Here is a 130,322-nt window from a genome sequence, read left to right as displayed (position 1 = left end):
CAGCAATAGGTGTTTAAAGAGAAAGGCATAGTGATTGCTACATCAATAGGTATAGCATCAACATCTCTTGCTTTGACCATTGCAAACTTTGTCAATATAATGTTGTTGCTCCTACTGCTGCTGCTTCCCCATCTACTCCAAGCAGATCATTTAATGACAAAGTCAAACAGATTTAAAATACTGCAAACTTATTTGAATCACTTACCCCAAAAGGCATTAACCGAATTAGCAGGAATCATAAGTATGTGTGTGTGTGTGTGTGTGTGTGATTTGGATTTGTAACATAGCTTTAACAATTTTTCAGTCATATTGCTATGATGTCTGCAGTGTGACAGTTTATAATGATGTCTAGCACTGGGGCATCATGCCGCAGACATGTAGCATGATGTCCCACCCAGTCACATTATCCTGACACCAGACCAACCAGTCCTAACACTAACCTCTTAATGCTGAGCGCCAAGCAAGGCAGCTGTTAGTACCATTTTTGTAAGTCTTTGGTATGACTTGGCCGAGGATCTAACCCACGACCTTCCACTTTTGAGGCAGACGCTCTAACCACTAGGCCATCAGAGCAGTCATAAGAAGTATATTAAGTTGGTTACTTAACCCTGGTAGTGTGGAAGCCATATATTTATGGATGACATCACCTGACTGTGTATGCGGGAACCATATATTTATGGTCAAATGTCACCTAGGTCTGTGTGCGGATACCATATTTTTATGACACAGGACAGTGACGTCTATAGATGTCCAATCCAGGCCAGTCATTAATCGTATGCAAATAATAACAGGGAGATAGCATATGTAATTGTCTCAAAGATCACGGCTCTGCATCACTGTAAAAGAACAACAGTGAAACAGATACTCAAACTGACTTATTTGCCCAGGAGAGTCTGCTGTCAACAGTGGACGTTGATGTAAACAATATGGTGACTGTTAAGTAGTTGCAGTCTCGCAGCTGTCCCATTCTCAGTTGGTGCTGATTACTGTACATATGTATGGGATAATACAAATTAGAATAAAGTTTGTTAGGGCTTTGTGTGGAGGAATAAATAGCAATATGCCGAGTTTTCCAAATTTGAGAATTTTCTGCAGGAATATACGTGTTGATATGAAAGTGCTCCGACGCTATCACATGTTGATATATAAGTGCTTTAACATGGCCATCCCATTCAGTAACAACTTAAAGTTACACTAAATCGAGCTTAAACTATATAGTAGCTAAGTTTATCAATGAGTCTGTCATGTACAGAGCCTTTTCTTGAATTATGTGATACATTGTATCACTGAGCTAGTTTCTGAGGTAGGCCAATGAACATACAAAAAAAAACTTGATCTCTTTTTTTTCTCCCTCGAATGTTTGACAACGTAGAAGTTAAGATTGTTGCTGAGAAATGTAATTTCAAATATTTTTGGCAAGCTGCATTTATTAATTATCATTGAAAACCTCACAACTCTTGCTCCATAATTTATAATCAATGAGAAATATATTTATGTTAATTTTCAGTAATAATGACTTTCAGGCCTCTCAAATGTACAGCTCCACTCTGAAGAATACCTGATAACCAATATCACTATCATACATGTGTACTGGACACAATAGCCAGAGTTTCCTCTGACCCTTGCCACCCCATTTTTGACATTTGGACATTTATGTTGGGGTGCAGAGTCAGACAGCATTCCCTATTGAAAAGTTGGAATTTGCCGACACCATTTGGTGTCGGCATGGGATAGCCGCTTTCTAGCCAGACCAGTACACTTGAACAACCTTTCATCGAGATATACCTGCATGAAATCGATAGGAATATGATTTATTTTCTCAAAAATCGTGAGCATAGCATTTGTCATGTCTTTAATCCACTGAAAGACGAGACTAAAGTATGTTATTGCTGAAATTTGACCTGGATCTGGCCATTTGCATTACAAGTCACATGACTATATAAATCTTGGAAACCTACATGTCAATGATATCAGAGGTCATATAGTCACGTGATATCGACAATAAACAAATTTCCCAAGTTGTTGTACATAGAATTAAGTCACTTAATGTTTGTAAATAAATATAATGCACACTTAATTCTCAACATATTTATTCTGAAAACAACGAACAGAAACCTGTTAAAACAATTCAACATACACAGAGAGGGCAGTTAGAAACAAATCAGCACTGGCTTCAAGGTCATCCCAAAACAACACAGCACTACCAGGGTTAAGATAGTAGCTCTGGTTGTCTGTTTCTATCTGAACAAGTCATTTTACCTGTTTGAGAATGAGTTATTCTGTTATTTGCAGTTATTATCAAAGGTATTGGTCATCTTCGCTAGCCAAGGTTGTGATAACCCTATCTACACCTTGGCGGATCGAACAGCTATACTGGTGCTTTGTCCTAGCGACATCTATTGGATTTCATGTGTTGCCTCCCTTAGTATGTGATGCCAACTAACCAATAGCATGGTGCATTGTACAATGGCTGAAAAAGGTGGTGGCAATGGACCTAAAATGGATACTTTGTAAGTTTAACATCGAAAGTATGACTATGTACTATAGGGAAGTCATTACAGGTCTATTTGGATGAAAGGTATTTGTGCAAACACAGACCAGCACTTGAGAAGTGTTTATTTATCAGTCCATTCAAGTTGTGTGCTGCCATTGTCTCAATCACATAGGAACAGTGTTCGAATTTGAACAACTTAATTTGATTGGATGTGGTGGCTTGCCAAGGTGTAGATAGGGTTATCGGAACATTGGCTAGTAAAAACAGGTATTGGTCTGTTATTTGTGGTTATTATTAAAGATATCAGCACTGCAGGAAGAAAGATTTGAAATAACTGAAAAAGTAAATTGAACAAGCTTGTACAAGCATCATGACAAAAATAATTGATTCTATATTGCATGATCTTTATTTTTAAGTTACTTTGTTTGTCCCTTTGTTCATCTCCTTTTACATGTATTGAGACTTTCACCAGTTTTCTTCTTTTATTTCATTATCTTTTGATGAGCTACAAACTGAGTGCAATGTGAGAAAGCTTGCCAGTAGTTTCTCATGGGTTGGTGGTTCTTCCCGGGTTCTTCCTCCACCATTAATACTGGCTGCCATGCATAGCCTATCATGTGCTGAAAAAATGGTGCTAAACCCTACAACAACAACAATAGACTGAGTGTTAGGTATGGTTATCCATTTCTTAACAGCTGTTATTTATGCTTTTTTTATAAACATTATCGTAGCCAATTTGCTATCTAAATTCATCAAATTGGTATCACTTAAAAGAAAAGCTTCTACCACAACATCATAGTTTTAACTGCACCGGTGGCCTAGTGGTTAGAGCGTCTGCCTCGGATGCGGGAGGTCATGGGTTCAATCCCTGGCCAAGTCATACCAAAGACTTATAAAAAATAGTACTAACAGCTGCCTCGCTTGGCACTCAGTATTAAGAGGTTAGTCTTAGGACTGGTCAGCCTGGTATCAGGATATGTGACTAGGTGGGATATCATGCTACATCCCTGTGGCATGATGCTCCAGTGATAGATATCACTACAAACTGCCACACTGTAGACATTGTAGCGATATGACTGAAAAATTGTTAAAGCTAGGTTAAAAATTTCAAATCACACACACAAATAATTTAGTCTAACTTTTGAATCTGAAATATATTGCTGAAATTATAAAGTTTTCATGTGAAATTTACTGTATGTACTTGCTTATGAGTCCAACTGCAACTTGCACAGACCCTGATCTGCTGTCACATAATGCATTGGTAGATCAGGGTCTGTGCAGTTTGTTAGAAGCAATCAGTTGAACAAACAACATCCATCCTGATCAGCAGGAACAGTATGCTATGGCAGATCAGGATCACGTCATTTGCAGTTTGACTTGACTTATAAGCAAGTATATATGGTAGCCTTATTCACCTAAAAATAATTTCCAAATATTTGTTTAGTGTCTTGAATTGTGGAAACAGCATGTGCAATAGATATTTAATTTTGAACCTACAATACAAATTGCAGATGATCTGGTACTTTAACACTGCAGTACATTCTTCTGTCATTCTGTTAATATTCTGTACCAAATATGTCCATCCTGTAGATCATTTGTTCTAGTATTTCCATGTAAACTTTGTACTTTATTTAAATGTATTGCTTCAAATCCCCCCCCCATCTTTAATTCATGTCACATCCATTTCCATTTCTGCAATAAATATTTTCATTCATTGCTGGTTGATTTTTTTCCCTTGAAGGATTCTCTAATCAGGATAAGGAGGAATGCTAAAGTTATTACAAATTATGTCAATTGTTGTCTGTAGTAATCAACAGTCATCATTGTAAAATCTAAGAGTTCATTTATCAAATAATTTTAATGGTCGTTACATAAAATATTCGTCTTCTGTGTAAAAGTTTGTCACTTTACAAATTTATCAAATACCAGGATTTACTGGAGCATTAAAAGAACAAGGATGGGGTGCTATACTTAATAATTTTATAAACTGGATATTCATAATTTATATTATTTAAATTTGACAAATTTTAACAGGCAATCCAACAGCATAGAAATCAGATTGTATTAATAATAGTTCCTAACTGCAAAGCAGCATCATTTATGAACATCATTTTGCATGCATACTTGACTGAATTGAAGGTGTAATAAATTTGAATGGTCAGCAAAAAGTGGTGTAACTACCATTATAATATTACCGGTGTACAATTTTAAAATGGTCCAGTGTTTTTTTTATGTCAAAGCAGATGGATGCAGCAATGGATAAGAGGCTATTATATGAGCTTGAGTGGTGTTAACGGCAGTAGGGCAAATATTTGATTCAAAGTGGATGAAAGTCTGATCCCACAGAGGCCACTGAGTGCCGAGGCAAAGTCAAAAGGCAAGGCCAGCAATTAAGCCTAAAATAAGTGAAAATATTGAGATGGAAGCTGGCAATTGACATTAATTTACCAGGTGTTCACAGTGTTGGGCCTGTAACTCATTTGAACTGTAGTATTTCAACTCCTGGTGTACTGATGTGAATAAACTGACCACACTCCAGTATTGTGACTGTGGCTTTGATTGTTTCTCAGCTATCTGATGTTATTTTATCCCCTATTGTAAGATGCTGCTGTTTTTTAATCCATGTGTAAATATTTTTGCAACAAAAAAAATCATACCTGCCAATCTCCCAGACAGTATTTGGGGATTTTATGAGACCCATACAGTCTTTTGAAGTCTTCAAGGGGGTGGGGGTGGCAGTGCACATGATCCATAAGAAGCAATGTTGTACAATTGAGAATAAGTTATCTACTCATATAAGCCTAGAGAAAATGACTAGAAATTTAAATCTGAAAGTAAGAAAATAACCTTTTTTAAAAGCATTTAATACAAACAAAAACAGTTGGTAGACTTAGCATTGGAAAATATCATCACACATTGCTGCATTCACATAATCACAAAGGCATTAAATAAACAAAATGCACAAAGTACCTGTCTTTGATATCTATGGGACAGTGGAATACAGTCTTAATTAGATGAAATCTGCTGCTCTCAGTAGTTCAGAAGGGGTTTGAACGTAATGCAAGTGTCGTTTGTGTTCATTTATTTATTCATTCAAGACCTGATGGTACAGTTTTTAAAACTGCTCCAATGATTTTGTTTAATTTTTCTCAGCATTAGAAAATGATCTTTCTGCATCTGCACTGTTTGAGGAGCTTTGACACATTCAGGTCTAAAAAATGATCTGAAACCGTAAATGGCAGACTGCTCTGCAACAAAATCGCAGAAAAGTCTGTGACATGGCCTTTTGATGACTATTTAAACAGATTAGTTACTTTTGGGTTTGATATTTGCATTTATGCATTTTCCTGATGCTAGGTGGCATGTTAACAAATGTCACACACTTCTGAATGACTGAAGCTGACATTGTTTGCTAATGTGCAAAGAATACAAATACTCCCTCATACTGCTGTGCTTCCCAAGGTCTAACTCCATCAACCATGTTAACAAATGTCGCACACTTCTAAATGACTGAAGTTGATATTGTTTGCTAATGTGCAAAGAATACAAATACTCTCTCATACTGCTGTGTTTCACAAGGTCTAACTCCGTCAACCATGTTAACAAATGTCACACACTTCTGAATGACTGAAGCTGATATTGTTTGCTAATGTGCAAAGAATACAAATACTCCCTCATACTGCTGTGCTTCATAATGTCTAACTCCATCAACCAGGAGTTTTGAAATATAGTTTTGCTTGACTTTGCTCCCTTTGCAATGGCCAAATCTTCTATAATCACTATAACATTAAAATATGAATCAAACTTGTGCACCATTGTGGCTACCAATAATCATGTTGTGGAGATTCAACTTAAAAATAATGATGCCACTTATCACAAACTTGCAATAATCTCTAACACAGATAGCTTAAACATTCAAATGATTGCAACAAATTTTATTCTGCAACACACCTATGAATTACCTAACTCAGACAAAATCAGAAGTTCCACTCCGTGTACTTTACCTATGCAAATTAGACTCATGGGATTTCTCTCAGCAGTCTTCAAAGGACTTAACATGACTTCAGCCAATTAAGTAATCTATGAAATGGTCATTGCATATCTCTGACCGTCCTGGGGACACTGATGGCAAAGTGGTATAAGGTACCTGCCTTTCAAGATCACTGACATCTCACTTTTGTCCATGTGGGTTCGATTCACTGGTTATTCCTCCACCACATATATTGGCCACCATATATAGTGTATCATGTGCTGAAAAATGGCATTAACCCAACAAAACCAGAAACCAAATATCATGTGCTGAAAAATGGCATCAAACCTACAAAACCAGAAACCAAATATGTGCTGAAAAATGGCATTAAACCTACAAAACCAGAAACCAAATATCATGTGCTGAAAAATGACATTAAACCTACAAAACCAGAAACCAAATATCATGTGCTGAAAAATGACATTAAACCTACAAAACCAGAAACCAAATATCATGTGCTGAAAAATGGCATTAAACCTACAAAACCAGAAACCAATCTGATTGCCTAACCTTTCAATTACCTGTATGACAATTAACAATATGAACTGCCTTAAGGACAGTTTTATGCCTAACCTTTCAATTACCTGTATGACAATTAACAATATGAACTGCCTTGAGGACAGTTTTATGCCTAACCTTTCAATTACCTGTATGACAATTAACAATATGAACTGCCTTGATGAGTTCTGCATGAGCACGACTTTAATATTTATACATGCCTCAGATTATGGGATATTTTTTGGTGGTGAAGAAAGGTCTCTCTCTTCATTTAGTTTTGTTTTTGTTTTTTATGGAGAGTGAGATGGTTTGCCTTTTTTTTTCTAATTGTGTTTTTCAAAACACAACCATGTCAGTGGGTGTAGGAGTCAAAGTGTGTATTTTTATTGCAATATGTTTCAATGTGGTAGGTATGAAAATGTAAATTATTTTGGCCCTATAAAGGTATTTTGTGCATGGATGTTATACATAAAATGTCACTGAATTTTATTATGAAGAGTGCAGTTTATGAAAACAGCACAAAACATTGTGACATACAGTTTCATCTTACTTTAGTCGAGTCTAGTGTGACATGTCCACTCAAATGGGATGAAACCCTGTATGTCGCTATTAACCAAGTTTCATCTCAAGTAACTTTGGCCATATTTGGTACAAATTTATCTAACTTTACAAGCATAAAAATCAATGATGCAAAAGATCATGCAAGATATAAACTATTTTACAGTAAGCCTACGGATCGAAATAAGATACTATTGATTTAATAAGTTAAATGCTCACCATTATTTTATAACTATTATTTGATTTTATGAACCTGTTGATCTGCAAATAGACAAATTTCACCAAAAATATGTACATGCTTATAAGACGAGTTCAAGTGCAAACTGCACAGATGCTAATCTGCCATTGTGTAATGCACCAGCAGATCTGGATCTATGCAGTTTATTAGGAGTAATTAGTAGAACAAAAATCAGAGACCTGATCTGCAGGCATATTATGAAATGGCAGATAAGGATCTTTGCTCTTTCCAAATAAGCAAGTATATACAGTACTTTATATATGGGTCTGGCAAGTGGTTATTTTCTTATGCTGTAGAACAAATGTTAACTTTGGGCCTTTGAAATTGTAATGGGGTACACTAGCTCTCAAATGTACATAAAATGGTAAATAATAACTCAGTATTGTGATGTTTTTAATTGTTAATACTTTTACTGTTGAGCTAGGGAACTTAAAACATAAAGCAAGACAGTCTTGTCATAATCGATACCATGATAAATTGTCTGTAGAAAATCTCACAACATTCAAAAAGTGAAAAAACAAACATGGAAACAATTTACAGATGAAAATTTTTCTTTGCAATGACCTTGACTTTTGAGCTAGGGACCTGGGACCTGAAGATTGTATGTGACACCCCATCCAGTCATGACATAAAAGGGTTAAGTTTCAATAAAATATCTGAGGCTACAAAGTTATTTGTTGGACCAGCAAATGTTAAAGGCAGGACAGACATGCAGGAAGACAATGAATGCCATATTGTAAATACAAACTGTTTAGATGATAAAAAGGTCAATGTAAACTTTCATCATTCATGTACATTTCTCCTTGAGGAAAAAAGACTACTCCAGAAACAGAATCCATAGACCATGAAATAAATTGCACAGTTTTATTCATTTGACATATTTGTTAAATTTGCATTCTAACTAATAAATATTCAACAATCCATGATGTTGAAAACAAGTAAACAAATAGATGCCTCAAATATCTGAATGGCAAAATGATAATGAACACTCTTCCTCAAAAGTAATTTACATCTCACAAGAAATGTATAAAGAATCGATACTAATTCATCTTCATTGACATTAAAGAAATGGCTGCCTTTATTACATCACCATTTTAAAATCAACATCAAGGTATATGACTTGAATTACAGAAGAATATGCCATAACTTTGTACAGGTAAGCACTATGATGACGTACATGGTTCAGAACTCCAATATTTTCAAATATGCAGTTCCTACATTGCTTGTAATTATGTCAGAATGGAAGTCTCACTGCAAATGCAAACTATATAGAACATCCCAGCACTCTAAGATACCAATAAAAAGTATAAACTATACCAATTAAATATCCCAGTACTTTAAGATACAAATAAAAAGTGTCCCCTTTTAGGATTCTGATTTAAATTCCAATCGGATTAGGAGCAATTGTGTCAGTCTGGTTTGCTGGAAAGTATATATCAGATTTTCTGCATGTCCTTGAACCTTTTTCAGAATGAAAGATACAAGAACAATTTTGTAATGCCTTCCAATTTTTATATTTTTTAAAAATTAACTTGTTCCCTGAACTTATGCTTTTGGATATAATCTATGGGGACCTGGCATATCATTTGCAACTACAAGTCTCAGCGTGTTTGCTCTTAAGTGGTTGCAATTAGATGCCCTATTGTATCAAACAATACTTCACTTACCTAACAAGTAACATTTCATGTAATCATGAAGTTACCAAGATCCAAAATAATTTAAAATCCTTTGTGTCACTTGTCATGAAAGATCCATCATTTTGTGCAGGCTACCATATGACTGCATCTCTGTCTAAAGGTAAGGCCCCAGCGTGCGGATCATGATACTGAATACAGTAGAGGTATTTTCATTATTATCTAGTTAAAATGTCCTACCTGATTATTCTGCATAGTTTCTTATCTTTAATGCCATGACTCAGTTAACAAAAATCTGATTGGTTGCCAGTGTAGACAGTAGGATGTGACATAGTTTTTATCAAAGATGGTAATAACTGTGATGTAGTAACTGCCATAATCCACTATTTTAGTGCATTAAAATCAATTTAAAAAAAGATTTAGTACAGATTAGTAACTTCAACAGAACCTTGAAACAAAACAAAAACTTAATCTTGTTGGCAGTATCATGGATAGTGGATGATGGAAGTTATTGTTATGTGACAAACATGTGAGCTGTAAAAAAAGTGAAAAATAGGAAATGACTAACAGTTCATTTTAGAATCTGGTATATAAATCACACTCATAATACTGATTATATATTGCTAGTTGTAATATTTAGTTTTCTTGAGCTTGCATGTAACACACCCCTAAGGAGCCTCTCACTGTTGTTGCTTACAACAGTCATATACATATTTCTACTAGTGATACCAAAAATACTGCAATAAATCATTTTATTTAGTTTGTTTTTGTTTCTTTATTACATAGTGATCAAATTAAAATACATCTGTAGCACAGAACTTTACAATCACTAACTGTATAGCAGAAGGTATTGGGAGATGACTAACATCATTGTTCTTGGAAAGCACACCAAGTCATGGCTCGGATACATGTATGGCTGCATTGTCTGTTGGATGGACACATCAAATACAAAATCTTAGCCAAATCGTATGTGCTTTTCATTCATTACCCAACATTAAGTTGGAGAAGAAAAAAAAGCCTTTTTCACTTCAAAGATATCACATTATTATAAAAGTTAATTTCACTGCTGGATGAAATTTCTTCCTCCTGTTTTGTTTTTGGACACCAAATGACCTAATTTGTTTTCTTCACCTAAATTTATGTGTACTATTGAAAAACATACAAAAAATATGGGAATGAAAAAAAGTTAATTCAACATTGCAACAATAATCATTGTTTAAATCAGTTGCCCTAAAGTTAGCTTACATGCTTTATGGCCCTGCCATAATGATATGTCCTAACAAATATTTATTACTATACATTCTCTAAGCCATCAAATCATATGTATCATACATAAGGTTTCAGTCGGGAAACCTGAAAACTCTTATACTAATAAATGTTTGCAGCATGAACCAACCAGCTGAAATGAAAATACTGCCAATACAGTCTTCAAATTAAGCCTGCCATATACAGTCAAAGAATAACAGACATGCACTTTTGCTCTTTCCAGCAAACCAGCAGTAAAAGCACATAGTGCTTTAAGAACACCTAAAATTACAACTGTTTGTCATGTCAGTACAATCCATCAAGGAGTGTATATACTTGGCATAAAAGAAAACAATCAGCACCAAACAGCTCACTGTACTAAGAGGGTACAATGCTGCTCATGTCCGAGTCCATCTTAACACAAGTCTGAAAGTCTTCCTGTGCCTAAGAGTTACAGTCACTATTTATGGGCTAAGGGTGCCATAGGTTGATGATTTGGACCCTAATGTATATAGGCAATTAGGGCATGATCATCCCTCCTGCTAATGAAGTCTTGGATAAGGCCTCAAAGGAGTAATGATATGGGTCACATTGCTGCAGATGTTGGTATCAATTATCCTCCTCATCAGCATCCCCCTCATCTCCAACATCCTCATCATCCAGCTCTTCATCATCATCATCCTCAACCTGTAGGAAAGGGAAATGTGTCAAACAAATACATCATATATGCCCCTGCCTGTATGATGCAATTAAATGCAAATTTATAAGTCAACATGTTTCATAATAATTGGCCATAAAACAAATACAAACTTGCTATAGGTGTTGTTAATATAAAGCCTTATATAAAAGTTCACTTCATTATGTCCATCAACAGTGGAAACTGAATGGCAAAGTTCTAAAGCAAATAGCGGGTGACAAGTCAGTACAACTTTGTCATCAGAAGTTGAAAACTGAACCTGACTTGGGTCTTATTCATGGTAAGCATCATACTAAATTTGATTTCAATCCATGAAGTCCTTCATAGGTTCTGGAGTAGAACCAAATTGTACAGTCAAGTTTTGATTCAAACAGGGGCCATAACTATTTCATTTTACCAGAAAACTGAAAACTGAAAATTACTTTGGTCTTCTTAATGTATGACTTCTTACCAAATTTGATTTCATTCGATAAAAACCTTCAAAAGTTCTTAAGCAGAAATGAAAATTCAGGCAAATTTGCAACTCGATCAGGGATCATAACTCCCAATTAAATTTTGCATGAAAATGGTGAAAATCAAACTTGGCCATGGTCTTCATCAGAGATGCTCCCAGGATTTTATCATAAAGGGGGAATTTCCCCTTATCAAAAAAATAAAAAATATGGGGCAAGTACAACAAAAATGAGGTGGAGGAGGAAATGGCCATAGTTGAACATTTACATAACATCTCAATATCCATATCTCTTTCTTCCTGCTCCATTCTGCAATACCCCTGTTAAATCAAGATCTTGAAGAGATGTTACCTTTGTTGTATAAGCATTAATTTGCTGACTGTTTCTTCGCTTAATCTGTTCCTTATTTGTTTATGAATATTGTTCTTTACTGAGAACCCCATTTCACAGTTTGCTGTCTGAAGGGTCATATACATAGCTGGAGTAACCAGCTGGAACAAGTTTGAAGACTGTTCTTTATGGTTGCTATGTACAATTTTCCACAGGTCATACATATTGTCTTTTGGATACTTCTCCAAAATAAGATTTTCCACCAGCACAAGTTTTACCAAAGTTTAACTTTCTGCAATGCCAGATTTACTTTTCCATAATGTATTAGGATTTTAAATCTATTAATGTCATTGTCAACTTGTTCAAACATGTATATTTTGATCAAATAAATATCTTCCCATCTTAACTTCACTTTTAGTTTCTTCTTTTTCTAATTTATTAATATCCTGTAACCTTTAATCTAGGGCTATATGGTTTTGTAGCACATGATCCCACTGGATTAAACTGTGATGTGAAAAGAAACAAAAAGTGTACTCTACTTTTAAATTGTCTGTATTTTACTTTGGCTTGTTTGTCTGCCTTTTCTTTATTTAATTTCATACTACCACTGAAATGTGGGGTTAACTGGTATGCCATCTATTTGTTTTTATCCATCCAGCACGTGCATCAGACTTGTATTTAATACCATTTTCGGGTTTAAAATCACTCGGTGGTAACTCAATTAACACTTTCCCAGCTGCAATAATCTGATACACTTCCTAAATTAAAAAATAAATTGCCTTCATCACTTTGATCAGTCGGTAATTGCTAGATAAAATAGTCATCTAAAGATAAACCAAGCTGGGAATCAGCCAGTTGGGTGTTCTAGATAGCCCGTATTATAAACGCACATTTGTAAAACTTCCTTGATGCAGGGTTCAAACTAAGACAGAATGCTTGTTACTGAGCCCAATGTGCCAATTAAATTTAGTTTAACAACCATACATATCAAATCAAAGAATCCAAATGTGTAAACAGTTGCTAAAAAATACTATTCACGACAAGTGCTACATTTCTGACGGCTTGACTTATGTTGCGGCATGCACTTTAAGGTGAATGGCTGAAACAAATTGTATATTGTATAGAGTTCAATTTTTTTAATGCATGACTTGAAACGAATTTGTGGGAATTTTGCACAATTCACATCATCACATACCCTGGGAGCATCTCTGTTTCTTAATATAAAGCCTTATACCAAATTTAACTTCAACCCAATGAGACTTTAAAAGAGTTAATGAGTGGAAACTACAAAATGTAATGATGTGATGGGACAGGACAGGATCATATGTGTGGGGGTTGGTGCAGACAGACTTAAGAAATACTATATGCTCCATTCATTGATATGGTGGAGGCAAAAAACATCTCCATCAAAGCAAAGAACACATAAAAGATTGGCCATTTGGGGGCTTTACTGTTAACATGGACACCTTATAGATTGTGAAATTCAACAATGCAGAATCGAAATAAAGATCATGAGATTTCATATTCACTGATATAAAAAAAAACTTCCCTATTTCATGCTGTTCTGGTACAACTATGACCTTTGAGTACTTGAGATTTTCCATGTCCCCTGAAAAACCTATGTAGTATGAAAAACCAGTTGTGTTCATAAACACAAGAGAAGTCGACATGAAATAGACACCATACAACATTGTAATTACTGCTAAATTACTGCATAATTTATAGCAGGAAAAGCAACTAGGAGAAATTGCTCTCAAAGAACTCCTGATGCCTTTAACATAAGGAGATAAATACACATGGAAGGACATGCCAACAGATACCAAGTGATCACTATTTATAGCTACCTCCAAGACTGACTTGACAAAAATTCTTATACATATATGTTGGAGTTAACCTTCTCATTAGTATACAAATCAAGTCAAGAACTTTAAGTGTGAATCTGATGTTAAGAATAAGAGTTACTGAACTTATCTCAGACAGTGAAGATATCCCTAACGTGCTATTTCTGGAAGAGTTCTATTCACTAAAGATCTCTGCTCAAAAGCCCAAGTTATTTACACAGAACTGGCACTCATTCAAGGTAATCCTCATATAAATCCACAAATTGGGTTTAACAGTAATCTGTTCATACTTGTTTGTTTTCTCATGCACACAAAACAGATAGCAAGAGGCCTGACAACTGCCTACTTGCCCAATGCCAAAGCAGTTTGCCAAAAAATCTAGATCAGTTGAATGCTTTCCAGAGAAATATCGTCCAAAGCTGTTGATTGCATACGTTATTAAAATAATTGTTTTAAGTTTCTCCAGTTAAAAAAGATACCTTTATCCATATCTGATGGCACTTAAACATAATTTGTCAAATATTAAAAATCCTCTATACCTGGATGCTTTCAGAGTTAGTCAAACTCTGTTAAGTGGTTTATAGATAAAGCTATATTTTTCTATTTTTAGTAACAGCCACCAGAAACATTTCTTAAACTGTGAAAGGCCTTTGAGCTATTATGCTTTCTATCAAATTTGGTCAAATTCTGTTAAGTGACATTTTAGAAAAAGTTTTATATTTTTGTAGCAGCAGCCATATATGATTGCATCACTGTACAAAATTAAATGTCATTAATGATGAAATGCTTTCTATCAAATTTGGTAAAATTCTATTTATAGTTCTTATTAAAGGATTTTGTATTTTAAGTTGTGTTGTTTATATTCAATTGAGAACTGCCATCATCATGTGTACAAGTTTGAAACCACTTCACACTAGAATGTCTTTTGTCAAATTTGGTCAAATTATGCTGCGCAGTTTCTTGGAAAGAAAAGCCTCCTAGACCGAAGGTTTACGTGTATGACTTAAAAGCCATTCACTGACAATTTTGAAATCTTATGATTTTAAGCCCTAGTTCTGTCATATGCAAGCATTAATTTTATTTTGTGGGTTGTTGATTTTATCTCTGTTTCTTACATAAATATTTGTATTCTTGGTCACAACCCCCTTTATTTCTGTAATAACTCTAAGGGCACTTGTGCTGTGGTGTGGGCATGTTGGATATGTTTACCTCCTGGCCAAGCTCACGCAAGCGGGCCTTGTACTTGTCAATCTTGTTGTCCTGGTCAGCCAGGAGTACCAGCAGGTCTTCCTGTTCCTTTTTGACTGTATCAAGCTCCCCTTGCAAATCAAACTTCTCCCCAGCCAGCCTCTCCTTATCCTCCTCCAGTTTCTACATAAATATACAGTAAAAGAGTTCAGAACCAGATCTGCTGTCGCACAATGTATAGACCAATGAAGGTACACTTTGTTTAACTTGTAAGAAAAAATGTGTACCATAACGCCACAGCATACAACTAAAGCTGTCAAAATTTTATAAAACTTCTACTAGGTACCCATCAATTCTAATGATCAGTTACCTGGGTACCTGGTCAAAGAGAAATTGTATTAAATGTGTACAACCCTGAAGTTAAGTCCACATTTTTTAAAAAGTCACAGTATCCTATAAATTTCACTACCTAATGTCACCTGGTACAACGTCCAAGAATTCACCCTCATTGTCTGATAAAGTTCTGAAATCCTCCATTGTCGTCTAGTAAATCGCCATGGTCCAGTCATCAAAATATTGTCTAATTCTCTTTCCTTTGCCTCAATGTCAAATGCAGATGCTTATTTTAGAGACTGAGCTTCAGCTTTGTAAGTAACACTTTCATTGTACAAGTTGTGAAATACATTCAAGGTTATAACTGAACACATGTTATTTGTGCAACAAGATCAAATAACCACCTTCTGTTATTTGCCACTGTACCACACTCATGGCTTAATAAAAGAGTTGTCATGTGGGAAAACAAGGTTTGGAATTAAAGTAAATTATTTACTGGAAGAGGTAGATGACACTGCTTGGCACTGAAAAATACATGTATCTGTGGCTCAATCATAAGGATTGTCAACCTGAAAATAAAGTAAGTGCTTCAAGCATTGGCAGAAAATTTGTATATGATAAATGGGTAACTTTTGGCTCATTTTATTACCTGGGTTATAATCAATGGGTGTGTAATCAAGTACCCAGACACTCGCTGGCATCTTTACATAAAACAGATCAGAGAAAGAAAATGTTTCTGTGCAACTATCTAACAAACACTCCCAACGTTGTGCAGACCACATTTTTCAGTACAACAGGTTTCTTAGATATACTTCGCCTGTCACACATTAGAACTTCCACTGCCTTGCAAATCCAACCATTCCAATTTAAAAAAGATTTGAAACACATCTTTCGGCTTGTTTTAGCAATACAAATGATAAAATGTTGTTTGCTTGTTTAGATGGAAGTCTGACAAGAGTGGTATCCCCTTTTTGAGACACACCAAATCCTGTCACTCATCAGTTACTATAAGAACTGAGGTACATACTCTTTGTGAGACGAAACTGTGGTGATGGTTTGGAAACATGTGCTTATGCCATTTTGAGACAATGGACAGACTTCCCATAAGCAGAAGCCTGTTCTTAGCAATGAAAGCAGAGGCCAACAGGATAATAACTGAAATGCCATGGCAGAACTGCAGATTGTTCAGGTCAACCAATAAGGAATGAATTTCACTTATTCTGTCTGCTGTTGGTTGAATCACTAGGAAGCAGGACTGGTACTAATGATGTGTCAGTGATGCTCCAGTCTGTGGTCTGATGGGTACATTGTTTAACCAAGTTAGAATCCACACTAAGTTCCATTTCAGACAATAGGCCAATGCCTTTGGTTGAGACAAGTAAAATATTACTACAATGTCAAGGTCTTTGTTTTCATCTATGACCCTCTTTCCATGATGCAAAACATGTCTGAAATCGAGGAATGGAGGAATGGTAGACCTTGATTGTGAATGAAACCAACCTCTCCACAAAAGGTCATAGAAGGAAGTTAACTACTGTGGTACCAAGGTTTTTAATGGAGAGGTGTTTCTGCTTAAACCACTGAGAAAAAACCTTTCCTCTCATAGACTTTCATAGTGGTTGCCTTCTTGTTTTAGTCCACCAGTTGTTTGAATAAAAGTTCCCTTCTATAAGCTTGCTTGATATGAACCAGGTAAAAAAATAAAAGTCAGTATTTCTGGGTTGGGATGGAAAACCTGCATGAGAAAATGTATCTGCAAGCAAGAAGGTAATATTTTCCTTAATCAACAATTTTTCCCATTTGATCATGAGTGTGAAACAGAATTAGTCTTTATTTCCTTCACTTTGTGCAAGATCTTGATAATCAGAGGGGGTGGGGAAAATGGCATATGCAATGAGATCAATCCAGTTTAGGGCAAAGGAGTTGCCTAGGATTTTGGACATGGGACTTGCAAGGCTGGGAGCTTGGCATTTCACCTCATTGGAAAATCCAAAAGAAGTTGACCCCTTTGTACGCAGATTCAACTGAAGACATAGGATTGAATGGACCAATCTGTGTGAATGAGCTGATTCTGTACGGACAACAAGTTAACTAAGTCTGTGAGCCTGCCTGGAATGTGAATAGTATTCAGACCTCTCAAGTGTAAGAAGACCTCAGTAAGACAGTATTTTTCTCCAAGTCAGACCAATTTTCAGTATGGTATAATTAATAATTATTTTTTTGATATTATCATCTTGGAAAACATGCATATGAAACATGTAATCTGACACAGAAAGGCATTATTAAGTTCAACTAAAAAGCTTGTGAAGTATACTTAGAACATTAACAGCCTCCAGTTTATTTTCAGAAATTGCAGCTGCAAACCCCATGTATTCTTGTTAGATCTCCCAATTCAATCTAACCTTTGTTGTTTTTTTTTTTTTTTAATTTCATGTGGTGGTGTCAATTTTGCCCACTGAGTATTATTCAAATTGACTCATGTCCGGTAATGCAACTGTTGCCTTTCCTGCTTTTTCTCCAAGCACTGTGAGAAATCTGAATATTCTTCTTTCATACTTGTATGCAGATTGTTTGACTTTTAAAGAGGCTGATTGTCCCTTTCACTTACAACATGTGTCTGTGTGTTGGATGACAACATGTGTCTGTTTGTTGGACGACATTTCAAGATAATGCTATAACATAAAAGGAAAGATAATGCTGGCATTTTGCAAGAAAAACATTGGCTGACCAAATCATTTGAAGTACTGTTGTAAAGTTAGTCTGGTTTCCTGACCAACTCTTCTGAATCTAATATATAACAAGGGGCTCAAGTGAGCTGGTATTGCTCAAATGGTTAACATAGTTGACTATTACACTAAGCTGGCTTGCAGCATTGTAAGAACACCTTCAATACAAAATATTACCTTCCGAACTATATACCTATTTTACTATATCCTTATAAAAGAATTCTTTCCAATGCAAGATTTGCTCATTAACATGAATTGATCCTGTTTACTTTAAAAACTGCATAAGATTATGATGCTAAAGAAAACAAATTCCAATTCACATAGATATTCGATGTAATAAACTCAATCATATGCAAGATCACCTCATAAATATGCATGGTTTTCACTCATTATCAAACCCATCCAACATCTTGACCCTTTAAGGCAATATTTGATGTTTGATTAAAATCAGATGGGAGATATGAAATAGCAAGTATATTCAGTCAGATGGGAGATATGAAATAGCAAGTATATTCAATCAGATGGGAGATATGAAATAGCAAGTATATTCAATCAGATGGGAGATATGAAATAGCAAGCATATTCAATCAGATGGGAGATATGAAATAGCAAGCATATTCAATCAGATGCAAGATGAACTCATTAATCTTGATCTATATGCATACAGTCCATGTTTGAGCAATATCAGATCAGAATTCTGGACTTCATAGTGGTAACATAGTCAACCAATCAGGTGCAAGATTATCTCATTAATATGAATGGGTCTTGCTCATTATCGAACCCATTCAAGGTCCTGATGATATAAGCTTATATATTAAAGCTGATCAAACTGGATCAGAAATATAACTTCCAGAGAGGTAACAAACTCAGCCAATCAGATCCAAGATTGCCTAATTAAAATGTATGAATCGTACTAATTATTAAACTCACCAGAGATCATAATGATATAAGCATATATTTCAAAACCTGATCAAACTGGATCAGAAATATGGCTTCCCATGGGGTAGCAAGCTCAGCCTATATATCAATAAAGTGTGGATCTAGCTCAATCAAATGTAAGATTGTCACATTAATATGAACTGAACCTGCGACCAAGATCTTGATGTTAGAAGCATATTTTCAATGTCTGACCAACTGGAATATATATATATATATATATATATATATATATATATATATATATATATATATATATATATATATATATATATATATATATATAAAGGCCTCGATAACTCATAAACCCGCTTATAACGTGGGGTCAGGTGTGGATCCCATATTTTAAACCAGAAAATACCCCAAAAATTGATTCCTGATTGTTGAACTTGAAGAAAATCACGATCAAAATTGGTAACGGAAACTTTTATGTATCGCTCGTTTTATCGTAGAAAACGGTAGAGAGGACCTGGAAATTTTAATCAACACTACGAAATATCAAATTTAAAAATAGGTCATACAATTTTTTACATTTTCATTCCAAACAACATTCCTAGTACAACATAATTAACGATATGCAAGGAAATTTTGATCAATGAAAATGTCACTACGCCGAGTGGAGGCAGTACTTTAATAGAAAAAAATTAAATTTTAAAAAAATTATCAATTTAAATTTGTGTTCTAGTTCTATCTTTTAGTTCTTTTTAAGTATAATCATCATAAATGCAATGTGCCCTCTTGAAATTAAACGTGAAATGGGTCAATCTACCGTAACTGCTATGTCCGTGAGTGTTTCTCTGAGAATCTAATTAAGTGCCGACCATGTTTTGATAACTGACTTCTGGAAGCATTTGTTGTATTGTTGCACTGAATTAAAAGCTGTCCTCCTTTGTATTATCATGTTAATTATGTCTTTTGAATCAAATAAAGGAGGTGGAATAAAAAAAAAGTTAAAAGGAACAAAAATCCAACAAACTTAAAATCTAGTGGCCCCGGTCGTATGTCGGGTGAACTCACTTCATTTGATCAATAGAACACTTATAAATGTCATTGTGTATGTTATATAAACTACCTTAAATTAAACAACTCTTTCATAACTGTGATCAAAGATAAAAAGGCAGCCAAACAAAATGAATACTTCGTAAAATAAAGAGCTTGATTTAACAGATACGTTCCATTGTCGGCAAGCGAGTTTCAAAGAATTCTTGAACTGACACTTAGATGTATTCTCAAGGAGGATAAATTTCATTATTACTTCCAATGAAATCACGACATCAATACTGTACTAACTAAACAATATAAAAATTGAGTTTCGATGCAGATGATTGTCACACAGAATAGATGTCGCATGTTTTTGAAAAAAGGAATCTTGTTTGTCGGCGTATCAACAGTTAGTCTAGTTCCCTGGTTTTGGGACTCCCGATTTGGCAGGACAATATTAAACACCACTACGGGCACCAGACTCATCAAGAAGAAAAAAAGCAGTGACGTAATGCACAGATTTTTTTGCATGCACGTGATGGTTGTTGAAACCAGTTGGAATGATCTTTCATATGTTGGACATTTTGAAAATAAATGTAATTTAAACAGAATAACGAACAACTTCATTAGAAAAAGCGCGTTATTAAAAATTATTATCGACGTGACTGTAAAATGAGAATTCAGTCAATAAACAGCCCAGTTCTGTAATGCCGCTCCCACCCCCCTCATGGTTTTCTTGATGTAAAAGTGATTTTTTTCAATTTTTGAAGGTCCCTCAGTAATTCGCGTCTCGCTTATAGTGTGGTCTATGTTTGTGGATCCTGTTGTGCAAGAGTTATCAAGGGAGAGGTTTGTATATATATATATGTATATGTATATGATCCAGAATGGTAACAAGCAGATGAAAGATTACATCATTATGCATAATTCTCTCTCATCATCAAACCCATCAAAGATCTTGTTGACATAAGCCAATATTTCAAGTATGATCAAAATTAGATCAAAAATATTAATACCAAAGTGTTTCAATCTCAGCCAATCAGGTGCAAGATCACCTAACTATTATGCATGAATCTCACTCATTATAAAATCTGAATTATATAAGCTTGATGAAAAGCATTTCACAAAGATAGCCTCCACAGTAATCAATCTGATGCAAGATCACCTCATTAATATGCATGGATCTTACTCATTATTGAACCCATATAAGATTTTGATGAGATCTGAATCAGACTGGAATATGGCCTCCAATTTGGTAACAAGCTCAGGTAACTCGATGCAAGATTATCTCATTAATATTTGTGGATCTCACTCATTAGTGATCTTGTCCAAGCTCTTGATGATATTGACTCCAAAGTGGTCATAACCAATTTGTAGATGGACAATGCACAATGGATGCAGGGCCATACCATAAGCTCACTTGCATCTACAGCCACATAAGTTAATAACCTGGAGAATCTAGAACAAAACCCAAACAAGCCAATATCTGGATTTGACAGCAACAATTGTATTTTCATATTTTTGGCTATTATTCCATAAATCTATACAATAAGTGTAATCCCAGTAAGACTTACAAACTAATAGTTGGCAGCTCTGGTATAAAATATGCTCTTCATACCTGTACATTTTCAAGGTGTTTATGCTATATTGTGGCTCATGCATCTTAATTCCTCAGTTCCAGACTGGACAATTTACATCTTACATCCACAAATTCTACTAGCTTATGCAAAAGTACTCTTGACAACTAAGATATGGTTTCCTGTGTTTTTTCTAAAGTTAAGGAACCCACAAGAAACCACCAACATTGGCTAGGCCACCTCCTACCTCGGCATGTTCTTGAGCCAAAGATTTAACGGGGACATGAGGTCATAAAAGGTGCATTAACACCATACTATCCAGGTCCTGTCTGTGCTAGCAAGAACTAGCTATAATGCCTTCACAGTATGTAAATTACAGGCCAAACAAAATTACACAGGCAAGAAATGTAAGTACACTCTATTAGTGATGAGCTGGGGAAAAAGTTGACACTCTCTGTTTCATTCTTTTACCTTAATTTTATCTAACAAGTTGAGATTTTCTTCATTTGACTTCTTTATCCTCTCCTGCAGGGAATTCTTTTCTTCTGAGAGTCGGGTAACATTTGCTGTAAGTGAAGCTATCTTTTGGTTGGCTAAATCGGAGTCAGCAGCACTTGACTCTCTTGATTCTTTCTGAAAATTAAAGGTAGGCAGGGTGATGAGATGATCACAGAATTACTTACCATGAAGGCTTGATACAGGCTTATCATGTATCTCACTTGCTCCTGATGTCTTTGATCTAAACTTAGAAAATATATTGGTTTTTATAAAAAAAATTAATGGGTACCTGGTTGCCCATTTTATTTTCTGTGCCATTATCAACAGGCAGCTATCTGAGTACCCGTGTACCCAATGACAGCCTGAATTTTCAAGAATTCAAGATAAGAACATTTCTTCTTTTCAAATGCTGAGTGATGAAAACATCTCTCTTATTTTTTAACAAGATTTTCAAACTAGTCACTGTGGTAGCAATATTGGGTGAAAGATCAGCACTATTTATGTTGAGGAACATTCATCCAGCAGGAGCAGCAATAGCAAGATTTTCAAGATACTGGATTTCTGTTAGGTGTGATTTTTATTTAGTACCAACTAGACCCCGTGAAAACCCTTTATGTCAATAATAATTGTATTTAATATGGGTAGCGATAAAAAGATTTTAAATATAGTTGCAATTGATGTTAGATCAGTGTCATTTAGGACTGTGTAGACATCATGTCTTTTAGTAAAAACCTCCTGCTTGTATGACCATCTGTTCACTATATGTAGTGATAACAAGTGTTTCAAAATGGCCAATGGCAGTTATACTTTATGTCCAAGCAACACCATTTCTATTTAGAAGTACAAGACATTTAGGAGAAGTAGTGACAATAGGCAAATGGACTCATCATGAATATACAGACAGATGACAAACAACAGGCCATCCCATAAGCTCTTCTGTTCCATGACCACAAAAGTTAAAATGGCTAAACTCAAGTTGTCTAATCTGGTTATGTTTTAAAAGGCTAGAGAGGATAAACTAACGTTACTTAATCATCAGTAAATTTTAGTTCAAATCATGTAATGGCTTAAAAAGTTAAACTCTCATTTGGTTATGATCCTGTAGGGCAAATAACTTGGAATTTTTACTCATCCTACCATATGATAATAGAGTCTATGACACACAAAAATAGTTTTTGTTCATGTTCCAAGATTTATATGCATTTAAAAATTATAGCATGTTCAGTATCCCAACACTTATAGATATAAAAAAAATGTCAAGACAAAATCACCATACTGCACACAGCAGTGACCAGGTGTTGTTCATTCACTATATCAATAAACTGTTATAAACCAATATAATAGTTTTATGTTATTATTTTGCATGTGCATATTTTCCAATTTTCCCAACACGAAATAAAAGCAAGGTAAATGAAAACTTCAAAAATTCATAGGGTACTTAGAGTTTGCCAGGAGACATGTACTATATATAGTGTACAAAACAGTGCTTATACAGTGCAGATCGTACATACCCTTGTTTATTCTCAAAAATATTAGATGTACATTTCACTTTATCCATCATTTTTTACAAACCAAATTTCATTCTTCCAAATCACATTTAACAAGATATTCAATGCTATATTATGGATTCTGACCCACACACTCAAGAGTTTAAGTTTTTCAGAGACATATGTGATCCAACAAAGTGATGTAAATCATATGAAGACACACATCTTTAATTTATACAAGGTACATAACCAGCATATGGTATATTCACATAACTGACCATCATTGATACATATTTGTGTTTTAGCTTAACATAAGCAGACCTTCTAACCCTAACAAGATCGTCTCAGTAAGGCAGCTGATTTCTTCCCATAAGTTTGGCAAGTTTTTAGTAAGGAACAACAAAATATCATGTACTGCTAATGTCAAGCTGAAAAACGTGTATTTAAAAAGTTCCGTATTCCAAACTAATGCATTGATGGTAAACATTACATTCATCTGAAAGTTTGTAATGTATACATATACCTTAATTACCTCTAGCACAGCTTAATGCCGTGTTGCTATCTCTCAATGTAATTCTTGGACTTGTTTTCTTCTTGATTTCGTATTAAGGCTATAGTATCTCCCACCATGTGACATACTCAAATCGACATGCAATGTCCAATAAACGAAGTTGTGCCTCTTCCTGCTTTTATTCAAAACAATCTGAATATTTCTTTTTTTTCCTTCTGTACTGATTATTAAAACTTTTTAAGAAGCATATTTTTTCCTTTTATTTTTAACATGTATTGGTAGCTGGATGCACTTAAAAAAAAAGTATAATCAACAATTTGATCATGCAGACACTTCTCATGGAAATATATGTGCAGTTCAAAGCATCTGAGGTACTACTATATAGTCATTCTGCTTCTCTTTCTAATTCCACTAAAGCTAACTATAAAACCCAGATCCAAATCAAACACAGGTGAGCCAATTGTCTGGATATTACTGCAACAATCATATTTCTGTAGTTTTTCCATTTATTCCATAAGTCTGTATTTTAAGGGTAATTTTTGTAAGACTTACGGCAAAATCATAAGGGTTGGCAGGTCTGCATAAAACAAATTCATAACTTTCAACACAGTATTCATTCTACCTTTGATTTTGGCCAGCTGGTTTTTTTGGTGTTTCCATTTGTGTATAATTGACAGATTTGTCTTTTGTTTTCTGAGAGAAGGCCAGGTAATTGTTTCAACCATGAAACTGGCTTGGGAAAAGAGAGTTTTATGTCTGGCAGCAATGCTGGTACCCATTTGTTATACAACATTAATCCACACCGATTAACTGTTCTAAAATAGAACATGGATTGAGCAGGATGAGATGTATTGCATCACAGTGGTGCTAAATTATCTGGCCCCCAAAACTGATACTGGACTGATCAACCATTGCTATCATTGTCAATCAATTAAGGTATGAACACATGCTTGGTTGAGTAGCATGACTACTGTACTGAGTAAACAGGTACTTACTTATGAAAGTTTACATCAAACCAAACATGGTCCAAGTTTTTAAGGTATTACAATTATTTTCAAAGAATTATTTCTGAAACTTCTTCATTGTATTTTAGAGGCATTAATGAAGTTTAGCACAATACTGCCTATAATTTGAATCCATGGGATGTACTTTATTCAATGGATGTCAAAATCTTCACTGTACATGCTGTGATGTTATGATGTAAACATTCTCACTGAATGTGAGCACTGAATGAAATGCTATTGTTGTTCGTTCTTGTCATACTGGGAGTGCATTTTTAATGAGTTAGGTATTTTTACATTTTCAAGGCAAAATAAAAATGTAATTATAGGTACATTGATACAATATTCTAATGGAATAAAGCTTAAACAAACAATAATAAACTGAACACAAAAGGGATAGGTAAATGTTTACACCAACCAACCAATACTCAACTGTTATTATCAATCAAATTACAAATATCTGAAATGGGTAGAAATAATAAGGAAAAAGAGGAAAATTAAATATATTCATTTACTTCACAAACAAATTATAGCAATTCATAACATTTCCATGTAATAATTCTTGATGATATGCTCTTAACATTTTTTAAAAACGGTTTTACAATCAAGAAAATATGCTGATCGATTAGTGGTGGAAATTTTTTTTAAGTTATCCCAATACTTATTGTACATGAAAAAATTGCAATAATTTAAAGTCCCAACATTAACAGGTCATAACAATTTACCTTTGGAAATAATTTAGGGTGTCCCAAGACTTACAGTCATTATCAAATTTCCTCAACCTACAATGTAACACTATAGTAAATCTGCTTTAAAGGCAACTCATTCAAATGGACAAGCATCCTGAAAAAGTGACTTAATTCTTTAGACAGCAATAATAAATACAAGCAGACAAGTACAATTTTCAAGTTCTGACTCTGGTTAGACTCAGAAAGCAGGCACAGATGAACCTACCAGTTCTTCCAACTGCTGCTGAGCCTCATTTCTCTCAGTCTCCATCTTGCTGACGAGTGATTCCCTCTCAGCTAATTGCACACGAACATGGTAGAGGTCTGTGTTGAGCCTGTTCATGGTGGTCTGCAGGACTTCCAACTCACTGGGGGGATTGTTTTCCTTGTCTTCCTCCCCAGACATGTTCTGGGCAGGCACACGTAACTCAAGCACTGCCAATGCTGTCTTCTACAATGAGACAAACCCATACTAGATCAAGTCACAATAAAACAAGTCACAAACTTAATAGCATCACTAGTTCTAAAGGCTGCTAGATAAGATCAACTCTGGCAAAGGTACTTGTTATTTATAATGAAAATAGTCTGAGATTGCTCTAATGACATCTACCATAATTCATGTGAATTTTCAAAACTTCAAATTATTGTATACAACATAAATCCAAAAAAATCATAATATGTTGAATATTTTTTCCTACAAAGAACTCAGTAAGTTTTGTTAAATCCATAATCCATAAAAAAAATCACATCTGAAAACAAAGAATTATTGCCAAATATTTTACAAAAAGGAGCTTATAATCACACCTAACAATGGGCATCAAATAACGAAGCAGGAGATTAAGAAATAAAGAGTCTATCAACATATACAATTGTGCAGAAAGACCCTTGATCTATTTTATTCAGTGAAACTTTACCCATATGTTCTGATCCACCCTTCTATTGTTATCTTTATCAGTGAAAATAAATGACAATGAAGCATGTCTAACTATTGTTGTCATGACAAAATCTACTGCTGTTCAATAGCATCTGTTCAGTGGCCTACAGTACATAATCCCTAAACTGCACTGTTAATCAGTGCCCTTTAATTAATTGGGTACGGTCACAATGCAACAAGTGCATTTTAAAACAAGATTTTCTATCCAGTAAAAGATATCAATACGTGCCAAAGTGAAGGACAAATAAATTTTATTGCATAATCAAACAACAATACCTTTTACTATGTTGACTGTAAACTTCCTTGTACACTCTGTGTTTACTGATATGAAACCTAGCCAACGACTGTGGCATAAAACAATAAACTCTTTGGTTGAAAATTGTTTCAACTGCATATGTTGATGGGTGAAGCAACACAACTACATTTCAATGGACACTATTAGGATGAAAAACAAAACCCTTCTATGTTTTAAAGTTATAATCCTTTAGACCTGCCAGTATAATCAAATCCCTATGACAAACTTTATCATAGGAACAGCTGGTCAACCTAGAATTGCCACCATAAACGTCACTACACATGCTTATCAATACTTACTAATTGCTCTATATTGGAATCTTTTTCTGCCAACTGAGTCTTTAGGCCGATAATTTCTTCATTCAAATTCTTGATTTCTTCATCTTTTCTAATATCTGCATGTGATCCTGCAAAATAAAAGACTTAAGAGTTTATCGCAAGACTTAAATGTTGCCATAAGACTTAAAGGTTATCACAAGATTTAAATGTTGCCATAATACTTAAAGGTTATCACAAGACTTAAATGTTGCCATAAGACTTAAAAGTTATCTCAAGACTTAAATGTTGCCATAAGACTTAAAGGTTATCTCAAGACTTAAATTTTGTCATAAGACTTAAAGGTTACCACAAGACCTTCCTCTTGAAGTGATGTACAGGGAAATCCTGTTATAATGCACTTTGGTATAAGACAAATCAAGCTGTAACATGGTTGTAGCATGGCTCCAAAATTTTCACCACCTCTTCACTAATTTCTTTTAAATGAATTTTGAATGACTGCATAGTTTCATAGCCAAAGTAAACAATAACTTAGATTTGTTAATCTGGCAAGATGTGTTGCATTCTTGAAGAAAAAAGTTCATCTTTCTTTAAGTGAATCAAGATGTTAAAATTTCTATTTGTGAATGTCAATTGCCAATATATCAAACGTCAATCACTGTATTTTGCTGTTAGCAAGTTAATTCTGAAAGATGTTTGCTGTTAAAATGCTGATAGTCCAAAATTTACTTTTAACTGAACCAGCAGCAATAAGCAAATAATTCTTATTTTTGTTTGGCTTCAATGCACGGTATATAAAGGACATACAATCCAGGGAAAAACATGGACTAACAGTGCTTGCTCAATCAACCAGCATACACATCCACGAACCAACAATGACGATGTTGAAATAAGCTGATCACCAATTTGTTAAATTAATGAACAAGTAGTTGCAAATCAATAAAATTAATCCCATCATGAACAGTTGTTGCAGCTATTAGGTGCTGCTTTATTACAACCAAAATTCACCACACGAGAGCTGCCTTCATCCATATAAGACATAGCCATGATGTCAGCCAATCATGACCACACTGATTTTCACCAAATTAATGTGGTGTGCCCTGGTCCAGAGTAAAGCTACAGGTACCCACCCATTGATAATAACCAGATAATAAAATGAATCAAACAGTACCCATTTACCATATACAAGTTTTTTTACCAGTGCACATGGCCCCATAAGCCCATGGCTTGTAAAGGTAGCACTCACTTTCTTTTCAAGCTGACAATCCTTTTGATCAAGCCATGAATGCATGTACTTGTTCAGTGCCAAGCAGAGTTCTGTCTCCACCAGTAAGTGTTTGACCGTGATTTCTTAGCTTGTTTTCCTATATGACAACACTCTGATACTTGATCAATGGCAAGTAACAGAGGGTGGTTAACTGATCTTGCCACAAAACTGACATGTGTTCAGTTGCAACTTTTAATTTATTTAACAAACTGTATGATCAAAGTGTTACTTGAAGAGCTCAAGCTCAGTCTCTACAAAAGCACCTACATATGACAGTGAGACCAAAGAAAAGGACTCTGATGATATTTATGATGAGTGTGTGTGAGATTTAGATTTTTAACATAGCTTTAAAAAAATGTCAGTCATATTGCTATTGTGTCTGCAATGTAGCAATTTATAGCAATGTCTAGCACTGGAGCATCATGCAGCAGACATTTAGCATCATGTCCCAAACAGTCACATTATCCTGACACCAGGCCGACCAGTTCTAACACTAAATTCTCAATGCTGAGTGCCAGGCAAAGCAGCTGTTAGTACCATTTTTTGAAGGCTTTGGTATGACTTGGCCAAGGTTTGAACCCGCAATCTCCCACATCCAAGGCAGACACTCTAACCAATTAGGCCAACAGAGATATTTATATTGACTAGACCAAGACAATTTACTAGGTGATGATGGAAGATTTCAGAACTTTATTAGACAATGAGGATACATTCTTGAACTTTGTATAAGATGACATTAGGTAGTGACACTTACAAGGTACTGTGAAATAAAAAACATGGACTTAACTTTCATTGTTCTTTTTTAAGATGTGTGGAATTACCATGTTATTGGATATTTTTAATTGGATCAATCTGAGCTATTTTTTATACTGCTATGTGACCTTAACTGAATTTATGGATTTATCAAATAAATGGATTTTAAATGTCACACATTGTGGTTTTAGTGGATTTAATAATAACAAACTTGAAGCTGTTAATTTATTTGTGGCATATTCCACTCAATAAAACAATTATTTTTTTTACACAAGTTTGTCCTTAATTTTCATAACTTTCCTATCTCTCTATCAATTCAGTTGGGCATATTTACTTTCCAAAATGCAACTCGGACTCACTGATAACAAATCACCCCTTCAGATGGATCTGACTTGCAAAATACACCCCCATTTACAGACTCTGACCACTGAAAAATACACTTTTGCATGTTGTTCATGCCAGTCAACCTACAACAACAATACAATTTCCCTTTAATTGGGTACCTGGGTAACTGATCATTATGAATGACATGTACCTGGTAGAATTTTTTAAAACTGTTCACAGCTCTAGTCCTGAGCATGTGGTCACAAGGCTCATCCTGGAGCCTTCTGCCCTGGCAACTGACTTCATCATGGATGACATCCACCCACTGATACCGTGTTAACACCACACTATTTATAGATATAGCTGGGAGACTCATGGGGCCAAAAGTGTCTTATTACATCACATACAGATTCAATTGATCTGTACCACTGCCTAAGAAAATCAATCAGTTCTTTGGTAATCAATAAACTCTGTCCCTGATGCCTACTGCTAATTCAGCAAAATGAGATATTTTGTGTATGCATCAATTTGGAGGTTTGGAATGTTTTTAAAAAAATACTTTTGTTAGACATTTGTCACAATTTTTGGTCATTGCCATCAGATGTACACTTTTCCTTCATCTTGCCTCTGAAAGTTCACTCATCAATATTAAATATACTCCACATTATGTATTTGATGCAAATTCTGAAGTCATGGCTATACCAAAATGCTTAAAAACCTGACTCAACCATTCTTATTTCTTCAGATGTAGTGAGAAATGCAGACATCATATATGTGTGTGTGTGTGTGTATATATATATATATATATATATATATATATATATATATATACACACACACACACACACACACACACATACATATGGGCCACTTGTTATTGTGATGCTAGGCTATGTTACATTTACTTAAGTTGGACACTGACTTTTGAGCATAACATTTAATTTGTGTAAGGATTTGCTTCTATAATCAATGCCTGTTTTCTGTGTGCAGTAGTGCAAAAAAGTCATAGTTATCAATACATTATTAAATCAACAAGGGGTTTATTTCATGCATTACTTCCTTTGTCCTTAACAGACTGACTCAACTGTTTGTTGAAGATCCATTTTTACCCATAAAATAATAGCTAAAATAATGTAGCCGAGACTAGATCCCTTGCTGAGGTCACATTGTACTATTAGAGAGAATTTGTTCGGCAGTTTTATACCTGTTTCATGTATGTCTTATGTACAGCATGATCTCAATAAATGTGAAAGAGTTTTTATTATTTTCAACCCTAATTTCTTGCTAGAAATTCCCGAGGTCCAAATCAGGACACTTTTTTGCAGTCAATCAAAAATCAGCCCAACAGACATGTCTGATATATATCAATATTTCTGAAGATATAGTATATAGTGTTTCATAAATGTGTGTGAATTTATTTGCAAAGAATTAAGTATACAGATTCTGGATCTTGCTGATAAAATTCTCATTATTTGAAATTTACACAACACATACAGACATGCATACTGAATATTAATGTGCTGTTACGACTCTATGGTCATAATCTAAGTAACAAAGAGAAGCAAAACAAACAAGTTTTGTAAAACAAGTAAATTAATTATCAAAGTTATAAAATCAAAACGTAAGAGAACTTACAGTATCATGAATTATCCAAAAAAAATCCTATAAGGTTCTATTCAAGTCCAAAAGAAATGAATGTTCAGAATGAATTTCAGATCCTCAGATGAAATGGTTTGGCAAAATTCCAATGAACAAATGTTTCTCAAAAAATATCTGAACACAACATTAAATACATTGGTAGACTGATGTTACATCAAGAATGAAGGAAATAAGAATAACTAAATTGTCCAGCTCCATGTACTTACACGTATATACAAACATAAGGGGTGAAAATGCATTTTACATCAACCTGCTATGTGACATTTTGCAAATATCTCAGATTGTAAAATAACCCATCTGACATAACCCATCTATTGGGAAGTAACTTTAATTCTTCTAAGAGCCCACCTAACCCCACCAGCCAATATGAGAAATTGCTCCAAATTGGTCAGAAGGTTTTATTATTAATATTATGAATGAACGTAAACACCTATTTATTGATTCTATGCAATCTGCAATCTTAATATCTTAAAACAAAATCTTACACCTGTGTACAAAAATTAGCTATCCAATATCCTGTTTATAGAAGATCATTACAATTTACAGTCGTGAACAAAAGTTACATATAATACAGATACAATGATGTACCGAGAGTTACAAGAAATATAGATAATACATAATAGTGCTATATCTTTTCCTATTTTATTTTTTGATTAAATTTTTGCACTTAGTTTAGACAAAGAATGAACTATGCTGTGATGATTAAATATTATGCTTCTATGGAATTTTGTTATGGATGAAATGAATTCCGTTGGTCCACTCATATTTACTTTTAACTATTCAGCAGCCTATTTTCTTCTAAATGAATGTACAATTCTCTGCATAAAAACTCGATGTTAAATGTGTTTTCTCTATTAATAAATTTAAGTTGAAGCCTATAGTTTTGTGTTCTCCACCCCAAACATTTGGGATCATCCACAAGTTTTGTTCGACCAGATTCATCATTTATTCCTCAAGTCTCATGTAAAAAAACCATTCCTTCAACAACTGATTTTGGAATTATTTGCAGTCATACATATATTACAGAGATTTCCTTCCATATTTTTATTTATAGCTTGCTTTCATGACTTAAATTTTAATGGAAACTATTTCCAGAAGTCTCAGCAGCTCAGTTGGTAGAGTGATGAAATCCACTGGTCAAGGGTTTGGTACCTGTCCAGGCCAGACCAGGTCAGATGCCTTGGTGTGTCCTTGGGAAAGGAACTGAGCTCCCATTACCTCTGCATGAATGATGTGGGCAATATTATTTTAAAAAATGCTGTCAAAACTAAGTAACCAATCATACTGATTTTCTTCACTAATATTGGATTTTTTTTACAAATTGGCTGCATTTTATTAATCAATTCATTATCTGATTTAGCTTCAAAACTGTGAAGTTTCTAATTTATCAAATTAATTTATCATATTAAGTCTAAGTTCTATATGCTTCTTTCAATTTTTGTATTTTGCAAATTGGATACTGGATGTATTTGTAGATGGGACATCATGCTACATGTCTGTGGCATGATGCCCTAGTGCTAGACATCACTATAAACTGCCACACTGCAGTCTTCGTAGCGATATGACTGACAAATTGTTAAAGCTATGTTAAAAATCCTAATCACACACACACACAGATTCTGTCAATGGCAAAAACTGTGAGACTACAGGTTCACATAATATTAGATACTGTCAAGGACCACTCCAGTTGCCTAGTGATTAAAGTGTCAGCCTCAGAACCAGGAGGTCATGGGTTCGAACCCTGGCAGAGTCATACCAAAGGCTTATAAAAAATGGTACTAACAGCTGCCTCACAAAGTGCTCAGCATTAAGAGGGTAGGATGGATGGATGACAATCAAAATTATGATATACTAACTGTTCTTTGCAACAATCAACTTGATAAAAACTATGAATCGCCACTACAGTAACTGTGCATGCAGTTACAGTAACAAAACTCACCTTTTTGTACTTTAAGCAGTGCATTCTGGTCTTTAAGTTGTTGTACTTGTTGGCCTAGTTTCTCCAACTGTGAGGAGGCTGTATTGTGATTCATCTTCATCTCCTCCAGCTGCTGCCTCAGCTCTTGTAACTGCTGATCCTGTGAATCAAGAAACCACCAAAATAAGCGATGAATGAAGATTGAATCATTCAAATGGTGCAAAACTGGTTACATAAAATAAATACCCAATTTTGGATCACAAAATGGCAAACTTAGGACTAACTAGACACCATAAGAAATGTCCTGGTGAAAACCTCATGTCAATATAATTTTCCATTCATGAGGAGTAATGATAAAAAATTTCAAGATGGTTGCCATTGTGGCCATACTGGACATCAGATGAGCACCAGTTTCATTTAGTACCAACCAGACATCATAAGAAGTCTTTAACTGAAACTTTCATGTTAACACGGCCATCCATTTGACTGCTGTAGAGGACATATTGGATGTCTGAGCAGCATCAGTTTCATCTAGAACCAACTAGATCTTGTACGTGTAAAATTTCATTGCAATCCTCTAAATAGTTTAGAGAGGCGCCTATATATATCAGTAAATTAATGTTTTTCAATGAATTTTAGTATCTGGAAATTCAAACACTTTTCAACAGATGATGAGTATTTTCAAGCACTTCTCCAGAACTAGTGATGGAACCAATATTAAATTAAAAGCACTTTTCAAGATAACCACCAAACTTCGCACAATTTTTAAAACTGTGTAAAACATGGATACCCATGTTGTACTGTTTGCTTCAAAAACAATATAATCCAGACTCAGTCATGTGTGCATAACATTTAGCAACAAGTGTGTATAATCATTAGAGATGTCAATGAGCAGAAACTTTACAAATTAGCCCCAACTCTGTGGAACAAGTCAACTTTACAAATTAGCCCAAACTCTGTGGAACAAGTCAACTTTACAAATTAGCCCCAACTCTGTTGAACAAGTCAACTTTACAAATTAGCCCAACTCTGTGGAACAAGTCAACTGGACAATATTCAGGCACTGCAGACTAAACCCACAGCAGCAAAGGTGCAATGCATAAAACATGTTCAACTCAAACTGCAACATTACAACTTTGGTGGTATATGCATTGGTTAAAAAGTAATGAACCAAAACTTGATTTTTCAGTGATGTTTGATTAACCTTAGAAAGCAGTCATAACAACATTTTGCTGCATAACACACCATCATAAAGTGTTCAAACACTGCAAGTTTAGTGTAAACAGGTGTACTAATATTATAGTTACACCCTGGGCATATAGTCCTCAAACACTACAAGTTTAGTGTAAACAGGTGTACTAATATTATAGTCACACACTGGGCGTACAGTGCTCTAAAACTGCAAGTTTAGTGTAAACAGGCGTATTAATATTATAGTTACACCCTGGACATATAGTGCTCAAACACTGCAAGTTTAATGTAAATAGGTGTACTATTATTAGTTACATCCCCGGCATATAGCACTTCAACACTGCAAATTCAGTGTAAAAAGGTGTACTAATATTATAGGTACACCCTCGGCAGGACACAAAGACCAACATGGTTGCATAGTGTGAATCTCATGTACATGTGCTGTTCACTTCTGGAAGCATTGGTGTGATTATTACTATTATTACCTGTTCTTGAATGAGATCTTTGTACTGTGTAACAATGCTTTCATGCTCCTTGAGGCTTGGTATCTGTTTTTTACTCTGTTCTCTACTAGTAGATAAGGCATTTAATACTTCACCTGAAATTCACAGCAGATAAGAATATCAGCATAAATATTCCATGTGAAAGTTCATTTCAGAATGACAATCATGAATTTACAAAGGATTTTCTTTCTTGATGAAGCTTACATTTTGAACAGATAAATGATTCTGCTGATAGCATAGCAGATAATATTATAACATAAAATTATAGAGATAATATTTTTTTTTAGGTTTCATATTCACCAGATACCTGGCAGTATCTTTTTTAAGGCTTTGTATGAATTCTGGTTATTTTTGATTTACAGACATTCTATAATTAAAAAAATTCACAAAAATGTTCTGGACATTGATTGTAAGGTTTAAACAGGAAGGAAATGCATCAATGTAATATTTTCATTGATTTACTTACTTGTAATGAATGCAGATATATATAGTAAACAAAGGATTTGATGACCAGACTGAAATAATATACAGTGAAACCCCACTATAACATCTTTTGTCATAGCATAAATATATATTTTAAAAAAAGAACAATGTAGAAAGAACATTGTGGAAAAAGTTCTTAATCATTGAGGGGAAGAAATCGTATATGAATTCAAACATAACAAGATCGTGGCATGGCTCCCATAATTTTATAATAATTTCAGCCATTTCTTTGTTTTGTGCCACACCAAACAATAGTTTGATTTAATAATTTGGCAAGATATGTGGTATTCTTAAAAAAGAAAAGTGCCTTTATGATTGCATATTTCTTTATATTAATCAGGTTGTTAAACATATCTATTTGTGAATGTTGACTTCAGATATGTCAATAGTCAATCGCTGCACTTTGAGCTAAGTTTAATGATGAAAGATGACAGCTCATAAGTGTTAATCTTATTATTATTAATCTGAGAACAATAAAGCCAATAGGTCATTTTTGTGTTTGTCTTCAATGCATTTTATGTTCAATCTTTGCTCAAACAATAGTCAACATAAGTTTGTTCCTTAAACTGCACACACCACCATCAGATGATTAAAAAAAAGATTCTTGTCTAAATTTATAAATCATTTAATGTAAGTAATTGCTAATCATCAAGTCAATTTCCCAGCTAAACATTGTTTAAATTATGGAGCAATGATTTATAAGACATCAAAGAAATGAAAGCCACCAACACAAGCATGTGGCTAAGTGGTGTTTTGAGACTACTGCCATGCAATTGCCAGTGAATAATGTTGTCCATCCCAATAAAAATGACCCCATTGTTGATTAACAATTATTCTTGTTGTAGTCATTCAAACATATAGATGTCAAAGTGTTAACTAGTGGGTATTTACAATGGATAATGATACACAGAGATGTAAACCCTTCACTTTTAAAGGGAAGGTTGTACCCATGACAAAATTAAGTATGTTGGTAAACAAACACAATTAGCTTGAGATTTAGGTGTTCATGAGTTGAACATCCGAGGATGAAATAGCATCTGAAATTCATCAGTTTTTCAAAAAGAACCAAAAAATATTCTGATTTGCAGCAGAGAAATTTTAGCATTATGAAATTTATACAGACACCGTTTATTGACTTTGTGATGTACACATGCATGAATACTGAACCGTATATGCTTCACCATTTCTTATATAATTTTGTTATTACTTTTTTGCATTGAATTCAGACACATAATAATCTGTGATGAAATGGCTAAATATTATACTTCTGTGTGCATATTTTCGATGGAATTATTATGGATTCACTCTCATGCACACCATGAGATTCGGCTGATGAGTACATGGTGCTGATTATCAAACTATTCATGATTTAGACATCTATGTATGTATATATATATATGTACCAATGCATGGTTCTGAATAGAGTAAAATTGTATATATGCAATCTCTATGTTTTCACTACATATGTGTTTCTTATTTAATATGCATTGATTTAATATGGTAACTGTACCAATAAAGCACATACTTTTGCACCCAATTAAAAAAACAACATGCCATTATTTGTGTGCATGTATCATTATCTTCAGCTAACTGACTTAGCTGGTTATAGCAGAATTTGGTACATAGCATAATAATGTTTGGTGGACCCTGAACATCATGTTATAGTGGGGTTATGTCTTTCTCATTAAATAAATGCTGGCAGGCAAGATGACTGATATTGGAAATAATATAGCAATATAAGACAATCTGGCAAAATTTAAACCTTTGACAAAAACTCTGCAAGTGTAATTTGGATATTGCAAACAAATGGTTGCATGTACATACCTTCTAATTTCTTAAATAATTTCGTAAATTCATGGTCAAACACTGATTCACTAGGCTGTTTGTAATTAATATGTGGATTTTTAATGGCTTTTGTGTAGCACTCATGCTTTGGTACTTGATTAAGTTTATCTGTGAATGTTTCGAGTCCTATTCTCTTCTCAATCACCTGTCGCAATGAGGCCCTGAAATGATTAAATAATGCAAGTTTTATGATATGAACAAAAAAAAGCAGTCCAAATTCAATGAAAACAATAATTTATGACAGAACCTTTCCAACAGCCAGCAGCTACAGACAAAAAAGCACATGATACTCTGCAAACATAACCACTCAAACAGCCGGCAGCTAGAGACAAGAGTACCTTAAACAGCCCATGATACCCTACAAACATAAGGTTAATTGTTTTAATGCATGTTCTTCACTATCAAATCTAATTTTAGTGACACTGACCTTGACCTTCTAGCTAACACTAATATTCAGAGAATCCTGTTTTGGCAAATTAAACTTTTGCATCAAGTTTTATTTAAATCTTTTCTTTAACAATGACCTTGAACTTCAAGATAGCAACTTCCAAATTTATAGCAAAATGATCAGAATTTGTTACCAAATTTTCTCCAAAACATTTGAAGAGAATTTAATTTCTAGTCCAAAAATGAAATGCAAAGGCCAAATCTAGTTTCTGAATCAGTGATATTTACCTTGAAGGTAAGCAAAACTAAATATAGGTCTTTTCTGGGCTGAGAGGAACAAATGTATAAAGTTTATATCAATGCATTATGTAGTGCTGAAGTTGTTGTTGGAAAATTAATTACAAAGGCCAAACCTACCAAAATGACACCAAGGTAAACAAATTTATTAGCATTTGACATACTGATCCCAAATCAATAGTTTTCCTAGGTCTAGGAACATACATACTAAAATTTGTTCAGTTCTTTTCACTAGCAAATCTGGAAATGAAATACGTATTCAAAAACGTAATTGGGGAACTAAAGTATAATGATGTAATACTAACCTGTCACTATTACATACCTTACCTTTCCAGGATGGAAATTACCCTCATCTGTATAATACAAATTCCATCCTCCCATGAGATGGAAATTTCTATTAATTTTAAAACCTGAAGAACACAGACCTAGTCTGTTCCACATGTTATAGGTCCAAGCACATTAGCCATCATCCTTTTATGGGCAAGGACTACTTGGAGGACATCCAAACAGGGTGCAAGGATGGAAATATGACAATAGTAATAGGTAAGTATTCCATCATAAAAATTAGTTTTACACCACCACCATCCTCATGGATCCAAAAATACATTTTAATCTCAGTAATGCACTACCTGTCACTATTGCATAGCTCATTCTGTATAAGGAGGATGACGGCCTCAGAAATGTAAAAACAAGAATATGCTCATCCTTATGGCAGGAATGTTCACTACTTTATGTTGACATCTGGTTGGGACACCTTTTGTTGTACAACTACAGACTCTAAAAAAAAGCCTTGGCTCTGGTGGACCAAGAAAACGAAGGTAGACGGAGAAAAGTGTAAGCATCAAAATACAGCTTTCTTAACATCCTCCAGTGATGAACGAGTTTGATAGGCCCATCAGTTTGCAATGGCTAGAATGTCATGGGCTTTAATCATCATGAATGAAAAGTACATCTCAGTAAAGGACTGATAAGCCCTCTTAAGACATTCCACCATAAACTATCAGCAAAGCCCATTAAGGGAAAGAAAAGACACTAAACATGATTCCTTCTTGCTGTAAAAGTTGTTATTGTTGTTGAGTTTAAAACCATTTTTCAGCACAAGACAGGCTATACATGGTGGCCAGCATAAATGGGCGAGGAAGAACCAGGGAAAATCCTGGAAAGAACCACTGACCTGAGAGAAGCTACTGGCAAACTTTCTCACATACCCACATTGGCCAAACCCAAGACTGAAACCCACACAGACGGAGGTGAAATGGCAGTGGTCCATTACAGTGAGCACTTTAGACTACTCGGGGGCCCCTGCTGCAGAAGTGGGCAAATATAAATGTAACTGGGCTGACAAAGATGAAGGTACTGCTGTGAAGAGAACAAACTGAGATGTGAAGGTATGACTCTTGGAGATCGATGGAGACAACCCAGTCACCGGGTCTTATAGAACTAAAGCAGGTATCCTCTGTTTATAGTAGAGAGGACCACCCATCATTCATTATTCATGATCAGACCTGTGCAAAAGTGATTTGTTGGATGAGTAATGCACTGCAGGAGAAAAATGTCCCTATTGGTATGCCTCCCTTTTCCTTAATAAGGAAGGAGGGCCCACAAAATTCCTCCATAGGTCTGTATTATGATCTCATCTAGCAACCAATGAGTATGACAAGATGAAATTGGGTTGCTTCTAGGATTGGGGCTGCATCTTTTTAATGAACTTTGCTGATGACCCACAGGGCAGGAAGTAATCAGGCCGACTGTTTCCTTGCTGGTTTTGATGTACCAGAAGCAGTTGTGAGCAATTGTTGTTGTTAATCCTTCAGGTCTTTCGATGCTACACAGGGAATAAAGAAGAGGGTCTTTGCCTTAAAAGACCTAGCCAAAAGAAGGATCTTACTGTGCTTCAGTAAGATCGTAAGAGTCCAGAGTAACATTCCTGACAGGTGGAGCAGATCCGCTGACAGCATTATGTACACAGATAATGCATGCCTGTTAGTTTTGGCAACAGCCTCAGCAAGTGCTGTAGCATGACTGAAGACAAAATATTTTTCCTTCAGAAGGTTGAAGGAAGCTCCTGGTCCACACATCAGTCTATGGTGAGAAGCAACCATGCCTTATGTTCCAAAGCCTCCAGCATCTTAATTGGGAGGCAGGCCTAAGTCACCATGAATATGTCCACATGTTACATCCAGTTTCCAAGTGGGTTGGCTAAAGGGCCCAGCAGGGGTGCGTACCCTGTAGCTTACCACAGAGACCAGCAGTCTAAATGTAAAGGTGGGACTGACTACTCCTAGCAAACTCTTAGCTACTGCAAAACCGATGGAAAAACTGCACACAGTAGCTTAATGGGGGAGCAAAAGAAGACATCAGACATCAGTGCAAGGTAATCCCTGAGAATCTCACCAAACCTGAGAGAATCTTCTTGCTACCTGATCATGCAGGCTAAAGACACAAGACATGGTTTAAAAGACAGGAAACTTCATTTACCACTTTATCAAATGATCAGATTTCTTCCTCTGCTGCATGAGTCAACAGGTGGAAGGAGACAGGGCACTGAGAGGGAAGAGAAGGCTCTGTCTCGACCTGTTTTGCATCGGACTCATTTGAGTTCACGCAGACTGATAGGGCACGTTCAGCCTGCTCCCACTCCTGGGAGATGGGACTTTGTGAACCCGTGTAACTCTAAGAAGTGGGAGACCTAGGGGTAGGGGGAGCCTCACCCTGTAATTCCTCACACAGTGGAAGGGGACTATCTCTAGTGGCAGACTTGGCAGGGCAAGAATGCTTCTCGACCTTCCTCGAATATCTGTGGGAAGAAGACCATTCCTGCTCCCTCCTTTTCATCTCTATAAAAGCAAATGATGTCAAGCCACAACCAATAACATTAAACCTGCGATAAGGCCAGGGCCATAATGTGTAAGGCAGCATAAATGGGAAGGACAATTCACTTCCCTAAATGAATGTCACCACATCCCGTAGGAATTAACAGGGATTACTGGGATAGGGAAAATGCCAATCCAATCCCTTTCCTTAATCTGGCTCACGTATGCCAACTTCCAATTCCCAATGCATACAAGCCAACCCTGAGAGAGGTGTAAGTGCAATTTTTGCATAATATAAGTGGCAAAAAGTGTAATCTGAGCATAAAAAGTATAATATGTATATTACTTGTACTGCTACTTTGTCAATGCCATATCATAGCTAATATAATACATACCATGTTCATGGTACACTACAAAAAATGAACATTTATTTTTACTGCTAACCTGGATTTGCAGGTCAAAATACTTGCCACAAATTGACAAAATCCATATGGATTAGAACCAGAATAAAAACAAAAAAAAAAACATACTCAAAAAAATAATTATATACAGCACTCAATTTAAATGTCTAACTTTTGGTGAATAATCATAAAGTCCACAAATTCTGCAATAAGGTGTTGATTGGTCCTTATCCAGTTTTGAAGTTTAAAAAGATCCATCTGCTCTAAGAATTTTCATCAACAAGTCAAACTCTAAAAGCCTATTTCATGTAGCATCTTTTGCCATTTTCTTTAAAAGTACAGACTGGTCCGCTAACTAACTTGATTAAAAATATAATGAATCTGCAGGGCAAAGTTTCAATTAAGGAAATCCATATGTTTTCTTGGAAATGGGTCATATACAGTTGCTATAAATAGAAAATGAGGAAAGTACATGTAGATCTATAATAGACAAATGAGCTCTTATGCTATTCATACACTGCAGTCTTTCTCTTTATAACTTCTCAGATTTTTATGATAAGTGGAATTAAAGAGATGATAATATAAATATATAAATGACAAACACAACTTTTCATTGCTTTATTTTTATTTTATATTTTAATGTGCTGGAAAAGCATATGCCATACACATGCAAGCGTAAGACATAATTAAAAAGCAAGCATAATGATTATGCCAAAAGAGTAATAACTTGCATGTATGCTAATGAAGTTCACTGGTAGCCTGGTGAGATGTGTGTGTGGGTCTTGACCTGTTCTCCATCCCAGTCACCTGGCTGTGGGGTTTTAGAGGGTGCTTCTCCTCCCTTGGTGGTGGGGGTTGGAATAACTGACAGGGCTCCAAGGGATTTATATGCCTCCAAAGAGACTTATCCCATATGCTCCTGGGTAGAGTAGTGACCTCCACTATTAAAGAGATAATCTTCTTCTGAGGCCTGAGTGACTCAGAGAAGGATCCAGTGTTTTTGTGAGATGAGAAGGAAGATGGCCCTTTCCTCTTCCTCTTATATGTACATAGGTTTTCAAAGAGGTTTTAGAGCCCATCTGACTCTGTGCATCAAAATGGGCATCCATCAAGGCAGGTTGGGGCAGAGGGGCTGTATAAAATATTAGTAATGAGACATGAAACCAGATGTTCACAAAATAACTTAAGACTTGAAGACCGAAATGGTGGTCACAAGGATATTTGGAAATAAATGGGGATAAATGTGGAGACAATACCTACATAAGAGAATGGAAAAACAATTATAACTGAATTAGAAACAATGTACTGCAAGTAAGAAAGCTTAATATGGAAGAATATATTGATGCCAGATAAACATTCTTAAAACAAGGCAATATTTCTCATAGGTGTTTTTGAATTGAACTGATCCAATATTTAAAAAGGATGATGGCTACTGCACACCTGTGATTTGGAGATAAGACTGGGTCTATGTTCTTCTAGTTCTGAACTGTACAGAATGTTCCATCTCACAAGTGGATGGAATGGTTATTATACAGACAAGGGCAATTTCTGTCCCTGAAAGGTAAGCTATGCAATAGTGACAGGTAACATAGTATTGATATTAAATTGATTGTTAACAACAGTGACCTTGACCTTGGAGCTACCAATACCAAAATCAACAAGGTTCTTCCTGAGGGCTAAGTGAAACACTTGTACCAAGTGGCATTTCTGTTCAGTAGAACTCAAGTTATCATCTGGAAATCAAAATAGATATTTGCTACCCACCAACATCTCAGCCATCTGGGGGGATGAGTGTGTGTGTGATTAGGATTTTTAATGTAGCTTTAACAATTTTTAAGTCATATTGCTACGATGTCTGCAGTGTGGCAGTTTATAGTGATGTCTAGCACTGGGGCATCATGCTGCAGACATCCAGCATGATGTCCCACCCAGTCACATAATCCTGACACCAGGCCGACCAGTTCTAACACCAACCTCTTAATGCTGAGCGCCTAGATAGGCAGCTGTTAGTATCATTTTTGTAAGTTTTTGGTAAGACTTGGCTGGGGTTCGAACCCACGACCTCCCACTTCTGAGGTGGATGCTCTAACCACTAGGCCACTGGAGCGGTCCCGTCTGGGGGGATGAAGGCGTACAGTGTATTATTGTTTACCTTCATCGGGGGTGTGGGGTGTGAAGGTAAACAATAATAGACTGTACATTCTGTTGGTGTGATATAGACAATTATGGCTACTGAACTGATGCTGATGTCCCTGAAAGGAAAAGTAAGTTCAAAGTCACACAAATTTGGGTGCAAAACTGTGTTAATTTTTATAAAATCAAAAGTAGGTTATAGTTATATGTTGGCCAAAATTTGATAACATTTCATCTATCAAGAGGTTAGGTACAAATTCCCAAGACCAGCAGTCAAATGTGGAGGTTAAAACAGTTATGTTGTATACATCTGTCCTGTCCACTTACAACAACAAAATATGTTTGAATAGAGAGTGGAGTACAGGAGTGGTAAATGGGCAACAATGCAATACACCATATCTGCGTGCTCAGTCCACACCCAAAACACTGCTTAAAAATCACTTTCAGCTGAAGCTTCTTTTCTGTAAAATTAACTTAGTGTGTCCAAGAATGTACTTTTCTTTTCCCAAAATGAAAACCCAAATAAAAACAAAATCAAGAGTCAAAGAAATCTAAACAAATTAAAAAAACTTTACAGCTTTAATGCAAATTGTGTGGCCTTGACCCAGTTTTCAAAAATGTAAGGTGCTTGAAAGAATGAATAGTTTATGATTTATAACGAGACACTCCAAGTATGGACAGAATCCACAAGGATGTTAAGGAAATTTAAGCAAACAAGAATACTGTGAAAACTACATTATATGCCCCTCTATGTTTAACAGTCCTCTATGTATTCACTAGTAGGGCATGGATGAATCTGGAGATTATTGACCAAAAGGTCTCAATGTCTGTGGTCAAGGCATGTGGTCTTGAACAACTTACTTTGCAGAAATCATTATTTCTTATCAGACTCACCATGACCATTACCTTTCATATTTAACTCCCAAAACTGGTTTCTTGATTACCCTAAGTGAAAGCCATCCACACGGTTTGGTCAAGGAACTTATATCTTAAAAGTTCTTTCTACAAAACCTACATGTCTTTGAGTTACAGTACCCTTAACCTTTTGACCCCAAAACCAATAGGCATCTTCCATAGCTTAAGTGCATGCCCTTCACAAACACTGGCCAAGGTATGTGGTCAAGAACTAAAGTTAAAGTTATTATGCAAAATCCATTTTTATTCTTTCAACCACAATGAGCTTGAGTTTTGAATTTCAACACAAAAATCAAACTGCTTCTTTCTTACCCAGAGTGTAAGCCATCCAGAGACCTTTGGAAAGTAAATGATCAAAAACTGTGAATTTTCTGCAGGAAGTATATTTTGTCTTTCATCCCACAGCAACCATTACCTTGGACCTTTTGATCACAAAATCTTTACGCTACCACCTTATTCCACGTACATGATATCTATGAAGTTTAGTCCAGGTCTGTGATGCAGAACAAAAGTTACTGTGTGAAAGCCTACTTCTTTCAGTCAAAGTAATCTCGACTTTTCACCCAAAGTGCAAGCAATGCATACAGTTGGGTCCAGGCCTGTGATGTAGAACTAATCTTACTTTGAAGACACCATTTTTCTTCTTTCAGTCTCACTGACTTGAACCTTTGGCTTTTTGACTCCAAAAGTGACAGGCTTCTTACCCAAAGTGCAAGCCATACACAAAGTTTGATCCAGGTCGTTCATGTGGAACTAATGTTAGCCATACACAAAGTTTGATCCAGGTCTATCATGTGGAACTAATGTTAGCCATACACAAAGTTTGATCCTGGTCTATCATGTGGAACTAATGTTAGCCATACACAAAGTTTGATCCTGGTCTATCATGTGGAACTAATGTTAGCCATACACAAAGTTTGATCCTGGTCTATCATGTGGAACTAATGTTAGCCATACACAAAGATTGATCCTGGTCTATCATGTGGAACTAATGTTAGCCACACACAAAGTTTGATTATGGTCTATCATGTGGAACTAATGTTAGTGCATAGAAACGATTTCTCTTCATTCAGTCACAGAGATCATGAGCTTTAAGGTTTTGATGCCAAAGTCAACAGGCTTTTACCTCACCATCAATGCAAGCTATTTAAAAAGTCTGGTAATAGCAGATGATGACAAACTTTGTTAGAATAGAAACAAAACTGAGATGATATGGACAGAGGTAAAAACAAAATATTATGATATGCTCCACCTTACAGTGGGCATATAAATAAAAACTTAAACACCTACAAAACTGTTGATGATCATGACTCTAGCTGCCATGCTGCAAGAAATGTGATTACTGTTTCTCAAAGTTCAACTTATGTGAGCTTGACAAGAAAAGGTACAGTGTCATGCATGCTTTAGTAATAAAAATGAGGTGCCTACCTCAAAAACAAGTTATAAAAGCAACATAAAGAATTAAAACAATCAGAATTTCAAAGTTCTGCCTTGCTAACACTGATGACATGGGAAAACCATGTAAATGCTTTTTTCTCTCTTTATAATAGTCATTTCCAATCAAGGCTGTACAACATGTACACTAACTGAAGTGAAAACAGGTTGTTTAAATAGAGTTCTCCAGCAGTTTATATAATTTTCAAGCATCTACAGTGTGACAGTTAAATAACCCTACCATAGGATTAATTTTTATAAACAGTGAAGTGTTTTTTTGTGTTGTCTCTGTGGAACATGTACATCATCAAACTTAACTATACTGTGAGTTAAATAATGATATTACAATTGTCTGAATAACTGGTTCATCCAAATGATGCCTACAGTACCCCAATACTGACATGCTGACATTCAATGTTGATGGGGATTTTCCCCCTCCCCTACAGCTTCCCCAAGTTTCACTCAATATTTCAAATTTTCTTTCCCAAATTTAGATTTTCTCATGTTTATTCGTATCACTAACTGAACATCTGGCCAGCAACAAGGATTAAAATATCATTATAACATCTTAATTTCTTCTTAAATGAGTTTAACAATGAAGAAAATCTGAGTATTTCTTCAAATATGCTGAACTTGTTTGCATGAATGGTTCCCAGGTGAACAATTTTAATCTTGTTTTCATCCTTTCTACTATCTCTATTTTGGACCCAAAAATATCTCAATATTGTCTTAGCCCTTTACCTCAGAGAGTGTATGGTTTGTTTTAGTGCAGTGTGCTATAAATAGAACACCTGTTACCTATTTGACTCCATACACACAGGCCTGCCTGTTAACTGTTGAGCAGCATAGTGTATGTTACATTTAACAGCAATTTTAACCGTTTTACATTTCTGGTACACATATATCATGTATGGAAAGATTTAAGAGTAAAATCCGACTGTTACAGCTGTATAATTATTTTCCACAGAAGACAATTTATGTGCTATAAAATCTTGGGAGAACTCATTCACAATCAAGTCAGTGAAGCCACGTGACCAACTGTAACTGCCATTTCTCATACGTCTACTTCACTTAATCAGCTGAATTTTATAATTTATAAAAACTAATTACTGCCTACATCAATATCAGAGCCTTTACACGAGTCATTAAAGCTTTCATAGTTATGATTCTAAGCGTGAAAACTTGAGTAAGTACTGAACAGAATCAGCAAACCCCATTTTGGAGAGTGGAGAATATGACCCAGTTACTTTAAATAGCAGATTTCAACCAGAGAATAAACAGTGACCATGTGATCTGGCGTAATGGTCATTCACAACAATGAATGTAGCATCTAATGGGGGGTTTTCCCTGAAGGTGACGCTATCAAAATGGTTGATGTTTACAGCAGTCGTCAAAAGGCACTTCCATGAGAATGGTGTAGAGGCATCAAAAGGCGCTTGTATGCGTATCAGGTAGAGGCGTCCAAAGGCACTTCCATGTGAATGGAGTAGAGATGTCCAAAGGCGCTTGCATGAGGTAAAGGGTTAAGAATTATAGATAAGATAAGATAATATCAAATCTCAATCTGAGGAGAAACTGAGAAATTTAGTGAATTTAGTGACCACTGCTCATTTCTAAACAAGAGTCCTCTGATGTTTGATAACAACTAATAGGAATTCAAGATAAGACCATTTCATCTTTTAAGTGCAAAGTGTAGAAACCATCTTGGATATTCTTGAGCAATATTTTCAAATTAGCTATTGTGCCAGCCATATCAGATGCATAACCAGCACTATTTTCATTCAGGACAATGCAGACACCATTTCAAGTCTTTGAAGAGAACTCATGTTCAAATGACCATCAAAATCTACCACCAGGTTTTCAATATGTTCATTGTGTCCATCATATTTGAGATCAGACTGGCACCATTTTCATTGAGGACCAATTAGATATCATAATTAGTTTTCTGCTGAAAGCCTCATGTCAATATGGCGTGTCATTTTGGAGTACCAATAACAACATTTTCAAGATGGCTACTATGGCGATCATACTGGATGTCAGATCAGCTCCATTTTCATTAAGGACTGACTAGACATCATAAGAAGTCTTTAAGTGTGAAGATCATGTTGATATGACTACTATACATTTAAAAGTAGCAGTGATAGCAAGATTTTCAAAATGGTTACCATTGCGGCATTACTGCATACTAGAGGGATACCATTTCATTTAGGAACAAGTAAAACCTTGTGAGGAGTGTGTCTGTAAAGTTCGGTGGCGAACCCTCCAGTTGTGATAACAGACATCAAATTCCAGACAACATGCAACTAATGGCAATTGCACTGAGCCTGTACCTAGGATAATTATTGCAAACCATCCTGCTTACAAGACACTAGTTTCATCAGATGCATGTTTCAGAAAACACGTGTTGTGATTCTTGATTACTGTGAAAAAATTCTTCATTGATGAAAGATATTCCCCGTCTTTGTTCTACACTGGCAAACACAATCATACACGCATTGCAATGTGACAAAATGAGTAGTTTTGATAATAAAGTCAGGGTATGCCTTTAATTTAGATATCACAGTTCAGAAAACAAAGACCATACTGTTCTGTCTGACACTCAATAAAAGTAAATTAAATAATAATACTCTAATAAAGACCTAGAGATATGGGAGAAAAAAAAGAAGAAAATTTAATATTTATACTTACATTGTGAATGTCTCATTCTGGTCATCATTAAAGCGAACACATATGCCCAGAAGAAAAGCACAAAGCCCATGGACCAGTGATTCATTTTCTTCCACATCAGATGCTGACACCTGGGATATCAACTTCCATTGTCAAGGAGGAGGACAGTAAAGTGGTTAATTACTACAAAGCACCTCTCATATAACCAGGTACTGTCATATATATGGGTCCCAATACATTTGCAAAATTTAATTCTATGAAGAGAGATCTGAGAACTTGACTTTATATTTGGTACTTGGCTGAGGAGAAATAAAATGAAATACCTGAGTTTTACTTGCAGCAAATGTTATTATGACAGAGTGTTGCATGTAACATACCTCAGTATAATCTTGCAATACCTTAAACAGGTTCCTTTTGGCATGATCCTAAATGTATTAAGGGATTAAAACTGCAATCTTAAAGGATTAAATATATTAAGGGATTAGCTGCAATTTTCATGACCCAAAGCTTATGGACAAAGCAAAATTATCACATCTGTTTACCGATGAAGAGACAAGAACCCTTATACTTCAATTAACTTTACATAAAAGTTCTTTATGTAAATGAACACACAGATAAAAATTAATATAAATTCTCAACAAAACCCCAAAATAAAAACCACTATACAACTTTGTTAATAATGTGCACACTTTTCAAAATTTTCTGTGAAATAAAATAACACCCTAAACTAATAAATTTCTTTGTGTCTGGCATATACTGATAAACCTTGGCACAAATTTACATTTTCTGAAACACAATTTGATCAAATGATGATAGCTTTAATTAGCAAGGATACGTAGGGCACATTGGAAGTATTGTACAGAAAATGGGAGACAGCAATAGGAGAGTCTGCCAGCCATGTACTTAACAGCATCAGCAGACCTATCCTGGTTTGGAATCGCCCACCCTGTAATAAATCCAAACAGACGGTTATTACAAACCAACTTAAAGTCATGATACAAAAAGTAAAACAGTTAACTTAGGAAGAAGGAAGCAATGCACTGCAAGAAGACTGGAGAGTTTACCATATACAAAAACAAATAAATATCATGAAAAGCATAAAAATGGGTCCCTGTAACATTTTTTGATACATGGACCTATGTAACTGATCTGGAATTATCTACATTTCAGGTTCATTATACGTATTTGAAAACAAATGGAGATTTTCATTGTGAACTATGATTCTCTGAGAAGACTTAATTACATTTGTTCAGAAGCTAATATCATCAACCTCCTGAATCTAGTCCACTGAGGAAGTTGAAAAAAAGTGTCTTTTAAATTGTTTTGCTAAGAATACTTAGTGAATTTCATTAACATCACAGTCAACCTTTGCCACCTTCTGAATCTATACCTCTCATATACACAAATAATTTTTTTTAAAAAATAAGTCTTTCCCATCTATATAGGATAGAGATTATAAAAACAGTACTGATCACAAGCAACTCTTTCACTAGACCAAGTTTCCTCTGACCCTTGCAACCCCATTTTTTATATTTGGACATGTATATTGGGGTATAGTCCACAATACACCATTTCTAGTTTGCTGTAAGAAAACAAATTGAACAGATAAATGAAAGTCACATAATTATTACAGAATAATGAAGAAAAAAAACCCCATAAACTTCTCAAAATATTTATCATGAAAACAATGATCAAAAATCTGTAAATGTTGCAGCAGTTTGAAGAAAACCAGATTCACTACGCAGAGAGCACATGTCACTGTGGTAGTCACATGCTCAGTACTTCTTGAAAATGGTTTTCTCCATCCTGCTGTGATACTGACAGGTTTCTGGTTGTTGCTCTCAGAATAAATATGTTGAGAATTAAGTGTGCATTATATTTATTTACAAACATTAAGTGACTTTTATATAATATGTCCAAATTCTATGTACAACAACTTTGGAAATTTGTCTATTGTCAATATCATGTGACTATGACCTCTGATGTCATTGACATGTAGGTTGCGAGATTCGTATAGTCGTGTGACTCAGAATGTAAATGGCCAGATCCAGGTCAAATTACAGCAACGATGTACTTTTGTCTTGTCTGTCTGCAGGTTAAATAAATGACTAATGATATGCTCACGATTTTTGAGAAAATAAATCATATTCCTATCGATTTCATGCAGGTATATCTTGATGAAAGGTTGTTCAAGAGTGCTGGGCCATCTATTAAGTGGCTACCCCATGCCAACACCAAAAGGTGTCTGCAAATTCCAACTTTTTGATAGGGAATGGACTCTGACCATACACCCCAACATAAATGTCCAAATATCAAAAATGGGGTGGCAAGGGTCAGAGGAAACTCGGGACTACTCTTTCACAAACACAATTGGTCCTACTCCTGAGTTTAAATTTTTTTTGCATAGTGTCCTAAATGTAAAGAAAAGGTATTCCCCTTAATCTCTCCACTCGTAATCCTTGATATAACAAATTTAATACATCCATGGGGAGGTCTCAAGAACCTATAAAAACCTATGGGACATCATGCTACATGTCTGCGGCATGATGCCCCAGTGCTAAACATCACTATAAACTGCCACACTGCAGACATTGTAACAATATGACTGAAAAGTTGTTAAAGTTATGTTAAAAATCCTAATCACACACACACTCTTTATTTTGATATCTAAATGATGGGGACTGATTTGGGTTTGGGACCAGGCCTTACTTTCTGATGTGTATTTAGTAAAAGAGCACTTACACCCGTTCAGTAAAATATGGCTAGAGTGCCTACTTGATGAATATGATGAAAAAGAGACCCAAGTGGGCCTGATGTCACTCACCTATCACATATAAAAAACAACTGACCATTTATTTGACTAATGTAGAAGTGTAAAAACACAAAACTAGCTTCCAAACTTTATATGATGTTGAAATACCTATTTTACTACATCCTGATAGAAATTATTTTTGTATGACAATTTCTTGCCCATAGTCGAAGGCATGGAGTATGGTGATGTTAATACACCAAATCGATATAAAATATAGCATCAAGAGTGGAAAAAATTGGAATCGAGATCACTTCATTGATATGCATTAATCTGTTTTGTTACTGAAACACTCCATGACCCTGAGGAGAGAGGTATATATATTCCAAGTCTGATTAAAATCAGATCACAAATATGGCTTCCAGAATGGTAGCAAAACTTACCCAATCAGATGCCAGATTACCTCACCAATATGCATGGCTCTCGGTCGTTATCAAACTCATCCCAGATCTTGATCATATAAGCTAATATTTCTTCACGATATAAATCAGCTGAGAGCTCATATAAACCCGTATTTCAAGTCTGATTGAAATTGGATCAAAAATACAAATTTCAAAGTGTTAAGCAACTGTTGATGGACTATGGATGACAAACACTGAGCCATACCATAAACTTCTTTGGCTATTTTGTCAGATGGGTTAACAAAACCGTTCCACAAACATAAAGGCACCACAGAGGTCACACCAAGACAACAGTAATGAGAACTGAATGTAATTTATTAACCAAGAAAAAATTCCTCCAAAATCAGCCAAAGCTATAAACCTATGCCCATAGTTTATGGGTCTGGTGACTGCCTCCAAATGCAAGGTGTGTTCAGATTGCAGTGATCTCATAAACTAAAAATTTCATAAAGCATATCCTTTTTTTGGTGAAATGTAAGAGTACACTGAGCATATAATACACTTCAGCCAAAACACTAAGGTTTGTGGGGTTATGTCATGCTTTCAGGCCTTTACCGGAAAGTAGAACCATTCTTAAGACCACAAATGTTTTCCATGCATTCCTGTTTCTGAAAGCAAAGAACAGGTCTTACTGGGCCACTGCTCTTTAAGTAACAAAGTGAACGACCTTTTTCTCCTGCTATCTGTTCTGACAACAATGCCATCCGACTGGCTGAAGCTTGGGCTATCAAAATGCAAGTTTTGTAAGATGGCAGCATCAATAATGTTCCAGCCATGGGCTCAAACTTGCTGGAGTAAAGTCACGTCACAACAATGGAGAGGTTCCATTCAGAGAACATGGTGAGTGACAGGGGCCAATCAGGTTGAAACTGGCAAGCATGTCTGACAGGTCCTTCTTGGCCTATAAGCACCCCCGCCCATGATATGTGAATGTCAAAAAATATGGAGTGGTAATCCTTGATTGTAATTGGAGCTAACTTCTTAACAACAAAAGCCCAAGCAAACAGTTAGCAAGACTGTGTCTTGTAGGTTGATGATGCTTGTTGTCCTTGCACCAGCCCATAAAAATTAACCATTTCCCCTTGTATGCCTACAAAATGGTGGGCTCATGTTATCCTTGCAAAGACTAAAAACTGAACTTCTTGCTACACAAGACTCTCTGAGGCATGTAACAGGAGCCTGTCCAGGTTTGAGTGGAAAAGGTTTGGTAATGCCAGGATTTACTTGGGGGCATCTGGCACTAGATCAAATAGCTCACTCATCTTACATTGGTTTAATCTGGCACGAGATATCAGAACTATTTTCCAGGTCTAATTTTGTTTTGAGTGTGTGTGATTTGGATTTTAACGTAGCTTTAACAATTTTTTAGTCATATCGCTGTGTTGTCTGCAGTGTGGCAGTTTATAGTGATGTCTAGCACTGAGGCATCATGCTGCAGACATGTAACATGATGTCCCACCCAGTCCTGACACCAGGCCGACCAGTCCTAACACTAACCTCTTAATGTTGAGTGCCAAGCAAGGCAGCTATTAGTACCATTTTTATAAATCTTTGGTATGACTTGACCAGGTATCGAACCCACAACCTCCCGCATCTGAGGCGGTTGCTCTAACCACTAGGATGCATTCTGTTTTGAATTGGATCTATTAATGTTTGAGGAACAAATATTGTGGTAATATCACTGGGACAACAAGATGTGCTCAAGACTTTGTTTTTGCAAACCCTCTAGTTAATTATGGGTACAATGTAAACAGTTACATATGCCACTCTGACCTTTTCACTAGTATGCTCACATGTGCATGACAATTATTTACTGGAAACCACCCAAGCTTATTTCCATGCTATCACAACTACCTAATGGGTAGTGACCTCTTCGATCCCCCTTTGCTTCAAAACTCGTTTTACATATTTGTAAAATAGTTGTCATTATTCTTCATTAAGAGACACAGAATCATGTCATGCTGCTTTAAACACTGGAGGCAGAACTTGGGAATATGAGATGGGTTGGGAGACTTGGTGGATATTGGCAAGTGGAAATTAATACATTTGTTGTTGTTGTTCTAGGGTTTAACGCCATTTTTCAGCACAAGATAGGCTATACATAGCGGCCAGTATAACTGGTGGAGGAAGAACCCTGGCAAACCCAGGGAAGAACCACCGACCCACGAGAAGCTAATGGCAGGCTTTCCCACGTACCCACGCCAGCTGAGCCTTGGACTCGAACCCACGCAGACAGTGGTGAGATGGCAGTGATCTGGAACGGTGAGCGCTTTAGACCACTTGGCCACTCAGGGCCCCAATTAATACATTTTAGGTTAGAGAATCCTGGGTTATGACATTGGTGCTCTGCTGCTGGTTTGTTTCTTAATATGCCACCTATTAAACGTAAAAAATGTAAAATTCATACTACTATTACAAATGACCAAACAGGTGACATACAATTTGCCCTCCAGGGCATGAAGATATCTTTTTTTTTGGTTGAAAAAAATCCAACAAACTTTGAAATTAAAATATTATGTTACCTGTGCAAGTATATTACAGCACTGCTGAAGCAGTGTGACTGGAGGATTTCCCAAACTGGTGGCAAGCTGCACTCGTAGCAGCTGCTCCTTCTGTGTACTATTACCCAGGATTGCATGAAGCAGTGCCACTGCTGCAAACCAGTTAGACAGAGAGTCCGGACTGAACAGGCCTCCACACAATAACTGACCAGCTGATATGGTGTTGGCTGCAATATAAGCGTGTAGGTCAGTCTTACAGCTAAGGTTATGCATAGCTATGTGGACTATAAAACAACAGACCTAAATGTGACTGGCTGACATTTGTCTACCAGTTCAATACAAGAGCAGTTGGTCAAGAAATCTGGATTAGCAGGCTGGTTAGTTGGTGTTTTATGGCATTTGCAGCATAATATTGGCTACATTATGTCAGGGAAAATGGAGCTAAGAGGGCTGGATTATGGGGGTTATGAAACCCATGACTCTTGGGTTATGAGTCTTATGTTGAATTTGGTCAAATTCTGCCAAGTTGATGTACAGAAAAAGTCATTAATGGTTTATACTTTAATTAGTAATGGCAGCCAGATCTGATGAAAGAGTTTCATTATTTGAACAAATTTTGAAGGCCTTTACAATGGGATACATTGTCAAATTTTGATGAGTTGTTTTTAAAAGAATTTGTTTATAAGGATTTTCTATTTTTAGTAATGGCTGCTATATGTGATGACAGATAAGCATTATTTGTTCAAACTTAAAACGCCTTCCTATCAGGATACTGTCAATTTTTAGTCAAATTCTGTTAAAATTCATTCATATTTTGCTGAAGTTGTTTTAATTTTTTCTCTTTTTAGTAACAGTGACCATGTTTGATTGTGAAGCAGCATTATTTGCAAAAAACTGAAAGGCCTTCATAACATAATGCTGTCAAATTGGTCAAAATGTATTGACTATTTTTTTTATATAAAAAAAGTTTTTTTAAGTGTCAGAGATATAAATGACCTGAAATGAAAAAACCTGAAAGTCAATCACTCTCCCTCAAGAGGTCAGGAGTCATGGGGCCTTGGCTAATGGGATCTAGATGGCCTGAAAGAAATTTTAGCACTTTCATGGATTGTATTTAGAGTCTACAGAGAAACCACTTTCGAGGGGGAAGTATTTTATTTATACCGCGATATCATGCTTGTTACCTTACAATAATTGCTTTTCTAAACCAACAATTACAGAGATAAAACAGTTACATTTAGTAACAAAGTAGACAAAATAAAGAACTAATCTGCAGTAATGCATACACATTTAAACATAGCACTGTTATATTGTAACTTCTTTTTCTTTTGTCCCACAAGTCTCTTTTGTGAACATTTCTTATAATAATCGTCTTTGTTTGCTCCTGAATAAATATTTCTTGTACTAGTTTATCTTTATTCTCTTATTTTTACCACATTTTCTGTCCATAATTTTTTTTATCATTCTGATGACCCACACATAATCTTGTTGTTGCATACAGTGCACATCACTCATCCTGGGATGTTTATATTTTGAATGTAGTCTGACATAAATCTCCCATTACAGTCCATTTCCTGCAGCCATTTCCAATTAAAGTTGTTTTTGAAATCCCTTTTTGAGTCATCTGTTATCTGCACTGCAATCTAATACACTCATTTTTAACATTATCCAAAATGCAGATTCACAGCTGATTTGTCCATTACACCAAGACAAATACACTGGATAAGTTACTTAATATGCTATTTTTCATTGCCTGAAACAACTAAAAAATGTCAATCATTGTTCGGACCAAGCAATGTGTAGTTTATAAATACTGCAATTATAATGGTTACTTCTGTGTGTGTGTGTGATTTAGATTTTTAACGTAGCTTTAACAATTTTTCAGTCATATCGCTACGATGTCTGCAGTGTGACAGTTTATAGTGATGTCTAGCACTGGAGCATCATGCCAAAGACATACAGCATGATGTCCCATCCAGTCATATTATCCTGACACCAGGCCAACCAGTCCTAACACTAACGTCTTAATGCTGAGCACCTAGTGAGGCAGCTGTTAGTACCATTTTTTAAGTCTTTTGTATGACTCAGCCGGGGTTTGAATCCTCAGCCTCCTACATCCGAGGTGGATGCTCTAACCATTAGGCCATTGGAGTGGTCATGGTTACATCTAATGAAAAACCCGAATGTAGAAAGCTAAGAACAGAATTTGTTCAAATATTACAAAACAAAACTGAAAATTCCATAAATCTGGCTGGCAATGTCTAAAAGCTGGAAATCAACCTGAAAACTTGCATCTCGAAAGTTTTGTTTTTCTTTACTAACCGTGGCTTTATGACAGACTGGCATCATCTGTAAAAAAAAAATCAATAGCCTTCATGCTCAGTTAAATTCTCAAAAGCAATTTTCAGAAGCATTCATTTGAAAGTTTCTCAAATTTTCCTAACAGTAGCATATCATATTTGATAACAGGGGGCCCTGAGTGGCTGAGTGGTCTAAAGCGCTCTCCGTTACAGATCATTGCCATCTCACCTCTGTCTGTGTGGGTTCGAGTCTCGGATTCAGACAATGTGGGTATGTGAGAAAGCTTGCCAGTAGCTTCTCGTGGGTCGGTGGTTCTTTCCGGGGTTTTCCCAGGTTATTCCTCCACCATTAATACTGGTTGCCATGTATAGCCTATCATGTGCTGAAAAATGGCGTAAAACCCTACAACAACATATTTGATAACGGATTGGCATCATTTCTTAAAGAAAAAAGAATGGCTTTACATCAGCATGCTTTGCATTAAAATTAAGTTAAATTTTGTTGAGCATTTGTTTGATAAAAATTGACTTTACGGTCTTTATATTTTTAGTAATGGCATCCAAATTTGATGGTGGATCAGCAATATTTTCACAACTTTGAGAAACCTAATGCCTAAATGTTAACTCTGATATTTAGTCAACATCTGTTAGGTGGTTTTGGTGAAGATCAAAACTGTACAAGTTAGCACCCAAAAACAATGGGTGAAGCAAGACAGAGACATGACAATAGAATAAGTTCACATGGCTTTACAGTCCAGTGAGCTAAATAAATTCAATGTAAGTTAGAGCAATCTGATGGTGCACTATCATATATAGTCCTTTTAACAGGCATATTCGATTTAGTGCAGGATCTTCAATGTCATCAATGTATTTTTTTAGGACAAAACTGTTTTCAATAAGGATAAATGATTTAAAACAAGATTCTGACAGAAAAAGAAGAGGCCCAATCGCTCAGTAATGCAACTGACTATGTAAACTTGTAAAAACAAATTCGTACTTAAGCTGAACTATCTAGTGGAAAGGTAAGTTTCAAGCACTTAGTTGCCACACTGTCTATTAGGTCTAACAAAATGTGTTTCCACTTTCATGATATAAAAAAAAACTGGATTGGCTAGTAGGAGTAGAGTCATTTTTCAAAACTCATTTTTCCTCCAAACATGAACCATGGTTGTATGACCCAATTTCACTCCTTTAAGAAAAGATTTTGTTAGTATTACTCAGCAACACAATATTTTATGATACATATACACACTGCATATATTTACTTAAATAATTTGCATTTGTCCGATATAACTTGCTACAAATTTGAAGCAACTATGATTAGCAAACAGCATGCAAAGGCAGCCATTGTTGAATGATGCTGTTTAGTCTCTGTCCAGAAGGAACTAAACAATATAAGGAGAAATAGTAAACATCTAAGTGAGCAAATGAAATGCAGTCTAGTCACAGCATTAAAAAACTCAGGAAATTGCCATTTAAAAAAATTCTGTTCATTGGTCAGAAAATGTCTAGGCTTTGTGTCCAGAAAATAGAAGGATTTGTATAGTTAGGGGTAATGACAATAATTCATTTGGAAGTGGTTCAAAAACATATTGGTTTTTAGTTTTTAATAAAGACCAAACATACTAAAGATCTAAAATAATATGCAACTAAGACCATTTGCTGCATGAAATGCAATAAAATAATGACTATACAACATAAAACAACAAATATTGCAGGCATTTTCAATAGCAATAAAATCTCAAGGTGTTGATGACTAAAGTTCTGCAGGGCAGTGATGTTAAACAAAATCTAGCCGTTTTCAATTCATTCTCAACACTATATATATAAATTATTTTACTAAGAACTATTTGTTTTTTATTTTTATGTGAGAAATTAATTCCCAACATTATATGCAATGTATTAGTTAAGACTGTGCTTTAATTTTTTGTTTTTATTTTTAACTGAATTTTTTTTCGTCAGCTTTAAAATACAGATTATTAAATTTGATCCCAATGGGATATTATTTTCCTAATTTCTTTTAAGATTTATTTAAATTCATGTATCCCATTTTGTAAAATTATTTTTGGTAAGATTCTGAATGTTTACAGAGGACTCTTCACAACCTGAAATCATGCAATCAGCAATGTCAGCCAATTAGCATACATGCCATCCCGAATGGCATAAACGTAATTATAACTATTATAAGTGGAAAAAAAAAAAAAATTTAATTTGGGGATAAAAAGTGTAATCTATATATTACATGCCAGAATTACAATTTACAGCAAGTATGAATAAGATACATTATGACTAACCTGGTTCTGCAGCTGTTCAAAATTCTTGGCACAAAGGGACAAATCCATATGGATTAGAACCAGAATACAAACACAGAGTATACTGAAAAATTATTTACATATAGCACTCACTTTAACTAGTCTACGTGTGAAACTTTCACTGAATGATCATGATCTGGAATGTTGCAATGATCATTGTCAGGTACTTAGAGTGCTGTATTACATTACTCTCATATTCTTCTTTTAATGTTTGTAAAGTGGTGTTGATTTGTCCTTTTTTCTGATCTGACATGTTTTGAAGTTTGAAAAGATCCATCTGCTCTAACATTTTCCATTGTATAGCATCAACAACTCACAATGTAAAGCATTTCACTTAACACCTGGTGCCATTTTCTTTAAAAGCATAGACTGGTTCACAAAGTAGCTTATCAATAAAATGAATCAAAAAGTGTAATCCATATAGTCATACCTAAGATATAAGTTGATGGGAAGAAAAAAAGTGTAATGATTATGCCAAAAGTGTAATGGTTGGCAAGTATGAATTAGATGCAAGATCAAGGTAATTACTGATGTATAAACTATGCTTCTAATACTGCTTTCACCACACCGATGGATATTTGGAACAATAAAATCTTTCAAGACCATAATGGCATAAGCATATATTCCAAGTATGATACAAATTAGATAAGAAATGTGGCCTGAGAATGGTAACAAGGATAGCTGATGAGATGTATGCCTGGATCTTACTCAGTATCAAAATGATTTAAACCCATGTTTCAAATATGACTTAAACTGGATCAGAAAAATGTACTCCAGAGTGTTACAAAGCAATTGCTGAGACAGATGCAGGATGTATGGATGCAGGATAAATGACAACAATGCAGGACGATATCATAAATTCACTTCTACAGTCAAGTGATCTAACAAACACACACAGTTATGACATTAATAAATTTTAGTTGAGTATGTTCTCTTAATTCAGATAGCTATGCTAAATATCTCACCATCTACTGATGTAGGAAGAAGTGTCTGCACAATCTGTGATTGCCCCACTTCATTCCTGTACAGGAAGGACTGGAAACAGTATAAGACTGCACACCGGAGGCTAAATGGCTGCTTCTCATTCACCATGGACATCAGCAACACAACTATAGCTGGTCTGAAATCAGTCACACTAAAAATACTGCAAAAACATGCTATTTTCTTGTGAACAATGTAAATCAAATAACTCAATCTAACATACTTTGGTATGTATGACGAGCACTTGTTGTAACTGTTTTTCTTATTTGCAGGAGGGGGTGCACATTATGTGGTAGAAGAGAAAAAGAGTTTTTTCATCATGTCAATCTGACAAAAGAATCATGGCACTCACTCTGCCTAGATGCAACACATTAAGTCCTTGTGAAATATAAAATTCATTGCTTTGTGACTACTGTACACAAAATAGTCCTGATCTTTGACTACTCATGTTAATAAACGAATTTCATTTTACACTGTTATGAAGAATGTGTTCTGTGACTCAAGTGGAATTTACTTTGTCATGAATACTTTCAAATTTGGCAAAATACTGTATTACAGTAATAGTGATACTTACTGTCAACACGGTGTTTTCAAGGCAATCAATGCAGACTAAATCTTTGATGTACTAATCCTAATTTCAATGCACAGTCTAAGTATATTTGCAATTTACCTTTCTTTGGAAAGTAAACTTGGTTTTTTGTTTTGTTCCTCATCTTCAAACACAGTAGCTGATACTTTTTTATGAATATTAATGTTTCAATGACTCATTGCAATTTTGTCAAGGTAATCTGCAGTTGATAACGCTTTGAGGTACCATATATAATTATGATCTATGTAAATTCAAGCTTGGACACCGAGATATAAACCGAGTTGTTATGCTAGTCTAAATAAGTATAAATACTGAACCTGGCAAAGTATGCAGTAATAGAGAAATTTTACTGAGAACTTTTCATGATAATCCAGGGTTTGGCACATGGATACAGCATGATGGTGTAATTTCATTCGGTTCAGAATTATCTATAACTTAATCAATATAAGTTCAAGTATTTAATGAAAAACATTACCATACCGCGGAGGATTGGATGGTGCCATGACTGAAGCAAAATATTCCTGATTCTGTTGGCTCCCTCTAATAACTTCTGATACTGTATTTATTGTCTGAAAAGCAAGTATACATTTATTTTAAAGAGATGGTTATATATATGGGACAATTACATACCAAAGTATCTTTTCTTTTTTAAATTTCATTGGTGAATTACAAAAAAAAATATTTAAATGTCATAGGAAAGCTGTCATGGCCACATGATGGTCTGCTGGGGTACCATAAAGTAGCTATTTAGTGGACATGAAATTTAGCGATTTTATTTTAGCAATGGACAATAGGTAGGTCTTGTATTTTCTACTACTAGCAACAATTCTCTTTCTAACCTACAGTGAACTGTTCTGGAGACCACTAATGAGGATTGTGAAAAGGGTTTATGTGCCACATAACAAGGGGAAAAATCAAGAGGAGCAGATCACATATTTTGATTATGTTTTTTAATCATAGCTGCCAGCTCAGAGTACAAAAATACTAACTGCTTATGACAAACATACAGATTTTCAGGAACAAATACTTATTTTTTAAATTTTAATGCATAAGTAACTATTTACAACCTCTACTACTATCAGTAAAGTAGGACAGTGCCTTCCTTAATTATTTAATGTCAAAGATGCATGTTGCTGCACTCTTGTACCTTCTGAATGGGCACCCTGTTCCATTCAGGTGCCCATTTAGAAGGTGCAAGAGTGCAACACACAGACACAGGCTGTTTAAAGGAGCCTTTTCCACAACTCAGTTTTTTAAAATAATCATTATCGATTCCAATGTACTATCTTTCATTAATGATCTGTTGTTGTTGTTGTTGTTGTGGGGTTTAACGCCATTTCTCAGCACATGATAGGCTATGCATGGCGGCCAGTATTAATGGTGGAGGAAGAACCCGGGAAAAGCCCGGAAAGAACCACCAACCCACGAGATGCTACTGGCAAGCTTTCTCACATACCCACATTGGCCGAATCCTAGACTCGAACCCACGCAGACAAAGGTGAGATGGCAGTGATCCGTAACGAAGAGTGCTTTAGACCACTTGGCCACTCGGGGCCCCTCATTAATGATCTGAATTCTGTGTGATTTTCTTACTGAACTGTTTTTGTTTTTTTTTCACACGAGTAATCCTTTGCATTTGCGTCTGGGGAACGTGTGCGAAATGAATCACCAGCAACACTAGTAACTGAAAGAAGATGGTTCATTTCTAAAAGAAATTGAATAAACTGAATTTTGATCGAATTACATAAAGGTTATCTCTGGTTTTTATATATGTCATAAGTTAAGACTGAGTTGTTGATAAAGAAGTGGCAAGCTGATGTTTATTAGCTTTTTCATGCTCTTATATTTCATGGCCTCCATGCCCAATAGTTGAAAACATTACACAACTGGCAAAGTGTAAAGTTTTCTCCTTTACTAGATGGTTTCGTAAATCTAAACAAGACAGCACAATTGTCCTTCCATTTCTGTTTTCTTGTCTTTCCTGGAGAAAATTCTGAACATTCTGCTTTCCTATTCAACAAGATTAGAACCTGAATATTAGGAAGATGAGATACAGTGATAGCAACAGCTGTTTGCAAAATCCAATTCGGCAGATAAGGACAGGCATGGTAGCTTCAATATTGAATGAACCAATCATATTTTAGAACTGTTTTCCTATACACATGCGATACATTTCTATCAGAATAGAACCAAGTGCCCATTCTCATCAGAAAATTGCACGAATTTTTTTTTTTAAATAATAAAAAAAAAAAATTTGCAAGAAAAATGTACACCCATATTCAGGTCCAAAATACAAGACAAATACGGAAAAAAACGGGACACTTGGCAGCTATCTTTAAAAGACATGAAAGTCTGTTTTATTGGAAAATGTTTAGGACAATGGTGTCACGTTTATGTAATATTTTGATATGGGTTAAAGAACAAGAATACTCCCTGCTCTTTCTATTTAGAGACTGACTGGCTAACGTTTGCTCACTACTGTTAGTCAAAGCATGGCATGAACAGTGCTTACATATAAAAGTGAATATGTTACTGAGATCTCTAGAACTTTTAATTCATTGTATAAATGAAAGCAAATAAGATATGTACCAGTACAAAAGATTGGGTTTGTTAAGACAGAAGAAATGTCAGAGGTTATTCTAGATACTATCTTCAGTTGTAGCTGTATTTTTACCATATATTTTGAGAAGGCAAACATACAAAGCATTCTTATTAAACAAAACAGAAACATTTGTTTTTTTTTTTACATACAAAAATTTCACGAAATTACAAAAAATTATGAACTTTTGGCCATAATTGTTATAGCAGATAATAAAATTTTCGTATTTATTTTACAATGATACACTAAGCAGTATACTCTAAATGCAAATTTTGTTGAAAGATGTCGTAACTGGTGCTCTGATATTTTACCCACTTAAACATCATGGTTCATTTATATTTTAACCAATTTATAACTGGCATTTATTTGCCTGATGTAAAGAGAACTCGCAAAACTATTTATTTTGTTGATCAACTAATATAATCATGCAAAATCATCACTGCCCACAAACAAAAAATGTTATACTTAAAAAAATAAAAATTGCATATTAATCAAATATAATTATGTCCATGTTGTTGTTCACACTTGGGTTCCTGAATTTTTGGCACTCCTGAATTATTATACATAAATGCTCACAACACACACTGCCCATGTGAGATATGCCTACTGCATAAATGATAGGCACTTATTGACAAAATGCATGAGTGATGCTGAGTGCCCATGTGAGATATGGCTATTCCACAACACACAGGAACTTACTGACACAATGTATTTGTGGCACATTTTACCCATGTGAGATATGCATATTCCACAACTCATGGGCACTTATTAAGATAATGTGTGGCATGGTATGCTCATGAGATATTCATATTCCACAACACCTGAGTACTTAATGACACAATGCATGTGTGGCAGTTTGCCCATGTGAGATGTGCATCTTCCACAGTATATGGGCACTTACAGACACAAAGTATTTGTGATGTGGCTTGCCCATGTGAGATATGCCTATTTCACAAAACAAGAGCACCTAATGACAAAATGCATGTGTGGCCTGGTGTGCCCATGTGAAAGACATGCATATTCCATGACACATGGGCAGTTACTGACACAATGCATGTGTGGCACAGTTTTCTCATGTGATATACCTAATCCACAACACCTGTGCACTGAATGACAAAATGCATACGTGGCAGTTTGCTCATGTGAGATATGCACATTCCACAACACATGGGCTTTTACTAACAGAAAGTTTAGCATTTAAGAAATCTGTTTGTTTTCTTGAAACTGTTTCATGTACAGTTACTATAAACAGAAAATAAGGAAATTAGATGGTGTTATAATGATGGATAAATGTGCAGCAGCCATTTGTCATGTGACATGAGTCTCGAACCATAATCATTATTCTGTGTCTTGCTTGCTCCTGATGTCTTTAGTCTGAACTTGGAAAATTTTAGTTTGTTTTTGAAAAAATATTAAACAGGTACCCAGTTGCTCATTTGATTACCCCTGTTTATGTCAATGGGCAGGTACCCCATGACAGCTGTATGTGTGGCACTGTTTGCTCATGTGAGATATGCATATTCCGCAACACATGGGCACTTAATTACACAAGTACAACTTACCTCAGTAAGAACATCTGCTGGCACACCACTAGCCATCAATATCGCACATAACTGTTGTAATAAACCTAAAATATACATAAACAACCACTCAGGATTTTTGTTCTTATTTTCCAATTTAACATACTTCATGAGCAAAATCAATACAAACAGTTCAGCCTCTTTTGGCTTTTCTGCAGAAATTTTACTATCAACTAAAAGTGAAGATATTAAGCATGACTTGGAACATGCTAAGACAATGATACTTTAATTGTTCTTTTTCCTGCAAAGGGAGTCTACAATACCACAACAAAAAATGAGAATTTGAAAAAAGGCACTAAATATATACCCTTGTTTGGGATGTAAATCAAGTCAAAGTGACCCAGACAAAACAAATAACATATCAAAGCCTTAATATACAATAAGAACAGACAGGTTAGCTAAACGACTAAAATCCTTTATTAGTATTTATCAGAATGGATGCACACATCAAGTTTCATTACTCTAAAAGCTACCATACATAAATTTTCAAAACTTTACGAGTCATACATTATATCCAGCTGAAAGTCCATGAAGGTGATAACTCTCCAACAAAAAATGTAAAAGCACAAAGATTTGTTGAAAAGTGAACCTTCATATGATGAATATGTACAAAGATTCACAGCAATACATAAAAACATTTAAACTAGTTGCATTCAATAGATTCTGTAAAATAAAAGGACAATAACAATAAATGGTAGGAGCGCAGTGATTTGTTGATATGCCCATATTTAGATGTTGACCATAATCTATACTAAGTTTCACGGTCATCTTCCGAAAAATGAGACAAGTTGCATTCACAAGATTTTGTCACACACTGCATTCAGCTGCAAGTCAAAAAGAGGAATAACTCTTATAAAAATATTACAAGGAAAGTGACTTGATGATATTGGCATATTCAGTTGATGACCATAGTATTTTCCACATGTCATGGCTTTACATAAAAAAGTGATGGACTCGTGAAAACAAAATTGTGTGCTGGATAGATACACTGCAATGAGCTCAACAAAAAAACCCAGGTGGAAAGTGATTTTTACGTATGAGCATATTCCATGATGACCACAATATTTACAAATTTTCATGGTGATGTCATAAAACTATGAAAAAAGTTGCATTCACAAGATTCAAAATTTCTAATCTCAATAGTCCTCATCCTAGATTACTTCCCTTGCTTTCAAAATGTAAATTGGCCAGTACAGTATTTTCTGCTTTTAGTTACTGGCCATATCTGATGGCCAATCAGCATTGTTTGTATGTAGGTTTTTGGGCAGTAGCTATTTGGACACAATGATACTGATTTACCTTCACCTCTACAGATGCAGTTAAGTGCTGAAACATTTCTCGATTCATACCTGCCTTATCAGAGATTTCAACACATGGGTATACATATCAGGAATCTTTGCAGTAACCTTTGGGAATCTTGGCAGCCAATGCCGAATGATCAGTAACAAGTTTTTAATGGAATAAATGGTGTACCCATTCCTCCAATTCCAGATGCTTGAATTAGTTGAATATTGTTTATCAAAATAATTAGAATAAACATTATATTTCCTCAAATATTTGGGGAAAGAAATCCAAGCAAGTTTGGGTAACTGACAACCAGGGACCATTCCTCATCTACACGATAGACAACTGGAAATCTTTTGAGGTCTCATCAATCTAAAGTGTGGATAACAAATCTGGTTAAATTCCAAACATTATCAGAAAAACATGGTAACTTGCTGACACACAGCTGAATGGACTGAAATAGTAATTATAATAGAGCTCTGCTGACTTTGTCAAGTAGGCCCTAATAACTATGTATCAGCCAATGTTTCCTGCTATTCTCAAATAAGAATATACAAGTATTATCTGTCCATGAAAGTCAAGCTAAAAATCTATGATAACTTACCACAAGAATGCATATTTTTCTGACAAGTGGATGTTAACTGTTGTGGATTGTTTGGAGACACCAAGGTTCTCACCAACTGAAGAAAGGGAAAAAAGAAAAGGGAAGCTTTTCTTATTAACCTGTTGACAAATAATGAGTTTCTACTGAACTTGTTCATTAACTATTTCAAATATTCATCAAACAACTGAAGATATGTTCCATAAAATAAAATAAACTCTCGTGTTGTGCTCCCAATTTCTTTTGCAACATTCTAACTTGGACAAGCCATTATATACTTTTGTAATAAGGTGGAATTCCCATAAAGATGGAGAATGACTAAGTTTTTTTATAAAGTAGTGGACATGGATGTGAATGTTCTGCTTAGAATCTGATATATAAGCTTCACACAGCTCACAGTCGGCTTCATACTATTTCATGGCAGCAGACTGGGACATTTTGGCAAAAGCAGATCATGTACAGCATCATAATCAGAGGCAAATGACAATGAATTACCACGCTGGTATGGTTCAATACACTACTTTAATAAAAATCTACACTACTTTAATAAAAGTTAAGTCACGACTACCTGATCCTATAATGGGATTTCTGCCTATAATGGAAAGGAAAAAAAAATGATGATGTATTACCTGCAACATTAAATGTATGTTGGTAACTTTCTGTGCTGACCATCCTCCCTGTGATTGCTGCTGAATATTATCCACATCAAAAAACGGTGTAAGGTACTTTATACAGCTACTTTCCCGGAAAAAATTCTGATTTGATGAATTATTTCTCAATAGGTTTAATAACAAAAGTAAACAGTCTTCGACCACAATCCCTGTAAAAAAAAAAAAAATCTAATAAACAGAAGAAAAATTCTAGCAGACATCAACAGAAACCAACATTTATGGTAAAGCATGTTTCTTTGATAACACAAACCTCATCGTAATACACTGAAATTCCTTCCACTACCTTGAAAATCCAGACCACAAAAGTGAAAACAAAACATTAACATTTCATGGCTTATTCAAAAAGTGCCAGCACATCATCTGCTTACCACAATGCAAGTCAGACGTGAGTGATCTCTCCTTGGATTGATGGATTCACCAATCCCATTATTCATAGATATTACTGGAGTGGACATGCATGCTCTTCAAAAGAGATGGACTGTGGAAAGGGCTTCAGGCGAAGAGCTTGGATGGGGGTCGGGCTTAGGGAGGAAGGCCTGTATTATAAGTGGGTAACAGATATCCGGAAATTCTGAATCCGGAAATTCTGATGACTCTTGGCAGACATTTTTCATGAATATTATTGTGGCAGCCAGATATTTGTGAAAATTATTATACAGACATTCAAAGGAGGTATAAAAAAGTTGCAAACAAGAAACAATAATTATTATTAAATGTACTGGAAAATGTTGTCATTTTCTGTTCCAGACTAGTTGTTGCTTTAGTTTCAGTACCATTGCTTTTGTACTAAACTAAATTTTTATCAAACTATTTATTAACAAAAATGATTATTTTTTGAAAAAATATATTACACCATTTTATCCAACAACAGGATTTTAACTCTCTACTGTCTTAAAATTGATTTAACAAGCAGACCTACTACACTGAAAATATGTAACATTTAACTGACGGGCATTTCCAGTCAATTCGGACAGTTTTATTTGCTCTGGTATTCAAACTGGTCTTGGAGAATGAAAATAAAGGTTGGTTGTTGTTACTAGTATATTTTTTTATCTATTTAAATATGGCCTAGGCTATAAGTATTTTGTTCTAAAGATCTAATCTGTACTGACACATTGTTAAAAATACACTTAATGAGTGGAACTGATTTTTGCAAAGTCTAGTAAAGTCCCAGAGGCAAAACTTGTATTCCCATTTACAAGACTAATGGTGAGTAGCCAGTCTATGAAAATGACTTCACTAAAGAATCATCTTGACAATCTCTACCCTCATTCAACTTGGTGACTTTGCTACAACCGTTATGGAGCTGAAAGTTTAGTCACCAACACCCGAATTTATTTGTATCACCTAATAACCTTCAAATTTGACTTCATGGAGGTGTTTATGTGACATTTAACTGGATAAACAAATCAAAGACAATTCAGTAATTAATTACAAGTGAAATATTTTATGATTTTTATGATTGATATCCAGTTGCTCACAGTATGTGCCAGTCAAAACCTTTGATCATTTGGAGATGTACAGTAAATACAATGAATTAAAGATCCCTGCTGGGTAAATATTATTTGAAGAAAAAAAATGCATTACTTCAAAAATGGTTTCTTCAAATACATTACCTGATAATAATACATAAGTGAACAGGTATGAGATGGAGGGGGGGGGAGTCACATCCCTACTCTTAAGTTAGCCTTGACTTAGTCTACTAAGGTTAAGAGCTGCAGCTTTGAGGAAGAGTTAGAACAGATAGATATGCTGTTAAAATGCAAACTCAGAAAGTTTTAATGTAATTTTTATATTCAAAGGGTAACAGAACACATCAAAATGAGAAAAAAAATTCAGAACTTAATTTTACCTCCATCACTACTTCCTTCCTGTGTGATTATTTCCAGCAATCTTTCAAATGCATTCTCAAATGCCACTATCTTCTGAATGTTGGCGTTGTTTTTTACAAGTTGAATTAATAACAGAAGTGCCTGAAAAAGACACATGAATTCAGTCAGAAATGAAATATGGAACATGTGCATGCATGCCTGCCTTTCTTTCCTTAAATCACAGAATGCATACCTATGCACCTCCTTTATCACTTCAGAGCAATCTTCAATTACTTGAATTGCCAACTAGTGAATACCAAAACCAAAACTTCAAATCAAGGTAAGTATTTATTAGTCTGATGTGCATGGAGCTGGGATAGACTGAAGCACATCTCTTATACAAGAGGCCAAAGTTAGCCTGATATCACTCACCCTGATAACCGACACTTATCAGCTTCTGAATGCAAATTCACACATACTGAAACTGAAAAGGTAAGATATGCTAGGAGCTCATTTTTTCCTGTTTCATAACTTAGAAATTTTTCCTAGACCAATCATTAAAGAATTTACATTTACCTCTGCAGTAAGTGTAATTCCTAGGTCTGTCCTTACCCTCTTGGGGCTTCATCCATTAAGTCCTAGCTGGTTGCAGGTTCAATTCCCACTATTTGATCAGCATGTATCGACTACCAAATTTTGCAATAGCACTTTACTCACAGGTTCAGTTTAAAGTACAGATCATGTTTAATTTTGTTATATTTTATACCTTCTTTTATTGAAATTTATGCATCTTGTATTCTAAAATTATTCTGCAAGGGGAAGAACTCTGCATAACCCAAAACCTGTGATTCTAAATAATCCTTATTATGGGCTACTTCCTCACTTTCTAATTAAAAAAACTGTCAAGTAAATGCATGCACCGTTCAACATTTTTTAAAACAATTCAAAGAATAAAATGAAAAAATGGACACTGAAAATATATTTTATTGTGCTATCCTGAAAATCAACAATGAAAAAAAGCACTGCATTGTTCTAGGAAATATATTGTGTTAGTTTAAGCTGGTTTTAGCAGCACTTTAAACAAATTATTGGCTATATCATACTAAGGAAATGTTATTTATATGATTTTCCCCCTAACATGCAGAGGCAGCTAGTCTAGGCAGGTACTAAAGCCCAAACCCCTTGATTATAAGTTTGAAACTTGACCAATGCAAAAAACTATAAAGAAATTAAAAAAAATAACTTTCATAGGGCTGTTCTATGTAAACATTTATGGCACCCAGGGAAGGCAGCTTTAAAAAAATATATTTCACAGTACATTGACTGCACAGAGATCATATTAAAATGAAAAGAAAATTCTAACTTGCATCTATGGGTGAGTACGCTACATTAAAAGTGCCTTCCCTGGGTCCCATGCATTGTTTTACTGGAACAGACCTTAAACAATGTTCCATGATTTAATGCAGAAATATACCATAATAGTCTCATCCATATATCTGCTTGCCTATTCTGGCAATAATTTGCAGGCACAAATTCCTCAAAACTCATTCTAACACAATATGAACATGTTCCAGAAAAAAAGTAATGTAATATTTCCTGGCATATTTAGGTTGGACTCGTAGAAAGTTTTGTACATCAAGTCTATTTTCTTTCAACATATGAAATAATGGCAGTTTTCCTTAAGTTTCCCTTCAGATGCGTAAAGTTATCAAGTAGCAGTCAAATTTCATTCTTAAGTTCCGATTATGCATGAAAATGGTTCAAAATATGTGACACAGCACAGTCTAAGGAACGTGTACAAAAGATGAATTTTGGTTAGACACAATAATGACCATGTGAACAGTTACACATTTACCTTAATAGATATGCAACATTTAAAAAAATAAGAAGCCAGCATGCCAGGAAAGAGGCAGATAAGAGAAACATGTGACTCAGAAAAAAAGAGGCTTGATCATATAAACATTGGAAAGGAAGACATGTTCATACAATAAATCAATTACACCATATTCTCTGGTGAGATACCAGTGATATGGTTGGTGTTGTGGACTCAAATGGTATTGGTAGAGAAAACTCAAACTAGAACACGCCCGATTTCTCTACCAACACCCTTTTGTCGACATACTCTATAATATCATTTAATGCCACGTTGAAGATGATAGGATTATGCTGTTGTTGTTATAGGGTTTAATGTCATTTTTTTTAGCACAAGATAGGCTATACATGGCAGAATAAACGGCGAAGGAAGAAACAGGAAAACCCTGGAAAGAACCAGCGACCCATGAGAAGCTACCAGAAAGCTTTCTCATGTACCCACATTGGCTGAGCCAGAGACTCAAACCCATGCAGACTGAGGTGAGATGGCAGCGATCTGTAACTGCGAGAGCTTTAGACCACCAGCCACTCGGGGCCCCAGAGGATTATGTAAGAAGAATTATCAAAAGTGTTCACAAGCTTAACCAATCAAATCGAAGACCACTTATTAATATTTGTGGAATTCACTAAATATAATCACAAATCTGCATGACATAAACTTACATTTCAGGTCTTATCAGAAATAAAGCCTCAAAAGTGTTTACAAGTTCAGTCAAATGGAATGTAGGTCAATGCTAATTTAGACTTTTTGGTTAATTTTTTGCACTGTGCTCTATTTAAACTCTCGTTCACAATAAACATTAAATACCACTGCCTCATTTACATTTTCTGTCTGATATGTATGAGGTGTACAATAAACACATAACTGTAAGTGTTAATTGACATGTGAAACTGTACCATGTCTTACAGTGCTAAAACTCACATCAAACTTAACCATTAATGTTTCATATGATAAATATCCTGATACCATTAATTTGATACAACAGAACTATCCATACAGAATACAGATACAATAGAACTAACCATACAGAATACCAGTACTATTTATTTCCATACTGAATACTGATACTATTTATTTCCATACAGAATACCGATACTATTTATTTCCATACTGAATACTAATAATATTTATCTGCTGTGTTTCTATACTACTTCAGAGCAAGTGAAATGCTAATTCGGTCTTATTTTTTCTGGCTGACCAGCTATAAAACTTTCAATCAGTAATTGGCAGCAACTATCCTACCAAGTTCACCTTGCATACGTATTATCACAGATACCAAAAGACTCTCATCATAAGGATTGTAGGTAGTGAATAAGATACATATGGAAATACTAAGACTGTGTGTCTGCATGAGTACTTTTAAACATTCAGAACCTGTCTATATTTTCTTCAATGATGTGTCTGTACCAAGACAACGAATCTGGAACTGTTTTTCCTTACAATAAACTCAAAGTTACACATTAAAAAACCCCACTTTTCTGTGCCATCAAACACACTTTTAGTTATGATTTATTTTCTCTGTAGCATTAACACACCAGAATCAGATGGCAAGTTACTTAAGCATTTTGTTCGGTTAGGTAAATACACAAAACAGACCTGTGTGTTTACAAATATGAACTGATGGAAAGAAAGAGAGATAGAGAGAGAGAGAGAGAGTGTGTGTGTGTGTTTGTGTGTGTGTGTGTGTGTGAGAGAGAGAGAGAGAGAGCAGCACTCACATCATTCCTGATAATTTCTCTGCTCTCTGACAGGAGATCCATCAGTCTGGAGACACCCATGGGACTAACCAGTATCAGGTCCTGCACATCCTTACACTTATTTGTCAAAATCACCGTCAATAAGCGAACTGTTGGCCACAGGATGTGGAAGTCATATTCCTGGAGAAAAGGGAAGGAAAAGTTCACTGCATAATATGTATACATCTGTTCATTACAATAAAGGTCACTGATCCAAGAAAAACTAACACTGTTAGTGTGTATGTTGTGTGATTTGGATTTTTAATGTAGCTTTAACAATTTTTCAGTTATATCGCTACGATGTCTGCAGTGTGGTAGTTTATAGTGATGTCAAGCACTGGGGCATCATGCTGCAGGCATGTAGCATGATGTCCCACCCAGTCACATTATCCTGACACCAGGCTGACCAACCTCTTAATGCTGAGCGCCTAGCGAGGCAGCTGTTAGTACCATTTTTATAAGTATTTGGTATAACTCAGCAGGGGACCGAACCCACAACCTCCTGCTTCCGAGGCAGACGCTCTGACCACAAGGCCACCGGAACGGCAACATTGTTAGCAAGCAAAACTTACAAGATACTCAAGCTTCTGCAGTTTTGGTCAACATTAATTCAGTGCTGTTAAAAAATCCATGTTGAGTAGGTCACAAGCACTGAGTTTAGGCATGCAATACATGTTCATACCACTTAAAGTAAAAGACCTATTTCATCAATATATGCCTTTAAACCACCAAAATTTGTTGTATTATGGTGTCATATACAAAAGTGGTGAAAATATGGAAATCTTACAGGTGTTGCCGATGCAGTAGAAAGGGGTTCTCAACTTTCCAATGTATCAAAGAGATTGATGGATCAGGTCCTTTAATAGTCTTTTATTCACTCTTTATTTTGTTCTGACGAAGCATTACCACTGCAGCAAGTGCTTTGCTGTTCTTTCCATGGGCCAGATCTAACCAGCTGTTCGCTAATGGTGTTAGGTTTCTTATCTGTCACACTGTTACGCTGACCCCATGATCCTGCAGTTTGCTGCTATATTCATAGGCCAAATCTAATTGGTTTTGCTGGTGGTGCTGGATTATTTGTCACACTGTTACATGATATTTTACATTTCCTGTTTCACTCTCATTTTAAAAGGTGGATGCTCACAAGGGTTCATGAGGCATCAAGACAGTAAATTTGGTCTCACTCTCTAACCAGGCAATGTCTGTCTGGGTATATATGGCATTTGTGTGGAAGGTCATTTACTCCATTCTACCTGCATTGGATAAGTCTTGTCAGCAGTGTTAAGTGGAGTTGTAGCTTCGGCAAACATTCTGGCCTTGGGAGGCTCAGGTCTTTCACACAAATGTTACCTATAGTATTTTGTTCTCTTGCATCCACTTAGAGTGGTCATTCTGATAATTTGCACAAGAAATTTTCTCCATGCATGATGATCCATTGTATATTTGGCTGTAGAAGATTGGATGAGAAAACTTGAAATTTCAGGATGGACTGTTTTGCAATGTGGATATGGATAGGAATTCATTACTTCATTACTCTCTGCAAGCTGGAAATTAATGGAAGCTATGGCACTGGAGAGTGTGCTGAGGCTGACTTTCAGGCGTGTCTGAAGTGAGGTTCTCAATGCAGTAGCCTAGAATATGCTCAGATTGCTGAAATATACCATCAAGACCCAGAGTGAGCATAGATCCAACTGCTGTGATGTTGCAAAACAGCTGCTGCATGTTGAAAATGGATTTCCATTCCATATACAAAAAGAAAGGTTTTGACATTGCCAGGCCTGCACGATCTCTTTTGATGGATGTAACTCCACTGTAGAAGACCGGTATGTCTTGTAGATGAAAGCTGATGGGAGTCATCTGAGAGAAAAGAAATGCTTGTTGATGTTTGGGTCTTAAAGTTGCCTTTCAAAGTAGTACAAGATATCTTTCAAAGTAATGCAAGATATCAGATATGTAAACAGACTATATTAACTGTTTTAAAGGGTGATATTTTTCTTGGTTAAATGACAGAAGGAAGCAAAATTTGTTTGATTCTAGGCGGACCATCCCAAATGAATAATACAAATATTCTTTAAAAGAAACAAACTTATATTTTACATCTCTGAGTAAGCCTGTAATTACCTCTACACCGTTACTAAAAAATAATGTCCCATGAGAATAAATATAGTGTACCCATCCCTACACTTTCAAAGCACAGAATATCTTCAACATGTTAGCAAAGTGATAATCATAAACACGATTTTCCTCTCAAATTACTTGCATCTTTCTTTTCCCTTCACCTCTGTTACCATTTTTCACCTGCTATTATAGTCCAATCCACTGGTTGCTTGTTATTTACATTCTGAGTGCCATCAAAAGTTCAAGATGGTACTTGGTGTACCACAGTTGGTACTGGATTGCAACAAATTCAGGACCAGTCATGAACCTGTCCTGTGCCAGTCTGCGATGTCTTCATAGGTCTGGTACTTGAGAAATTATTGCCAAATACAATGGTTTTCTATGCACTGGGGCATCTACGACTGAACTGGGGATGGAACTGGCATGACAGGGTACCAGAAACTGTCTCCATCTTAAACCCACAACTGGGCATACCAGGAAAACATATCAATGTACCCAGTCCTGGTGACAGAGATAACGGATGAAACTGTGCTGGAGCTCAAGTGGAAGAAGTCCATGGCTCTGCTGACATCTGGTACCAAATTCCAATGCCTGCTACCTAGGAATGATCACCATAGCCAGTACCAGGTGTCCGCATGTGGTGATTTGTTATCAACGACTGGTTCATGTGGGCCTCTGTACCATGTCAGTACTGGTCCAGTAGTCCATTCAGTGTTGATTAAGTCTGGTTGTGGCACTGTAGGCAATGGCATGGCTGCAACTATGTGGAAAACCATTGTTGGCACAGACTGCATGATCTTTTTCATAATTAGTTTTCTTTCTGCCTAAAGTGACCTGGACATGAGGTAGTTGGCAACTGAGACATTGTCAGCATCCTTGTGGAGAGTTTCTAGGCTCTTTCATAAACCTGGGTCAACTGTATGGCCATAAAATTCACTCATCTCTCTTCAGACTAGACAGAACAATGTCAAAAGTATGATTCTAACACCTCACAGCGCTTATACAAGTGAGATGATTATCTTATGCCAGCTTGAACCTCTGATGCAGTCACATATTTAATCTGCTCACAGTTACTGATAATTAGAGTCAGCAAAAGTGTGTCATATATGGGTGAAATCTGACAAGTACTGTGCTAAGCTCACAGTGAAGAGGACATTTAGAGTTAATATAAATCCTAGTGTACAATTATAAAAATTACCTTAATAAAAGGAATAAATCATCATTTACTAGATATAACTTACAGAAAAGGTCAAGAGATGAATTATTACAATCCATGGGGCAGGCAATTTATGATGGCACTGATTAGCTTATCGCAACAAGTAATCTGTCTAAAATACAACTGACATGAAAATTAATTTTTTTCAATACTTTGGAAATAACAAACAAATCCTTTGTGAATCCATCTCAAGAGACCCTATAGAAGACCATCTTGCCCAGAAGCAAAGTGGCAAATAATACCTTGAAAGCTCCCCCCCCCGACTTATGAGGCCACCTCTTCATCAAAGAATGGATGGCATCATAAGGGAAAAACCACTGTATTATATACAACAAAATAAACCTACCGTCAATAAAGAGAGCAGCAAAGTAACATTATCTGTCTTTTTAATAAAAATCTCTGTAAATTGGGCTCCTAAATCACCTGGTACATTAGGTGCATCTTCATCTGTAAAAGAAAAGAAAAAGTACCTGTTACAGAAACACTTTAAAAAAAACCATAACTACAAGACAGACAAAAGCAAAAGTCCATGATGCACTCCTGTCCAAAAGAAAGTTCTACGAATTCAAGATAAGACCCTTTCTTCTTCTTAACTGCCAAGTGTTGAAACCATCTTTCATATTTTTAAAATAAGTCACTGTGCCAGTCATAATGGATGCAAGATAGGCACCATTTTCACTCGGGACAAACTACATATTGATTCAAAGATTTTGGTGAAAACCCTATGCCAATGTGAGAATCCATTCAGAAATATGAATGATAATATTTTCAATATGTTCATTGTCGCAGTTATCCTGAATGTCTACAGGGCACAGTTTTCTTTTAGAACCAAGTACACATCATATGAAATCTTTTGGTGAAAAAATATGTCAGTAAGACCATCAATTATAGATGAGTAGCAACAGGAAGATTTTCAACATGGCCACCATGGCAGCCATATTTGAGGTCAGATTGGCACTGTTTTCATTCAGACCAACTAATGGTTAAAACTCCATGTCGATATGATTTTCATTTAAGAGTAGCAGTTATGATTTTTAAGACGGCTGCTGTGGTCACCACAATGGATATCAGCTCAGCATCATTTTCAATTACTCTGGTGGCAATACTGAATGTCTGTGCAGAACCATGTTAGTTTATGACCATCAAGACTTCATAAGACTTCTGATGAAAACCCCATGTCAAGATGACTTTTTGTTAAATAGGTGTAGCGATATAAAGATTTAAAATATGGCTGCCATAGTGACCAAATTGAATGTCAGATCAGCACCATTTTCATTTTGGAAAACCCTAATATTGATATTATTATCCAATCAGGAGTTGTGATGATTTTTCAGGATGGCCTAGTGGTGGCCTTATTGGATGTCTGAGCAGACCCATTTCATTTAACTAAACATCATAAAACCAGATTCGAATAAGACTTTCCATTCAGAAGAAGTGATAACAGGATTTTTAAGATGGCTGCCATGGTGGTCATATTATAAATCAGATCAGCACCATTTTAATTTAGGATCAAGACAGCTGCTATGGTGGCCACTTTGGACATCTGAACAGTACCACTTTATTTAGGAGCAAGGTTCTAAACCTTGAGATGAATGCGTGTGTATAATTTCTTGGCAATCCTCTATGAAGTTTAGGAGGAGTAGCAATATGAAATGGACGGGCAGATGATAGACCATCCAATAAATGCTTCTGGTCTAAGACCAGTACAGCTAACAACACGTGTGAGACAATTGATTGCAGACAGGTAATTGCATAACTTTTCTGGTTAATGATCAAGGTTAACAAATTGTGATGAAGTCATGCACATCTTCAAATGACAACTATAATTACCAAGTTGCATGGCAACTGAGACTAGTCACACTTACACAAAAATGTGTCAGACACTGCTCTAAGCCAAAAGACAAAAAAGGCAATAGCTATAACAAAAATAGTTCTCAATGGGACTGATTCTTTACTGGTCAAAAAGAATTTCCTGGAATCCAAGATAAAACCATTTCTTCTTTATAACTGCTGAGTGTTGGAACAATCTCTAATAACCTTAAGCAATAATAAGATGGCCATAATAGACAGAAGATCATCACATTTTCATTCAAAACCAGCTAGACATTATAAGAAGTCTTTTGGTGTAAACCTCATGTTGATAATGTCCATCAATTCAGTACAAGGGATGATAAAATGATTTTCAAAATGACCAGCATGGTGGATGTACTGAATATGAGATCAACACCATTTCCATCTAGTTTGTGGTTTTCACCAATTTTCAGTGCATGACAGGCTATACATGGCAGCCAGTATGTTTGGTGGAGGAAGGACCTGGGTAGAACCACTGACCTACATGAAACTACTGGCAAGGTTTCTCACAACATACCTATACTGGCTGAGCTGAGACTTAAACCCACTTGGATAGAGGTTGGATGTCAGTGATCTGTAAAGACAAGTGCCTCATATCACTCAACCACACAAGGCCCCTTCCATTTAGGACCAACTAGATGTCATAAAAAGTATTTTGGTGAAAAACCAGTATTGATAAGATCATCAATTCATTAGTAACTGTAACAAGATTTTCAAGATTATCTATATATATATATTGCTTATCAGACCAGCATCATTTTCATTTTGACCAACAAGACACTATAAGCAGTCATCTGACAGACATTACGACTTTCTGCTTAGGGAGTTAAAATATGTCACAGAATAAGGCAAGAAATAACTTGGTTTTGCCGTAGAGTGATTTGACTGTTTTCGTCGTACATGCGTACAACATTACCTAGGGTGGATAATTGTTTTTCTAGTTATGTGACTGAGCTCACTGCATCTCGTCGTAAATTGTTTGCGGCGAGAGACACAAAAAGCACGGGTATTTTACCCTTGCTAATACTCATTTTCCTGTAGATTTAAGGCAAGTTTCTGTTCTAATCGACACATTGGTCTTTTGGGATCTTGTCAAGGAGTGTATGCTCTCCATTTCATTCTACAGCCATTGGGGTAAGTGTTACATTTTATTTTATTTGCAAATATGTGAAGCATATTCAGTTTTAATAAGGTAGAGTGAAATGTTGCTTTATCACTACGTGGATTTGAAATGTTAAGAACCTTTGTACTGTTACAAGATGCTATTAAGAGTTTAATTTAGTAGCATGTGTTTATAGATTTTAATTCCATACTTTTCAATACGACCAGTGTGGTTTTATTTTAGCTGTGTACAGGCGTATCAAGCTGTCAGTCTAGCTGTTTGTATGTCTGTCTGTATGGGGATTGAAGTATGTGCAACCATCAAGGCCAAAAAAACGATGGAAGTGTTGACCTGTAAACTTGTATGCATGGTGGATCCATGAAGGGTGTGTGTGGCCAATACAAGTGTGAGCTAACCCAAGGATTCAGGAGAAGTAAGGTTTGACACTGGATATGTGAACCAGGTCAAAATATTTTGTTTACAAGTATTTAAATAAGTTATACGTTGTTATACATGGCGGCCAGTATAACTGGTGGAGGAAGAACCCTGGGAAGAACCACCGATCCATGAGAAGCTACTGGCAGGCTTTCTCACATTAACCAAGCCTGAGACTCGAACCCACGCAGACAGAGGTAAGATAGCAGTGTTCCGAACGGTGATTGCTTTAGACCACTTGGGGCCCTCCGTTTGGGAGTAGAATTATCAAGATTTTCAAGAAGGCTGGCACTGTGGCCATATTGAATGACTGCCAACATTATAATCTAGGACCATCCAGTCATCATAAGAAATCTTGTTTATGATATGCCCTGTTGGTATTACCATCTGATTAGGAAAAGTAACAATAACAAAATATCTGAGCAGCATCATTGTAATATAGGACCAACTGGATCTTGGGATGAATGTGTGTAATTTAGGAGGAGTTGCAATAACAAACTTGTGCAAACAGACAGATGGATGATAGGACAATAGACCATCTCATCATCTCATGAGCTCTTTGCCAGAACATGACCAGTAGAGCTGAGACTGCGGGGGGGGGGGGGGGGGGGGGGGGGGGCAAAAAAAAGAGATTTGTCAATATACATACCTTCACACGATGACCACAATATTTACCAAGCTTCATGGAAATCAATCAAGTACTGTATGAATGACTGGTTACACTAATGAGAATGTGCATCAGACAGAAGAATGGATGGACAGACACAAGGATTACTATATACTCCCAGAGGAAGGGGTGAGGGGTGTATTAAAAAATATGCTATTTAAGGTTCCACAATTCATTTAATAAGTGATGTATGTCTGGGTATATAATTTTTTTCAAAGCATATAGCATTAGACAACTGGTTTCAGGCAAACAGGAAAACAGTGTTAGTCTTGATCTTGAAAAAACACTATAGACATTTTCAATGAAGTCAAATTTGGCCTAGATTTCTGGAAAGATGCAAAAGATAATCATATAAAAGCACTTTTATAGCCTTCAAGATTGTAAGATGCCTAGATGTCTCATATTTTTGTTAAATGATACATGCTAATAGCTGGATATGTCCTCTGATTAAGTCAGATTTAAGTGACCTTTTAAAAACCTGTGTGTGGCTCTGTATTATTATTTTAAGGACAACCATTGTCCGATTCTAGCTGGAACAAAGACAAGAACTTAGTTTTATTAACATTGCAGAATCTTAGTGAATATGTCAAGTTCTGATCTGAAGCCAGACTTGTCAAATGGAACCTCACATTATTTATGAGTACAATTAGATATCTATTAATGCTGTTGCATTATGGCATGCAGATCAGAAATATAAAAGACATTGTAGACGCAGATTATCTGCTGTCATATGATGTATAACAAAGCAGACATTATCTGCTGTTCTATTATGACAAGGTTGAGCTAAGGAATAACAGACATGGTAGACCCAGATTATCTGCTATAGTATCAAGTATAACAAGGTAGACCTATACTATCTGGTGTTACATGATGCCCTAACAAATCAAAAGTATAGCAAGGTAGACCCATGTTATCTGCTGTTACATTATGCCATAACAGATCAACGGTATGCGAGGTTAGAGCCATATTATCTGCTACTGTATTGTGCCTTGGCAGGTCTAAAGTAAACAGACATGGTAAAACCAGATTACTTGTAGCAGCCAGATCAAAGCATAACAGGTTAGACCCATATCATACATTGTTGTATTATGCAATGGCAGATCAAAGAAATACAGAACATATCATCTGCTGTTGTATTATGCCATGGCAAATCAAAGCATAACAGGTTAGACCCATATCATAAGCTGTTGTTTTATGCCACAGCAGATTACAAGTATAACAAAACACATAGATTACCTACTGTTATACCATGGGATAAAAAAAATTAAACAACTATTGTAAATTGTGATCTGCCTTTACACAATGGCCCATCTGGGTCAACGCTGTTTACAGTTGGCAACATTATATTTATAGGGACATTTTTCAATCTATAAATGCCTATAAACTCTTTAAAGGAAGCTAATAGCATTTCTTGATAGAAGGTAACAACAGAGATGATAAAATAAGACTTGACAAGCTGTCAAAAGCTTTGATTTAAAATACTGTATTAACAATTATCATGCTGGGACACACACAAAAAAAAAACGTAGTTTAAGCTAAAAATGGTTTCATGGAATACATTTTTGAAGAAAATATGCATATACCATCATCTGTGACTTCATCTGACATGATATGGCACAATGTGTCGAGGGCATAGCCTGTAATTTCAGCATCACTTCTGCAACAAAAAAGGATATTATGCATTATAAAAGATTAATGAGATTTATTATGATCATCTTGAATGTTGTAAAGAGTTTATACCAATAAGATACAATGAAACCTTCTCTAACTGGCCCCTCTATAAACCAGCATCCTCCTCCACAGACTCAACCTAAACCCTGGATCTAATATAGTTTCAAAATTAAAAGAACCTCTTTAAATGGGCAATCTCTTCAATTATACATATAAATATTGTGGTTCCTGCACTTGCCAGGAAGTAATGGTATCACAGCTGGTAGTGTATAGCACCTGCCTTCAAAGGGTCCCAGGGTTGGTACCAGCCCAGATCAGCTGTCTCAGTATGCCCTTGGGAAAGGCCTTTAACTACCACTTCCTTGGTATGATACAGCCAATGTGCTGAAGTGCCAATTCAACCAACTGACCAATTATCAAAATTCAACAATGCATCAGAATGCAAAATAGATGGATTAAATTGGCACTGCTATCCAAATTATTTAGAACACTGCCATTCTGTAATCTGAGGTATTATTGAACATTACAATCGTCAAATGATGGGATTTTTAAGATGGCTATTATGGAAGCCATATTGTATGTAACCTTGGCACCATTTCCATTTAGGGCAACTAGGTATCATAAGAAGTCGTTTGGAGAAAACCACATGTCAGTATGTCCAACCATTCAAAAGGAGTAGCTATAAGATCCTGCATATGGCCAACATAGTTGTCCTACTAGGTTGGCATCGTTTTCCTTCAGGACCAGCAAGACATCATAGAAATCTTGTTGACAAATCCCTGTAGAAATGACTTTCCATTTAGGTGGAATAGCATTAACAATATTTTCAAGATGGTTGCTGTGGCAGTCATTGATGTCACATGGGTGAAAATTTCATTTAGGACCCATTAGACAAACTAATAATGTATTTTGGTGAAAACCCAATGTCAGTATGACGATCCAATTAGGAAGAAAAGCAATAAAACAATTTTCAAGATAGCCATCATGAAGTTTAAATCTGCATTATTTTTGTTTAGGAGCAACATAACATGGTAAAACGTCTTTTCATGAACACCCCATATAAATATGACCACCCATTCAGGGGTGGCCTTAACAAGATTTTGAAGATGGCCACCACTGCAGCCATACTGGATGTCAGATTGGCACCATATTCATTTAAGACCAACTAGACATTACAAGAATTCACTCTGTGACAAACCCATATTAATACAACCATCTGTTCAGGAGTATCAACAAGATTTTCAAGCTGGCCATAACATTCATGTATGTCAGATCGGTACACTTTTCATCTAAGTTCAACCAAGTCTTTTCATGAAAACCCCATGTTAATACAACCATTTGTTCAGGAATATTGATAACAAGATCTAAAAAATGGAAACCATGGCAGCCATACTGGATGCCAGATTAACACTATTTTCATTTAAAATCAAGCAGACATCACAAATCTTTTAGTTAAAAAACCAAAGTTAATATAATGATCCATTCAGGAGAAGCACCAGTAACAGAATTTTCAAAATTCCACCATGGCAGCCATACTGGATGTCAGACCTAGACCATTTTCAATTACAACCAACTCTACATCATAAGAAGTGAAAACCACATGTCAATATGACCATCTGTTTGGGATTAGTACCTATAATAATAGTTTGAAAATGACATTCAAAGTCAAAACAGAATGTCAGTGAGGCATCATTTTTAACTAGGCTCAACAAGACCTTGGGAGGAGTGTCTGTAAAATTTGGTGGCAATCCTCATAGTAGTAGTACAGTTTAGGTAGCATCAGTGTACTAGTGAATGTCAGACAATATATGCCAGACAAAAGGACATTGCATAAACTTTTCTGATCTATGACCAACAGAGCTAAAAACGATTAACAATCAAAATGGTATACATCAATCCATCTATGTGCTGCAGTTTCATTGATAAAAATAAAGAAAATTTTCATTTAACAAAATTATCCACAAGTGAAAATTTTACAGAAAATTCTAGGTTTGCATGGTACTGTTACCTAGTCTGTTAATTTTAGCACAGCCATGTTCTCTTTGACAGACTTTTGATGGTTAAAAATAGTACTGAATATGCACTTAACAATCTGAAATCAATGACAAACGGTTTTTATTCCAGAGGCACAACTCTTTCTAAATGTCTCTGTGAACAATTCACTATCTGATTAATTTTCAATAAAGTTTTTATGTACAACAGGATACATTGATTCAAATAAATAATAATAAAAATGTACAAAACAAATAAATGTTTATGTGCATGTGAAATATTTGTAAATGTACATATAAATAGTGACAAAATAAATATGCACTGTATCATGTATGTCAATGATAATGAATTTTTCAACTTGAAAATCTTCTCCCCGATTTCAGGACTCACATTATTATCCAACCCATGGTTCTGAAAGGAAGTCCCAAATGTTACAAGCTAATGTACCAGTCAGGGTTTTCTATGACACTAAATGATGCATACAAGTATGCATACTTTTCATTTTTGGATAACGAAAATTCCAACAGCTGAGTCCTTGATACAAGATTTTTTGTCAGTGACACTTCCTTGTATTTCATCCGTTTCTATCAAATGAGTATGAATCATGTAGTGAGTGAGCTATTAAATAAAGTTTGTGTGATTGTAATGGGATTAAGTGAAAACTTCATAGATTAGATGACAAGGAAAGTAAGACACCTATTAAATGATTGTCAATTCCTAATGATCATTTTGATCAAAAGACAACTTACACGTGCTTCCAATTTGACACCTCTCTTTGATAAACATTACTCAGTATCGTTTTAAAATAAATCCTTATTCAATATTTGGAACACCTGCATTTTTTTATATATACCATATTTAGAAAATAGTACCAAATTTTTTGGATTTATTCTTTTTGTCAGAGGAATATAACTCCCATGTTAACTGTCATAAAATCATTTTTTTACACTATACATCTGTTTTACAAGAAAGGAGTCCTGAATTGCAATTTTAAAAATCCTATGAAGAGCCCTATATGTGCCTTTCTCAGAGAATATGGAGGCAGCTGACTATGTGGGTCCTGGACTTTATTTTCAGTCCTTTGATCTTTTAATGCTGACATACTTGTATATTAGTGACCTTTAATACTGACAGTAACTCTGGCTCCTATACAAAGTTTAGAACATGGAAGTATATCATATATTAAATGACTTTTCACTGATGTGTGCATTTAACTGTATGTTTGGTATCTATGATAGACTGAATGATCCGTTTACAGTATATACTCACTTATAAGTCAGGTTCAACTTCAAACTGCACAGACCCAAATCTGCCATATATAATGCACTTGCATAGCTAGATCTATGCAGTTTATTAGGAGTAATTACGTATTAGCATAATAGCAAGTACCTTGGTAATCTGTTTACATCTTCTGTAGGAAGAAATGCAAACTGTTTACAAACAGTGGTGCAAATAGGGAACTGTTTTTGCCCCTCATATCTATAGATGAATTAGATTGTAATCTGAACCTATTTGCCAAATAATGGGTCGAATACTGCCTAAACAAAATTTGTTTTTAAATTTGAAAGAATATGCTAAAAGAGGCATGCTCAATGCAGAGTAGGACTTACTCTTTTAGGGACTCTACTGACCTGTCTGTCTCTAGAACCCTCACCAGAATATCCATAGCTCGGGTCCCAACTTCAACCCGGAATTTCTGAAATTATATGACGCAAACTTTAAATCAAACCAAAACTACATGGGTTCTTAAGTCATAATATACAATTCTGACTTTGAAAACTCGTACAACAGGTTAGTCATGAGTAATCCATGTTATTTCTTTGGGTCAAATCCCTGCATTTTTATCATCATGCTAATAATAATGACAATCAAGACATGGAACAAGAAGCCCAAGTTGGTCTTGTACTGCACACTTGGCTTACATAGATCAACAGTGGACTATTTCACTAGACAGGCTTATGCAGTAGTATAAAAACACAGGTCAAATGATTTTTCATTTCACCCATGCAATGTGGAGGGGAGGTTAATCTCCTCTACATTTGCTCCATGCCAAAGCTTCATGGTGGTGGAGTAAATGCCTTCAAATTACCATCACAACTCATGCCTTGTGCTTCTCCACAATGCAGGGGACTTGTCAACATTACTGACCAACATCTGAACTGCAAAAACATAAAGACCACCAATGGAACAGCTGAGACGTCAGAGTGATTTACAACTGGATGCCATTAGAAAAATCAATCTTCTTTATGATTGCATTTTTGTCAATAAAAACATCATTTCAGAGAAGTCTTGTGTCTTTAATTTTTTAGCTCTGATTAAAATCCTCTCCTTTGCTATCTCTTACCTTCTCACTTATTCTTGTGGTTCAATTTGTACACCTTTCCCAATCATGGTTAATTTTAAAATTTCACATTCACTTTCAGATGTAACTAAAGTATGCTGCAGCACATTTTTCAGTGACTGCTCACAACCTATTCCCTCCCTCTCAATATATATTAATATACATGATGCTAAGAATATCCTCGCCAACAATGTCAATGTGTCTGCTTTACACAGACATGTTTGTGAAGAGAAGCTTGTTTAACCAATTTGATCATGAATTAAGGCTGCATACAAAACTTCCTAAGAAATAGAGAGCACCATTCAAATAGTTTTAATGGGGAAAGAATGCATGCATAGCGAAAATATGAGCATGATTTTACATGACTCAAGCAGATGTGAGCACATGACCTCCATTTCTTGCAAACAATGTGATGATTTGATGCATTGTCTTTTCATCTGACATTCAGCTGATAACACTGATGTTATATACAATTTAATTTAGAAGAATAAACAAAAGTCCCTCTAAGAGAATGATCATGCTCTACAATGTGAAACGAATTTCATGGAATTCAAGATAAAACCATACTTTCTTTAAACTACTGAGTGTTGAACCATCTCTAATATTCTTCAGCAGATTTTCAAAATAATCTGCTGTGGTGCACATACAGGATGTCATTAAAGTCTTTTGGCAAAAACCTTATATCATATTGATCATCTATTCAGGCTAAGCAGTGAAAACAAGATTTGTGTACAACTGGCACCAACAAGGTATCACAAGTCTATTGCTTAAAACCCTATGTTGATATAGCCATCCATTTTAATAGAAGAAGCGATAACATTATAATCAAGATATGACTTTCCATTTAGAAGTAGCAAAAACAAGATCTGGACATCAGATCGGCACAATTTTCATTCACTACCAACTGAACTCCATAATAAGTCTGCTGATGAGATCAATATCACTTGTTAAAATAACATGATTTTAAGATGGCTGCAATGGTGGCCATACTGGATGTCAGATTGGTATCATTTATACTTATCACCAACTAGACGTCATAAGAAGTCTTTCAGTGAAAACCTCACGTTGATATGATCATCCATTCAGGAGGAGTAGTGATAACAAGATTTTCAAGATGACTGCCATGATGGCCATATTCAATATCAGATAGGTGTCACTTTCATTTACAACTAATTGGACATAAAACCCCATGATGACATGATCATCCAAGGAGTTAGTCAAGCAGAATCCCAAATGCAACCATATTGGACACCAGAATGGCACCATTTTCTTTTTAGGATCAACTAGGCATAGTAAGAAAGTCTTTTAGTGAAAAGCCCATGTTGATATGACCATCCATTCAAGAGAAGTAGTGATACAATTTTCAAGACTGCCACTGTGGTGGCCATATCCATAGCGGTGATTAGAAGAAACTACACATGAAAGAATCCAGTGCAGAGCTATTCTGTGCATGAAGCTGTAGCAACTCCATCATGACACATGCTGGCAATGGTTGAGCAACTCTGAATAATCTCCATGATCTCGCCATCCATACTGCAATGTGTGGAGAAATGAAAACTCGCATGAGCTGTACTGTATGTAATCTAGCCTCAACTTTTATTGTGCTGATTTTTCCTATTTTACTACGTCCTGACTGAAATTCTTTCTGAACATAAATGCATAATTCATAAGCATAGCCTCTTCCTCATAATCAAAGTAATCCAAGATACTAAAGATATTAAAACCACTTTTACCAAGCTCTATAGAAACTGGATGCAAAATAGTATCTAGATTTAGAAAGGTAACAACCTCAACAAATCTTCATCTTAATCTTAATATGTGCAGATATAAAACCCATCAAAGAAAATGATATCATAAGCTTACCAAGATGGAGCAAAATCCAATCCAAATTCATTTTTCTGATTGGTAACAAACAAGCCAATCAAATACAATATTACCTTATTAACATGCTGAGATCTTGCTCATAATCACACTTATCAACATTTCAAGTGGTAACAAACTCAGCCAATGATATGCAAGGTCACCTCATTAGCATAATATGTTTATCTTGCTCATTACTGAATATGTCCAAGACTTTGATTACATGAACATAAATCGGAAAAGAAATACGACCGTTAGAGTAGTAACAAGGTTAGTAATTCAGAGACAAGATCACCTCATTAATATGTTTGATTAAAATTAAATCAAGAAATATGGACTCCAGAGTGGTAACAAGCTATTGTTGACAGTCAGATAGATGAGGTACAAAAGATGCAGGGCATACACAGGGCTCAAATATAACACAAATTTCTTTGTAGCCAGAAGGACTAGTATACTGAGAAATTTACTAGTCCTGCCAAATCTTTACTAGTCCTTTTCACAAAACAATGTCACACATCTTTCATGTACGTTTACGGATTTAATTTTAAAGTTCAAACAACCCGCAGCAAAACTGGATGTTTTCTGTGTGTTTGTTTTTGCGAATTGCGTTACAGTTGCACCACATAACGTTCCTTTCCTCATCATAATTCAACCATTCCCTGTCTTTTGCCCATTTCTTCTGAAATTTTCCATTACACTTTTTCCTATCATAAGAATTATTCCTCATCATTCTCATTCAACTTTTGCTTTTTTTCCAGTGGCTGAACACCTATCAAATGCCACATTTTGCCTGTCTTATAAGGAGAGAATTGTGCCTTGTTTTGAAATACAAGATGTTATAGTATAGCTGACGCGAATTATTTTAAGCAGGAAAAGGAATGGCACATTGTCCTTTATATTAGAAAGTCAGAGCAAGAAACACGTTTCAAAACACGTGTCTTTGCCCCCTCCCATAATTAAATGGCCTCTCCCTAACAAAGACTTAACTTCAGCGGATGTTCTGCATGATCAAAGCAGTGGCTATTGTAAACACTGTTATAAAATATTAGCATCAGAAGATAGTGTTAGTTTCAGCTTGGAAAAGGTGTGTTCCCATCAAACGAAGCCATCTGACACTCGGCGTGTTGTATTTAACAGCTCCAATTACGGTATCATAAGTCATAAGTCTGGTAATTGTTCCTAATTAATCGAACCTCAATGTATTGTTAAAATTAATAATAAGGTGGAAAATTTTCAAATCTTAGATGCCCATGCTCAGAGATTTTAATTCCCAACAAATGTACGACATTCTGCTTGGATATCTCCACGTGCATTCAATTATTTGTTCATTCTTGTAAGGGAAAAACATAAAAACTATTCTTTTCATCATAGAAAAAGTAGTTGTATGGAAAGGATGTGTCAATAACGTAATCGTAATAAATTGATCTAATTCTTATAATTATTTCGATGGAAATGTAAAATATGTAGTTTCCTGTTTGTGACTGTTGGAGCATTTGGGTAGCAAGCCAAAAAAAAAAAGAACCTTAAACAAAAAAAACGTGCAAACTAATTTCTTTGAATAGTTTTTGCCGTGTTCTTTTGTGTGGTATACTGCTTTGTAGTTTGTTACTGTGGTTGAGTGAATAAAGTGTGATACCACGTCATATTTTCATTTAATTCGTTATCAGATTAATTAGGATCAATTACCAAACTTCTGTTGTTAATGATGGGACCATAATTTGCACTGTTAAGTGAAATGCACAAAATCGGATGGATTCTTGTTATAGCAAAACATACCTTTCCAAGGCAGAAATCGACTTCATCTTTTCATGCTAATATTTTATGACTATGTTTACAATGGCCACTGCTTTGATTCTACAGAACATCTGCTAAATCAAGTCTTTATTAGGGAATGGCGTAAAAAAACGCTGACTATTGATAACCGAAACTTACTAGCCCATCGGACTATTAACATTATGAAAGTTACTAGTCCGACTGGAAATCTGCTAGCCTCAGGCTAGCGGACTACCGTTAATTTTGAGCCCTGCATACATATGTTCCTTTTGAACTGATGTGCCCATCATCAATAGGGTTCTTTCTTTCTCTAAGTGCCAACCATCCACAAAGTGTGAAAACTGGAGATGATGGACAACTCAAGTTGTGCAGAAACAAAACTGTTAACTGATGAACAGGCATATGGATGGACAAGATCATCACATAATCACTTGATATATAAATCATACAGGTAGCGTTTACAAAATTTTGAGTTTTGTTGTTCAGATTCAGCTGATGTCATCGGTGACAATGGTAAAGATTTGACGATGACATCACAATGTTCAAATATGAATCAAATACTGGTTACGAATATTCAAATAGTAAAACTGCATATAAATTTAAGCATTTTACAAAAAATCAAGTTAAAGCGATATGTTTTGTGATTACTAACCTTGGACAGGGCTTTGAGTGCTCTGACTGCATCTCTTCGGTCATCCAGAAGCGTAGAGGATGAAGCACGATCACACAACCTTTCTACCTGCAATCAATAATAAAATGATGGACATTGTGATCTGTCAATGTATAATGTATCAGCACATCATTGTGTATTGATTATTTCTATTCATATATGCAAAAATGCATTATAGACTTTGATTTTACAATGTGTAATGTAGTCTTCTTGTGTTTTTCTGTGACTTCAAGCAAAGATACAGTATAGACAGATCTGCCAATGTATAATGAAAAGTGCACTTGTTTCTTTTTCTGACTTCAAGTAAACCCTGGGCTGCTGATGTTCAATGTAGAGTCTAGTCATTTCTTTCCATGACTTCAGGCAAATGCAATAAACCCTTATCTGCCAGTGCATAAAGTGACTCTACATTTTAAAAGTTAAAGTTGTTCTTCACAATTTTAAACTACCAATTTGTTCTGCATTTATAACTTTTTCTTATTATTTATACTGTCTGCACAAAAGCTGATTATCCAATTTAAAAATATCACATCTCTCAGGCAATTATCTCACACTGCAGGCAAAAAAGTGCTGAAAATCATATCTTTTTGCAATTGAGAACATTGGAGAAATGCTTTATTGTGCAATCAAGAATTTGGGGACAAGTTATCAGGAATTCAAGTACGTGTACATGTAAAACTACAGGTATCAGCTTAGTCCCAAAGGTCACTTTACCATATGACTATAACATCTGAAGTGGAGAAATTTGGATTAAATGAAAGATGTTCTTAGTGTTGCTCTGTCATAATGCATTTGTAATCAAACCAGTAAAAACAATGTAAGTTCATGTTTCAGTCATTCCCAAAGTTTTATGTGCAAATGTCTCATGATTTTTCTTTTCTTCCATTGTGATGACCTCTTCTGCATGGCCAATATGAAAAGAATTTTTAAACTGGTAATCATTTTCTTAATTTAAATTATTACAAATCGTAGTTCCTTTATTCATGTGTGTGTGTGGTAACAAAATACAGACACTAAGATTAATAAGAAATTGGGGGTTTTAATCAAGTGCCTCAGAAAGTTCTGAACATTGTGAATTTGCCATAATTTCAATGTCCACATAAAGCAACAATTAAGGATAATGCAAGAAGTACAAAGTTATTTTTTTACTTTCACTCTTTCCCCCCAGCATATCTATCGGACCACACTACATGTACATAGCATGACAAACATGATTATTTTTGCTCCCAAACATCCTTTCCAACATGGTTAAATTTCTAAAACTATGATTTTAAATAAAAAAAATGGTAAAAAAGAACAAAACCCACAACCTCTTCTGACACCATGAAATATGTCCATAACCTGGTGCTTTTATAAACAGAAAAAAAATCATGTTTCACACTTATGCTATCAATCCTGGGCAGTCTTTATGGTTATGACTGACAATAGCTAACTTGATTTTACATTTGGTATTCCCTTGAACATTACTATGGTGGACCTGCCAACACCAAAGATATTCATCGGGGAGATTTTGAAAAATTCTCAGGGAGATTTCAGTTATTTCAGGGAGGATTGTCACACTTACCACAGGCAACAATGAAACTTGAATCGCAAGTCTTTCAAAAGGATGCAGATGAATCACTTCCAGAAGTTAGGCAAGGAAATTCCAAGTAATAAGAAACTTGGTAAGAAGATTTATATTTTTTTTACTTTTCCAATTTCATCCAAATCTCCGTTTCATTTAGACAGTAGACAAGTTTTCATTTAGACAAAAAACATAAGGATTCAATTTTGCAACAACTTTAACGTACTTTTAAAGAACTTCTGTTCTTATTTGCTGGGTAGTTTCAAATTGTTTCTTCCTTATATGAAACAAATTTTTCTTGCAATTTATTTTTTGTTGTAGTATGAAACAAATTTTTCCAGGAGAAAAATAAAATTGTGGTAGTAGTATGGTGGTGGTGGTGGTGGGCTAGAAATGGTCAGATTTTGGGAATCTCCAGCAAAAAGAGGGAGGTTTGGCAGGTCTGCTATGGTACAGTCAATTATGTTAATTTGCACTGGTAAATTAGATGAAGTGGAACAAATGAATTTGATTTTAAGTTTGGTAAGTTAGGGATGAAGTCTGAATAAATAAAAGTTATTACACTTTAGAATTTCAGTAATCCAAGACAACTTCTTTTTAACTGTAGAGTGTTTAAACCATATCTAATATTCTTCAGGGATAACAAGATTTTAAAATTAGTTGCTTTGGTGGACATATTGGATGTTAAATTCTCACCATTTTGTTAACTATCAAGCAGACATCATTATAAGTTTTTTGGTGAAAAATCCATGTCGATATGACCATATATTGGGGTGAGTAGTGTCAGCAATATTTTTCAGACAGCCATACCGGATGTACAAACGGCATCATTTTCATCAATGACCAATTAGGTCTCGTAAGAAGTCTACTGGTGAAAATTCCTTGTTGATACATCCATCCATTTCAGTGAGGTAGATATAACAATATTTTCAAGATGACCAAGTTGGTGGCAGTATTGAGGGTCAGTTTGCATCACTTTCAACTAGACACCATAAGAACTTTTCTGATGAAACACGACTTTCCTTTGAGCAGTAGCAATAACAAGATTTTCAAGATTAAACCACTATGGTGGCCATATTTGATGTCAGGTCAGTGCCATATTAATTTAGGACTAGTAAGACATTATAAGAAGTCTTTTGGTGACCTCCACTTTTGTAGGGGTACATTACTTATTCGTTTATGAGTCCTACTACAAACAGCACAGACCCAAATGTGCCATCACATAATGTGCCAGAAGATCAGTGTTTATGAAGTTTCTTAGGAGTAATAAGCAGAATAAACAACACAGACCATGACAGATCAGGATCTTTGTTGTTTGCACTTAGTGCTTACTGTATATACTGTAACAATAACAGGAGCTTCAAGATGGCTGCCATGGTGGTCTACTGGATATCAGATTCACACTACATTGTGTTTCCATCTAGTTCTAACTTGATATCATAAGAAGGCTTCTGGTGAAAACACAATGTCAATATGACTGGTCATCTTGAAGTCTTGGTATGATTTTCAAGAAGGCTTTTGTGGTGGCAATATTGGAAGTCAGACTGGATGGAACCATTTTTATTTATGACCAAATCAGACAAGTCTTTCAGTGATAAACCATATACTGAGATGACCATTCATTCACAAAAAGTAGAGATAACAAGAGATGGCCAGTGGCCAAACTAAATGTCTGAATAGAACCATTTTCAGCAATGACATAAGAAGTCTAAAAAACCCATGTTGATAAAGTATTGCCATCCATTCAGGAAGAGTGGTGATAACAAGAGTCTCAAGATGACTCTGTAACAGCCACATTGGATACATGAGCAGCACCATTTCCACTTAGGACCAACCAGAAATCATAAGAATTTTTTTGGTGAAAACTCCATGTTAGTATGACTATCCATTCACTAGGAGTAGCAAAATGTGACAATCTATGACAATTTATTCAAGAGGAATAGCAATAATATTTTCAAGATAGCTGCTTTAGTTGTTTTATTGGGATTCTGATTGGTGCCATTATCATTTAGGACTAACTAGTACCAAAGAAATATATTGCACAGCTAAAACCCCATACTGATATGACCATCTATTTAAAAGCAGTGATAAGATGGTGTTCAAAATGGCCACTGTGGTGGCCATACCATGTGTTCTAACAGCACCATTTACATTTAGGACCAATTAGACAACAGGATGAATGTGTGTGTGTGTGAAGTTTCATCGCAATCCTACAAGTTATTTAGCAGGAGAAGCAATAACAAACTTGTGCTAACTGACAGATGACGACGGACAGCAGGACATCCCACAAGCTCTTCTCATCTATGACCAGTACATCTTAAAACTGAATTAACCCATCCAAAAACAAAATTTTATTAAGGAATAAAAACTTAGAGGCCTAACAGAATAGATTAACCTGATAAACAGCATAGTAGATTAACCTGATAAACAGTGAAACCCTTTCAAAAGGTGCAGTTTTTGCCAAAGATAAAGAAACGATATGAACTGTTGTATTGACTGAACACATCCTTGACCACTCCTCTGAATAAGAAATGTTTAACTATATTGGAGATTTACATGATTTGGCACTACAATGACAGTAAGATGTTCTTTACTCTGGTTTACAGTCTGTACCATATGATACTACATACGTGACTCAAATTGTGTTATATATAGAACAAATCCTCGTAAGTGGCCCTGTTAGCAAAGGATTAAATAAAGATCAGTGGTGTTTATGTTCTTGTGAGGCAGTCATTCTTAGTGGTGTTGCTTAGAACTATCTGCATTTTGACTATAAACCCTCCTATGAGGCCATGGTAACAATGGACAAAATAAAGGTCAGTTGTGTTTATATGTGTTTCCAATGCAGTCATTTAAAGTAGTGTCAAAACATTTTTCTGCCAAACAAATCATGGTTGGTCATATTCTGCAGGTGTTTGCTCTCAGTAGTGCATTTATATAATAAAATAGATTCATGCATGATGATTTGGTCATAAATGACAGGTGGTTGCTCACAGCGAAAGTCATTCAAGACAGCTCTACTGTATTATATTATTATTATCATTCTTGTAAAATTAATCATGCTCTGAATGGAATTTGATGGCATGGTTAGTTAAATATGCAAAATAAAAATATTAAAAAAAGTAATAGTAACTACTGTTGGTGGAAACTGTGACAGGTGGAATTCTTTCAAGCGGAAGTTACCAACATATTTCTTGTTAAAAGTACATAACTTTCTATAGAAATATCTGCTGGCATCTCTGCTTTGGTGTGAAAATGCAACAATCCAATTATGCAATCTTGAGATGAGGAATAACAATGACTAGTCAAAAATCTGTTGACATTTTCCTTCTCTTAACTCCCCCAATGTTTAACTCAATAATATACATGACAGATGCTTGAAAATGAATATTTCTCCACATTAAAATGACACACAGATTACTGAAAGGTATCTCTATAAATGCAAATACCAGCCTCAGAAAGCTGCGTACAACTGCGATTTCTCTAGTTACAAAACTTGTCTCATTATATTTATTGATGTAAGATATCATATATTAAAACATAATATCTTCATACTGATGTATGAGCCCCCCCATTTATCTAAACATTCGCTTATGTCAACAATATTACTTTGGTCCCGAGGATGTCAAGATAAATGGACAGTACTGTAATATGAAAATGATGACATTTTTTGAAAATTGGTGACAAAATATTGAGGTTGGAAATTGTTTGGGCGACAAGTTTTTTTAAAGCCAGTACCATCCCTGAGAGCAAGTACATGTGCCCACAGCAATTAGACTGTAATCTGTACAATTATTAATATGGACTGTTAACTATGTGATATTTTCTTTAAAATGTGGCCTCTAATCCCACTGACTGCAGATGAAACATTCTATTCAACACCAAATGTTCTAGCAGTACAATGTCAACATACCCCACCCCACCGCCATCATGCCTACCAGGGTCAATTTCTTACACTACTGGACTTGCAAACAACCCTAATTGCTAAACAATTGCTTTGGAATTATCTGAAGTTGCCAGAATGGAATGACACACTACTTCATGCTCAAATTAATTCATTCACCTAATATGAAGGTTCACTGTAAACAAATGTAAAAGTTATATGAACTTCGACTACAGTTTCTGCAAAGATGATAATGTCATTGGCCACTCGACAATGAAGTTAGAAATTATAAATTAATGAATGAAACAATGTTGTTTTGTACATACATTTTTAAAAAAATCCTCAGTGATTTTCGTTTTTAAAATTGGCAAGAGGGTTACAAGCTGCCAGAGTGTGAGAGGGTAGGCAGAAACTATAATGATGTTACAGTTAAACATCAGCCTAGTCCTACAACGTAAGAAACATCACCCAATATTTTTGTTCTGTTGGGTGATGGGTCTTACTGTCTAACTAATGGCGCTGTTGAAATATTATTCTTTAAAGAAATGAATAAAAATATATTATGCCTATTGGAACTGTAAGCAACATTTGGTTTCACATAAACCTACTTAAACATACTTCGGCATTCATCGACTACCATTGCATTGCAACAAATTCAAATATATGTCAACAGAACATGACAATGCGTCCATTTGCTAGTGTCATATTTTCATTCTGCCCAGGTAAAGACAGCACAGTAAGTATATTAATTACACATAAATTAGTGGAAGAGTGTCGATATAGGCTGCCATGTGTGAGATATTCCTAAAAGTTTGACTACTCATTCTGATGTCAACCGACATTGGAACACACTACACTAGGTCGTTATCTGGGTAGTAAGACATAGCACTAAACAAAAATAAAATGTGCTACGTCTTACTTAGTAGGAATAACGTCAGCTAAGCTCTTCACATGGAATTGGCACATATATGATACCGTTAGCATTAACGCTGTTTAAAAATGAAACACTTTAATGAGAACTTAACCTATTTATGCAAATTTTAGCAATACTGTGATTTTATTTAATCAGAGGTAGATCGAGATCCACGCTGCTGAGTGTACCGGAGAAAACTACTGAACTGACTTGTCCCCAACCCCTATATGCCCATGATGCAACATATCTAAGGCATCATCTTATGGCTGTCAGTGCATTCGACCATAAATTTTAGCATATACGTCTCCGGCATGAAATCATACCGTTTCTGCACCAGTAGGCTGCACACCACCCTGCTGACTACTCAGGTACTTTCGAAAATAGTCCATTTTGCTTAGTATATATGTGGCTCTTAGTTGATACGCATGCTCAAATCAGACGACGTGGCAAATTTCATTCTTGTCGGAAAACGAAAATGCTTTGCCTCATTTTAGATTTTATAAATATCAAATATTGTGATCTGTTCGGTCGCGTAAATATATTAGGAAAATATTCAATATTAAAGAGTTCTATAAAATATGTTGGAATTAGAAATTAAAAACTGTTTTAATTCGTGTATATAGTTGCGTTTCGTAAAAGAATCTTAATCTTTCACTAATTTACGGAAGTGGACAGACGCGCTTTTGGTTGTTACTTAAGGTAGTACCCTTCGGTACAGTGAAGCTAAGATCTTGTTCGCTCCTTTTCTATAATAGGAATATAAATGTATTGCAACCCATTGATAATTTGCCTTTTGAAGTTAAACATTTATGTACTGAAATGTGAGTGTATTTCATGAGGGTGGGACAGGCCGACTTGATTGTGCCATCTCTTAATTGTTCCGTTGTTAATTACCGGTATAGTAATTGCAATCTTTTGTAATCGCATTATGATTTGACTGCAAAATAAAAAATCCTCGTACATGTACAAAAAAGTTGGCGTTTACAGAGTGGAGGTTCAGGCCGAGGTTATTGATCATTAATGGTAGACTGCATAATCCGAACGAAGCGAAGCGAAACCGGAACGGAACCAGAACAAGTACACAGCATTTTTTGGTTCATACATAGTTGGATTTTAAAAAGTAAACAGTCAATCCTTATAATCAAATTCAGCATTATAAATAGTTAAATAAGCTCATAACATTCTTCTATTTAGTCATATTTTGAATTTCATCCACTGTTGAACAGTAATACAGATCAGTGATTCTCAACAATTCTTAAATGAGAGTGTCTACATAAACTCCGTAAACAGACTATACTGGCTTTTATAAATTATCTAATGCCACATTTGTCAAGTGATTGTATAGTACATTTTTTTAGAGCGTTGCGATAATAATGTGAAGGTTGTAGGTTAGATCCTGCCTTTTGTCCAGATGATTTTGTTTTCTCATTTATCTTTTATTTTATTCAAAATATTCTACAGAATATATTTTAAATTGCCATATTGGAACAGTATACAGATTTCATATCATTAATACATACACACACTGGTCTATTATGCACAGTACAGTCATGTCTTCACATCAACATATGTAAGCAGGCAATGTTTATTTATTCATTTAAAGTGTATTTTACTTGAAGTATTCGTAAAGATATTTATTTGAAAAAAGGTCCTGTATTTGGTTCATACTTAAAATCTTACTTAAGAAGTCAGAGTGATCTTGTATTATAAATAAGATCCCATTCATTCAGTATATGTACAGAAAAATAGTGCAGATGGGCATGGGTTAAAAATTTAAAAGTGCCTGGCCAATCAGTTTGCTGTAAATCGTATATATATATATATATATATATATATATATATATATATATATATATATATATATATATATATAATGAGGACTTTGTATAGCGCTTAATCTTTAAAAGATCTAAGCGCTTTACAACATTAGACAACACCTGTAAGATAAAAAACATAAAGCTATGATTACAAAAACAAACACCATGAAATTAGAAAACATTAAAAAAACATGCTGAGAATATTTAAGGTAGGAAATATTATTCAGTCTTTAAGTTTGTTCTTGCAGTCGAAATAAGTGAGTTTTGAGAGCCCTCTTGAATGTGATCACTGTGTCTTCGTGTCTTAGTTCAGTGGGCAATTCATTCCACGTTGCTGGGCACTGGTATGCAAAAGAACGCTGTCCATATGACTTTGTTTTCATAGTGGGAATAATGAGTATACGATTGTCAGATATATACAGTACATACATTAAAAAAAACATGGTTTTTAAAGTGTTGGTATAAAGCAATTTGATATTTCAATACTAATGGTATTTCAAGTTGTGATCTGCCCATTATTGACATATGAAAATAATGATAAAAGGTATTAATCCCCATTTTCTAAATGAACTTTATATGGTACAAAATTTCATCCCAATCCTTTCTGCTTTTCATTCACACCTTCCCTCTCATGCATAAGGGACAAAATACGCAGAAATCTGGAGTGAGAGAGAAAACAAATTTGGGCTGGATGAAAACCTTGACACTGTATTTAATGTTTATTGTTGTTGTTGTTGTTTCTGAAAACTGTTATAATGGTCTAGAAATTGATAATTATTATTATTAAAATATGAAAATGTCCAAATACTGACCACCCACCCCACTCTCTCTCTCGACCTTCATAGCAAGATGCAGGCAAAAATCAATGTAACGATGAGCATAGAGGATATATGAATGACGGTAAAAGTTAAGTCAAACTGACCAAAGGAAGAGAAAGCGAGAATTTTATGATCGTTAGTAATGTTAATTAAAGCAGAATAATGACTTCGATCAGCTGTAAATATATCAAATATTTTAATTACCACTCGTTGGTTCATCATTTCGCTTAGTTTCTATGCCACACTTCTTTAAGTGCCTGAACTGCTCTGATGGCCTAATGGTTAGAACATCCACCTCGGATGTGGGAGGTCATGGGTTCGAACCCCGGCAGAGTCATACCAAAGACTTAAAAAAACGGTACAAATGTTGCCTCGCTTGGTGCTCAGCATTAAGAGGTTAGTGTTAGGACTGGTCAGCCTGGTGTCAGGATAATGTGACTGGGTGGGACATCATGCTACATGTCTGCAGCATGATGCCTCAGTACTAGACATCACTATAAACTGTCACACTGCAGACATCGTTGCGATATGACTGAAAAATTGTCAAAGTGACATGTAAAAATAATAATCCAAATCCAAATCCTTTCCATGCCTGACACATGAATGGTTGCATTCAGTGTTTTTAGTACTCTACTTTCTTCATTAAAACCATCATGTTTAAATTATAAGTGTGTCTTATATTGATTTAATCAATGTGAATAAAAATAGAAACTCAAAAAAGAAAACAATCAACTTATCAATATGCAAAGGTGATTGTAAAAAGCCACAAACGGTACAGAACTACATTTTGTAGTGGACACACTCAGCAGGGATTGAGTTCATTCACTTGGTCAATACACAGTTGCCTGTAGTCAATCTTAACTCCGTTCGAAGGGCAAATATGTGTATTTGTATGTGATATAAATAAAATATATGTATATTATATATGCTGTATTAGTAATATACCACTCGTTACATAAATGTTTCATTAAAGGGAAACTCTACAAGCCCTGTTTCTTTCTAATGAATTTTGTTTACATTTCTTGGTATATCATTGATTCAGCGTACATATTATACATAATTTAATTTCGGATTGATTTGACTTTCAAATTTAAATCAATGGTATCATTTGTTCCTTCACTTCCCCACATATTTTCATTGTGACATTTAAATGAAAATCTTTTAGTCATACCAATTCCGATCCATTAAGTGTGGTCTGTCTGATCTGATGGGTCTTTCTGTTGACTTTTGAGGGTGATGCAGGGACTGGTGGTATACTAATTAAAAAAGTAAGTCATATTGCCATCTACTGTTTGTATCCAATATGCACACTAAGTTATGTCCACCTCTCCAGATTCTACCCTGTTTTTCTACATTGTTTCTCACTATATTTGTCCAATCAGAATATCTACCTATCACTTCATTATGTCTCTTAGGTATCTATTCTCTTAACTCACCATCTTGTATAACTCTGTTTCTTATATCCAACTACATCTTTTCTCTGCTGTCCTTTTTTATTTCTGCCCTCACTATATCTTATAGCTATCTATATACACGTCATAATCCCACAGGGGTCCCGAGTAGCCGAGTGGTCTAAAGTGCTTTCCATTACGGATCACTGCCATCTCACCTCTGTCTGCGTGGGTTTGAGTCTAGGACTCAGCCAATGTGGGTATGTGAGAAAGCTTGCCAGTAGCTTCTTATGGGTTGGTGGTTCTTCTCAGGGTTTTCCCGGGATCTTCCTCCACCATTAATACTGGCCACCATGCATAGCCTATCATGTGCTGAAAAATGGCGTTAAACCCCACAACAACAACAACAACAACATAATCCCACACCCTTTGCCCACATACCTAATACACACTTACCTAATATGATTGGCTAACCATTACTTGTGAATGACATCTACCTTCCCCTCAGATCATATCATAACTAAATGGTGCTGAAACAGCATTACATATGACCCAGTTACCCAGATTTGTCATGCTGCTGACCCAGTCACCCAGATTTGTCATGCTGCTGACCCAGTCACCCAGATCCAGCATTGCTTCACCCACATCCATCCCAGATACTCTGTTTTCCCCAAATTCTCACACCCAACTTTTATTAGTTAGAAACCTGATATTGGTACTGCAGTTCTGTTATTTCCTGCTCATTCAGCTTTTATATTTTACTTTTTCCCACACCAAAAATCCCTTTGGTCATACTAACTACCAAAATAGTAATTTAGTCCTAAAGTCAATGAACACTTAGTAATTCCTATGAACAATATTAAAAAAATTAATCATCTCAGATTTAAACTGAACACAACTAAAAACTGATTCCACTAGAGATATTAAGATAGAAATGAATAATTCTAATGTAAACAACCTTAACATAAAACCTAAGACACAATAAGAGGACCAAGATAAGGGTCGGAGGTTCATTTCTAGAACATTCAAAGTTGTAAAGAAGGTCAGGTGTTTTACTTAAATTTTAATAAATAAGATCTTAAACATCAAGTAGATCAGGAATTTCCAAGGGAAAAACTGATGTTCTGAACGCAGATCCAAGTAAACAAGTTTTTAAAAAATACATTAGTCACATAGGTGCAAACTCCTAACCTTGATTATGGACAAAGGTCAATTACACAATATAAATTAAGTTTCCATAACAACACATTGATGTGTTTTGGTATAACCATGACTGATTAACTAAGTCAGTACATATTCCTTTCCATTAAGAGCAATATCTCATTGTGTTTGTAATTGTTTAAGTTCTTCACTGAATCAGTGTTAGAGAGCTAAAATATTATTCAAAACTAAAAGTGAGTTCTTTACCTGTTGTAGACACAGCACTAGCTTGGGCATAGTTTATTGTTCAAGATGTGTTTCAGATATAAATGAAGGAATAATACGACACTTTTTATTGATCTCTTTTCAAAATACTTGTATGTGGAAGTAAAAATCACTCCTTTTATTACTTAGAAAATTAATAGGGCAGTACACTGTACTTTCTATATGGCATTTATGAGACTCTGGATAATTTTGTTTTCTTGACACAGGTGTGTCCATTTTTCACAAGAATTTGCTTAAATTAAAAAAAAAATGGGTAACTGTTTCAACTGATAGTGGAAGTCACTGAAATATACATTAGACACACTTCCAGTATACTCCATCATCGCTGGCCAATAATGCGACTGTGTCAGTACATAGATGAAACCTGCATAAAAGGTCACACCAGCAGTCGGGCAATCCAGGTACATAAGATAATAGTTAAGAGTGAGTAATTATTCTGGATTAGCTTAATTAAAAATTAAATACTCCCCAAAAAGGTAAGAACAGGTGTTATAAAGTAATAGGGCTTTGAATTAGGTGATAGGATGTTTATTTAAAGTAGCATAATGGTACTGACACACAGATGAATCATGCCCAAGAGAACAGAATCATATATATATTGTAATTATGAACTTTTTGTCCATTTTCAGATAATTGGCAATCATGGATACCACAACAGTGAGATACCTACAGCAGGGTTTACACAATTTAATGATGCTGGAGAGTTTCTCTCTTTTCTGTATCTATCTTATGCTGATACCCTTGGCCTTAGTATGGAAGAGAGTTACTTCCCCTCTGCAGCTACGACCAGTAGGTGTTTAACAATCCAGAAAATTAAAACCCACTTGTCTGCATAATAATTATATTGAATTTTTAATGTGGGTTGTTTTATGAACATTGCCCATGATTGATCTCTACATAGTCTTGAGTTGTGTCCGAAATTTACTGTTGTCCATTTTGCAAAGGATTGTGTTTGTTTAGTAAATAAGGTTAAAGTATCCAGTTCCGTTGTATGATTGGCCCATGTGTGTGTAGTTGTCAGATTGATCAGCAATCTGTTGTATGATTGGCCCATGTGTGTGTAGTTGTCAGATTGATCAGCAATCTATTGTATGATTGGCCAATGTGTGTGTAGTTGTCAGATTGATCAGCAATCTATTGCAGACCATTTCTCAGTCTTTTTAGCTACCATTTTCTGCACAAATTAGAGGTCCTGTGATATTGATGGGGAGTGTCATATGAAAACTGAAATTCTGTGCTCTAAGCTTTGTAATATTCAGGTTCTTTACTGAGTCTACAGTCAGGTGATCACTTCCATTTGAAGAAAGAGGTTGTATACTAAATCGTATGTACACTTGCTTATAAGACAAGTCCAACTGCAAACTGCACAGACCCAGATCTGCCATCGCATAATGCACTGGCAGATCTAGGTCTGTACAGTTTTTTTGGGGGGTAGTCAATAGAACAAACAACATAGGCCTTGGTCTACAGGTGCTGAAGCAGATCAGGATCTTTGTTGCTTGTGGTTTGAATCGAATTATAAGTAAGTATATATGGTGAGGCAATAGACAGGCATTAAGATCATGGTATCTTTTCTAATCTTAGTATGATGATTGCATACATATGTTTAATGTTAGTCATATTGTTACTCAGTACATTCTGTATTCAAGTTTTAACCAGAATATCAAGATAGCAAACACAGATAGGGATCTGAATTGTAGCATTCATGTATTTGCAGATTTCTGAATTGTCATCATTCCATAATATTTGTACATGTACATTCTATCCAGGGAGATTGAAGCACTGTTAGGGTACATATAGTGATAGCAGTGATAACTGATGTCTGTATGTTAGTCTGTCCATCCTTTTGTCAATGGATGCATTGAATTTCTATGCATGAAAAAATTGGAGTTGGCTGCATTGTTCTAGGGGAAGGGTTCTGCACATTCATTGGTGGTCTACTCTTGAGTAAAGGAAAAAGTTCATTGACTTTTCAGTCAAAAGGACAAAGCTCAGGCCAACTAGAATCCAAAGTGTGACTCTGATTTTCACAAAATCAATCAAGTTTCTTTCTCCCAGTTCTCACTAAACATACATAAACTGCACTTAAAAAGAGTTTGTACCTTCTTGATGTGATGATAAAATGAGTAAAATGAGGGAAATTGTGTTGTAGGTTTCCACATGATTAGTCAAGATTCCTGCACTTGGATAGAGGCAGCACCCATATAAATGATTTGGATGAAGAAAGTCACAGTTTAAGTTGCTAGACTTTCTGCTATATAATTCTTCATTTGTCTACAACCACTTGGATTCCTGTACCCATTTTTCCTTAGGCTTCCAAACAAGCAACAGAATATATTGTCTGTTGGTAAATCCAGCTTTCTGTTTTTGAGGTCAAACAATCAATGCACTGGAGTTTTGGTCCTGTGATTTTTCATTTCTCTGTGGCCATGTTTAAACACACTTGGGGTCAAAAGGTCAAAGCTCCAGGTCACTGGAGTTCAAATTGTGATTTTTTTTCTGAGCAATCAAAGTTGCTTATTTTTTAAAAAGAAATTTAATCGACCGTGCTTAGGTAGAGGTAGCCTTTTATTTATTTGAGATCAAGATATACAATTTCTATGAAATTGGAGCTAACAATTTAGTTTTTTGCATTGTTGATCAAGTCCCCCATAAGCCATTTTTCAGCAGACTGCATTTGCCTAAATTGATAGTACTGTTTGTGAAAATTAATACTCAACTGATCTGGCAGTTAAAATTTTAAAGGCCAGTGTAACAGGAACTATTGGTCATTAGGAGGAAGGAGGTCAATCACTGTTCTTATGGCTACATTGTTTTGAAATTTTCTTATTCCAGTTAATATTCTATATTTAATAGCTTTTTTTTAAATACATAACATAACTTCTCCAGTTAGTTTAAATTAGAGGTAAATCTATGAACCCAGATAAGTTGTTCTCAACTTTGATTTTACTTCAGATACTGGTTGTCCACAACTTTGGCTGCAGTCTTCTGAGCCTGTATTGCTTCCTAGGTTTCTCTTATGGACTGTATCAAAGTGGTTCTCTCTTCATGAAGGGTCCGTCAGAGCACCTTAAGCTGTACTTTTGGATGTATTACATTACCAAGATCCTGGAGCTGCTGGATACAGTATTTATGATTGTAAGGCACAAACAGAGGCAGATCACATTCTTACATATTTACCATCATGGAAGCATGCTCCTTCTCAGTGATCTTGCCATTCATTTCTACCCTTGGCCAGCTATTGCACCATATTTGGGATTGAATTCTTTGGTTCATATTGTGTTATACTGTTACTATGGCTTGACTGCCCTCTTTCCTGAAAATCCTCCTCAATGGAAACAGCGTCTTACAGAATTCCAAATACTACAGTTTTTTATAGACTTTATCCATGTTATATATGGATATCTGTACCATGGATTTTGTATATATGGACTCTTTTATGGAATATCAATGACATATCTCTTCTCTAATTTTTACTACCATGCTTACATTAAAAGAAAGGCTTCAAAAGATATATCAAAGCAAGAGTAAATTTAGGTTATTCTTTAGTTTACTTGCATAAATTTAGTACCTGCCAGACATAAATTGTCTCTCCTTAGGTGTCTATGAATCTACTTTCATAGATGAAGCCTAATTTGGAGTTATAGACCTATCACAGAAATGAGCTCAGACTGTATATATGATGTGAATTTTCTGGTAAAATTTTATAGAGTTGTGACTAATGGTGAACTTTACAAAACTCAACACTTATCCATGTACACTTTAACTGCCTTGTTTGAATATATCGATATTTCTCAGTAAGTGTTTTCTTCATGCAATATCAGAGGTTCTGAAAATTTTTCCTATGCTGTTGGACATTAGATTCTGGTGCTAGTTTTGACCAACCATTTAGTTGAATATATTTACTGTTATTTCAGTTGATAATAACACTAAAACATGACTGAAATGTGTTTGTCAATAATTGTAATTGCAGTATCATTTATGTTTTAACCCCAAAAGCAGAAAGTTGAGATATATCTGTGTTAACCGGTAAATTGCTACCCAGCTGTGTGCTATGCTTGCTTATATGCTACAAATGTAGCAGTGCAAGAGACAGTCTGGTAGTGGTTTATGTGAACCATTTTCTCTCTAGAAAGTCTAATTTAGCACACAATACAACGAGTGGTTTAGAATTAGCACAGTTGATGCAGAAAAGGCATGCATAATGATTCACTGTAAAGTGTAGAAAGGTGTTGCTTGAAGTTCGGGTACCAGTATGTAATATTTGAAAGACAGCGTTTTTTATTTCTTCTTTTTAACAACAAATATTTTGACCCCTCCTTGAGTCCCAGTTATATGATGATAGAAGATATCAAAGCATTTCCTGTAGATATTTAAAATTCATTCATTTTATTGAGCTCATTTAGGGACTGGTGTTGTGTTGATCAAAAGATTTACCTTCGCAGTGAAATAAGCATTTCAGATACCATTGCCATAGTTTCATCTGCCAAGGATTGTAATCAAGGATTGTAATGAGTTCCTTTTTCCTGCTTTTTCAGCTTTTGAGGATTGTATGTGTTCATTATATTTCTGCTAAGCGGAGATGGGCAGTATTTAAAAACAATTTTATATGCATGGATTTTCAGGATTGTTCTTCTGCTCATGCTTTTGGCATAACTCAATAAACAGCACTGAGGTTATTGATAGGGAGACCATGCATTTGGCATAACTCAATAAACAGTATTGAGGTTATTGACAGGGAGACTCATGCATTTGGCATAACTCAATAAACAGTATTGAGGTTATTGACAGGGAGACTCATGCATTTGACATAACTCAATAAACAGTATTGAGGTTGTTAACAGGGAGACTCAAAGTGTAAAGAAAATATTGGGATATCAATTTCTTTTTAAAAATTTACATATACTAACTTGGACTGACTAAAGGAGTTAACTATGTCATATATAAAAACACTCTCTTTGCAAAATATATTTGTGAAATTGCTGTATATAACCCATACGTGTTCTATTATAACAATATATTCTAAAATTCCATTTGATGAAAATAGTTTTTGAAAATTGTTTTGCTACTGAAACAAATGATCAGAGAAGGAAATTAAATAGTTTAAAGTCAATTACACCAAAAATTATCATATTTACCTGTAATTTCTTTCTGTGTTTCAAAGCATACTAGTTGTTCAGTTCACAATAATAGTACAGAACTCTCACTGTTTGGTGACCAGTGCAAGGAATGATGTTTTCTTGAAGTAAACTGGTCTGGTCTTCTTGACTTGTTCATCTGTGGGCTTTCATGAAGCAATTCACCTCTTGTTTCAACCAGTTCTTTGGGAGATAAGGTATTACACTGAAACCACCTTTGGCCTCAAAATTCCTTCATAGAAAAAGACATAGTTTAGCAGGTACAAGGATCAAACTATAATACCAGGTTTGACTACTAGTGATTTGGGACCACCTGGCAGCCTGTGTACTGCCTGGAAATGCATGGTATCAACTCTCCTAAAGATAATTTTTAGTTTGGACTTGAAAGAGGCTGGTGTAACAACACATCAGTATTTTCAGCTGACTTCTGAAGACTACCTTTGATTCCTTATGTTAATAAGTTCCATTTTCTCCTCCACAAATCGAGTTTTAAACATTCTGCAGCTTCAGTTTTTGTCACCACATTAGGGATAGCCTTGAGACATAAGGTGGCAAAGCAATTAGTGATATAAGCGAAGTCCTTACATTTGACTTGTAATCTTCTGCTGCCACATATGAGTTATCAACTACATATTCCTCCATTGGTGTTTCCATATGAAGCCTCACAATTAGATGCGCATTGTGCATTTTGCATTGAAGAATTTTCACAGCATATAAACTGTAAACTAGGTAAATATACAATCACAGGTAAAACCGTCTTTCTGTACCTTGCACTTTATATTAATGCCATGCATGCAGACAAGTTACTTAGAACTTACTCTGCCAGAATGTTCATCTTTCCTTGTTTTCACTTTGATGGCCATATAGTGTTTTGTCTAACCTCATCCTGTGGGAACTGGTATAGATTTTTGCTGTTGAAACTTTGTGACATTTTTATATATATAAAGTTTAATTATGATAGTCTTTTTCTTATTCATAATGGTTGATATTTGTTGTGAATATTTAAGTTGTATGTTAAGCATCTCCAGTGAAAAGCAGTACTTCTTTCGTCTTTTGGAAGATCTGGTTAAATATTTAGTGTGTAAATCAGTGGCAGTCTATAATAAGAAACTTATTTGACTGGCAGTTGTTACTCTAAACAACCAGCAACCAGCGAACAAAACATGGATTTCTTTGCTTGCTTGATTTTTACTTTCCTGTGTTTTCTCTGTTGATATTTTTATTTGCATTAAAGTTGCAATGGTATTTATTGTTACACCAGTGATGACAATATAAAGTGAAGATTCTTGTTGATGCTTGAAAGTTCGCAGAGCATGCAAATAGGATCACCCAGGCGTGGCAGCATGTACTGAATATACTCAAATGTCAAGTCAAACTGTAAAAAACAAAGATCCGATTCTGCCTTGGCATAATGTGCCTGTAGACCAAGGTATATGTTTGTTCTACTGATTACTTCTAACAAACTGCAATTTGACTTGACTTATAAGTGAGTATATATGGAACCTAATCTGTTTTGTTGGTGGAAGCATGAAGCACTTGACTAGTGAGCAATAATGGCCAATGTTCAGTGTGGTTTTTTTACTTGTTACATGAAGACATTATCAGAATATAAATGATCAACATTTTTCACAAATTGGCAGCTGTCTTGAAATCCATATGGCAGACATTAAATTTCTCAGCATTATTATATAAAAAAGTTTGTTGCCAGAAGAATTCACAAGCTGTCATTTCTACTATTAAACATTTAAGCCATTTTAATATGTGTAATTTAATCCCTAACTGATTTTTACAAATCAGATTTTGACCGCTCTAATGGCTTAGTGGTTAGAGAGTGTCCTTCTTGAATGCTGGAGGTTGAAGGTTTGAACCCTAGCTGAGTCATACCAAAGACTTATAAAAGTGTTAATAGCAGCTGCCTCGCTAGACACTCCACATTAAGAGGTTAGTTTTAGGACTGGTCAGCCTGGTTTCAGGATAATGTGACAGTGGAACATGATGCTGTATGTCTGCAGCATGATGCCCCAGTGCTAGACATCACTATAAACTGTCACGCTTCAGACATCATAGTGATATGACTGAAAAATTGTTAAAGCTATGTTAAAAATCCAAATCACACACACACATACACAGAGATCAGATTTTATCATGATTTCTTTTCATATTTTTTAGCTCACTACCACACAGTGGAGGAGAGCAATTTCACTACCCACATCCTACATGCATATTGTTATGCATGGAACCTTGACAGTGTGTAAGATGCATATTGATGTATACCATACTCTCAGTTGGTCACAGTAACCCATATTTCACACTTCCATGACTTTGGTTTAATTGTGTGTTTCAGTTGTTTTTGTTGGAATATTAAACTAAATGATTTTATATATCTCAGTTGGTAACACACTATTATAAATTTATAAAGTTACTGTGACCTACAGTTCACATGACCATGCCCATGTAGATACTATCCTATCTAGAATCATGAAATTTAGTGAGAAGATGCATCTTGATGCAGAAAAGTAGGTCATTATGGCTCATGTTATGCTTCACTTACTTGGGTTAAGTTTTATGGCTGATTTTCTTTTTTCAAACACTGTTCATGCTAGAATGGAGAAATTGTTGATGATATGCATCCCTGTTAGTATCACAGCTTTACAATGGAAGAAACTCATTGTGACCCTTATTTTACTGACTTAGGTTTTTGTTTAGCTAATAACCACTCGAGAATTTGCATGCTTTGCATACTGTCCTTCCAAGAATAATGAAACTTATCATATGGGTGCATCTGATAAGTACTATGCCTTTATTGCAAAAAGAGGTCTCTCCAACCTATTTTTCATGCTGTCATGACATATATGTTTTGTGTTTGAAGTTTGTTTATTGGGTGATGCTTATGTTTGATTGTGATTTATAGTTGGTTGCCTTTCAGTACTATACCAATTCAACCAAAGATCATTATGACCTACATTTTAAGCTTTACCAACATAGGTTAGGTAGCTTTGTTTTGCTTATGACCACATAGATTTTTCCACACTCTACACAGCCCTTTTTTGACCAGTGCAGTTGGAAGTAAGAATAAATATGTTGATTCAGTGGCAAACTTTACATTTGTACATGTGAATGAATATAGAAATTAGATGAGTAGACTATATTGCTTGTAATGCCTCAGCTACAGTGGCTAATTGGGGCAACTACTGATGCATGAAATATACTTTTAATAGTGGCCATAAAGGCTGTTACTCCAAGGTTAGAGAAATCCTGTGACTTATAATCTGTCTTCAGATGAGAAACAAAATAGAAGAAAAAAAATGATTTTCTTTTGTGTCAATTCATTATACTACCTCAGCTTTGATATCATAGAAAATGATGTTCTTTTTTTAATTTTTGTTATACTTTTATGACTTTTTCAGAGGTCAAGATTTTGTTGTCAGAATCACTTTAGTGAAAAAAATTGCTTTGTACATGATAATAAATGTTTACAAAAGTTTCTGGAGACTATTTTCCAGGTCTCCCCACTCCCTGGCAGTAATAAAATAATTGTTGAAAAAATGTTTATGGTTGACAAAAATGGAGGGTGAGAAAATGGGTGGAGAAACCCGACTTGGTAAAAACCGACCTGACTGAGTACCCAGCGAACTTTCCTTCTTGTCTATCCCTAATAAGTGTCATGCCAACAAATTGCCTGTATTTAGCTTGAAAGTAGTATGCAATATAGTTCCTTGTGCAATGTATGTCGTTATCATGTATAATTTTGTAATACAGTATTTATAGGGAATTTCCCTGTTGAACCATAGCAATCCTAGTTATTGTAGAAAGATGTATCTGGTTGATGTATTTTATTTTATACCAAATGTTGACATTTAATTCTAATAAAATCTTTTTGTATTTGTACGAGATGGAAAGTTGTTCTTTCTTTCCCACATCCTTGTAAACACAGAAAAATAAATCTGCATTACAGGATGCATTTGTTACATAATGTTTATTCAGAGTTTTGAGTTCTTTTGACCTGTATCTTTCATAAATGGTATAGATTTAGACGTCATAAGCCATAAGTCTTTCATAAATGGTATATATTTAAACATCATAAGCCATGATAAGTCTTTCATAAATGGTATATATTTAGACATCATGAGCTATGATAAGTCTTTTATAAATGGTATAGATTTAGACATCATAAGCCATGGTAAGTCTTTTATAAATGGTATAGATTTAGACATCATAAGCCATGATAAGTCTTTCATAAATGGTATAGATTTAGACATCATAAGCCATGATAAATCTTTTATAAATGGTATAGATTTAGACATCATGAGCCATGATAAATCTTTCACAGATGGTATAGATTAAGACATCATAAGCCATGATAAGTCCTATATTTTAATGTCATTTTTGAAAAGAAAAACGTCTGGGTTATTAGCTTTGCGATCGGGTTCATTAGTTAAAATAAATCTGCACCCTATTTCATAAGTGATATAGGTATACTTGCAGAACTTGGTCTGCACCCCTTTTTTCACAGTGATGCAAGTGTACTAGTAGAACTAGGTCTGCATCCCTTTTTTCACAGTGATGCAAGTGTACTAGTAGAACTAGGTCTGCATCCCATTTTTCACAGTGATGCAAGTGTACTAGTAGAACTAGGTCTGCATCCCTTTTTTCACAGTGATGCAAGTGTACTAGTAGAACTAGGTCTGCACCCCTTTTTTATATGATGTATATCTTCATGCTATGATTGTGGTGACATAGGTGTACTTTTAGAACTAGGTCTGCATTCCTTTTTCACAGTGGTATAGGTGTACTAGTAGAACTAGGTCTGCACCCATTTTTCACAATGGTACATGTATTCTGTGTTCCATTTTTTCTGCCTATACCACCCTCCTCCTAGTAAAAAAAACAAGCTGGCCGACTCTTTTTGGAGCAGTTTCCGAATTTCCTGGACTATGGAAATTCGATAGGTGGCAACATGATTATTCTTGGAGATTTCAACTTTCACTTTGACTGTCCCGGAAACCCAAATACATAAAAACTCGCAGATTCCATTAATGTTTTCAACCTCAGACAGTCAGTTAACCAACCCACCCATAAACATGGTCACATTTTAGACTGGATTCTTTATAGACCTGATGATAATATTCTACGGTCCTCCCTGGTATCCCATGAACTTGCATCAGATCATCTCTGCATTATATGCCATCTTGACGTATCAGTCCCTAACCCTCCACCTTTATCTGCTACTAAGAGAATCCTCCGTATGATAAATAGAACTGAACTAATGCATGACATCCAAGCTAACCTAACAACTTGCTTACCTCCTACAGCAGAACAACTCGATAACTGCCTGCGTCCATTGCTTGACAAACATGCCCCAGCTACCAAGTGCAGAGTATCAATTCAGAAGTGTTCTCCATGGTATAGCAGTGTTAGGGACCAGCTTCGCACTGCTAAAAGAGACCGCCGTAAAGCTGAGAGGCTTTGGCTTTCCACCAGACTCACTATTTATAAGCAAATCTATGAAACCGCTAAGAAGAATGTCACAAATATAGTACATGCAGCGAAATCAGCCCACTACACTACTAAGATCATGGAAAGTTCCAGCTGCAAAGAGCTCTTCGAGATTACTAACAAGCTAATGTCAACGAACAAATCTACACCACTTCCAACTACCTTCTCTCCAGTCGACCTTCCGGACATGTTTACAAATTTCTTCCGTGACAAAGTACAAACCATTAGAGATAAGCTTGACACCACAATTTCAATTGACTCATCGTCACCATACAGTTGGGATACAGAATTTGAGTGGCAACCATTAGCAGCATTTGAACCTGTCTCTATGGATTTCGTACGTACAATCCTGATGAAGAGTGCACCAAAAGTCATGCGAACTTGATCCAATTCCAACATCACTGCTGCCTGAGTGCTTAGATCCAGTATTGCCTTTACTAACTGATGTTATTAATACCTCTCTCTCATCCGGGGAATTCCCATCATTTTTCACAACTGCCATTGTAAAACCTCTGCTGAAGAAACCAACACTAGACCATAACGATTTAAAGAACTATCACCCAGTTTCTAATCTCCCATTCATATAAAAAATCTTTGAAAAGAAGAGATATTAATAACATCAGTTAGTGAAAGCAATACTGGACCTAAGCACTCTGGCAGCAGTGATGTTGGAATTGGATCAAGTTCACATGACTTCAGTACACTCTTCATCAGGAATGTACATACTAAATCCATAGAGACAGGTTCAAATGGTGCTAATGGTTGCCACTCAAATTCTGTATCCCAACTGTATGGTGACGACGAGTCAATTGAAATTGTGTTGTCAAGCTTATCTCTAATGGTTTGTACTTTGTCATGGAAGAAATCTGCAAACAGGTCCAGAGGGTCGACTGAAGAGAAGGTGGTTGGAAGTGGTGTAGATTTGTTCCATGACATTATCTTGTTAGTAATCTCGAAGAGCTCTTTGCAGCTGGAACTTTACATGATCTTAGTGGTCACACATTCGTGCACATCGAAATATCCATATGCTCTTGTATGGTAAACAATGTTGTAATAAAAGCACGGTATCAACTACTTATGATACAGACATCAATAAATTGCGTCACATCACTATATATATTCTTAATTTCATTATACAGAACAATAGCACAGCAATCAGACGCATTTCTGTACATTACACTCCCACAAGTGTACACAAATATTCAAATATCCATATTAACTAATTTTACACACTGCAACCATTTTCCAAAGTTACAATTCAATTCAACAGTTGCAAAATCCAGAATATCTCATGAATAAATTCTCTAGTTTACTACAAAGAAACCAAACAGCGAATTACAATATTAATTCTAACCACGAGCTAGCAATCTACATAATTATTTACACAATCATAGCTCATTTCTCAAATAAGCATGTAAATTAAACACTACAAGGTAATTCTACATACTAACGATTCTAGCAATGAAGTATACATAAGGCACATAATTACAATTACAATGCTGTAATATTTTGCAACAATTGAGCAAATAACTCACTGACCTTTGCGAAGCTTTGTCTTTCATTAGAATTTTTTCCCACCTTTTTACGAGTGGCTTTCCCGGAGTTATTGCTTTAACTTTCCAGCACGATGTTTCAGAATTACTGAAGTTTCTAGTCTAAATTACTCAATTAAATTCGGATTGAAATGTTGACCACACCCCCTCTCAATTCCGATTTAATATCTATTCTACTCTGTTCAATTCAACTTAGCAGACAATGCTCCGGCCATCTGTCAACGTGATGAGATTTACGATGCCAATAAGGGTCCTTTGTTCTTGAACAAAGCTTTCAACGTCCACATGTCATTTTTGACACCCAACAAAGCTGGGTCTTGTAACAATTATGAACAGGACCACTATTTCCGCGGGGTCTAACATATATACATGGCTTCTAACCAATTCCTTGTTCTTGACTTACATAATCGCGGGCAGGCAACGTTACAATCAGAATAAAATTATTATCAGAATAAATAAAATCTGAATAAAAATTAATAGTATATTCTGAATAAATATTTTTTTCAGAATAAAAATAAAAATTATAATCTGAATAAATAATTATAATCTGAGCAAATAATATTATCAGAATAAAAAATCTTATTGTACACTGATTATCGAATTTGCTGGGGTAACTCAAAATTGTCATCATCGAACGCATTCTATAATTTGATGGGATTAAATAATAAACTGCAGCGTGGATTTATTTCCACTTCCAAACACATTGTATAAAATAATTGCACATATATATCTGTCGAGTTGAAGTGCATGTAGGTCTGTATATACAGCTATCTTACCTAGATATTTAAAAATAACTGTATTACATAAGCGGGTGTGACTTAGTGTTGTTCTGAATTTATCATGGACAAAGTCAAAAAGTGTAAATATCCTTCAACTAAATTTCCACTGTTACAAATTACGTTACTCCATTGAGATCTAATTGCAACACAGGTAGTTAAATTACTGAATGATAGCACCAAAATAAAACAGTGCGTTAGTCATATAAATATTAACCAGTAACAAGCGGGGTAACTACTTAATTAATTTACTGAAGAGAGCTTTGCTTTACAGAGTTATCTCCCTTAATCTGGATTGTTTATATCGATCACGAAATGCTTCATAATTCTGGATGATGGGATGTTTTACAAATTTATTTTGCTCCATTTTTATATAATAATATTTGTCTAAATTTTTATTTGGAAATCTGGCGAGATAGTCTTAAGCGTTTTTATCGACCTTGTTATTGTTGTCGTTATATTTCTTTATCATAATATCATTTTAGCTCTCTGTATTTTTTACCACCACATCGTACACACAACTGCGTTTCTCCTCTTACCTCAACACCACACATCAAACACGGTTTTGATCCTAGACTCCCTCTTCGCACGCTTTGTTTGTGAAGTTCACATAATTCATTTCCGCAAGCTTTGTTACAAGGAGCTGAAGAACCGATCATTAGCCATTTACAGTTATTCTTTGTTTGAACATATATATATATATATATATATATATATATATATATATATATATATATATATATATATATATATATATATATACTTCAATTTAAATATATATTTGTCTTAATTATAATATGGAGGAGTTTGAGAGATAATCTTTAATCGAACCTTCTAAAGCTAGATATGATCTTGACAGAAGAACCCCTTACTTGCGGAGGTGAGCTGTGGTTGATCCAATGAAAATTCTGATTAAAAGTGTTCATAACACCAAGAAAGAATTTCGCGGTGATGGTGCATCTCATGTGTGGTCAACATTCAAAATCATGCGCAACACCGAAAGTGTTATCGATGCAAATGAGTGATCAACAAGCGGAGATGATTATTAATTAACTCAACAATCAAAGATATATTTTAGAGTAAAATTTATGGCGGAGCTAGACGATACTTGGATTATACGTGACAAACGTGACCCTGTTCGATTACACCATGGCGTTCGAAAGGCTGCTGAAAATATTTTTACGTTAAATAAAAATTCAAAACCAGAAATATTGACTGGTATTGACAAACTGTATTACGAACAAGCGCTTACTGTGACTGCAGTTATTTATGAAATATATCCGCTGAATGATAAACCTAGCGCTGATTATCTCAAACCAACGACATTTTCGATGCTGAATTGTGTAGCTGAGCGAATTACTGAACATTTCACAAACGCGATACGTGGAAATGATTTAACAAATCTAAGAGGTAAAAAAATAAATGAGTGGGCATAAACAGTTAAGGATACTGTAGCGTCTATCAAAGATGTTGCTGAGCTGGGAAAGAAACTAAAATTTCCAATAATGATAAAAAGAACAACCGGAGAGATTTTGTACGAATCAAAATATAAATCGAAAGAAGCCCCAATAAATATTATTTATCATAATGCGCATGTGTGGACTTCGGCTATAACAATATTTCCACGAAATCGAACTGTTAAGTTCTATAACGGTGATATGTTTGATTTTATTAGAAATATCAGTAAAAGAGATCATGTATCTGTGTGGCTGTTTCAAAGTTCCGATGATGGAAACTATGATCAGTTTGTAAGGCCTAATGGAGATATCTTTCGTACTGAATCTCTCCATGAAGAAAACAAAATTCTTGCATTGAAATATACCGATGACGATACTGAACAAATACTGAGTAATTGTTTTACCATTCCATCAATTGCTGCTCATTTTGCTCAAAACGAAAATTCATGGAAACCAACACGGTTCGAATTTCTTGAAATACAACGCAGTTGTGTTGAATACGGTCATGGTGGATTGTGGAATACAAAATACTATTATAAGGATGTTATCTGGTTGATATGGTTGCATGTTATCCCGAAGTTTTCTTGGAATGGGAGAGTGTTCTGCACATTTTAAGAGATTTGACATCCAACATACGAGATGACCCGAGTTGCGATAAACGGACTTTTAGCAGATTTTGACTTGACTGGATTCGCGTGTATCAAGTCATTCGAAATCGCACCGAAAACCTTCATCCGACTGTCGCTGTTTGGTTTGGAAAACATTTTAGCGAATGCGATTGGGCTCCAACAGTTTTATTTCTATATATGCTTGATGTAAAAATATTGAAATCGTTGATTGTAAGTGAAGCAGTTATATCATATCTTTCGCAGAGGCAAGTTTGGTTACCACAGCAAAAGAAATATTCTGATGAAGCAAATCCTAATATAACTGATTTTGAGAATAAAATTGTGAAAGATCTTGGCAGAAAAATAATTGGCAAATTTACTCAAGGAGGATCATATAATCATAAACGACATTGTACAAGATTAATTACAGATGATGCTGAACTCAATTTTATAGTTACTGTTACAATGGAGAGAAACACATTTATAAGTCGAAGTAATGTTAACTTATCGGACGAAACTAAATTAGGTACAATTGTGAGTTACACTGATGATGAGTCACCACAGTTCACTTATTTAAGATCTTCAGTGCTCGCGTATGTTTCGATAAATTTAGTATCGATGATAACTAGTTTTCCTGATGCCACTGTTAGAGTCGCCACAGATTCATTTCATATGAATAAAAAATACAGGATTGCTGGAGCAACTACATATTGACGCTAATGCACCATGGGGCGAATGGAGAATAAAACAAGAAAAGATAGTTATTCTGAATCTGCCGACGTTGAAATCAAATATATTTATTACAAAAATAAACAGATGTCAGAATTGTCATCTGCACCATCGGTAATTTGTCCTGTGACTAGACATAAGACCGTTTATCTTAATGGACCTGGATGTTCTGGTAAAAGAACACGTGTGATCAAATTATTTCGTGGACTTGATATAACTATGTTAACCCCTACACATAGACTCACTATATATTCCAAAGATTATAATCTGGGATGAAATATGTACAGTGTCGCAGGAGACAGTACAAATATTTCTCGATTGGTTGTTGACAGAAAAATACTGCAGTTATCATGTGTGGTGATCATGGTCAACTGCCACCTTTTGTTGGATTGTCTGCACATGAATGGTTAAAAAAATTGTAGATTATTATGAGGAGATAACTTATGATCATAGAGCGCTTGATTCAGAATTAAGAGAGCTTAAGAAATTAATCAGACTACAGCCAACTAAAATTCGGTGTGAAATAACGCGTGAGATAATTTCAGAAACTACTATGAACCATTTTTTGGAATTTATGGAAACCAGATGATTTGATAGTTGCAAGTAGAAAGACAGTTCGTGATACACTTCAACAACAATTATTTCTGATACATAAAGAAAAAAATTCAAATCTACCCGTACCATTGTGTTATCGCCCAGCAGATACTCAACAGCAAAATATCGACTTTGAAATTCCAGTTTGTGGTAGTAAACAAAAACTTGTTAAATGATATTGTTTTAGTTCCTGTCAGTGTTGTTGAGAGCGCGTTAAACAATGGACAAAACTAATTGGACGCTAGGATAAGCTATAACGATCCATTTGTCACAAGGATTAACTATTTCGGATACTAATATTTGTATTGTTGATGATCGATACGATACGAATTGTCAAATTTAGTTTATCTCGCAACGTCTCGAGTCAGAAGAATATCTCAGCTGCATAGGGTTATCGTTGACTTCACAGAGACTAATAATCAAATTCAGGAAATTAACGATGATGTAGTAAGATTATTTTTTTTTAAAAACAGTGTGACAAACAAAATAAGCGCGACTTTGACCCCCACACTGAATTGATCATGACGCTAAAACAACAACAGAATAATCACTGTGCGAGCTGTAACACATAAATGTTGTGGCAATATTCAAATAATAGTATAAGACAGTTTACCATAGATAGAATTATTAGTAGTCTTGTCACACACACAAAAATGTGATGCTGACCTGTCTCGAGTGTAATCGACGTCGAGGCGCTAGTTCACAAAAGTGAAGGCAGTGGTAATTGATTGTCTTCAGGAATTACTTCTATGTTAAATTTTGTCGTTTGCACTATAGCCTCAAGAATTATATCCTCAAATAGACTTCTATGTTAAATTTGGTCGTTTACACTATAGCCTTTAATATTTATAGCCTCACGGAGACTTCTATGATAATAGAGGTGGTTTGCACGTTGGAGACAATGGGAATTTAACATGGGAATGTGACCTGAAGGTCAATGGGAATTGAACATGGGTGACGTCATGGGGTTTATAGGGTCAAACTAATTATAGGGTGAAATGTATATTTAGGGACAAAGGGTTGATAGGGACAAATATAGACATACAGAAACAAACAAATACACATCCAAACACACATAAAAGAGGAAATAGATGTTCCAAAGAACGACTCACAGATCGAAAAGAGACACCAAAAAGAAAAGTCTATTGTTGGGTACAAAACATTTATTCAAATATGTACAGGAGCTATATGCATGGCATGTGCTTTGCTCTAAGCACTATCCATTTAATACATACAAATTTGGACATGGAACAAACCTATTCACAAGTTATCCACTCCTTGGTTCTAGAAAACTACTTTTAAAAATTAAAGTTCATGCCTTCAGAAAACCCCACATACAACGTATATGCATTTCATGAAAGAATGACATTTTTCGTGCTACAATTAATGTCCATTTTTGAGAAAAAGCTAAACCAAGAAACCAAGTAACAAACGATCAAACAGGACAAAGTTCGTGTTTTTCTTTTTATCAGTCATACATATTGTTTAAGTCTGGTCAGTTACCACTTGTGTTCCAGCGTAGATGTTTCCCATCACGTACTCCCTTCATCTGTAGATTTGTTGGTATCTCCATCATGCTATGTATCGATAAGCATATCAATGGCGGCTATTGTCTTCTTCTCATGGAGGTACAATGTATGCCATATGAATGGTCACTTTTCCATCAGTGATGTCAAATATTTCTCCCATTGTCTGCACATCTTCAGTAACCCTCAATAGTTTGGAAGAAGTTAATTCTGCAGGTGTACTAAACCCGAGACATACAGGAGAGTTCAAACTGTCGTGACACATAGATAGGCTCAAGCAACCTGGATCTTGGACTTGACACTGACGTCTGAGTTACTCTAACAGTGAGCCAAATAAGTCCGTAATGAAACCTGGTGCTTCCTCGGCTGGAACGTCAGACACAAAGTCTTTAAATGTGTAAGTTGTCGTCCTAAATTTTCTTGAAGTCGATGTCTCGGTTATTTGGATGCTAAAATACTCCTTCAGGTCTATTGAATCCTTTCTTTTCTTGAACGCACTTTGCTGTGACTGTATGGTGGTGAAAGAGGTCAATGATGTTTGTTCCTTCTCTTTTTTCATCTGCGTAGAGTGAATCATCTTTCTCGGCGTTTGTCCTCGCAATGAAATGTTGTTCTTGAAAGTCGTTCCTTTTCATACTGGGTGATATCAGCGTGTCCATAAGGTAAAGTCTTGTAGTCTGGAAGTCCCATTGGTTGCACATAGTTTTCCATGATGTTGGTAAACAAACAACTAAGATTTGGTATTGCATTGGTGATAAGAAAGAATGGTAAAAAAACAACAACCGAGAATACCATTGTTGTGTCTGTTAATTTTTGCGGTATTATAGGTCAAAGGTAATTAAGAAAACCTTGCATTCTATGTGAGAAATGTTCATTGTTTTCATTTTTTTTATTCATCACTTTCATAAAAAAGGTAGTGTGATATTTATTGTCGACTGGTTGCTTAAGATTTTGCTATATACCACAAACTTAAGACATGTCCTTTGTTTCGCAGCACACGCTACCAACAATGTTGCAAAGTTTTCACAAATCTAAGAGCAGGGAAAAAAGTAATAAAAAAAGCAGTGCCAAAACGTGTCTTGTTCTATCGACAATCTAAATTGAGAGGAAATACGTCGAACATTGTTACATTTTTCCCGAACGTATGTTTTGGTTTTAGAATTCAGAGTTAACCACAGGCAAGTTTATACAGTGCAATGTCTCTCGCGTTCATTCTCGAAAAAGCATTTTGTTTGTTTCCTTTCTGAAAAATGGTAGCTCTAATGTTAGAGAAAATAATTCCACGATGTACTACAGTGCTAAAATAGGATAAAGTTAAGATACCTGAATTATACAAGCTCAAGCTTTTATTTCATCCAAAGATTTACTGATGGAAGAAAAAAATCGTTCTACCATTTTTTTAGAGTGAAAACTTTTGAAAACATATGACGTGAAAACAGAACAATTCGCGTAATTATTGTGACTACTGATTACAATTTTGGAGAGGCATCTTCAAACAGGAAAATATTTCATTAGGATTTCAATCAAAACTACAGAGAGAGAGAGAGAGAGAGAGAGAGAGAGAATGTTATTCCTGCTTTTAAAAATATCAGACACGTACGTTTGTTTTTATGGTATATTTTCCTTATGAAAGTTTCAAACAAAATCGCATTCTACTTAGATAATCACATCCATATAAAAAAAAATACACCATTAAAAAATACCACAAGAGTGAACTGAAGATGCATGTGATTAAAAAGTGCTCACAGAATAGTACATCCAAACAAGCCATGGTGTATTTCGCAATAAGACTAACATAATTTCCATGAGTCGCCCATGGTGTGATTGTTTGTGTGTTAGTTTTATTGTTTGTAAAGTGACTAGTGCTCAGGTACAGAAAAATGTGTCTGATCTCGCCATGCCAATAACTACTGAAACCAGTTTGAAGATAAGGCAGTGGAAAATTGGATGTAGAATCATGTAAATAGAACTATAACATTATAACAAAATACAAAATTCATAAGAATATACAAGGAGTTAACAAATTTCAGACGACGAGGAAAGCAAGAAAACAAGGCGGTGGCTCATAACGCTATACAAAATCTGGAGAAATATTTTAAGACAAAGCGAATAGACACAGAAGAAGGATCATTTCTAGAATGTAACTATCAAGAGGGAAACAAATATTTAGATATGAGAAGTATACCGAGAGAAAGGGTACCAAGTACTTCAACGGTAATAATAGCTCTAAGAGTCGTCAACCCGGACATAGTACAACAAATCCACTTGGTACATAGAAAGGGATATGAGGGCTACATAGTAACACCACAAGGAACTCACCGGTCTTACCATATAAAGCAATAAACATCATGGGAGAAATGGTAGCAGTGAAAAATCCAGAACCAATACGAAAGAAGATCAAGAAACGTACAGGGAAACTTCACCTGTCTGATATTCCAATGGAGATACCCCTAGAGGACACTGTTGAGTGCCATGAAAAGAAATTTGGAATCAATGTAGAAAACTCAAAAGTCCCTGGATTCTCCATCTATAATGGAATCAGAATACTTAAATTGGAAAGACCAAGCTGAAGGAAATCAAAAAGGCCTTTAATTTACAGTTTTCTGGTTAAAACATGGTATATGGGCTGCATCTACCATAGAATATGTAACAGATGCGGAGAGACGGGGCATACTCCACACACATGCCCAAAAAATCAACAGCAACAACAACAACTGCCAGGACAAATACTACAACAACAACAAGAGACAGTAAGACAGAAAGTGCAACAAATCGAGGGAAAACAGAACCTTGAACAAAACAATAAATAACAGCAAAAGCAACAGATTGGACAAAAACAACAGCAGATGGAAAAAGAGAAACATGGGATGGAGCAACAAAAACTACAAGAAACAAATAAAGGGAATAAATACCCAAAACAACAACAAGGAGATCAACAACAACAACACCTAGCCCAACAACAACAACAAAAGAATTTGCCAAAACAAGGAAAACAGAAAGCAGATGTACCCCAAGAAGGAACAACAAAGAAACAAATACAATTACAAAAAGGGGAAACACACAACAAGAGAAACAGATACAGGGGAAAAGTAGTTAATGACATTCTCTCTGCTTTGGATAGCAGAAAGATTACAGTCCTCACCCTCCTTGATTTGTCTGCAGCATTTGACACAACAGACCATGATATATTACTTCACCGTCTCCAGCATGTATTTGGCATTCATGATACAGCCTTACTGTGGTTCAAGTCCTACTTGGTCAACAGAACATAAATTGTGTCTGCAAATGGAATACACTCCAGCCAAGTTGATCTATGTTGTGGTGTTCCACAGGGGTTGTTCTTGGACCTGTTCTCTTCATTCTATACACTCAGCCGCTCTCAAGTGTCATAGATCATCACCCAGTGTCTCACCAATTGTACGCTGATGACACCCAAATATACAAATCTAGCCACCCAACTGAAGTTGATGCTACCAAGGTGTAGAGCGGTGCATTTCTGATGTGAAATCATTGATGACATGTAACAAGCTGCAGATGAATGATGATAAAACTGAGGCCATTCTGATCACAACACAAAGACTTTCTCATTCAAATCATTTACCTCAAACAATAAATATCAGCAACACCAACATTAAATTCACACAATCAGTACGAAACATAGGTGTTACTCTGGACAGTACTCTCATATTGCACCAACATATCATGAACATATGCAAGGCTGCATATCTTCAGCTGAGACGCATCAGCTCCATTTGCAAATATCTTTCAGTTGATGCCACTAAAACACTTGTGTGTTTATTAGTACTTTCAAGACTGGACTATTGTAACTCAATTCTGTCTGGTTCATCTCAATATCTACTCCAAAAACTTCAAAACACAGCTGCTCGGATCATACTTAGAGTACCACGATCAGAGCACACCTCCCCGCTGCTCTGTACCCTACACTGGCTATCCATTCGATCCAGAATCAAACACATTTGTTCTCTGTGCTATGTTTCACTGACAGACTCGAGTCCAACATACCTATCCGACCTCACCCATGTGTACACACCAGCAAGATACTTATGCTCCTCTTCTGACAATCGTATACTCATTCCCACTATGAAAACAAAGTCATATGGACAGTGTTCTTTTGCATTCCAGGGCCCACTGAACTTAGACACAAAGACACAGTGATCACATTCAAGAGTGCTCTCAAAACTCACTTATTTCGACTGCAAGAACAAACTTAAAGACCTAATGTTTCCTACCTTAAATATTCTCAGCATGTTGTTTCTGTTTCCTAATTTCATGGTGTTTGTGTTTGTAATCATATCATTATATATGTTTTTTATCTTATAGGTGTTGTCTAATGTTGTATGGCGCTTAGAGCTTCTAAAGATTAGGCACTATACAAAGTCCTCATTATTATTATTATTATTAAGATATATGGGGTCAATTAGCCCCTTGATAATTTCTAAAACAAGAGCCAAGTCAGGTTTTTCTGGGTCAATATCTTGCATGGTTTATATTCTTTTAAAACAGGAGAACTGTAAACAGCACATTATACACTTGTACTATATTTAATAGTTGTCTATATAGATAAATTAAATTTCTGCCTGAAAACCATTCTCCTTCTTACAGACAAAGTGTGATGTGATGTGATGTGATTTGGATTTTTAACGAAGCGTTGACAATTTTTCAGTCATATTGCTACAATGTCTGCAATGTGATAGTTTATACTGATATCTAGCACTGGGGCATCATGCCGCAAACATGTAGCATGATGTCCCACCCAGTCACATTATCCTGACACCATGCCGACCAGTCCTAACACTAACCTCTTAATGCTGAGCGCCAAGCAAGGCAGGTGATAGTACCATTTTTGTTAGTCTATGGTATGACTCGGTCAATGTGAACCCACGACCTTCTGCATCCGAAGGAATGAAAATGGCAGACTTCTTCCTTATCCTAAGTACAAGCTATTTACAAAATCTGAGTCAGGTCCATGATGCAATGTTATCATGCAGAAACTGTTTCTTCTTTCAGTCAGTGAACTTGACCTTTTGACTCCTGTTATGTATATTTGATTTAATTATATCCGATTTAATATATATTTATTTCAATTTAACTGTTTGTCAGTTTTTAATTGTTTTAAATTTTTCATTACATGATATTGTAATGTAAATTTATTCACTAGAGATGATACTTTCTTCAGAAAATAATTTGAACTTGACTGTTAGTTTATAAACACCAGGTGTTGATCTAAATCCTGACCTTGTTTCAAAATTTGTAGCAACCAGGTAAACAAGTTCTATCTTTATTTTAAAATGATTGGTTGTTGTCAAGTTTATGATGGGGCTTCGTGTTTAAGATGTAAACATTTGTTTTTATTTTTTAATTTCTTAAGAGTAATATGATTGGTTTTTGTCAGGTCACACTGGGTGTATGTGACCTTTAACAAGTACCTTATTTCTATGAGCTTCGAGAACATGATCATGTGACCCCCTGTTTATGTTTAGACATATAACCTATGTTTTAGAGAATTATTCTCAGTAGAAGCTGGGCTGCTAAACTGGAAGTTGCATGTTGTGCTGTTTGGAGTTATTTCAAATTACTTGGATTGGAGTTATTTCAAAGTATTTGGATTTAAAAGGATTAATTCTTTTTTCCTGGAGAATACATGTGCTCATGTTAGACTCTTAATCAAAGACAGTTCTTATAAGAAATTTATTTTGATTTCCAAAACCAGAGTGATAATTCTTGTTTCTACAAGGAACTACAGACTTCAATATTACAGGTTACAGCATACGTCATAGTTTTCCATCTTGGATTCTTCGTCAGGATTTGAACTTGAAATCAGTAGAACATTTTGTTATTAGGACTACTAAAATTTAATTCTTGGATTAAAACCATAAGTTCATATTTTTTTCATTTTTACAGAATTTTACCAGGGAAATAAATTATTGTATTTTTTCCAAAGCTTGTTGTTTTCACTCTTTCTTGTGTTACTGTTTATTCGAGCCTAAACACATGACATAAGACTCCTCAAAACGATAGCCACCTCACTGACCCCAAGTGCAGGTTATCCACAAAGTTTGGCTGAGGTATGTCATGTAGAATTGACATTATTGCACTCATTTTATTATGTCAGTGAACTTGACCTTCCGCCTTAAAAATCAAGAGAGGCCTTTCCTTTCTTACACCAAGTGCAAACCATCCACAAAAGATTGTTAACAGCAGATGAAGAGCATTCAAGTTATTGTGCTGAATCTATTTTTCTGCTTTCAGTTACCTAGACTTTTGACTTTTTGAGTATGAATTTAATAGGGTCCTTCCTTTCTCAAAGTGCAAGATATCCACAAAGTATGGAAACTATAGATGATGGAGAACTTAGGTCATGGTGCAGAAACCAATGTTCTTTCAGTCAGAGTAATCTTGACTTAATAAATCCAAAATTTAATAGGGTTCTTCCTTCTCCCATGTGCAAGCTATACACAAAGTCTGGAAACTTGAATTATTGTACAAAATTTATAGAGTTCATCCCTATCCCAAGTGAATGCCATTGATGATGAGTTTGGTAACTGTGGATGGTGGGTTTAATTAAAGTTGTGCAGAAACCAAATTTGTAACAGACAGACAAACAGACACATCACAACATAATACACTCTGCCTTATGGTGGATGAATTAAAATGATTTTATGTTTTGGTATTTTCAAACCATGTAATTTATAATTACTGAATTATTTCTTCAGTTGAGTCAATTCTTCATCTGCATTCTTCCCCCATTCATTTAAATGGACTATCCACCAACTGATTCAAAGCAAACTGTTTATGATGGCTCACTTGTTCAAAGGATTATTAAGTTTTAATGCATGCTGCAGACATTTCTGGTTGGTAATATATGCTGCAGACATTTCTGACTGCTGATTTATGTTACAGACATTTCTGACTGCTGCTGTATGTTACAGGCATTTCTGACTGCTGATGTATGTTACAGGCATTTCTGACTGATGATGTATGTTACAGACATTTCAGACTGCTGAGCATGATGCAGACATTTCTGACTGATGATGTATGTTACAGACATTTCAGACTGCTGAGGCATGATGCAGACATTTCTGACTGCTGATGTATGTTACAGACATTTCAGACTGCTGATGTATGTTACAGACATTTCTGACTGCTGCTGTATGTTACAGGCATTTCTGACTGCTGATGTATGTTACAGGCATTTCTGACTGCTGATGTATGTTACAGACATTTCAGACTGCTGAGCATGATGCAGACATTTCTGACTGATGATGTATGTTACAGACATTTCAGACTGCTGAGGCATGATGCAGACATTTCTGACTGCTGATATATGTTACAGACATTTCAGACTGCTGATGTATGTTACAGACATTTCTGACTGCTGCTGTATGTTACTAACATTTCTGACTGCTGATGTATGTTACAGGCATTTCTGACTGCTGATGTATGTTACAGACATTTCTGACTGCTGATGTATGTTACAGACATTTCAGACTGCTGAGGCATGATGCAGACATTTCTGACTGCTGATATGGTCTGCTTACCAATATTACTTATTCTAAAAAAAAATCAGAATAATTTTACAAAGAAAACATATAATGACCAACAAATGGAAATCACATGTGCATCAATCTATAGTGTGATAACTTAAAATAAACATATACTTTCTTACACTGTCTTTATCCTCTATGAGACTGTTATAAATTTAGATTTTTATAACATTTTCACCAAGGTGTTAACAGAGCAATAAACAGTGTTGACAAAGTGAAAAAGTCCATCATACTTTGTTAATTTAAAAACTAGTCAATGGCAGGACACATTGCATCAGTTTATAAATACATATCATAAAGAAATCAGTTAAAAATTCACAACTTTACTGATCTTCTCATATGTGGCACAAATTCCAGATTGAGAAACCATGTTAACAAACTTTTATAATTGCCATGAAGTCTGATTTATTCCAACATATTTACCAATACTAAAATGTAAAATACAACGAATCTGCTCCAAAATATATTACAGCTGTCACATTAATATGTGTATTCAATTCTCATTACAACAAGAAATGTCATGTAAGCAAACTGATAAATCATTTGGCAATCTAAGATTGTTTATTTTTAATTTCTTAACAAGTCTTCCTTTCATTTCTGTATGATGGAAACTCACAAAAGCCCCACCCATTCTATTATACAGTGACTAATATCATTATCAACCCTGAACTATGGACTTCAGATTTCTCATTTGGCACTCTATGAATGAGCTGACACTTATTAGCTTGTTTCCTGCCTAAAAGTCAGACTTCTGGCATTATATGTTCTTTTTTGAGCACTTTCTCCAACTAGTCCAGTTGTAACTTAAACTGTATTTATTAAACATCAATGACACCAACATGTTCCAACAACCTATAACATGCACTCTCAATGGTACTGGCACTAACTCTGATGTAGGTGATTCACCATCTCCCTAGTCAGAATAGACACCACCTGTCAATCAATATGCTGGTGCTCCTGCCAGAGGATGCGGACCCTGTTTATCCAGTGCTGCCCCCTGGTGGACTGGATGACCATGTAGGAGGAGAAGGAGATGACAAAGACCCAGGCAAGCCATAACAGGTAATCAGACTCTTCTGCAGGAACACTGGACAGGGGGCCTAGGTAATCTGCTTCTGTCACATTGATAGTTGTGTTGGGCTCAAGTCCTGAAGAAAATCACACAAAACAGATGTCAACAAAATTCCAATTAGTGAGTAATCTAAGCAATGAAATAATATGTGTGACTGAGGCCTCATTGAATCTGGAGTCATGTCCAGAATGTGTGATAGGCCTTGTTTATTCTGGAGGCATCTCAAGAATGTGACTGAGGCCTTGTTTATTCCCAGTCATCTCAAGAATGTGTGACTGAGGCCTTGTTTATTCTGGAGTCATGTCAAGAATTTGTCTGATTGAGTCTTTGTTTATTCTTTAGTCATATCAAGAATGTGTCATTGAGGCCTTATTTATTCTCGAGTCATGTCAAGAATATGTGACTGAGGGCCTGTTTATTCTGTAGTCATGTTAAGAATGTGTGTAATTGAGGCCTTATTTAGTCTGGAATCATGTCAAGAATGTGTGTAACTGAGGTATTGTTTATTTTGGTGTCATGACAAGAATGTGTGTGATTGAGGCCTAATTTATTCTGTTGTCTTATAAATACTTGGGTTTGTAAAAATGATATTCATGTGCTAATGGCTTGTGACCAAAACTGGAAAGGGTGAGCACTGGTACAAACTATCTTCTTTTCAAAACTGTTTTGATTAACCCTGCCTTTAGACTGGACTGAATACAGATATTGTCAAATGTCAAAAAGATGATTTCAAAGTTATTGCTCAAGATACATGTAAAATTGTTTCAGATAAAATACAAAATAATAAAATATGTGGAATAAATATAAAAAATGAGTACTGTACTATCAATGGCATATAATACACCTGTCTTGTGACATTATCACTACTAATGACTTTAACCTTTGAGTTAAGGACTTGATTATGGTTACTGTCTTATGTTATAAAATGTGGACCTTGATAAAGGGCAAGAACTCTGCATAACCCAAAACCTATGATTCTAAACAGTCCTAATCATATCCTACTTGTCTTGCTTTCCTCAAATAACTTAGCATGGATTTTTAAATTCAGAGGTACTTGTCTGAAATATTTTCCGGAGAATTAACCTGTCAGATATTTGTGACTTATCAAAATATTCCAGCGAGGTATAAAATAGTGTAACAAAAATGAAATATACTTAATTATTAGAAGATCTTGAAATGTGTCAGATATGCCTAATTATTAAATGTACTGTAAATGTGTCATTTCTGGCTGCAGATTAGCTGCTGTTTTTGTTTTAGTATCATCCTTCTGTAATATACAAGTTTTCTACCAAACTTATTATTAATTAAACTGATATTTCCTTTCAGAAAACTCAACTATGAAATTTCAGTCAACAACAGAATATTATTCCAATCCACTATTTCAGAAATTATTTATTTTTTGACAAGCTGACTTACAAGATTGAAAATGCCTAACACTTATCTGATGCGCATTTCCAGTCAAATCTGATGGTAAAGTTCAATTTGCTCCTCAATCTTGTATTGGAGGATTATAATAAAGGACATGTTTTTACTAGTATATTTTTTCTATTTAATTAAAGCCCAGGCTACACATACTTTGCTTTAAAGGTCTGATCTACATAATGCATGTATAGGGTTCAATTGGCATAATCCTAGCTATACAGTGCTGAATAAGTTTGGGTATTCCCAAAAGGACACAAAAAGCAAGGACAAAGTCACAACAGGTAAAAGCCAACAAAGTTCAATTTTTTCTTATATAGATGTTGCACGCTTTTTAAATGCTCAAGACATTCTCAG

At 35.3% G+C, this 130,322-nt stretch overlaps 3 protein-coding genes across 6 annotated transcripts in view; 1 reads left to right on the top strand and 2 right to left on the bottom strand.

The window, feature by feature from the left end:
• Positions 1-8,668: 8,668 nt before the first annotated feature.
• On the bottom strand, positions 8,669-97,032 carry LOC149803574 (general vesicular transport factor p115-like). The gene is made up of 23 exons (XM_089953315.1): positions 96,905-97,032; positions 90,204-90,290; positions 85,209-85,273; positions 81,498-81,571; positions 76,206-76,306; positions 72,508-72,666; positions 68,958-69,078; positions 67,064-67,254; positions 66,438-66,513; positions 64,532-64,596; positions 60,851-60,939; positions 59,766-59,920; positions 54,210-54,415; positions 49,313-49,423; positions 48,499-48,620; positions 37,410-37,591; positions 35,085-35,197; positions 33,430-33,568; positions 27,512-27,618; positions 26,210-26,434; positions 22,230-22,391; positions 15,227-15,388; positions 8,669-11,384 (listed from the first exon to the last, which is right to left on the bottom strand). The coding sequence occupies exons 1-23, from the start codon at positions 96,968-96,970 to the stop codon at positions 11,307-11,309; spliced, it is 2,856 nt and encodes a 951-aa protein (XP_089809441.1). The 5' UTR covers positions 96,971-97,032; the 3' UTR covers positions 8,669-11,306.
• A 181-nt stretch (positions 97,033-97,213) lies between these two features.
• Positions 97,214-111,058, top strand: LOC149803573 (very long chain fatty acid elongase 5-like). Of its 3 annotated transcripts, XR_016420226.1 has the most exons (4): positions 97,214-97,280; positions 102,662-102,821; positions 104,988-106,812; positions 106,866-111,058. XR_016420226.1 is itself a non-coding variant. In XM_089953313.1 (3 exons), the coding sequence occupies exons 2-3, from the start codon at positions 102,675-102,677 to the stop codon at positions 105,561-105,563; spliced, it is 723 nt and encodes a 240-aa protein (XP_089809439.1). In that variant the 5' UTR covers positions 97,214-97,280; positions 102,662-102,674; the 3' UTR covers positions 105,564-111,058. The 3 variants fall into 3 exon arrangements, 2 of the variants coding, with proteins under 2 accessions (XP_089809439.1, XP_089809440.1); XM_089953313.1 differs by having other exon boundaries at positions 104,988-111,058; XM_089953314.1 differs by having other exon boundaries at positions 97,251-97,658; positions 104,988-111,058.
• Positions 111,059-127,502: 16,444 nt separating this feature from the next.
• Positions 127,503-130,322, bottom strand: part of LOC149803572 (uncharacterized) — a 13,061-nt gene continuing 10,241 nt past the window's right edge. For both annotated transcript variants that reach the window (XM_089953311.1, XM_089953312.1), the window contains exon 4: positions 127,503-128,622. In XM_089953311.1, coding sequence (XP_089809437.1) covers positions 128,411-128,622 — 212 coding nt within the window. In that variant the 3' untranslated portion in view covers positions 127,503-128,410. The remainder of the gene's footprint in view (positions 128,623-130,322) is intronic.

Source organism: Sinohyriopsis cumingii, chromosome 3 (assembly GCF_028554795.1).
Source record: "Sinohyriopsis cumingii isolate HCF-2022 chromosome 3, ASM2855479v2, whole genome shotgun sequence".
Classification (NCBI taxonomy): Eukaryota; Metazoa; Mollusca; class Bivalvia; order Unionida; family Unionidae; genus Sinohyriopsis; species Sinohyriopsis cumingii.
This window is presented reverse-complemented; position numbering and strand designations above follow the sequence as displayed.

Excerpts from the sequence above, each read along its gene's own strand:
- LOC149803573 (XM_089953313.1), top strand. The coding sequence starts at position 102,675 with ATGGATACCACAACAGTGAGATACCTACAGCAGGGTTTACACAATTTA. Across the intron at positions 102,822-104,987 it reads CCCCTCTGCAGCTACGACCA|ATACTGGTTGTCCACAACTT; the intron begins GTAGGTGTTTAA and ends ATTTTACTTCAG.
- LOC149803574 (XM_089953315.1), bottom strand. The coding sequence starts at position 96,970 with ATGGACTATTTTCGAAAGTACCTGAGTAGTCAGCAGGGTGGTGTGCAG. Across the intron at positions 66,514-67,063 it reads ACATACATTTAATGTTGCAG|TTGGTGAGAACCTTGGTGTC; the intron begins GTAATACATCAT and ends CCCTTTCTTCAG. Across the intron at positions 48,621-49,312 it reads ATACTTCCAATGTGCCCTAC|TTGATATCCCAGGTGTCAGC; the intron begins GTATCCTTGCTA and ends TGACAATGGAAG.